General features: G+C 56.1%; 5 protein-coding genes, 2 long non-coding RNA genes and 1 pseudogene across 24 annotated transcripts; 2 read left to right on the forward strand and 6 right to left on the reverse strand.

Annotated features, from left to right (window-relative positions):
• The first annotated feature begins 2,936 nt into the window (after nucleotides 1-2,936).
• On the forward strand, nucleotides 2,937-4,061 carry UTF1 (undifferentiated embryonic cell transcription factor 1). Its single transcript, XM_075533492.1, has 2 exons — nucleotides 2,937-3,474; nucleotides 3,568-4,061. The coding sequence occupies exons 1-2, from the start codon at nucleotides 2,937-2,939 to the stop codon at nucleotides 4,059-4,061; spliced, it is 1,032 nt and encodes a 343-aa protein (XP_075389607.1).
• Nucleotides 4,062-12,077: 8,016 nt separating this feature from the next.
• Nucleotides 12,078-13,616, reverse strand: LOC142428744 (palmitoyltransferase ZDHHC6 pseudogene; annotated as a pseudogene).
• Nucleotides 13,617-31,348: 17,732 nt separating this feature from the next.
• On the reverse strand, nucleotides 31,349-36,186 carry LOC142429363 (uncharacterized). Its single transcript, XR_012780421.1, has 3 exons — nucleotides 35,182-36,186; nucleotides 35,018-35,096; nucleotides 31,349-34,802 (listed from the first exon to the last, which is right to left on the reverse strand). It is a non-coding gene; the product is annotated as an uncharacterized LOC142429363 (long non-coding RNA).
• Nucleotides 36,187-37,667: 1,481 nt separating this feature from the next.
• Nucleotides 37,668-49,339, reverse strand: ADAM8 (ADAM metallopeptidase domain 8). Of its 5 annotated transcripts, none has more exons than XM_075534519.1 (22): nucleotides 48,458-49,339; nucleotides 48,234-48,312; nucleotides 48,064-48,140; nucleotides 47,724-47,904; nucleotides 47,543-47,605; nucleotides 47,392-47,460; nucleotides 47,026-47,192; nucleotides 46,746-46,830; nucleotides 46,395-46,543; nucleotides 46,135-46,312; nucleotides 45,731-45,820; nucleotides 45,430-45,619; nucleotides 45,286-45,355; nucleotides 44,913-45,075; nucleotides 44,744-44,821; nucleotides 43,986-44,070; nucleotides 43,240-43,348; nucleotides 41,960-42,344; nucleotides 41,608-41,673; nucleotides 41,352-41,405; nucleotides 39,258-39,407; nucleotides 37,668-38,959 (listed from the first exon to the last, which is right to left on the reverse strand). In XM_075534519.1, the coding sequence occupies exons 1-22, from the start codon at nucleotides 48,595-48,597 to the stop codon at nucleotides 38,912-38,914; spliced, it is 2,676 nt and encodes an 891-aa protein (XP_075390634.1). In that variant the 5' UTR covers nucleotides 48,598-49,339; the 3' UTR covers nucleotides 37,668-38,911. The 5 variants fall into 5 exon arrangements, with proteins under 5 accessions (XP_075390634.1, XP_075390633.1, XP_075390632.1 ...); XM_075534518.1 differs by having other exon boundaries at nucleotides 41,352-41,402; nucleotides 48,064-48,143; XM_075534517.1 differs by having other exon boundaries at nucleotides 48,064-48,143.
• Nucleotides 49,340-50,243: 904 nt separating this feature from the next.
• On the reverse strand, nucleotides 50,244-65,251 carry TUBGCP2 (tubulin gamma complex component 2). Of its 6 annotated transcripts, XM_075534513.1 has the most exons (19): nucleotides 64,583-64,802; nucleotides 64,047-64,256; nucleotides 63,107-63,235; nucleotides 62,549-62,713; nucleotides 61,049-61,208; nucleotides 60,184-60,391; nucleotides 59,762-59,961; nucleotides 59,287-59,476; nucleotides 57,565-57,710; nucleotides 56,798-56,978; nucleotides 56,280-56,460; nucleotides 54,921-55,093; nucleotides 54,712-54,840; nucleotides 54,414-54,534; nucleotides 53,586-53,729; nucleotides 52,975-53,103; nucleotides 52,611-52,774; nucleotides 52,108-52,267; nucleotides 50,244-50,332 (listed from the first exon to the last, which is right to left on the reverse strand). In XM_075534513.1, the coding sequence occupies exons 2-18, from the start codon at nucleotides 64,197-64,199 to the stop codon at nucleotides 52,132-52,134; spliced, it is 2,709 nt and encodes a 902-aa protein (XP_075390628.1). In that variant the 5' UTR covers nucleotides 64,200-64,256; nucleotides 64,583-64,802; the 3' UTR covers nucleotides 50,244-50,332; nucleotides 52,108-52,131. The 6 variants fall into 6 exon arrangements, with proteins under 6 accessions (XP_075390628.1, XP_075390629.1, XP_075390630.1 ...); XM_075534514.1 differs by lacking the exons at nucleotides 50,244-50,332; nucleotides 64,583-64,802 and adding an exon at nucleotides 65,134-65,251 and having other exon boundaries at nucleotides 52,046-52,267; XM_075534515.1 differs by lacking the exons at nucleotides 50,244-50,332; nucleotides 64,583-64,802 and adding an exon at nucleotides 65,138-65,225 and having other exon boundaries at nucleotides 52,046-52,267.
• ZNF511 (zinc finger protein 511) lies at nucleotides 64,057-79,574 on the forward strand. Of its 9 annotated transcripts, none has more exons than XM_075534525.1 (7): nucleotides 64,062-65,005; nucleotides 65,107-65,180; nucleotides 65,497-65,698; nucleotides 65,770-65,915; nucleotides 67,181-67,360; nucleotides 67,804-67,922; nucleotides 74,523-75,332. In XM_075534525.1, the coding sequence occupies exons 1-6, from the start codon at nucleotides 64,853-64,855 to the stop codon at nucleotides 67,883-67,885; spliced, it is 837 nt and encodes a 278-aa protein (XP_075390640.1). In that variant the 5' UTR covers nucleotides 64,062-64,852; the 3' UTR covers nucleotides 67,886-67,922; nucleotides 74,523-75,332. The 9 variants fall into 9 exon arrangements, with proteins under 9 accessions (XP_075390637.1, XP_075390644.1, XP_075390645.1 ...); XM_075534524.1 differs by lacking the exon at nucleotides 74,523-75,332 and adding an exon at nucleotides 68,656-74,516 and having other exon boundaries at nucleotides 67,804-67,933; XM_075534526.1 differs by lacking the exon at nucleotides 74,523-75,332 and adding an exon at nucleotides 68,656-74,516.
• CALY (calcyon neuron specific vesicular protein) lies at nucleotides 75,978-78,584 on the reverse strand. Its single transcript, XM_075534531.1, has 4 exons — nucleotides 78,441-78,584; nucleotides 78,044-78,157; nucleotides 77,191-77,307; nucleotides 75,978-76,824 (listed from the first exon to the last, which is right to left on the reverse strand). The coding sequence occupies exons 1-4, from the start codon at nucleotides 78,567-78,569 to the stop codon at nucleotides 76,480-76,482; spliced, it is 705 nt and encodes a 234-aa protein (XP_075390646.1). The 5' UTR covers nucleotides 78,570-78,584; the 3' UTR covers nucleotides 75,978-76,479.
• An 11,816-nt stretch (nucleotides 79,575-91,390) lies between the features above and the next one.
• LOC142429383 (uncharacterized) lies at nucleotides 91,391-97,024 on the reverse strand. The gene is made up of 3 exons (XR_012780422.1): nucleotides 96,737-97,024; nucleotides 93,707-93,830; nucleotides 91,391-92,304 (listed from the first exon to the last, which is right to left on the reverse strand). It is a non-coding gene; the product is annotated as an uncharacterized LOC142429383 (long non-coding RNA).
• Between the last annotated feature and the right edge of the window lie 13,064 nt (nucleotides 97,025-110,088).

Genomic DNA, 110,088 nt, shown 5'->3' on the forward strand with positions numbered 1-110,088 from the left:
CGGCAACAAATGTACAGAAGCTCCAAAACCATTCAAAGTAACGCAGAGGCAGGCGTGCTTAGTCTCTGCACTGGAGGCCTTGGATCGGCTCAGAGATGGGGGATGGGGCAACATGGAGCCTGCCAAGGCAGCAATGGAACCTGCTCCCGACAGACTGGTGGACAGGGAGGGCCATGCGCCAGCCAACATGCTCTCGTCTCCCTTCCCAGTGCAATCCCAATCCAAGCCTGATGTCACTGACATGGGCAAACTGACTCGAATGTGCCCCTGTGCGTGAAAAGCACATGGTCTTTCCAAGATAACCAAGCAGCAACAAGGTGGAGGGCTTTCCACACTAAGTGACAGAAATGGAGGGTGTGGATAGATCGGTTGCATGCGTGTCACGGTAGATACACACCTTCAGCCACTCACCGCGACTGAGTCCGCACCCACGCACAGTGACCTGGGGCCCAAGTGCTTCCCAGTCTGTCATCTTTCAGTAGCAGACAGCCTCATTTAACTCCTTTGGAGCGGCTGGTGGAATAGAACCCCCAACCTTGTGGTTAGCAGTGTAATTCTCAACCTATTCCACCACGGATGGCAGGTGTTGACTTAGGGTAGTTAGATACCGAGAGTAGAGTGTTGGTGAGAACTGTAAAATAGACATTGAGAGGGCACAGCCACACAGAGACCCACCCAGTGAGTCTTGTGGTTTATGGCAGGGGTGGCCAGCAGTTCACTGGGGGAGGCGTGACCTTGTCAGCAAGCAGGGGAAAGTGCAGGCTGCTAGATGGGGTAAGGGATAAGCAGAGATCTCTTAGCTACACAGCGCACACAGGGAATGGCCACAAAATCTATTGTATGCTAGGTTTCACTGGAATTAAAGTGTGCTCATCCAAAGACACTATTAAAAGGCTGGAAAAGCAACCAGTCTCAAATACAAAGCCAGTTGTCTAATAAAAGACCCCATCAAGACTACAGGAAAAAAGACAAAAACTTCATGAGTAATTCTTCCGAAGCTGCATCAGAAGCCAATTAAGTCGTCATAAACCCAGCAAAGGCTCCGAAAGGTGCCCCAGGGCCTAGTAAGCATGACCTGGCCACAAACCAAACACCCTGCCATCCAGTGGATGTCGACTCACCAAGACCCTATTGGACAGTGCAGAAATGCCCGTGGGTTTCTGAGACTAACTCCTGCCAACACAGCCAGCCTCGTCTTGCAGTTAGCAGCCCAACAGGTGACCAGGCTCCTAGCCTGCTCTCAGACAAACCCAAAACCACAGTAAGACTCTTCACTCACCCACAAGGTCAAGAAAAGGGGGGGGGAACCCAGACATAACCAAATGTCGTCCAGGGCGGCCTTGGATTCCAAGCATGGGACCTCATCCAGAATGACCCCATGGGAACCATTTGGTGAATCTGCTGAGGCTGACCAGGCTGTCCTGCTCACGTCTTCCAGCTTGGCGAGTCAGTCCCTGAGAACAGGGAGGGTGTGGCAAGCAGCTTTGCTCAGAGTGCCAAAAAGAAAATGCTGCTGCTGCTGCTGCCTTCCCACTGGGAGATGAAAACCCAAACCGCCAGGGGGGTGAGGGGCGATACTGGGAGGGTAGCGGGAGGGTGGGTTGGAAAGAGGGAACCCATTACAAGGATCTACATGTGACCTCCTCCCTGGAGGACGGACAACAGAAAAGGGGGTGAAGGGAGACGTTGGACAGGGAAAGATATGACAAAATAATAATTTATAAATTATCAAGGGCTCCTGAGGGAGGGGGGAGCGGGGAGGGAGGGGAAAAAAAGAGGACCTGATGCAAAGGGCTTAAGTGGAGAGCAAATGTTTTGAAAATGATGAGGACAAAGAATGTACAGATGTGCTTTACACAATTGATGTATGTATGGATTCTGATAAGAGTTGTATGAGTCCCTAATAAAATGATTTTTTTTAAAAAGAAAGAAAATTTCAAAGGGCAGCTCAAGAAGACAAAGCTAAATATTATAATAAAATGTGTAATGTTAAAAAAAAAAAAGATAGCCCAAACCACCTGGGTAGGCCCACTCACAGCAACCCTAGAAGGCAGGGAAGATCTGCCCCTGTGAGTTTCTCAGATGCTAACTCTTCGTGGGAGCAGTCTTGTCTGTCTTCCTTGGAGCAGCTGGTGGTTTTGAACTGCCAACCTTGCAGTTAGCAGCCCAACAGTGACCACTGAGATACCAGAGCCCCTAAGGCAGGGGGCAGCGCTGGGATAGCCCAAAACCATGGCACTGCACTTGGGAGCCCCCTCATACCAGTTGTAGCCTGGCTGTTGGTGATTGGCAGGTCTCTGGGTAGGGTCCATAGCTTACGTGAAAATGGATGGAACTTTGTCCACAAGGCAGGAAGACACCTACAGAGGGAGAAGAGTTTGGAGCCCACACAAAGGGGCTTCAAAAGGTGCGTGAGAAAATGGAATTAAGAGACAAGGGGAATTACTGGATGAGGGGCTTTCACCACTTACCCGGGGCGGGGATTTTGGAGGGCACTGAGCTTATGGGTGGTGGTAGGATACTTTGAATAACACACACACACACACACACACACACAGTCGCCGTTAGGTTTCAAAGGAGAAAAGCGCTCAGACTTCTGGTGCGTTTATTATCTCTCCACGATGACGAGTGACCGCAGACCAGGGGCCTCACCCACTTTGCCGAATCCTATCTCCTTCGACTGGGGAAAGGCGATTGCTTCTCTGGATGCGCAGGAAGGAGCCAGAAATCCACTGGCCGTCGCAGCGGGGGGCGGGGGGCGGAGGCGGGGGCGGGCCCGTTGGGGCAGGGGGGCGGGGCGCGTAGACCCGGCTGCTGGGGCGACGGGGCAGGCGCCGAAGTCCTCAGAGCGCGTGTGGGCGGCACGTGCGGCGCTCGCCTCCGTCTCCCCACTTAGCTCCCGCGCCTCTCTGGCGCCCCGCGGGCCCGGCCGCGGGATGCTGCTCCGGCCCCGACGACCGCCCCCACCCGTGCCGCTCGAGACCCCGGAGCCTCCGTCGCCAGCCAGCCCCGAGCCGGAGCAGTGGCCGGCCGGGGACGCCCCGAGCACCCCCCCTCCCGGCGCGCTGGCGGCGCCGGTGCAACCCGTGTCTCCCGGTTCGGCGCAGCGCACGCCCTGGAGCGCGCGGGAGACCGAGCTGCTGCTGGCCACGCTTCTGGAGCCGCCCGTATGGCGCTCGCTGCTGCTCGACCGCCGCCAGGCGCTGCCCACCTACCGCCGCGTGTCGGCCGCGCTGGCCCGCCAGCAGGTGCTGCGCACGCCCGCGCAGTGCCGTCGCCGCTATAAGTTTCTCAAGGACAAGGTCCGCGACGCCGAAGGCCAGCCCCCGGGACCCTTCGACGCACAGATCCGCGAGCTCATGGCGCTGCTGGGTGACCACGGGCAGAAGCGCAGCCGCCGCCGCTCTCCAGGTCCAGGGCGTCCCCCACGCGGCCGCCGCCCGGCCCCCAGCGCGCCAGCCGCGGACCAGCCAGGTAGGGTTTGGGGAGCCCGGGGAACACCGAGGGGTGGGGGAAGGCCACGCGGGGCCCCCGTTCGCCGACACGAGCCCGATTCCACGTTCCCAGACGCCTCCCCGCTACTGGCCGAGCGCGACCCAGACGCGGAACGTAGCTGGACGCTCCGATTCAGCCCGACTCCGTCGAAGTCTGGGGGCGCCTCCCGCGCCCCCGTGTCGCCGCCGCCAGTCGGCCCAGCGGCAGCTTGCACCTCCGAGGACGCAAACCCATTGCCAGCCCTGCCCCCGGAGCCTGAGCCAGCCCTGGCCCCGTCGCCGGCCCCCAGCCCCACCGAGGAAGAACCGGACCCGCCGTCCGGCTGCCCTGGGGAACGTACGCCCCCTCACGCGGCCTCCTCGCTGAACGACGCCCTTCTGCAAACCCTGGGGCACTTGGGTCACATCGCAGCCACCCTGGGCCCGCTGCGCGACCAGCTTCTGACCCTGAACCAGCACGTGGAACAGCTGCGCGGCTCCTTCGACCAGACCGTGACCCTGGCGGTCGGCTTCATCCTGGGCAATGCTTCTGCGGAGAGGGGCCTCCTGTCTGGCCCGCGGCTGTGAGCCTCCGACCCGCCCCCCACCTCCTCCCGGATCCCTGGCGGCGCCCCACCCCCATCCCGCTCCGATACTTTCAAATAAAAGTTGTTTACCCACGTGCGCCTGTAGCAGTGTACAGACCTGCAGCCCGGCCGGAAAGACCCCCTGCTGGGAGGGCCGACCGCGGGGGCGGGCCTGGGCTACCGACTTGTTGAAGGTCGAGACAAGGTTAAAACGCCTCCGGGTTCCGGGAAGGGTCTGCTGCGCTCTGGGGGAGGGGGGAGCCAAGTGGACCTCTGCATCGCGGCCTCCCCCTAAGAGGGCGGAGGGAGTAACTTGTTCAGTCACCACATGGTAATTCCTGCCGCGTCCTGGTCTGCCCAACTCCGGCCGCCCCTGGGTGGGTAGCCTGGGAACGAACCTAGCAGGGAGGTGGGTGGGCGGGAGAGCTGGAAGTCTGCGGTGCTTGTTGCAGACACGGGGTGTGCATGGTGGCTCTTAACTTAGGGTCGCCGACCATCTGGCAACCTGAACCCGACGGGCTTAGGGCAAGGTGAAGCGCCAGGTGTCTGAAGGAGAGGTGGGCTCGGCTTCGAGGAAATTGCCTGCAGCTTTAACGGCCCACCCTTGGCGGGGGCAGGGCAAAAAATGAACGCCCGGAAACCTTCCCTCCCGGAGAAGGAATCTACATGACAATGCCGCCGAGCGCCCGGCCCCATTTTGCACATAATGGCTGAGGACAGAGGCCTCCAGGTGGTGGTGGGCCCGCGCCCCTGCCCCCATGCCCTTCAGCAGTTTGTGGAGGGCTGGAGGCAGCCCGGGAATGTTACCCTGCACCCCCCAAATTCCGAGAGGCCTTGAGTGTGCTCCCACTCAGTTTCTCTTGCCCCGCCCCTTGGGAGACACCCAACCCGCTGGAGGTGAGGCTGCATTGCCAGCTAAAGAACCTCCATCACTGCCCAGGCCAGGGAGTAGGCTCTGTGCCCTCCCAGGGCACTGGCCAATAGGGACTTTATATGGAAAAGAAGTGTGTTCCCTTAGTAGGTGGTCTGACCCTCAGCCACAGTCCCCCTTGCCCAGTGGACCCGGGTGACGGAGCCACACGCTCAATGGGTACCAGTGTTGGGCACCATCTGTCCCCCTCCTTGAGGGCCTGCAGTCTGAGCAGTGGCTGCAGTACTTGAAGTCTACCCGGTTGCTCCCTCCCCACCTGCCTGGCTTGTTCTGGCCCCATTCCCAGCAGCCATGGTGGCCTTGGTCCTTTGGGTTGATGGAGCACCTTGCCCTGGCTGTGCCCACCCTGTGTTTAGCCCACACTAGACCTCATAACCATCATGATCCGGTGGATACTGCCGATTTGACAGGGAGGTGGGGGAGTGCCCTGGAGGAAGTGTGGCTGATAATGAGCCCAGGCTGTGTGAGCCACTGACTCCACATTTAAACCCACCGGCCTCGCTGCGTGCTCCTGGAGTCTGCTTTCTCCAGGGACTCGCATGTTGGGTGTAAAAGACCCCTAGCCACGAGCTTTCTCCACTTGATAAGTGCCCACCTATATCCCAGATGCCCACACAAAGCCGCTGTTAGGCAGTGGCTCTTCCACTTCCGCACTGTTTTGAAAGGCGACATCCTTGTCTCCCCCAAAACACAGCTCAGAAGCAAGAAGGAGTGAGGAAGATAGGCTAGTGTCAGAGAACTCCAGCTCACAGTGATCCAGACAAACTGCGTGAACTTTCACCCAAACCACATCCACATGCTGACACAAAACCACAGGCTCACCCTGACCTGCTGGGCAGCGCTGTACCTGTGAGCACAACCAAGATCCGTTGTCAGTAGCTGATTTTTGAAGCCATGGTGTCGAAGCAGTGTAACCCCAAAGTGTGTGGTTCCAAGCCACCAGCCACTCCACAGGAGCAAGATGAGACCCTACTCCAAAAACTCACAGCCCAGACACCCAAGAGAGTTGTTGAGATGCAATGGTCAGCTACAGTGGGTTGTTTCTTGGCAGGGGACTGTCAGGCCTTTCTTCTGAGGCACCTCTAGCAACCTTGACTCTGCCCTTCCAGCATGCAGACAGTTCAGGGTACACCATCCAGAACCCTCCAAGCACTGCTCCCCCATTTTCGAATGTCTAAGATTACCCCTGACCCAAGGAATTGGCTCTCTGTGTGCTCTGAGGCAGTATTTGGAACTTGTCTTGTGCACCTTGCCTGTGGGTGGAACCTTGGCCAGTCTGGACTGGCCTTTCCTGCTAGGTGCCACTCCAACGGTCTGGCAGCTAGCTGGCTGGACCAGTCCCTGGGCACTCTGGACCCCTTGTAGGGAGGGCCTGTTCAGTTTGGACTCCAAAGGGACAAAGAAGATACCCCCAAGTCTCTAACCTGGGCAGAGTGGGGACCGATGGGGTAGTGGTAGAATCAGCTCTTACTGCTTCCCTAGAAACAAGGGAGGGCCTGGTGACCCCGGCCCCACTCCACCAGTGTGGATACCCAGACCAGCCGACCAGCCATCCCAGAATCCCCGAACTGGGCCTACCTTCTGCCTCTTGGGAAGCCAAGACTTCCAGCCCACCAGCACCTCCTCCCAGCCACTTGCCCACCCCCACTCAGATGGAGTAATTCCTGGGGCCACAGCCCTGCTGCCTGGAGGAGCTGGCTGAGGGTGGCAGGTATGATGGGGCGGTCACATGGCAGTTTGGCTGACATAAGCGAGCAGGCAGACACCAAGGACTAAAGGAAAAGAGAAGTGTCGGGTTGCCCTGCTTGGAGAAGGGACTGTTAAGGGAGGGAAGCAGGCAGCCCAGAAGCCTCCAGACAGATGGACAGTGGGTGGGTGGGAAGGACAGTTTTGGATGGGCAAGCTTGGCTTTGGAAGTGTGCATTGCGGGTAAAGGTTCCCTCAGATCTTGGACAGGATTTGAGAAGGTACCTGTGTGGGAGAGTTCGGGATTAAGCATGAAGCCAGGGGTCCTGTGTGTCACTGCTCCCCCCTCCCATGACAGACAGCTTGGAGGGCTGGGGGGTTGGGTTGCCCCCTCAGCCCAGGACACTGCTGGGAAGCCAACAGTCATCAGTGTCTCAGCTTGGGGGCCTTGTGGGAAGGAAGGGGCACCCGCCCTGGTATAGAACAGGAAAAGCAGGGAGGAGGGAGACCAGTTGTGGTCCGGGAGCTGCTGAGAATCAGAGGACCCCAGACCCCTGCTGAGTGAGGGCAGGAGGGAAGGTGCAGCTGACTCCCATGGTAACTTGGTTGGGGCCACGTAGGTGAGTGAGGGTGCTAGCCAGAGGCTGGAGCATGGTCGTGTGCAGAACTGGGGAAGCAGAGGCAGGAGGGGTATAGATGAGCCCCCACAGGAGTGGGGTGGGGGCAGAGGAGGGGCTACCTTAGGTAAACGTGAAACTAACGTGAAAAGAAATAGAGTACAGAGTTTCGGGCACTGGCTAATTATGGGGGCAGGGGTAACACACAGAAGTGCTGGGGTGCAGTTGCGCTTGGGGTTGGTAACTACAAAAAATGCGGGTTGAACTGCCAATTGTCCTATAGAGTCACTATAACCTACTCACTTGGTTTGGGATCACCTCCAGGAGCACCAGGTTCTGGGATGGCTGATTAGCTGGTCTGGGTCTTGGGGGTCCAGGTTTGTGGAGTGGGACCTGGGTCCCCAGCCTTCTCTTGTTTCTGGGGAAGCAATGAGAGCCGATTCTACCTCTGCCCCATCAGTCCCTCTGCCCAGGTTAGAGACTTGGGGGCACCTCCATTGTCCCTTAGGGGTCCAACCTGAATAAGCCCTCCCTATGAGGGGTCAGGAGTGCCCAGGGACTGGTCCAGCCAGCTGCCAGGCTGTTAGAGTGACACCTAGCAGGAAAGGCCAGTCCAGGCTGGCCCAGGTTCGCACCCACAGGCAAGTTGTAGAGGTTAAGGTGTTCAGCTGCTATCAGGACTCATCTCTCAGGGCCTTCTGATGGACTCACAGCAAGTCTGCAGGGGGAGGGTGGGACGCCCCACGCCACAGGTATCGGAGAGGAGACTAACTTTTCATGGGAACAGACAGCCTTGTCTTTCTCCCTCGGAGGGGCTGGAGGTTTTGAACTGTGAAATTTGCAAACCCACTAGTTCCTGGGAGTTCCCCGAGGCCACTGTTCCATCTTGATACAGCCCTGGTGACTCTGGGTGGTCACTGGGAGTCCATAGCACTCCTGGGCAGAGGGATTATGCTCTTGTCCATCCCACCCACCACCGCCCCCTGCCCTCTACCCCTAGAGCAAAGGTTCTCAACCTGTGGGTCGAGACCCCCTTGGGGATCAAACAACCCTTTCACAGGGGTCGCCCAATTAATAACAGTAATAAAATGACCGTTATGAAGTAAAAATGAAAATAATTTTATGGTTGGGGGTCACCACAACATGTGAAACTGTATTAAAGGGTCACTGGCGCAGGTCCCGAGAGGAGGGCCTATGTGAGGTTAGGGACTCCCCACTGGCCCCACTGGACAAGTTTACAAGTGGAACTCCTGAAGGGATTTGGTGGACCTTTGAAACAGGCCTGGTGGGTGAGTGTCAGGGTCCCTTGGGCGCTGGCAAAGGCTGGTGCAGGCACCCTTGCTAAAAGGGCCTTGAACTCACCCCAACTGCACTGGCAACAATGCTGCGTTGGCACAGCCAGAGGTAGCCCTCCCTCCCCCTCTCAGCCCACCTCCAGGCGCGCCCAGAACCCCTAGGGCTGGTTTCTAAGGCACTGTAGCATCAACTCTGTAGGGCCAGTCTGACCCTCAGGTCTCAGAGAGCTGCTGGGAGGTGAGTGGGGGGGCGTGTGGGTGTGGGAGGGTCTCCCCTGGCCCCAGCCCCGCCCTCAGCGACATCTTGGATCCAGGGGATGTGTGAATGGCCCCTTTGTGCTGCTTGGTGGAGGCAATTAGGTGCTACTTATCTGGAATTGGCTGCCTTCTCTGCAAAAGACTGATCCCAACCCCTCCCAAAACTCCCACCCAGTTTATAAAGTCGGCCCAGCCCTCTGGGACCCAGGCAGATCCGGTGCCCAGCGGCCTACCTCCTTGGTGTCTGGACTTCTTCAAATAGCCTTCAGGGTACATTCTGCGTGGCCTCCTGAGCTACACAGCCTTTGGGGGACATTTTTTCACATCCATGGCGCCTGCAGTACTCGGGGCCTCTGTCTGGCCAACCCTGCCGCCCTCTGATGACCTGCCTATGCGCAGGAAGCCCAGCTTCGGGTTCCCCTCCGTGGACTGGCTCGCCCAGAGCAGCTGCTCAGGGCCCACGTACATCTCCAGGCCCACTGAGGTCACTTCAGACAATCCAGCTGCCCCCACCTGGGCACCCCACCAAGAGGGACCCTCTCAGAAGGTGACCACCGACGGGGTGAAGGATCCAGGGCCAGGGACGCCAGTGACCTGTAGGTCTTGAAGGGGAAGGTCCCTCTAGACCAGGATGGGCAACAGAGAGGTTCTTTGCCCCCTGTGCTGAGGATGAGTGCCCTCTAGTGGGCTCCTCTAGTTCCCAGAGCCCAGTTGTCTTCAGCACTTCACCCCTGTCTGGGGTCTTGCTAGTGAGTAAGTGCCAGGCTGCTGGCCAGAAGGTCAGGAGATCAGACCCATCAGCAGTTCTTTGGGAGAAAGACGGGGCTGTCGGCTCCACAGTGTAGAGATTTACAGCCTGGAGGACTGACCCTGTGTAAGATTGCTGTGTGTCTTGAATGGCTGGAGGTGGGGTGGGGTTGTTTTTATGTTTAGGTGAGTGTGATAGAAGTGACCACTGGGCTGGGCTGGGCTGACAGTGTAAACGCCCACCTTGCGGAGGTCATCCTCCCCCAGGAGTCTGGCCCAAGTCTCCGCAGCCTTATCTGAGCCTCTGTCAACCCACTTGTCCTCCTCCATTGTAAATTCTGCTTGGAGTCCTGCTTGGTCAACAGTGGGACTCACACCTGTGGATGGCTTGTCTTTTCGGTTGACTCCTGTGCTCTAACCTAGCACTCCTTGTCATCAGGTTGGTTCCCACTCCTAACGACCCTAAGAGATTGGGTGCGGAAAAACCATGAATTTACTTTGGAAGCTTTCTCGGCCACCACTGGTTGGGCTTCCAGGGTGCTGACCACGGGGACACCCCCCGCCCCATGATGACCTGTGGGTGCCTCAGGCTGCCCCCACCTCCTCATTTTAAAAATTGCAAAGTAGAGGCTTGCAAAGCCAGGTGGTGGGTCCAAGGTTAATGGGTGCCTACCTTGTCCTCCCAAAAAATCCAAACAAGTTCATGCAGAAGGTGCACCCCTCTGTACTCTGGGTCCCCCGGGTCTTCATGCGTATTTGTTACTGCCCAGAACTGCCCGCCACCACTGCCTCTCATAGCCCTCATCTGGCCAGGTGGTTCCTTGGCTGCAAGCAAAATCACCTGCTTTCTAGAGGGAGGGGCAGGAGCTGGGCATCCGTCCTGGGACCTAATGCACCTCTGAGCTGGGGGAGGGGAGCTCTGACCCCCAACACAGAGGGGACCTTGGGTGGTGGAGTGTGGGGAGGGGTCTCTGCTCCTGGTTCAGGGATAGCCACCCACCTCTGACTGCTGTGCTGGCCACCAGAGTAGATCTGACCTAAGGTAACTTCCAAGTGGGAGAAGCCTGTCCTAAATGGGTAGCCTCACACCGACTCCCCGATCCAGGACTGAGCCAGGTGCCAGACCTTTCCCGGGCTCCCCGCCTCCGCACGGCCTTCACTGCAGTCCAGCTCAGCACCCTGGAGAGCGCCTTCCAGCTACACCAGTACCTGAACCCCCGGGGAACGAAAGACGCTGGCCCAAGAGATGCAACTCACTGAGGTACAGGTGCGTGGGCCCCTGGGTTGACCCCAGGGGAGGGGCTGGGGCACCGGCGGTGTTCTCACACCTGCCTGTTTGTTTCCACAGATAAAAACCTGGTTTCAGAATCGCCAAATGAAACACAAACGCCAAATGCAGCTCTGTGCCCCCTTCTCAGGACCCTTCTACACACCCCTGGCTTTCTATCCACCACCTTCAGTCCTGAGCAGTGACCTGCAGCTGCTCTACCCCCGTGCACCCCTCCCCAAGCCCTCAGCTCTGGTGCCACCTCCCCTCTCCTGCTGGAGCCCCAGCTTGGTGGAGCTGGTGGCCACCAGGGGGCCCTGGAAACTGCACGTGTGGTCTGATGCTGCAGCGTGGGGCCAGGTGGAGACTGCTGCCCATGTCCAGGAGGTCTGGGGACACTAGGTTCCTGTGTCGTCATAGCAACAGCCCAAGTCGTGTGTGCTGTGTATGTAGCCGGGCCTCTGCCTGGCCCACCTGGCCCCAAATTCTGCAGAGCTCCCTGGATTTTAGTGAACAGCTGACGGTCCAGGAGCCCGGAATGGTAAAGAGGTAATTTATTCAATAAAAAGTGTTGTCAGTGGGCTACTGCATCATCCCCATCTGCTTGGCGGTTATTTCCAATCGCCACCAGGCATTTGTCAAGACTTCTAATCAGATCAGCAGACTACAGTTGATTGACACATGAAAAGTCAGTCCCCTTAATGATTACCAAACGGCCACTTGGAGTCTGGTGACGAGATGGCAGTTCCTGCACTGCTCTCAGGAAGTTGCGGTGGGGCAGAGGCTTTCAGGCTGTGATTAGGGGGCTGGCTTCATCTGAAAGATGCCGGATTTGGAGGGAGAGCCTGAAAGATGACAAAATCACGTTGGTAACACTCTGATTTTGGAAGTAGTGTCATGTCTGTCATGTGCATTCTTTAGAAACTGAACTCACTGGTATTTTTTTTGGCCACTGATCTTTTAGTTGACCAGACAAAGTCAGCATTATTAAAAGACACTAATAAAACTGGAGCTGACAGTGAGTCTGACAACTTAGGTTCTCTAGCATCTAGAATACCACTTAGGAGACACCACGGAGGGAGACACCACGGAGGGAGAGCATCGTATGCAGATGCTCCTGGACGCGGGCACGGTCTGCAGTGGAGGTCCAGAGTGTGCAGTGCATCCAAGAAACCCGCCCCCCCACCCCCCGGAGAGAAAATGCCGTCAGCTTACTTGGGCCAAGTGTTCTTCCCTTGATGGGGCGGGAGGGGGGAGGGGCAGCAGGACTTCAAAGGCAGGTGCGGAATGGCTTCTCCATTTCCACATGGCAATCAGAACATTGGAGTCGTGGCACTGGGGCCCCTTGGAGGAGAAGGGCACTGTCAGCAGAGCCGGCTCGTTGCATACTGCGGTCGGGCTATGTAGCGTTTTCAAGTAACGGAGGCCCCGGAGGCGGCCTGCACTTGAGCAGGGGCTATCTGGTTTTCTTCTCGCCCTCTGGAGGCCCATCGACCTCAGTGTCGCAGGGACCCTTCTCCACACACTTCCTGGGGAACCATCCCCTGAGTCTCGACGCACCTTCTACGAAGGAATCCTCAGGCACTTTGTCTCCGTACAACCAGTACCTTAAGCCTCTGGTGGCTATGAGGAACTCCCCCTTCTGCAGGCGGAGCCGAGGCTCTTCCGTGCAGGGACTTGTAAAGAAGGTCTTGATCCCTTTGTTCAAAGGACAGCAGGCCCCACTGTAGTCTTCTATGACTTGATAGCGCACACTTCTGACTCGCTTATCGGCTTTTTGTTTCAACTGTTCTATTGTCAAGCTGTACTGGTGACAACCTTCTTGCAGTGGCCACTCCAGCCCATCTCCTTCAGGGGCCCCTGACCACGTGAAGACCTGTTTAAAGTTCCTCCACCTACTTCCCAAATCCTAAGGAAACTCAAAGACTTCATTGAGCTGGTAATACTGAATTCGGTCTTTGGCCTTCTCTTCAATCCATGATTCAATAGAAGTTTTGTTTCTGAGAATTATTTTCATCTGGATACAGAAGAGCATCCCCACGGCGATAGTTGTCCCAATGGCTAAGCCCAAGGCAAACAAGGTGGCGGCGAACGCAGCCAATCCAAAAGGAATGATGGGGAGGGGGTCCCTGCGGGCTGCACTCATGTCGATCTTCACCGTGTTCCACCCGAAGGAGAGCCGGTTGTAAAGCTGTGTGTACATGGTCATCAGGAAGATGAATGCGGCATGAAGGCAGCCCAGCGGGGCTAAGAGGAGAAAGAGTGTGAACGAGGCGTGGTTTTGGTAGCCGCAGCAGTTGTTGATCCAAGGACAGTGGTGGTCCATCTTCATCACACATCTGTTACATTTTCTGCAGTGGTGCGACCTGGGCGCCTTGTATGCTCGGCAGACTTTACAATACTGGAGATAAATGGTATCCTGAGAATGTTCCGGTGTCCATCCCCAAGGGACAAAGCCAGGTCCCACGAACATAGCGTTGAAGTAATTATAAAGAATCATGATTGTCCAATTTATCAGCATGATGAAATTCACGCTTCCTCCTGTCGTATGTAAGGGCCAGTACCACAAGACCGAGTCAATCATGGCCATTGTGGAACATATGGCGATCACACCAAGGGCGATGATGGGCCCCCAGTGACACAGTCTCCTTAATTCTTGGAGATTTTCAAACTTGATAACTGAGCAGAATGTACCCATTGTGGGGCGGAAGGATTCCTTCCTCTTCTCAAAGAACGAGGGATTTCCTCGTTCTGGGCGTACATTTCCGTGCACCACAAGTCCACGGGTCTTTCTCACTGTCATGCCTTCCAGGTACAGGAAGTGCAGGTCGGTTCAGCCATTTTCACCATGAAGCGCTCGGAGCTCAAGCTCGTTATCTTAACTAGAGGAACCAGGGGCTGGCTTGGGAACTCAACCTCCGTTCCGTCCCCGGTGCCCGCTTCGCAGCCATCGCATTTCCCACTCACTGGTATTTTTTATTCTGTACAACATACTGGTGATTCATTCTTTCGCCTTTGGGGAAAACGTGAATGAATATGAACATTTCCATTGTGTCAAATGTAAAAAGGTCCAAATTTTTTTAAATTTAAATTTATTTTTTTAACAATTTATTGGGGCTCATACAATTCTTATCAAAGTTCATACATATACATACATCAATTGTATAAAGTACATCTGTACAGTCTTTGCCCTAATCATTTTTTTTCTCCTCTTTTCTTTTTTTACATTTTATTAGGGACTCATACAAATCTTATCACCATCCATACATATACATACATCAATTGTATAAAGCACATCCATACATTCCCTGCCCCAATCATTCTCAAGGCATTTGCTCTCCACTTAAGCCCCTTGCATCAGGTCCTCTTTTTTTTTCCCCTCCCTCTCCTTTCCCCCCTCCCTCATGTGCCCTTGGTAATTTATACATCGTTATTTTGTCATATCTTGCCCTATCCAGAGTCTCCCTTCCCCCCTTCTCTGCTGTCCCTCTCCCAGGGAAGAGGTCACATGTGGATCCTTGTAATCAGTTCCCCCTTTCCAACCCACTCTCCCAGCATCGTCCCTCACACCCTTGGTCCTGAAGGTATCATCCACCCTGGATTCCCTGTACCTCCAGCCCTCATATGTACCAGTGTACAGCCTCTGTCCTATCCAGCCCTGCAAGCTAGAATTCAGATCATGGTAGTTGGGGTGAGGAAGCAGCCAGGATCTGGGGGAAAGCTGTGTTTTTCATCGGTACTACCTCACACCCTAATTAACCCATCTCCTCTCCTAAACCCCTCTATGAGGGGCTCTCCAGTGGCCGACACTTGGGCCTTGGGTCTCCACTCTGCACTTCCCCCTTCATTTAATATGGTATATATACATATATACATATACACATATATACACATACATACACACACTTAAATCTTTTTTTTTTTGCATGATGCCTTATACCTGGTCCCTTGGCACCTCGTGATCGCACTGGCCGGTGTGCTTCTTCCATGTGGGCTTTTTTGCTTCTGAGCTAGATGGCCGCTTGTTCACCTTCAAGCCTTTAAGACCCCAGACACTATCTCTTTTGATAGCCGAGCACCATCAGCTTTCTTCACCACATTTGCTTATGCACCCATTTGTCTTCAGCGATCCTATCATGGAGGTGTGCAGTCAATGATATGATTTTTTGTTCTTTGATGCCTGGTAACTGATCCCTTTGGGACCACTCGATCACACAGGCTGGTGTGTTCTTCCATGTGGACTTTGTTGCTTCTGAGCTAGATGGCTGCTTGTTTATCTTCAAGCCTTTAAGACCCCAGTCACTATCTCTTTTGATAGCCGGGCACCATCAGCTTTCTTCACCACATTTACTTGTTCACCCACTTTGGCTCCAGCCGTTGTGTCGGGAGCATCATAGAGTTCCAATTTAATAGAAGAAGGTATTCATGCATTGAGGGAGTGTTTGAGTAGAGGCCCAAGGTCCTTCCGCCACCTTAATACTTGACCTATAAATATAGACACATAGATCTATTTCCCCATCGTCCTATATATATTTGCATGTACATGTCTTTGTCTAGACCTCCATGAATGCCCTTTGACTCCTAGCTCTTTCCTCCATCTCTCTTGACCTTCCTCCTGCCCTACTACCATGCTTCGTCGCTACCTAGGCTAGAGTATACCTCTTCTCTAAGCAACCTTACCCTTGATCATTTCCCACCAGGCCTGCCACTCCCCCTTCTCTACCATTTGGGGTCCCATGTTTTTCCCTTGTCCCTGGGTTTGTTAAGACCATTTCCTTACCCCCCCCTACCCCCCCACAAAAAGGTCCAAACGTCATAAAATTTAAATTTTATTTTTTAAAAAGTATTGGCAAAACAGTCTCCTAATAAGGAAAGGAAGGACAGCCCTTGACCTGTGTGCTCATCAATGTGGTGAGGGGATGGACAGGGAGGCCCGGTTCTGATGGTCTGCAAACCGAAAGGGAGCAGTGCCCACTGGTGGCTGAAGCTGCAGCTTACGGGACAGTGTCCTAATAAGCAGTGGAGTGTGTGTGTGTGTGTGTGTGTGCGCGCGCACACGCGGCCCGTGCGCGCGCATGTGCTGCCAGCAGTGGAAGACCTGGTAGTGGCCTTCACTCAAGTGAACTGGGCCCAGGAGCCTTCCAGCCGAGCATCTAGCCCGGCTTTTGTCAGGTGCCAAGGGGCCCTCCCTGAGCAGGCATGGAACCTGGAAATGAACAGTTATCCACCACACACCCTGAGGGTCAGCTCCAGTAGGAGGGAGCCAAGGCTAGTTGGCCAGTGCAAGAGCCAGGGTACTGTGGCACTTCTCTTGCTTGTGGAGACTCGGGGACTGCTGTCACTGCAGCGCTGGCTGCGTGGAGGTGATGTGGACCCCTGAGATTGGCCAGGGAGGCCCTCAAGACTGCAACCCTCGTCCATCCTGGCTCTCCATTCCTGCCTGGTTCCAGGCCACAGACTCTGCACCTAGGGATTCAAGGTCCCTGCCAACTTGGACACTGCTTTGTCCTTTACATGATAGGCAGCCTTTGGGGCAAGAGCTAATTAAAGGGGGGACAAGTCAGGGCTTTGAGCAAGTGGTCACACTTCCCCTCCCTCCTAGAGGGAACACCAGGGTCAAAGGGACCCTCTCCAGGGTCCCACAGGTATGTGTTTTCCCCTGGGTGGGGTACGTGTGTTAAAATCTCTACCAAAACCAGAAACCTCGCTGCTGACCCATAGCAAGCCTGTCATTCTCCCAAGGAGCCACTGTCACTACCTTGTAGTTACCAGCCCAGAGCGTTACCACGCTGGCATCAGAGCTCCTCTGGAATCTTTCTGAAATCCCCAGCTGCTCCTTTGGAGGAGGACTTGATGTAGTCTGGGGAACCCACAGGGGCAGCTCCACCCTGCCTTGCAGGGTCTGGTTAACCAGCAAACAGGAAGTTCTACTGGAGCAGGACCGAGACACTGGTCTCCCCCAGTCCCTTGCAGCCACTGTGCACCCTCCCCCAGAGCAAGCCAACCCCCACCCAATCTCCCCAACTCCACACTCAGCACTGTAGATCAGCTACCACACATCCCTTCCAAAGTGCAAGCTAGGGGCAAGTGGGCAGCTGCTGTCCATAGGCAGGCCCCAGGGTCTTGTCTGCAGCTGGGAGTCCCTTGTGTTTCTTATAGAGAATCAGCAAGATACACACATATCCAGGGTTATTTGTAAGACGGCAGAGGAGAGGAGGCAGCCCCATGCCTTGTGCTCCCTGGACCCCAGTTATGATTTCACCCATCTGCCCAGTCCTGTCCCCTTGTCCCACCTCCAGACTCAGCTGTTTGCTACCAGTTTGAGCCTTCACTTGGCTGGGCTGGGTGCCACTCCACCAGGGGTCTTGAAGTTACAGTGGCGACCTGTCTACTGTGGGTTGAATTGGGTACCCAAAAGAAATATAAACCTTAACCTGTACCCCTGGAATTACAATTATTTGGGGCTTTTTGATGTTAACAAACCCTCTAAGTGTAAGTGTGGAGCAGTTTGAGTACATCTCTTTGGATATCAAAGGAGCAGGTTTGGTGGGAGGGGGGTGGTCTCAAAGTAATTGCAGAAAGAGGAACCCGCTTCTTCCCCAAGGCCACCGGGAAAACCTGCCCCCAGGGTAAACCAAAGGCCTGGATTCTAACTCTGAACCCCTTAAGCCCAGAAAAGAGAAAACAGCAAAATAAGAGAACAAATTTCTGTTTGCCAAGGCCCCCCGCTGTGCTGCTGTCCTCAAGGGGGCCCACCCTGCAGCAGGAATGGCCAGCTGAGGCCCCAGCCACCCCACAGGCTGAGCTCTCCCCTCTTCAGAAGGGACACTGCTCACAACAGCTGCTGTGAGACACTAGAAGGAAGTGCGGAGGGCTGGGTGTCCGACCTGGGACAGGGGCGTCTGCCCTAGCATGCTGTGATAGCAGCTTCCTCTGCTAACTAAAAGCAGCACTTTGCACAGCCAGCTTGCAGCACACCCCTCTGAGGGGACAGTAGAACTGTGTTCAGGAAGGAGTACCCGGCAGTCCCCAGCCCCTGCCCTTCTGCCTGGACCTACCCCTGCTCCACCCCAACCCCCAGCCTCCTGGCCCTTTGAAGGCGCACAATCAGATGAGATTAGGGAGAAATGGGCCTGGGCAGCCAGGTGGGCCTTAAGGGGCACCTGTTGACAGAGAGTACCCCCTCCATTTGGTTAGGGATGAGCGGGAGACTCACGCTTCTAAGAGGGGCAGCCGGGGCAGGGCGGGGGAAGCAGGTGCCATCCAGCACCCCCAGGTCCCTGGGACAAAGTCACAGCTGAAGTGACTGCCTCCTGAGGACCACTCTATGGTCTCAGTGAGTTTGGCTCCCACCCTGACTAGCGGGGGAGGCGGGGCTAGGAGAGGTCTGGTTGGTGTCCAGAGGCCACAGAGTGGACCAGGCAGGCAGGGAGACCAGAGTGGAGCCCCCCCCCCTCCCCCGCCCGCCAGCCGACTGTCATCTCCAGAACAGCTGTCTTCCGACTCCGCCCCTCCCAGTCTCGGCCGCTCCACACAATAGCCCCGCCCCCCGCGACCTGCTGCCCAGAGAGGGGTGGGGGCCTCGGGAAGCTCTCCCATTGGATTGGTGTTTCCGAAGAAGGGAGGGAGGGAGGGAGGAAGGAAAGAGGGAAGGAAGGAAGGAAGGAAGGAAGGAAGGAAGGAAGGAAGGAAGGAAGGAAGGAAGGAAGGAAGGAAGGAAGGAAGGGCGGGCCCCGGTGCCTTCCTTAGGAGAACCACTTTAGCAAAGCACGAGACCAACGAGGCCTTGGTATCAAGTTCGCTTTATTGACAGGTTAATAGGACTGCAGAGCCGCTCACGCTCCTCGGACCCAGGCTGAGCGTGTTCGCAGCTCCGCGGGGGTCTGACCGGCAGCCTGCTCGCTGCCCGCGCTGCGACGTCACTCACTGGGGAGGAGGGGCGACACTCCCACCCAGTCTGATGTCCTGAAAAGAAAATGTCCGGAGAAAGACACCAGCCCTACCCACCCACCCCCAAGTCCCTCACGGTCGGTCTCCCAGGTGTCCCCGGCGCCCTCGGCGCTCTGCCCCGCAGGCCCCACCCGCGGGATCGGTCCCAGAGCACTGGACTGGGCGTCCGAGGGGTCTAGCACCTCGCCGGGGAGCGGAGGAGAGGCCGCTTGGCTCCGGCTCGCAGGGGACCGCCGCGCCATTGTCCTATGCGCTATACCTCTTTGAACCAGACCCTCAAAGAAGTATATGCATAGGAAAAAGGCAGGACGGAAGGCAGGAGCCGCCGCAGAGCGAGGAGGTGTCCCCGAAGTCGCCGGTCGCCGGGGCCTGTGGATCCTGTGGGCTGAAGAGGGGCGAGGAGAGGTACAACCACCCCGGGGCTGGGACGCAGCGGCCTGGCCTTACCCGGTGCAGCCGAGCTTAGGAAGCGGAGGGTCCAGTCTGGTCCTCGCCGCTGCGCTCTGCCTGCTGCCGGCCCGCGCGCCCCATTTATGCCCGGAGGAGACCTTGACGGCCCAGCGCTCGGTCCGGTCACATGCGTCCATCAGCGGCCCAGTGCCAAGGGCCCCGTCCCACCCCCGCACCTGCCAGATAGGGGCACAAAGCCTGCTTAGACAGGGCATGCAGGCTCGGGGCTTGGGCCTGGGATGCCGGGACCCTGGCAGGGCGCCGGGGCCGTTGTCTCCCAACACTTATCTTCGGGAGTGTCCTGCTTGCGTCAGGGCCCGGAATGAACAGCCCTGAGCCTGCGATATGATTCTGGGCCTCCAGGGCTGCCCCTGGCCCAGGAGGGAGCAGGGACTCCAGGGCTTGTGTCCCCACCCCCTAGCCTAGTTCCTGGTCTACTTGGGAGGTCCAGAGAGCCTTCCTCAGCCACAGACTTGTCCCCAGAGCCCCCAGATGGGGGGAGGGCAAGGACTGTGGTCTTGGAGTGTGAGAACAGGTCCAAACCTGGGGAGAGGGTACCTAGGGGCTGCAGGCCCTGGTGTGGTGTGCAGACAGACACACAGACACACTCCCAGTTCTGTGGGGCCTGTGGGGTGAGGGAGGAGCAGGAGCCTATCACTGTCCACCAGAGAGGCCACAGAAGCACGGGCTGGAGAGGGGGGTCGCACCAGAGAAGTAGGCTCCAAGAGCCCCCACTTCCAGACACCCCAGCTCCAGGTCAACCTCAGTGAAGCATCCCATCCCATCCCATCCCCCTCGGTGGCCTGTGCTAGTCAGCGGTGGGGCCAGGGCACTCATTCAACTGGTCTCTGCCCAGGGCCAGCTGGAGGGTGTGTGTGTGCAACCTATGGACCTCCCAGGAGTCCTTCCTGCGACTGGAGAAAGGGTGGGGGCCCAGCCTTATAAGAGCTGCAGAGGTGAGCACATCCAAATTGGTAAGGGTGGGCAGTGGGACCAGAGGACATAGGACAGGGAGCAGGTGCGGCCTGGCTCCATGCTTCTCCTGGCTGCTGGTGGAGTGTAGGGCAAGCAGGGGACCCTGGAACCCTGCTGCTCCGGGCAGCCCCCCATCCTGGGGAATCTCTCCTTGTTCAGACCCAGAAAGCAGCCACCTGCTGGGCTGTGAGCACTGACAAAGAGAGGTGAGTGAGTGGATGGGCTGTGGCAATTCCAGGAGCACAGTGCCCTGTCCATTCCAAGGCTACAGAAGGAGCCACCCCCTGCCAGGTCTTCCATCCTGAGGCCCCAGGAGGGTCTATAGGAACCCCCCTCCCCCTCATGGAGGGTAAGGATGTTGATTGAAAGCCCTCTTTCCCAAACAAAGCCTCAGCCATTTTGCCAGGACCTGGGGGGGACACTTGAGCCAGCTCCCCACCCCTCTCTAGAGGCCGGAGGCTTGGGGGAGTCAGACTTGCCCTGGAAGGCTCTGAGGGTCCACCTCTTGAAGTCACCAGGCCAGCCAGCATCACCATCAGGGGCAGAGGGCAGTGGGGTCAAAGGGAGCGGCTGGCGGGGGGGGGGGGCACTGTGGCCAGTGCAGCCATAATATCCCCTGGGGACCATAGTTGTGGGGGCACATTGGAAATGAGTTGGCCATTTCACAGGAACACAGCTGAGGCCCAGAGTCCTTGGCTCTGTCTCCCAGTGTAGGTCAGGGCCTGGACCCTGCTCCTTGAAATCATTATTTTGGGGCCCTGCCCACCACCAGTCCCAGCTGACTCTCATCCCATCCCCCATCTTCATCAGACCCCTCCCCTTCTGAAACCTCCCTTCCTGGCCCTATCTTGGTTCTCATGACTTGACCTTGAGCCCCCACCCAGCTCTCAGGCTTGGCCCTGCCCTGTGGGGAAGGCATGGTGGAGCCGGAGGGGTGGGGGGAAGGGTAGGGAGAGATCTGGTCCTCTGAACCCCACACTTTGCTTCCTTAAATCTCAGTTGATCTGATTATAAAACCAACACCTGCTAATTTAAAATCAAAAAACAAAAAGAGCTCCCTGCCATCCAGTGGTTACTGACTCAATAGGGAGCTTGCAGGGCAGGATGGAACAGCCCCATGGGTTTCTGAGCCTGTAACCCCATGGGTTTCTGAGCCTGTAACTCTTTACGGGCAGTGGATGCTGGTTTCAAATGGCTGACCTTGCCATTAGCAGCCTAACGTGTCGGCCACTCTGCCACCCGGCCTCCTTTAAAAGCTGAGGTAAGAGGACCTGGGTGCCCATGCCAGGCAGGGACACCTTGGGTTATGTGAGTCCATGGGGTGAGGAGGGTGGTCTGCTCGGTCTGTCCCACAGCCCTTCCCTAGGCAAGAATCCCCCAAGACTGGCATGACCCTGTGTCCCCTTTGTCCAGGGGGTCTTGAGAAGACCCTCATATACTCTGCCCGCTGGAGCTGGAGTGGCAAGGACAGTGGGGACTGGGCACTGAGGTGTCTGCCCCACTCCTTGGGGAGTGGCCATGGATTCAGGGCCCCAGGGAGTAGGTGGGGCACCAGGACTTGTCCAGAGAGTTTCCATCCTATCCGGCCTGACCCAAAAGGTCTGTGTCTCCAAGGACCTCAGCCCCCTTCTGGAGGGTCTCCTGGGTGAGTCTCCACCAAACACTGAGGAGGAGAATGGCAGTCGGGGTCACCAGCAGGTGGACTCAGAGGTCCCCACGTGGAGCCACGTAGGCAGCCTTGGCTCCCCCACTACTCTCTAGCAGCTCAGGACCCCTGCCCTGCACTACTGCCAGGGATGGGAGACTGTGGGGGGCTAGTGCCAGGCTCTTGGAGGAGAGGGCTGGAGGAAGGGCCGGTACCCAGATGCAGAGGTGGGGGATGGTCAGCGCTTAGACCCCCATCCTACTGGTGGGCACGGGGTGGCCACATGGGGCAGGGGTCAAGGTGCTGGTCAGGTTTCACAGCCCCCGACCCAAACCTGGTCCCTGCTCACACCCCCTCAAAGCCAACAGTGCCCTTGCAGGCCTGGGAGGACGTGCTTGGCCCAGATCCGGGGCCGTAGTGATAAGGAATGGCCTTCAGACTGCCCGCTTGCTCCATTCCAGGAGGGGGTCACCCAGCTGTCTCGGACTGAGTGCAGGTCCAATCCAGGAGAGCAGCCCACCATTAACCCTTGGGTGACTCCACAGAGGGTGGCCCTGGTCTGGGGTGGGTAGGGGGCTTAGGGGTCTGTCATTATCAGCTGGGACCTTGGGCTGGATAGAAGAGCCAGTGGCCCCTGCTTTGGGGGGGCACCCACTGTCAACTGTGCTGGGTACAGCCCCAGCCTGTCTCCCGAAGGCAGCCCTAGGACAAGGAAGGTCTCCCCCAGGACCCACTGGCCATTCCCTCCTGGGAGCTGACCAAGAACCTGGGCAGGAATGCCTGTCCACAGTGGGTGGCAGGAAGCAGGGCCCTCCAGAGCACAGATCTCAGCAGGACACAGTCATGCTGACGTCACACGGAGCTGCCAGCACATGTGTCTGTGGTCATGGTGCCCAGAACTGCAGCTCCTGGGACAACAGTCAGAGCCGGTGACTGACGGGCGACCACTTCCTGAGCCAGTGAATGGTGGCTACCTGTGAGGTGTGACCTTTGCTAAAACCCCTCAGGGGTTTCCTGGAGTCAGTACCCCTCCCCGTGAGCACATTCTAGCTCAGCCAAGACAGAAAACATCACTATCAGGCAGCACACAGAAGGAAGGGGCCAGGACAGAGCCCATCCAGAACTCCCAGGGTCGCTGTATCCCGGGAGCAGTTGGGCCACACTGCCGTGGACTGGTGTGCTGAGAAATACCCCCCAGTTGGTCTGAACATCTGTCACTTGGGGTGTCCTGGGCCTGGCTGACCAGGGCTGGGATGGCTACACTGGACTCCTGCTGCACATGGGCTCGGCAGGCCCCTGGCTCAGCCAGAGGAGGTAGGCGAAGAGTTAAGCTGCCCTGCTGCACATGCCCGCCTGACTCAGGCCTCTCAAGGCTGCTCTCCCCCACCCCAACCCCCACTTCTGCACCCTGCAGATAACTGCTTCTTGATACTTTCTTTCAGCACTGGATTGGGATGGGCCCTGGGAACCTCCTGCCCTCCAAGGCCACTGCCACCTTCCATCCTGGGAGTTTCCATCTGCCCTGAAGGACTGCTTTGTCAGCTCTGGGGTCCATCAGTCCATGGGGGACCCCATCCCCCTCCAGGAAGGAACTGGGGTCCACTGTCACACCTCACACATGCTTACACTCACACATTCATCCGTACACTCACACCCTCACACATTCACTGTACACACATTCACATGGACACTCGCTCTTACACACACACACCCTGGAACAACTTCACTCACATGCCCCACACACCCCACCGCTCCAGGCGTAGGGCCTCAGATGGTCCCCACCAGTCTGTGGGCGATTGGCTGGGGATCTTTTCTCAAGGAGAACTGGGTCCTCAGAGTGGGGCACACTTGGGGCCTCAGCAGTAGCTAGGGGGAGCTGGGAACATGGATGTCATGCCCCCCTCGGGTCAGCTCAGGGTCTTGGGTTTGAGGCTGGTACTGTGGACCCCTTGGCAAACACATCGGAGTCAGTCAGGAATTGGGGGCTGTCTGCCTAGTTCTTACGTGTTGGGCTGCCAGCCACAAAATCAGCAGTCTGAAACCACCAGCCGCTTCCAGGAAGAAAGATGGCACTTTCTGCTCTTGTGAAACGCTCATTCTTGGACACTCACAAGAACAGTTCGCCCCTGTCCTATAGGCTTGCTCTAGGTTGGAATCGACTCGATGGCAGTGAGTTTGGTTTTGTGAGTGTGTGTGTATGTGTTTGATTTTTGCTCTTGGTCTTATACCCTCATTGTCCAAGGAGAAAACACTCAGGGCTTCCAGGGTTAGCCAGAGCCCTATGTTGTGCTCAGCGGAGTTCCCAGGACACCTGCCCCCCCTCTCTTGTGAAGCCCCTGAGTATGGACAAGAGGCAGATGGGTTGCAGGGGGCCTTTGCTGCTTGACTTGCACCCAGCTGGCTGGGGCTCTGCCGGGAGATGACTAGGTAGGGTGGGCCCTCAGCCTGCTTTGCTGGCCACCTATGGCGACCAGGCACATTACTAGGCAGTGGACATGAGCAAGGATAGGCTGGAAGAATGCAGGGCCTGGGGTGCAGGGCCCCTCTGAGGCGGGAGGGGAGGGCTGTCTCAGGAGGACAGTGAGGAGGCTTCTCACAGGGGTGAAGCTGGAGATGCCGGGGTGAGGGGTGGGCAGTGTGGCTTGTGAGGGTGGGCTTGTTCTGGAGTGGCACAGCCCCTGCTCCTCCCTCTGCAGAGCCCCATGTCCTCACCCTGGACTTCAGTCCCCCACTACTCCCTATGCGCCCAGCCTGCCAACGGGCACCACAAGTGGAAAGGACATCATGCCTATTTGTCCCTCTTTGGACCCCGTGGCATGGTTAAGGAAGGCATGCAGACATGTGTGCTGCCAGGTCAGGAGTGGGTGATTGGGGCAGGGGCAGAGACCAAGGGAAGGTACCTGGGAAGGTAGGGGTGAGGGGCTCACTGGTCACCAGAGCTCTCATTTGATGGCCTCTCAGAGCGTGCGAGAGCCTGCTGGCCGCTGGAGTCTGTCTGGCAGAAGCTGGACAAGAAGGCAAGGAGGGAGCACAGGGCCCACTTGTCAACTCCATCACTGACTCAGGGCAGGCGCCTCCCGTTGTCTGTACACGCGCATGTGATGGCTTCACCTGTGTCTCTGGGCAGGTGCTGGCAGCCTTGAGAATGACCATCACCTCAGCCGCTGGCCCCTCCATGATGGCAGCTCCTCAGGAGCAGACCAGGCCCCAGGGATGGCCGCCTGCCTCGGGGCCCTGGCTCAGGCCTGTGGGCCAGTAAGGGCTCCTGCCACCCCTGGCCCAACATGTCCTCTGGAGGGAGGGGCTAGGGGAGGGTCTCTAGGACGCACACAGCCCCTCCACAGCACACAGGGAGCCCTGGGGAATGACCCCTGGGTGCCAAGAGCCTGAGGCTGGCGAGGCACAAGTCCAGTCAGGTGGACACGGTGGAGCCACCCCTCTGCTGCTGTGTTGAGCAGGACACTGCCCTAAGGTGTCTGTCCTGCAGATGGCACTTTGTGTTTAACAGGGACCTCAGCAGCAGCCAGAGTCTGCTGCAGCGGGACCCCCAAAGCAGGCGGCCCCACAGCTAGGTCCCGCCCCCCGCAGGCCCTGGTCCCTGGCATAGACGCGGCCCCTCTGAGCACCACCCCAGTCCCGGTGCTCGGCATGCAGGAGTTCGGCTCCGGTCAGCGGTGACCTGAGCTTGCGCGGCCAGGTCAGGGTCTGGCAGATCCTGTAGATCCCGGGGTCTCCCCGCCCTCTCTCCCACCGAAAGGGCCCAGGATCACTGCGCGGAAGCATCTGCCTTGCAGTGTTCTTCCCGGGACCCCTCCCGCACCCACGGGCGCCCCATCTCGGGGGTTACACCCCGGGACGACGTCCTCCCGTTTCCATCCAGGGGCCTTCCGGACTTTTTGTGAACTGGAGGGCTCTGTGGGCATCGGGATTTACTCTCCTCTCTGCGAGCCCACCGGCGCCTCGCGCCTCCCACTGCCCCTCCCCTCCAACCTGGCGCGGCGTCCACCGTGTCTTTCCTCTTCCGGCCACAGGAAGGCGAGCTGCAGGCTCAAGAAGGAAAATTGCCCCCCACCCCACCCGGTCCATTCAACCCCCCCAAATCAATCCAAAGCCACAGCTGATTTGGACTCATAATAACGACCCTGTCTAAAAACTGAGAAGCAAGTTTTAGACTTCTCAACTCGGACTCCGAGCGCCCCTACAGGGCAGGGTGGAGTTTTCCAGACTGTGACTATGGGAGCAGACCGCCTCATCCCCAGCCCACTGGAGGTTTCACACTCCTTGTCTTGGGTGAAGCCCAACGTGTAACCACTGCACTGCCAGGCCTCTTGGCGGCCCTGTAGGTTTCCAGAAACTGCCACTCCTTGTCCCCCGCAGAGCGGGCAGTGAGCGTAACCACCAACCGCTGCATAATGGATTGTGGGCCTTTCTCACTACCCAGGACAGGATAGAACTGGCCCTTGGGTTTCTGAGATTGTAACTGTTTACAGAAGTAGAAAGCCACGTCTTTGTCCCGTGAAGTGGCTGGTGGTTTCAGACTGCTGACCATGAGGATCACAGCCCAATACATAATCACTAAGCCACCTGGGCTCCTCCCTGTGGGTCTTTAGGAGTGGAAAAAATACAGCAAAACACCTCACTGCCATCAAGTCAATGCCGACTCACAGTGATGCTGCAGAACAGGGTAGAACTGCCCCTGTGGGTTTTTCAGGCTGTCACTCTTATGGGAGCTGGAAGTCTTTCTGCAGCAGACCTGGTAGTTTCAAGCTGAACCGCTGAGCTGGCGGCAGCTGGCAGCCCCAGGGAGCCCAGGGATCCTTCCCAGGGCCGGGAGGTGTAATTATAGTACTGGCCACCGGGGGTCGCCACATGCTGGGTGGGTGGACGCTCATGGTCAGCTGGGCACTTTAACCTCTGGTCACACGCTCACCTTTTTGTATCCCAAAATGTGTTCTGTTAAAAATGATTTTAGGGAAGGGAGAAATGAGGAGCTGATACCAAGGGCTCAAGTAGAAAGCAAATGTTTTGAGAATGATGTTGACAACAAATGTACAAACGTGCTTGACACAATGGGTGTATGTATGGATTGAGATAAGAATTGTACGAGCCCCCTAAAATGATTAAAAATGATTTTAAATTAAACTATGAAACAGATAAAAATTAATGCTGGTTCACCTAAGGAGCCAGGGCTTGCGGTTTTTAGACTCGGGTGGGGGAGGCGTTTTCTTGTTTTTAATTTCTATGTAGTTCTCAGCTGATAGTTTCTGCTAATGGGAAAGCTGACTCCACTCAATGCCTAAACCTGAGGGCTAATCATTGACTCTAGTGTCCCTTACCTGTTCTGGGCACCACTGTCCAGTAGAATGACTAGGGACAGTCCAGCCAGTGGACCAGGCCACCTCAAGTTTTCCATCAGAATTGCTTTACTTTCTTTGTGTGAAAGGCCTTGAAATTGTCAAACTCAACCAAACTCACACCCTGCCACTTAGTGGTTTCCCACAGCATCCTGTAAGACGGGGGTAGGGAGCTGCTCCTGTGGGTTTCCAAGCTGTAACTCTTCTTGGGAGTGGAATGCCTCCTCTCTCCTCTGCAGAGCAGCTGGTGGTTTTCGAACGGCTGACCTTAAGGTTTGGAGCTCAACTCCTAGCCATCATACCACTGGGCTTACAAAAGCATAGCTTTCCTGGTTGGTCGTGCGTCCACCACATGGTCAGGCCTTTTCACCTGCACCCAAGGCACCCCTCTTCTCCAACTGGTCTACATGCCCACACACCCCTCAGAGGAGAACTGGGGAGCAGGTGGCTGTTGGAGGGGTGGTGCTGGCAGGGTCCACGTTCATGGAGGGCCTGTGTGTGGGGGGGGGGTACCACTGTGCTCTGGAGGGTTGTCTAAGGTGTCTCTGCAGTGGGGGGGTTGAACCCCCAACCTTGGCTTGGAGTTGAGCGCTTGCTTAGCCATTCACACCATGCAGGAACTTCTGCGAAATGAGCAAGAAAACATAAAAGGCTTAGAGGCCGTGAAGGGGGCAAGCTGCTGGAGGTGCGCCAGCATCCCTGTCTCCCCACTGGAGCCACAGTGCATACTGTGAGTGAGCTGGGGCTTGTGGGGGTCCTCTCTGCAGCTCCCCAGCACCGGACACAGAGCAGGTGGGCTCCATGTGGACTGAGCTCTGTCCCCCAAAAGCCAAGTCCAAGTGCAAGTGTGATTCTGGTGCCGAGGGGTAGACCTGGGTGCAGGGGCCGAGACTACTGGGATGTCCTGCAGCTCACCTCCAGGTTGGGGGAAGGGTGCAGGAGAACTGGGGACCCTCGACTTCTGGGGCTACGGCTCCCCCACCCTTTTACAGACCAGAGGGCACCCTGGAGCCACAGCCATGCAGGTTCACCGCTCACAGGGCCTTTTCCTCAGGGGATAAGCATGGACCCCTGAACCCTTGATTTCTCTCCTCCCCAGAGACCTTCCCTCACTGTCCTAGGCTGCAGGGATCCTCCTGCTGGCTGTAACTTCTAAGTGTGTGGAGCTGTTTGAAAACCCTTAGGAGTGGGGGTGGGCTGTGCAGCCCAGCTGCATCTCCTGTCACTGCCTCGTGACAGGTGGCACCCACTAGTGAAGTGACTCGGGCTGAGAGACCTTGGCGGGACAGGAAGCCACCAGTCTCTTGTCCCATGGCCTCCTCAGCAGGCACTTGTCCATGGTGGCACAGGGAGGGCAGGGGGACCACTAGATAGCATGGGGGTTATTCAGGGGGAAACTGGATGGGCCAGGAGAGCAGCTCCTGTACACCAGGCTCTGGACAGCTGCCAAGCAGCCCTCTCACAGCCCTCGACCAGGGGTGGTGGTGTAGAAGGGGGGTTTCCTCAGGCTGTCCTTGCACACAAGGTGTCTCCCAAGCTACATGATGGCTCAGCCTGCCAGGTCCAGGGGAAGCCCCAGGACAGACCTGTCCTTCCTCCCGCAGGGCTATGTCCCTCGAGTCAATGTGGCCTTCCCATCTATGGATGTACCCTCCATTCCATCAGCATGTCCCTCCCTCCGGCCACACAGACAACCCCCAAAGTGGTGCTGCCTCCACTGACACCCCAGTTGTGGGGAAAAGAAGGGGCCCAGACCCTGCCAGGAGCCCTGAGGGCCCATCACGGTCACAGGCAGGACCCTAGAGTTCCAACACACACCCCGACCTGGGCCCAATCCCCCTGATAAGGAGCATGACTCAGGCTGGGTTCCTCAACTCTTGTGAAACAGGATGTCCTCATGACAAAGGGCACTTCCGGGAGGTGGGGGCAGGCCCTGCACCACCTTGCTGACCCAACACACCCACTGGGCCCACTTTACTGACTTTCTGGGTCCTGAGGTCACTGTTACACCTGCTCTCTCAGGACAGCTGTGCTGTCACCAAGAGGATCCCAGAAGCCTCTGCTCAGCAAACTGGCTTGAAGACCCAGCACCCTAAGTCTCACAACAGGGTGGCCAGGGGGCATGGGGCCAACAGGGGGGTGGCCTCCCAGAAGAGGGTCCAGAATCCTGCCAGATGCTGCAGGCCTGATCGTGATCCTGCTCAGGGGCCAGGTAACCGGAGTGGGCAGTGAGCCAGGATGGTTATGGACAGCCCCCCCCCCATTGCAATTTGAGGGTCACCAGGCTTGTGGAGGCGAGGAGTGAAGGGGACCCCGCCAACACTGAGTAGGGGCTCCCACTCACTCCAGGGCAATCAGGGGTCAGCCCAGGCCGGCAGACTCCAAAACCTCTGCCCTGCCCCGAGTCAGCTGTCTGGTGGGCTGTACCCACCCCTGGGGGCATACCCAGCAAATGTTTGCAGAGGAGTTTCACGGGGTCCAAGTGGTAGAAAAGGTGGGCAATATTCATGGCAGATGAGTCAGTAAGCACAAATCAGCCAGAGCTTACCCTGCTTCCCGGGGATTCCCACACTGCTAGCAGAGGACTGAGAAGGGTCATATAGCTGCCCCCTAGGCTCTATCCCTCTGCCTACCACTGATGACCAAAGCCCCACTGCCCTGCAGCTGGGCAGCTCCATGCTCCTCCCAAGGGCTCTCACTCCTCTTGGCTCTCCTTCCTGCTGGCCCCTTCTCTGGGCCAGGTTGGCGCCTTCCTGCAGAGGCCACCTGCCAGGGCACATCAGAGCCTCAGCCTGGGCCCTCAGGGCCTCACCTTCACCCACTGCCAGTTACAAGGATGAGGACCCAGGGGTGGGGCATCCAGCGGGCTGCTTCCTTCCAGCCTGCCCTCCCTCCAGGCTGTGCATGCTCCTGAGTCCCACCCAGGTGACATCCACAAGCTGGTTCTGGAACTCCAACCTCCTCTCCACCTCAAAGGTCCAGTCAGAACCCCCGTCTGCCCAGCATGCCTCCAACACCCACTGTCCTCTGCTGGGAGCCCAGCGCTGGGGCCCCTCTGCCTCTCTAGGTCATTCTGTGGAACACAAAACATACTCGGGCACGCAGCCAGTCACAGGCAAGGTCCACACGCTCAGTTACAGACACAACCTATACACTCACACACCCAGTCACACAATCTCACATATTATAGCCATACACACACAGTGACAGGCAGTCACACACAGTCATACTCTGTTACTGTTACCCAGTCACACAGCCACACACATTTCACTCACACACACACACGTGCTCACACATGTGCAATCCCCCGACACACAGCAGAGTCCTCTGCTCAGCAAGACTTCAAGGGGGAGAGGCCAAGTAGCCCTCGTGTGTGTGTGTGTGCATGCATGGACACTTGGGTGTGCATGTTGCCAAGTCTGCCATGTCTGCATGTGTGCCGTGGGGTGTGTGTGAGCAGTTCTGTGTGCTGTGTGGTCACTTCTGGAGGCTGGCCTGAGCCCAGGCAGGGGCAGCAGGAGGGGTGCCTATGGAGCACCCTGGGCAGTGGCCATGTCTCTCAGCTCTCCCCAGGCTTGTCCCATCTGGGTGGGGAAGCAGCCAGGCCCTCCACAGCTATTTCCTGCCCATCCCCCCAGGGAGATTTCAACTCACCCCCCCTCCCACCCCCACCCATTCAGAGATTTCAGTGCCCCCATCCTGGGCCTACTCACTAAGCTTGAAGAGCAGGTCTGCATTCTGGGGAGACTGTAGACCTGTCCCCCTCCCCAGGCTGGGGCCATATACCTGGGAACCTGGCTGACAGCTTTCCAACTGAGACACCCAGTCCCTCTGGCCTGGGGACTGGCAGCACCAGGCCCAGACGTCCCCAGGTCCCTTCTGTGTTCTCAGCAGCTCAAGAGGCAGGGCCTGGTTGGTTGTCCCCAGTGACTTTAGCCAGTGCTCACACAGCATGGGCTGGAATGGTTTCTTCTGGGGGGGGCAGGTGCCCAGGCCCAGACTTCCACAGGGACAGCGACAGCTCACAGTGGCAACCACCTCCCTCAGAGGCCCAGCCTTGGCCAACTGCTTCCACTGAGGGTCCACATGGCCAGCCCATGGTCATACGGTAGACACCCCACGTGGGGCTTTATTGGTTCATTCAGGAACCCTCGGATGCCTTGCGGCAGTCCCTCAAGTCTCCCTGTCCATGAAACTAAAGAACAGAGCCAGCAGAGCTCTGAGGCAGGCATCCTGGCTCCGATCCCTCAGTCCCTAGGCCCGGCTGCTCCGTCGATCACAGGGCCTCCTTCTCCACGTGGTCGGCCAGCTCTTGAATCCGCAGGTCCTTCAGCTTCACCAGCTGCTCCAACTGCACCACCTTCAGCTGCAGAATCTTCAGAAACATGCACACAGGAAGGGCATCAGGGTGCCACTGAGGTGCTGAATGCTCCTGTCCACTTGCCAGGGATCCCGAGGCAGTGGCTACCAGGCATACCCGAGTCCACATGGCTAGCCGGAACAAGGAAAGCCCTGTGCAAGAGGTACAGGGCTGCCCAGTGTGTGGATGGGGTAGGGTAGGGGCACTGAAATGGACTCTTTCTATGTTCATGCGATCTGTCAACATCACGCAAAAAGAAATAAAAAACACAGACAACCAATAACAAGGTACCCTAGTGATGCTGTGGATTAAGTGTTGGGCTGATAACCACAAGGTCAGTGGTTCAAACCCACCAGCTGCTCCTTGGGAGAAAGATGAGGCTGTCTGCCCCCCGTGAAGATGCCCAGTCTTCGAAAACCTAAGCAGGGTCATTGTAGTTGGGATGGACGCCTTGGCAGTGGCTTTAGTAACGAGTGAAAAGATGGAATTGGTCAACAAAAATCTCTCAACAAAGAAAAGTGCAGAGCCAGATGGTTTCACTGGTAAATTCTACCAAGCACATAATGAGTCATTCAAACCAATTCTCCCAAAATGTTCCTGAAAAGCTGAAGAGGAGGGGACACTTGCTGACCCATTCGGTGTGGGCCCCTTTACGGGACACTCAGCCTAGCTGGGTCTCCCAGTTCCAACCCTTTGGAATGCAGATGCAAACCCACCACAAACACACCAACACAAGAGGAGGATTCTGGGAATGCAGGGGTGAGTCCCACAGGAAATGAGACTGTGTGAAAGAGTGGAGGGGAAATCTTTAATGCATTGGGCCCATTGCACTCAAATGCAGATATTAAAATGCAGAAAAAAGCATTTTAAAAATGCAACATGCTTTAATGATGAACAAAAACACCCAATAAGCCAGATGAAAGAGAATGAACATCTTCAACTTGACAAATGACACAGAAGCCACAGCCAAGCTCATTACCAGAGTCTTGGTGACACGATGGGTTAGCAGCTTGAAGCCACCATTGGCTCTGCGGGAGGAAGACAGGCTTTTTGCTCCCACCGAGAGTTACAGCCTCAAAGACCCTGAGACTGGAGGTGGGCTGCATGGCAGTGAGCCTGGCTGCGGAGCTCGATTGGGGGGACACAGGAAGGAGTTCCCGTGGGAACTCTTCCAAGCAAACATGCAGGAAAACCTTCATGTCAGTGGCCACAGAAGGAACTAATAGATAAAATGGTCTAAATGAAAATTTTAAAAACCCTCCTATATCAAACAAGACAGTGTGTTGAAAAGCCAACCTAGAGAATGGGAGCGACTATTTGCAAATTGTGTATCTGATAAAGGGTTAATTTGCAGAAGACACACACAAAAAGCAACTCTTTCAACCAAACAGCCCAATCAAAATGGGCCTGGGCTTGGGTGGGCCCATTGTCCACAAAAGACAATCAAAGACAACAAGGAAATGTAATCTCAGCCACAGGCCAGGTTTGCTAAGAACAAAGCCGCCTGGAGCACTGTGCGGCCCTGAACACGTGGGGGCCGTGGACGCTTTCCTGCTCTCCTCCAAGGAAGCGTAGGCTGGAAAAGGGTGGCAGCACCTCAACAAGTACAAACACAGGACACTCACATATCCCACACCCGTCCACGCCCATGAGAACTGAAACGAGGAACCCAAACTGACCCTGTCCCCAGCCGACATCACAGGACTCACAGGCGCCACAGGCAGAAATGAGGGAGGGACAGGGGCACACAATGTGTTCTAGCCAGGCTGGGCAGACTGTCCAGTCTCAGCAAGGAGTGGATTTCTGAGACCCGCCGTCCAGGCTGATCCTGGAAAACACCAGTCAGAGTCAAGTGAAAGCACCCAGACACATAAGGCCGTGCTACCTGCGCTCGCCTGAGTGCAAGCCTCTAAGAGAGCTCTGGCTTGAAGCACCTGCAGAGGACGCCCTGTGGGGTGCCCAAGGCAGTCACCACCACGGCCACAGACAACCCAGTCTCTGCCCCATGGTGCCCACCAGGCACAGGCTTAGGGGGAGAAACTTAGCAGCTGGCCGCAGGGTGGGAGAGGGTGACGGGGGAGTGACCGCTGAGCGGGAAAGGGTAGCGTCCTATAGGGTGCTGCCAGCAGTGGATGCAGGTCATGGTGTGTCAGACAACATTACCCCTGTCACTGAGGCCAGGGACATGGGCATTTACAATGGCTAATATGGTCAGTTTTATATGAAGTGCACTTTGGCACCATTAAAAAAACCGGCAGCGTCTCCTGAGACCATGTCATGACATGCAGCGGAGTCAAGGGCCAAGGGCCAGGCTGAGCGTCTTCCTCCTGCCTCGGTTTCTTTAACTAGAATGAGTGCCCTGACCCTTCTGCCAGCACATGGTGCTGAGTAACCGGGAAGCCAGGAGGCTCTGCTGTTCCTCACTTGCTGTCCGCTGCCCTCAGCAGAGCTAAGGCCACACCATGATGTCACTTTCTAGCAATGACGAGGGTTCAAGCATGGGCTAGGGGCCAGAGGGCCATGACTATGGCTGACAGCCCCACTGGCCTCTGGCCCTGCCCATGTGCTGCCCCAGGGGAGGGGCCAGGGACCACTTGATGACAGGTGGGGACCTAGGTCCTGGGGGGGTCTTCAAGAGGGGGCACAGAGAACCTGGCCTGGGTGCAGGTGGAGTGGGAAGTCTAGTTAACATCAAGGAAAGGTGTGTGTGTGGGGGGTCTACTCAGTGGAGCTGGTTGCCTCTGGTATGTTTGAAATATTCTGTGATCTAATCCTTTCAGTGACCAGACTGGACGTGGGTTCTCCCCAGCATGATCCTGACTGCCCCTCAGATGGATAGCTCTGGTTTCTTGGGCCTGGACAGTGGTCAGCTCACACACTGGACAGCCCCCTGCCAGGCTGGGGGCAGGCTGGAGGCAGGGCCCCCCACCTTCACTGTTTCCTGCAAGATGGCCAGTGCCTGCTCCTTCTCCTCCTTCATATGCTGGGCCTTGGGGTCTGGGGGTTCCCAGGGCTGGCCAGCAGGGTCCCAGCTGCAAGGCAGATGCTACCTGTGACAGGCCGCAGGTGAGGGGGAAGGGGAGTGAGGGTGGGATAGGAGGGAGGGGCTGTGAGGCAGGGCTGACCCATCGCAAGCACAGCCAGTTTCCGGAGGCTGCTGACTCCAATGGGTCTTCCTCACACACAGCTCTGGGCCCCTCGACGATCCTGCATGACAGACAGACACATCAGCTCAGAGAATCCACGTAGAGGGGGTGTAGGTCCCAATTTCCTGCACCTGGGCAGAATCACCTTAACCAGGGCCCATGTGGCCCCCACCATTCATAGCATTCCAGCTGAGTAGGGCCAGAGCCTGGTCTTTGGAAGCCAGAGCCCCACCCACCTCACGGGATAAGGCTCTGCTGGCCCCTCCCCCCGGATACCTGTGACACACAGGGGGCTGGTCAGCTCTGCCCACAGACCATTGGCACTGGAACCACAGGGTCCTGAACCCTGCAGGGACTGTGAAAGGTGAGAGTCACCCACCAGTCAGGGATTGCTGGTAGCGTCTCCCCCCGGGGGAAACGCCCAGTCAGTACAGACTTACAGCCTCAGAGGGTGGGCTCCTGCCCAGTGCTCTGCGCTCCATCCTGGCCTTCAGCGCGCACAGGACGGGCTCCACAGCGCCAGGAGTGTTGGCCACCACATTGCGGATGTCGGCCTTGGAGACACAGAGTCCCAGCTTGGGGAAGACCTTCCTGCGAGGGAGCCCAGGACGGCCAGGTAAAGGCCACATCCTCCAGCCTTAGGAAGTGGCCAACCAGGACTCCTTGTGGACTCACTTGAGGTTATCGGCAGCCTGGCCCTGACCCCACCCCTCTTCCTGCTAGCTCCACCTCCAAGATGCCCCTCTTCTGCCTACATCCCTGCCCCCAGCAGCCCACCAGTGGTCCCCTGCACATCCAGACTACCGAGGGTGGAAGCCAGGTTTTGGCATGGCCTCGCAGGCCTGCAGGCTCCAGTGGGACACCCAGGGTAGTCACAAAGGCTGGGCACGTGAGTAGAGAGTGCAGGGCGGGGCATGCCTGTTCAGCGTGCTCCAGTTGGTGAGTTTCTGCTCTGTGTTGCAGGCAGGGATGTAGTTGTGCAGGTCCACAAGGTGAGGGCGGAAGTGCTTCACAATTTCTGCTAGCATCACTAGGGCCGAAGGTGGGAGGGCGCCAGGCCCAGGTGAGGGGGGCCTGTAACCTGAGCACTGGCTCCTTGTCCTATACCTGTGTGGCTTCCCAGGGACTCCTGAGGCGATGAGGGCCGGAAGAGGAATTGGAGGGCAAGCTTGTGGGCCAGGTGTGCTGGTCCCTTGTGCCTGGAGAATGGGAAGACCAGGGCGGGCCTGGGCGGGGCCTGTGGAGGCCTGGGGTCGCAGGAGCTGCTCTTTCCCGCAGGTTTCCTCCGACAGCCCCCTGGACTGGAGGTGGACGGCTGGCTATTCACTCCACGCTCTCACCGAGGAAAGACCTTTGCTGGCCTTCACTGGAGGCCGGGACGATGGACAAGGAAGGTACCAGAAATGGACAGAAAGCAGCCCGGGCTTGGGCCGGGGGAAAGACCACCTCCCTGACATGCAGCCACTGCCCCTCCCCCCACCCCACCCCCCACACCCCACCCCGCGCGCCTTCAGCCTCCTGCACACGGGCCAGGACCCCCTCAGCGTCCCACCGGGTCCACACCTCCTCACGCTGGGGGCTAGCTTCAGACAGCCCGGGAGAGCCCCTCACCTTTCCCACAGCCAAGTCTCCTCCTTATGGGAACACCTTGGCCCCTGGCCCCTCCATGCAACTCCCGCCCCCTCCCCACCCCCCACCACTCCAGCCCGGGTCACCTCCGCCCACGCTCCTGCTCCGGGCCCTTCAGCGGCATGGCCAGCCCCCCACCCCACCCACCCTTGTCTGCCTCAGGACCCCTTGCCGGCGGGGAGGCATGACCGCTGGGCCATCCATAGCTCTCTCGAACGAGGGGGCAGGGTCCCAATGGCCGATGGGCGAGCTGGCCTGCAGCCCGCCTGGGCGGTCAACCCCATGCCTCTCCTGCCCGTGACCAGTCGGCCCCCCGCTCCCCGTCGGACGCTCCCTCACCGCCATCGCTGAAGTCCCGGGCCAGGTGTCGCTTGGGGCGGCTGAGCGGGAGACCGTCCAGCCAGGCATAGAGGCCGTGGAGGACGCGGGGCGACAGCGCTGGGACGGCTGGAGGGCTCGGGCCAGCAGCCGACAGCATGGCGGGGGCTGAGCTGCGAGGAGACGGGCCGGGAGGGGCGGTTCCTGGGCTGGTTATTAGGTACGTTGCCCGGAGACGGACCGGAAGGGGCGGGTGCCTGTACTGGTCGTTGCCCGGAGACGGGCCAGGAAGGGGCGGGGCATTCGTGTTGGGGGCTGGGTCTAAGACATCTGCTGTCAGAAGCGATGAGTGATGCCCTGGCAGGTTCCCTGGGACACTCAAGTCCAAATACTGGCTTTTCTGCTCAGCCCAAAGGCAGAAAGTAGTTGACCCTTGGGGACCTCCCGTATCCATCAAGGCTTTGACCTTCAGAGGGGGGGGTTTCATATAGTGGGTTCTTCCATATATACCTTGATGCCAGTTCTTTTGGGCTGCCTGGTTGAGTCTGCCTGTGGTCGTGCCCTAATTTCATGTCAACTTGGAAGATTTGTGTGTAGGGGGTAGGGTGGGGCTGGAATCTAGCCGTTCAGGCCAGGCCTGACGGTGCCTCCTTATGGGTGTGGTGGTCTCTTTGAGCAGGGTCCTGGGACCTCCTCCTCTCCAGTCCTTGCTGCCCATGATGACTAAAGTCAGAGCCCTGGAGATGAATCCAACACCATTGGAGCCACAAGCCTTTACACCCACCAGCCTGTGGTGTTTCTGCATCATTGCATGTAGTTCTGTGAGTCTGAAGAGGGACTAGTATCGGACTTACAGACTTGAGTTGGACAGGACGGGGCTGTTCTCTTGATATACAATTACTTCTTGATAGAAAACTGTTACACATAGATGTGTCACTGGATTTTTAAAAATCTTTTTATTGGGGCTCATAAGGCTCTTATCACAGTCTGTACATACATCAATTGAGCAAAGCACCCTTATACATTCGTTGCACTTGTCATTCTCATAATTCACCTTCCACTTGGGCTCCTGGAATCAGCTCGGTTTGTGTCACTGGATTTATTCCTCTGGTCAACCCACCCTCACACATGGCCTCTGCATCTAGATTGGGGTTGTTTAATTTGATGTGGGGCAGGATTGCAATTAAACCCCAAAGGGAAGGAAGACAGTTTGGCATTATCTAGTTTTAAAACATACATTTTATTTTAAGAAGCATTGGATCCTTAAATAGTATAAAAGCCTGGGAATTCTATGTGTGCCATGCACCCTTCCCCGATGCTCCAATCACAATCTCCCAACATTTAGAGTATGGTCGCTAATTTAATCATAAATATACAGCTTTGTCATTATTAAAGCATAAAATAAGGTCTCAGCCCTGCTGACCATCATACACCTGAGGTTTGAGGAGAAGAACCTGCAGAAACAGTTGCTTCCCAACATGGCCCTTTGGATAAAAGTGGAGACTTCTAGGCAGAGAGAGAGAGAGAGCAGAGGCCCTGGTGCTTTCCTGTTCCAGTCAGGGAGAAGGGGCTCAAGTATGTGGAGATGCAGAACTCATGACTCAGCTCTTAAGAAGGAAGACCCCCAGGGCAGGCACTGGGGCAGCATCCCAGGTAGGAAACAACTGCTGATGGGGTACAGTGTGAACAGCTGGGGGCATGGGTAGAGGCCTCGGGGGCTTTCAAGCTTAAAGCAGAGGGTGTCTGAAGCTGCCAGGAGGGTAGGATGCCTGAGGGTAGGTGTGGAGAGGGCTGGAGGGGGACTGGATCCCAAGTCTCTGAGGAAGGCTGTCCTAACACCCCACCCTGCAAACCACAGATGATGACTCATTCCCACCTAGACGTGGTTGGCCCTGGGGAGGGACTGGCCAGGAGGAGCTGGCTTGACCTCTTGGGTGAATACGTTCTGAGTTCAAGGACAAGATCTTAAGGCCCAAAAAATTCCCAAGCTGAGAGCCTCTCTTGGCGGTGGCCATGCTGCTAGTGTCCCTGGCCATGAGGGGTATCACTCTCAGGGAGCCATAGCCTCCAGCCAGGTGCCCACCCAGGCAGAGCTGCAGCCCAGGCCTGGGCTGGGGCCTGTCAGAAACACGGCCCTCAGTCTTTCCAAAGGGATCGCAGGCGGCTTCCAGGCAGGTTTGCAGGGCCCCCACTGCAGAGCACTTCAGAGGCGCCTGGCCCTGGTCACCTCCTCTGGACAGGGGGCTGGAGGGCAAATTTTATGCCAGCCTCCTGGGAGTGGGGGAAAAGAGACCCACTGTTACAACCATCTGCTAAGAAGGGTACAGCTTCCCATCCTTAGACTCTCCTGCACTGATGTGAGCACAACACACACACACACACACACACACACACGGCAGACTCTCTACATGTGCCAGGGGAGATGCTGCCCGGCACACATTTTCCAGGAGTGGTGACTCCAGATTTGTCCTCGGAGGAGTGAACGGCAGAAGTTACACTATGTCCCTCACAGAGGGCCAGCTCACAACTCAGGGGGCAGCAGCTCGCTAGCCCTGGGGTAGGGCCTCACCTGGCTGGGGGCTGACTGGGGCTTTCCAGGACCAGGCTTGGTGGGTGGAGCAGCAGGCCCAGCAGCAGTCCTGTCAGGCCGGGAGGGAGCAGAGCCTCCAGCACCTGGCTTGGCAGGTGGTGTGGGTGGTGCAACAGGTGGCCTGCTGACCTGCAGAGAGGCAGACACAGTGAGAACAGAGGCTGCCTCCCCTGTCCTGGAGCCCTACCTGGGCACCACGTCTTCCCATTGCCACTGAAAAGCCCACAATGGGCAGAACCAGCCATTCCTGGGCCATCTGGCCTCGACCTGCTTCAACCTCACTCTCATTCAGCTTTCCACTAGATCCCCGAGGAACTTCCCAGGGCCGGAATGCGGGCCTTGGGAAACGCAAAAGCCTGTGATGACTAACAAGTCCCCGGGCCAGAGAGCTGGCATGCAGGGCGAGGGCAAGGCCCCACCTGCATGGTTCACAGTCCCGACACCCCCCACTGACCCTTGTCTGATTTGCCACCTGCTCCCTTCAACCACACCCCTCTCTCTGTCTGAGCCCTCTGTCTGTCAAAACCACTCCTAGGACCACTTCAAGATTTCCTGTGAGTCTAGCGCTCCCAAAGGAAAGGGCAGAGGAAGCCTGCTAGTGAGCTGGTGCCCTGGGGAGCCCAGTCAGGTTCTGTCTTTGAGTTTCCCCCACGTCACCACTCAGTCACAAAGCCAGTGGGTGCCGTCACAGACAGCATCAGCCACACCACAGCACACAGGTAGTCTGCCAGCCACGAGGCATTGGTTCAGTCCAACCCAAGCTGGGGGGCCAGGGGACATGGGGAATCCTTGTCTTCCTCACGGGCTAGAGCCGAGGATGTGCCTCCCAGCCACGGCCTATCTGCCATAAGCTTCTGGGTTGCCGTGAAGTAGAGAATGGTTCAGCTTCCAGACTAAGAGGGAGCAGGAAGAAAGGCCTGGAGATCTACCTCCAATCGGCAGCCAGTGAGAACCCTGTGCACTGCACAGCCGGACCTGCAGTTCACCATGGAACCGCACGGCACTGGGCAGCGCTTCCCTCCCAGTGACTCACACTCAGCCTGGGCTGGCGACCGACTGGATGGGGCCAACAGAGCTGTGCAGCTAAGAAGAGGTTGAGGGCTGCTAGACTGGGGTAGACCAGGGAGGCGAGGGTCCGGCATGGGGTCCTGGACCAGAGGACACCTGAGGAGCTCCTAGCGGGGTCGGTTCTGTGGCTTGACCAGCGCTAACGCCTGGTGATGGGAAATGCTGGTGCTGGAGTGTGGGAAGGCTGGGCTAAGCGTATTTCTGAGACGGCAGCAGTGCGACCCATGTTTGGGCCCAGTAGATGCTCCACAAACATGGGGAGAGCAGATGAGTGCTTAAGGCCCCGCTTTGGGTGGTCTCCCAGAGGCCCCCAGTAGATGGCACCTCCACCCACTCTCCTCCCAGGCCTCTCCCCTGGGTCCCTATACCCACCCCAGTGACAGCAGTGAGGACAGCCAGAGGAGGCCTGTCAGAACCACCGGCTGGGCCCAGGCATAGGCAGCTGGAAGCCAAGCCAGGTCCTGCAGGAGAAAGCCCAGGATCTTCCTACAGCCCCAGTGTTGGAAGGAGCCAGGCTAGGGGCCCCAGAGGGGGCAGTGCTGGTCAGGCCACAGAACCGACCCACCAGGAGCTCTACCCACACCCGCCCAGAGAGCCGCCCACCCACTGGAGGCATCTCCCGCAGGCCAGGCTAGGCCACAGCATTGTCTGGGACATGGGGCCTAAGGACTGGGAGGTGGGGCTGGCCAGAAGTGTCCATTCTGCCCTGTTCCTGGGGATTGGCAGGGGTTAGCCCATGGGGAGAGGACCCAGGAATAGGGGCTGGTGCCCTGGATTCTGGGGGAAGTGCTGGGAGGGAGGTCTCCTGATGAAGTCAAACCTGGTCACGGCTTTTGTGATTCACATTTGAGGGAGATCTTCTCTGAACCCCTAAAGCCCCACAACCCAAAGGAGCATCGGGCTGGGCTTCCAGGCCTTTGGGGCCCAGCTCCTGCCCCAGGTGTCTACACTGTGTGTGCGCGCGCGCGTGCGTGCGTGTGCGTGTGTCCCCCAGGAGCCTCTTACCTGCCTGGGCTTCTGCTTTGCAAGGGGCTTGCCAGCAGGGTCGGGCCTGAGCTGCTGAGAGAGAGCAGGGTCACACACCTCGAGGATCCCATGCCCTCCTCCTTGGCCCCCAACCAGATTCTCCCATCACCAGGGCTGTCCTCGAGGTCCCTGAAGTAGTATTCTTCCAAAAGAACCATACCCAGCTCTAGACCCCACCCCCGGAGATGGGCAGTCCCCCTAGCTGCCCCCAGTCCCACCTTCCTGCCCCACTCACCTGCTCTGGCTCTGACCGGGAGTACGCAGGGAGCAGGAAGGGCTGGCTAGATGCAGCAGCAGAGGGCTGCAGGGAAGGAGGGGACCATGAATGCACCCTTCAGAGCTGGACCCCCTGGACAGTCAGAGGGGGGTGGGGACCTGGGGGATGGTACCCTCCGTATCCCCTCAGCCCCAGCACTTAATTCTGAGATCCCTGTTCCCTACACAGGGGAGGAGAACCAGCCGTATGTGTGCACTGGGGGGGTCTACCTTGGTCTCCAAGGCTTCCTAGGCAAGGTGAGAACACAGGCAGAACCTTGGGGGTTGGGCCCCGTGACCTATCCTGGGCTCCTTGGGAGCATGGTACTTACAAGTGGGGGTGGCTGCTTAGGGGTTCCCGTAGGAGCTGAGGCTCTGGAAGCCTGGGGGGTGGAGGCCCCCTTTACGGGGCCCTCAGCCCTCTGCTTCTTCCCTAGCACACCCCCATCGCTGTTGCTGCTGCTGCCGCCACTGCCCTGGTATAAGCCGGTGTTCAGGTACCCCATGGGGGTCTTGGGGGCTGTGCTCCTGCTGCTGCTGCTGCCATTGCCCTGGTGTAAGCCGGTGTTGACATGCCCCATGGGGGCCTTGGAGGCTACGCTCCCACCACTGCCCTGGTGTAAGTGGATGTTCACGTGCCCCATGGGGGCTTTGGGGGCTGCGCTCCTGCCACCCTGGTGGAAGCCGGGGTTCAGGTGCGCCATGGGGGCCTTGTTCCTGCAGAAAGACCACAGTGAGGTCAGTGGGACCCTGGTCTCTGTGGCCCAGGCTGCACCACAAGGGTCAAGGGGCAGGGAGTGAGGGTCATTCCTCAGGTACTCTCGCCCGGGGGGCCTGGGATGCAGGGGGGGGCGGTTTGGGGTAGCCTAGCACCCCTCACGGGGACACAGACTGGGGCCAAGTATGCCCTCATGGGGACACGGACTGGACCCAGGCATGTGCTGATGTAAGCCTGCATGCCAGCACCTCAGGGACATGTGGGAATGGTGCTGGTTTCACTTGGTGGGTGTGGGGCTTCACCTGCCTCCCAGCGATGCAGAAAAGCCCACCCTTAGCCATGTGGCAGCTGTGACTTGTTGGGACTGAGTCTCTGCCGATGTGGGCAGTTAGACCATCAGGAGGACACTCCGTAGCTGGGCGGTCCGACCCTCACCGCAGGCAGATGAGGTCACCTGGGAACAGCAGCCATGTGACAGCAGAGGGCACACAGCTGCCAGAGGCAGGGTCCTGCCCACATGCCAACACGGCATTTCCACTCCCTGCTGCCGGCCTCTGCTCTTAGAGCACCTGGCTCATGGCACCCAGTTCCAAGCTACCCCTGGGGACTCCCATCCACCTACTGTTGGAATGAGGGCAAGGCTTGTCTTCTGGGGCCAGAGGGGTCCTGGGCCTGGGCGTCATGCCACAGAGGGGCAGACACAGGCAGTCCAGAGGGCAGCGCCAACCATGGTGTCCATGTACACACACGCTGCCGACCACACATCTACACACACATGTCCACAGATGCAGCACACGGATTCCCTGCATGTCCACACACACATACACACACACACATCCACACATAGGTATCCGCATACCCACACAGGCACCCACACAGTGCAGGGGTGCTTACTTGTGCTTGAGGTAGAAGACAAAGGCTGCTCCTCCGAGCAGGAGTAAGGCCAGCACCAGTATCACCACACCCACTATGGCCCCCGAGGACAGGCCTCCAGACGCAGACACTGTTGGGACACAATGGACTGCTGTCAAAGGAGCCGTGGCACCAAGGGGCTCTTGGGAAGCAGCCCCTCCCCAGGGCCCTGGGCCTATTCCCATGGCTCAGCCATCACACAGACCCCCGCCTGCCTGAGCCCCTCTGAGCTCGGTACTGACCCCCAAGACAGCCTGCTGCTGAGACTGCCTCCTGGGAGCTGGCAGCAGCACCCCGGCTGGGCCCTGCCCTGGACCCCACCAATAGCAGACATGGCTATGTTACACCAGTGCTCCCCTGGTAGCAGGTTGTTGGGCTGGGCTGTAGCATACCCAGGCCCACGGTGGTGCGGGTACCTCTAGAAGAGCCCTTGGAAGCGCTGGGGGTGACCACTGGGAAGGAAGACAGTCATGAGGTGGGCCGTACTGGGGGGCAGAGGGCTGCACTAGGAGCCCTGGTCTGACCCAGCACACCCTGGTCTCTGCCCTCCCTCTGGTCTCTCCCACACATGCCTGCATGGGGCTGATTCTGGCCCCTTCCGGGTGCTTGGAAAGAACACTGTGGGGGCCATAGAGTATACCTCAGCACCCCAAGCCCCGTCCCCCCGGCTGTCAGTGGTCAGGCAGAGCCCAGGCAAGTCCCCATGCCATGGAGCCCCCAGGTCCCACCTGTGTGCACTCCAGACTTGGGCTTCATGCAGTTGGGGGGCTCCCAGCCTGGCTGGCAGTGGCACTTGTCCTTGTGGTTGCACACCTGGAGTGACAGAGGCTCGGTGGGCGGCAAAGGCCCTTGGGGGCCCCAGGGCAGCAGTGCCCTCATCCCTGCCCCCACCTGCAGACCTAAGCCTCTCCTCCAGACAAGCTCCTGTTCATCCTTGGGATCAAGTACCCCACACCTCAAAAAGGGCCTATGGCCCACAGGCCCACTCACCCTACCCCCCACTGTCAGCTCTGCCTGCCCAAGGCAGAGGGGGGATGTACACCGGGGAATGAGCAGGGTGGCAGGGTGGGCAGAAAAGGGGCCTCCCGTGAGCACATGCATGTGGCCCGTGCCAGTCCCCATGTATATGGAGGTGTATGCATGGTATATGCATGTGTAGTGTGTGTGTGTGGATATGTATTTGCAGGTGTGTAGGTAAGGTAAGGGCAGTGTGCGAGCATGTGTGTGCATGTGTGGTGTCTGTGCCCAGGCAGGGCCATGTCTGCATGTGCACACCCTCTATGCATGCTATGTAGTGTGCACGTGTGCTGTGTGGGGCTGCCTGGGCTGCGGTGGGAACATTCAAGGCTGAGCAGTGGGGGGCAGCGCTGGGCTGTTTTCAGGTGTGAGGGCCAAGGTGCCAAGCCCAGGACCAAGCACTTGCCCTTGTGCCTGAGGCTGGACTCTACCCTCTGTCCACCCCACTGTGTCCTGGGCTCCCACGTACCCCATGGCCATTGCACTTGGCAGAGCAGTTTTCCGCCCTGTACACCTGGAGGTCCTGGCAGCTTCCTTCCCAGCAGACCTGGAGGGGTGGGTGACCTCAGGCCAGTGCTGCACCAGGGGCCAGGCTCAGCACTGGTCCCGGCCCCTAGAGCGGTAGGCCCTGCACTCACCTTTCCCTGATCACACTTGGTGCCCACGGGCACCATCTCGTAGGCCTTGTGGTCCTCCGTGAGGAGTGCCTGGCAGGGGCCAGAAGAGGCACTCAGGATGCAGGAGGTCCGCACCTTGGGCTTCTGGCCGCCTCTACAGAACAGGACTCCACAGCGATCGGCCCTGTGCACACAGGGGTGTGGGCCCCACTCAGCAAGACAGGGCCATAGCAAGATGGGCAGGGCCCTTGGTTATCCATCCTCCCACCCCTGCAAAGTGTCTCCCTGTCCACCCATGAGGGCGCTGGTGGAACAGACATGCACACATGTGTGCGCACGCGCACACACACACAAACATATACATACTGCACATGGGTCATGAGTGGACACTCACTGGCCAGAAAAAGCCTGGCATTTGACTGAGACTTTGAATTTGAAGCAGACTTCTGCAGCTTCCTGGACACCTGCAGGGGCAGGGCAAGTGAGTTGAGCCAGGCCAGGTGCACTAGTGGGGGCTGTGGCCACCCCCTGGCCTCACCTGTTCCCCACAGCTGGCTGCAGGCCGAGTGGAGTGTCGGGCAGAGCCCATTGTAGCAGTAGCCTCCAGGGCAGGGGCTGCCGTTTTCCTGGAAGTCGTCCTCAGGGCACTCGGGCTGCTGGCCGTCACAGTACTCTGCTAGGTCACAGGTGTCCTTGGCGGGGCGGCACAACACCCCGGCTGGCTTCACCTGCCGGGCCCAAGTAGAGCCTGAGCCCAGCAGCTCACTATGTCACTGCTGCCAGTCCCTGAGGCTAGGCCTCAGCTGTGGTGGGGCTCGAGGTACGGAGCCCCATCTCACCTTGCACTGGTCACAGCAGGCACCCCGGGCGCACTTGGCCTCCTTGGCGATCTGGCAGGATGTGGCGTTACAACAGGGGTTCTTGCACTCCTGGGAGGGGAAAGAAGGGGGGATCATTCACAGAAGCCCCGCAGGGCTGTCCAGGGCCTGCAGGCTAAGGTGTCTGGAGCCTACGCCCGAGGGTGTCCAACACCCACTTCTAAGGCCAGCCTGCCTCTGCTCAGGCCCTGCCCCAAGGGCTGGTCCCCAAGATCCCCTTCCCCAGGGCCAATTGTCCTATGCTCAGCCCCCAGTGACCTCCTCTCCTAAGATGCTTTCCTCAAGTCCCCTCCCGCAGAGGTACCCCCCAGAGGTCCCTGGCCCCCTCTGCTCCATGCAGCAGCAGGTGGGGTCTGCGGGCCAACCTGGGCCGAGCCGCAGTCACACTGCTCTCCACGCTCTAGCAGCTTGTTCCCGCACACAGGGTCGCTGACCAGACGGCTGGTGTCCAGCGCGCCTTGCACGCAGGCCGTCTGGGGCGTCTCCACAAAGGACTGCAGGACCATGCGGCTGCACTCGCTGAAGAGTGTCGGGAACTTCTCGCTGAATGGGGGGAGTGGGGGGAGGCAGCGTCAGGTAGGGACTGGCCAGCGTGCCTCCCAGTCTGTGTGCCAGCAGGACTCACCCGAGGCTGGCTGCCATCACGCAGCCACCGTCCACCCGTGGCACTGGGCAGTAGCAGTTATCGACGTTGTCATCGTGGTCCATGGCCAGGTTGTGACCCATCTCGTGGGCGATGGTGGTTGCCACCCCAAGGGGGCTTTTGTTATGGTCCTGGGGGGCACTAAGCTCACTCACCGCCTGGGGGCCTACCCAGCCCCTACTCCTATGACCCTTGGCTCAGACAGAACTCCAGTCCTCAGCCCCACCTGCTCTTTCACCAGACGGGGACGCAGCCTGCAAGAGAGCCTGTCCCCTGGGCTGGTTTCAGACCTGTCCATCACACTCCCACCCGGGCCGGGGTCTCCCTGCTGACCTGGTTCACGCCGGCTGACAACCTCCGGGTACACATGGAAGCTACAGTGGCCAGGCCCAGTGTAACACCATCAAAGTCGATACCCCTGGAACAATCCACGTCCGAATGAGCGGGGCTCTCCCCACTCCCACCGGCACCGTTTTCTGCTGCATCCCAGCTCCCCAAACCGCTTGCGCGCCAAGCCTCTCCCCAGTCCTGCACTGTCCCTCCAACTCCCAGTCGTGCTCCTCCGCAGCCTCGCCCGTCCCTGCAGTCTGGGGTCCAGCCGCTACCCCCTCACGTGATGAACTGTGCATTGTCATGGGTGTGCCGTGACACCAGATGATTGGCCCGCCACTCCTGGAAGTTATCGAGCGTGACCTCGGGATTGGAGCTGACCAAGATCTTGTCACTGCTCCACATCTCCAGGCCCACCAGGCCCACACGGAAGTTGAGCTGCTGGTATAGCTGTGGGAGGGGAAGGCTGCCGTCAGCTGGACTGCTGAGTCCTGGGGGAGTCTGCAGGTGTGCCAACCAGCAGGGCCCAGAACCCACAGTTTCATGCCCACCTCCATTTGCCCCCAGGGCCTTCTCCCAGCCCCTAAACATTGGTTTCCCCAGAACGGCCCCTGGGGGGGTGTGGCCTGAGCATAGCGGGCAGGCCCACCTTGTCCACGTGGTTTACCACCTCCATCACCCGCCGACGCAGAACCTGCTGGTCCGGGTACAGCTGGGACTGAAGCAGAGAGATCCCTCAGACCAAAGGGGCCACTGCCTGGGCCACTGCCCCAGCCCTATCCCCGGGCACCCACCCTCACCTCCAGGCTGTCGGTGACCACGTACATCTCCACATGGCGGGGCTCTGAGGACGGTGGTCGATTCTGCAGGGGACCAAGAGCTGTGAGCCTCACAGCCACTGTGTCCACCTCAGCCTGCTCCCACCTTCTGAAGCTGCTCCATCCCAGGCCAGGGCGGGGGGTGGGGGGTGGGGGGGCCCACCCGGGGTCGGTAGGCTGCTGCGATCCTCGGGCCCAGGATGCGCTCCAGCTTGGCATTGCTGACGCCGCAGGTACCCAGCTTATCCTTGAGGTGCTGCCACTGGTAGAGAGCGTGCTGGCCCTCCTCCACCCCGTCCAGGGGCTCGATCAGGTGCACTGACCTGCTGGCTCGGAAAAAGCCCCTGGGGGAGGGGGAGCACGGATGCAGATTCAGTGAGCCTACCTCCCCGCTGGGATGGGGGCGAGAAAGGGGGGGTCCCTGAACCAGTGACTCCAGGTATCTGCCCCTCACCTCTGCCTCATTCTCTCTGCAGATGTGGAGGGCAAGGGCAGGCACTCACCTGAGGCCCTCACAGGTGCTGATGCTGGCGACAGAGCCCCGGTGGCCCTCCACGTGTCCCTGGTAGAGGCAATGGTCCTGCTGTGCGTGGGGTGGAGAGTGGCTGTGTCCTGGCTGGTCCCTGCCCCTCCCCCTCCCCTGCCCCACCTCAGGGAGATGCCCAGGTCATACCTGCCTTCCTAGGTGTTCCACCACCTCGGAACCATTGGCAGCGGTGTATGTCTCTGTGTACCTGGCACTCAACAGTTCCCTGGAAGAGAGCCATTGGGAGGTCCTGGACTGCCTGCTGCCCTTGGCCAAGGCCCTCCGTGATGAGAGGCTGGGGGGGCCCTGGCAGCAGGGTCCAGGAGGCTGTGGGCTAGGGCTCTCCAGGTGGGTGCAGCCAGCCTGCTCACCTGTTTTTCCGCAGGTGCAGAGTGAAGTTGTGTCCTCCACCTCCAAGGTTGTAGCTCACACTCTCGGGGTAGGGGCTCTGGAACAGAGACCTGGTCAACTGCCTGCCCGGAGGCCTCTGACCTCCGAGGGGCTGCTCCATGGAGAGCAGTACAGCCTGCAGCCAGGGGCCATGTGGGGCTGAGCCTCCTTGGACTGAGAAGGTGGAGCTCCAATCAGCAGGCCTCAGTTTACCTATTCATCACTGTGCAGCCAGTATCTGTCACCCCCTCTTCCCAGAAGCACCCGTCTTTCCCAGGACCCACAGTTGGGACGGACTTGCCTACTGTCCCATGGGTACCCTGCACACACAATCCACATCCGTACATGTACACACACTTACATGATCCATGTCCAAAAATGTATGCACACAGTCCACATACATACATGTGTATATACGCACTCACTCCAGATTTAGGAATCGCCCCCAGAGAACCCCACCAGGCATTCTTGGTTCCCCAAAAGAGCAGAGACACACTACCGTTTGCTCTCGGTTCCCCATCTCACCCGGGGATCCCCCCCAGCCCCAGCTCCCCAAGGAAGGTGCGTCATGGCTGACTCACAGTGGCTGGGTGGGTGAGCTGTCCACAGCTGTTAGAAGAATTTGGTAGAGCAGCAGTGGCAAATGAAACATGGGTGTGGCATTTGAGCCTACCTGTCTCTGCCTGCGGGCTGACCTTGCCACCAACCACCAAGAGAACTTCTCCACAGCCTCCTGTAGCTTCAGAGCTGACACCCAGGCCCATAGGTGGCCAAGCTCTGCCCTCAGGAGGAAGGAAGGAGAGGCCACACCCAAGAGCAAAGGCAGGCCCTCCAGGCCAGCGGGCAAGGCTAAGGTCACCCAGAGCCCCTCTACCCACAGGGACACCAGGCCTGGAGGCCAAGGAGGTCCTGGCTGTGTGGCGCCCACCCAAGACTTACCCAGTGGGAAGGCAGGGCCCGGCGGGCTCGGGGGATTGGCAGGCGCTGGGACCACACTACCTGAAACTGCTCCACATGAGGGAGGGAGGGACCGGACACCATCACTGTGGGGGTGGGGGTGGGTGGGAATAGGTGAGACATGGGCTCTCCTGTGGTTGGACACTGCTCACCTCACCCCATGCCCCACCACCATGGGTAGCTCAGAGGTGTCTCCAACCTTCCCCCTACTGTGTGCATCCCCAATGGCTCTGACCACAGGCCAGGAGTGGGGGAGGGGGCATTTAGGGTTGCCAACATCATCCATCTCAGCCTGGCCTGTAGCTGGAACCCAAGTCCGCCCACAGATCGGAGGTCTTGGAAAGACACTGCCCACTGAGGGGAGGACGGGGCACCGGGAGGGTTTCAGAGACACTGCTGGTGAAGGGGGGGGGGGTAACTCTAAGGAAAGGTCACTAGGAAGGGCCCCCTATCGCGCCCTCATCCAACCACCCCGTGGCCTCCACCAGTTTGGAGTTGGAGCATCACAAAGCCCCACCTGGAGGGGCCCAAAGGGAGTGTAAGCGGTGGCTGGTCTTCCCAGCCTAGAGACCAAGACCTCCAGTGTCCCCTGGCTCCAGCGCACTATTCGTCTGTTTCCACTACTCGGCTGGCCCCTGGGGTCCCCGTGAGTTGGACTCCGCCCCCGCCCCCCCTCCCCGCGCTATAGCAGCGAGTGCGGGGGTGGGGGGGTGGGGGTGGAAGGGTGGGGGGGGCAGAGGGGAGGCAGGCACTCAGTCCGCTCAGCGCCGGCGGGAGGCTTCCTCGGACCCGCGCGGGGGGTGCACTCACCCGGGAGCCAGAGGACGCCGAGCAGCCAGGGGCTGAGGCCAAGGCCCGGACTGCGCATCATCGGCGACTGGGAGCGGAAGCCCGGTGTCCTGAGGGTAGAGCCGGCAAAAGACTCCAGATGGGACTGAGTCCGGTACCCGTGTTCCCCTGGAGGTTCATTCCCCGCAGGGCCCGCCTCCAACAGCCACACAGCCAGTAAGCGCTGCGGTAGCGGGGCGGGCGGGGCCGCGTGAAAGCGGGGCTGACCCCACCCCTTCTAGCCCCCTGCTCCAGCCCCAGCCTTTGTGATCCCCTTCCTCTGACCACCTCCATTGTGACCCTGCACCGCGCTGCAGGGCGGGGTGCCACCTCTCGTCCAGGTGAGGCGGTGCAGAGTAAGAAAGGTGGGCCCCCTCCCCAGGAAGAGCGTCCGACCCTGGGCAGGAGCCCCACAGCTCAGCTCTGAGAGGAGGGTGGAGTGCAGGGGAACCCCGCAGGGCAGGGCTGCTGCAGGCACTGGGGCACAGAGACTTACATCTTTGGGAGCAGTCTCCCCTTTCGCCCACAGAGGGTCTGGGGGCTCAAACCCCTCAGCTTGTGGCTAACAGCTTCAAGCCACCAGGATGTGTGACCTGAGATTCAGGGCCACGACACCACCCAAAGGCGCTGAGTGAGTTTTCTCAAAGCTTCTGGGCAGCCACAACCCCCTTCCTCATTCTGAGTCCCAGAGCCCCCCAGGTCAAAGGACAAGCCCAGAGTCTCAGGCCAGAATCCCTCCCCCCACAAGGTCCCTTGCAGGGAGAGCACAGTTGAGGTTTCCGGGAGGACCCACTAGGGGCTCAGGAACAGGAAGGAGGTGATTATGAAACACCCCACCTGGAGCTTTAGGGCACAAGGAGGGGGGCATGGGCCCTACAGCCACCTGCTTCTCCTTCTGGGGTTCCCCCTACCCAAGCAGAGCCCATAGAGCAAGTCTGCCACCTGAGACAGGCCCCCCCAAGTCCCTCAGCTGGACTCACTTCTTAGGGGTAGGGCAACATGGCAGGGACAACCCAGGGGCCCACCAACACAAGTCCCTTTCCGGCGGGGGGGGGGGTGTGTGGGGTGTGTGTGTGTGTGTGTGTGTGTAAGGCTGATGGTAGGCTGAGTTCAGGGTGGGACAAAGCTGAGTAAGTGGTGTCCTGGTGACTTGTTCATCCTGGGCTGGAGCTCAGACTCTGATCTCTGAGCAGGGAAACCCCGTGGTGACTCACAGGAAGCTGAAGTGATCAACTGGGGGGTGGCATGTGGTTTAAGGCAGGTTGGTCCCCTGCCACCAGAGTATCATGGCTCCCCCATAGCACAGTGGGTCCAAGTATGCAGGACACCCCAAGTGGGTCCCTCCTCTCCCCTGGCCACCTGTACTGGGAAAGCCCATTTTAGAGTGTCAGGGCCAAGGCTCTCGCAAATGCTTCACTGTTGTGGCAACCTGGGGGGGGGGGGGGTGGTGGAGGTGGGGGAGGATAGAGAGGGAAGGGTGATGGGGTGTGGGTAGCCTGCATCTTTGGAAGTGGGGTGGGCACTGCCCCTCCTTGCACACTGTGGCCAAGGGGGCTGGTCCACATCACCCGTCCCAGGTACAGTTCCCTCAGTAGGGGGGTCTGGGCTGCACCCAGCCCTGGTCCCTCCTTCAGGCTTAGGGCCCAGCTGCTGGCTCTTGGCTGGGCACATGCCCTCTGCCAGCTCCCAGCCTGTGTGCCAAAATCAGCCTGGGCTACCCCCTAGTGCCCATGGGCTCTAGTCAGTAGATCTACGCCCTACCCCCACAAGTACACAACTTCCTGTTTAGCTTTCACTTTATTTGAAACTGGATCATGAATGTGGGCACACTGCACCCCCACCCCACCTGGGCCAACTCTGGACCATGGACTCATTGGGCGGTGACTGCAGTCCTGGGTGCTGCTGTTGGCGGACCCCGAGGGAGAGGCACGTGGGAGGCTGCCTTCTGGTTTCTCTCTGCAGATAGGCGTTCCAGGCGTTCCGTGTAGAAGCCATTGAAATCCAGCCTAGAGGGGGAAGTCTAGGCTGGTGAGGTTGGCCTATGCACCCCCCCCCAGAACTTTCTGGACCCCCACTGCTCATCCACAGACAGGTGGCGCACAGGTGCTAGGGCCAGGAGCCTTTTGGACAGTCCTGACTGCAGGTCCTGAGTGCCCATCAGCTCCCAGGGAGAGCCCTCCCCACTCTGGTCAGGCAGCACAACAGCCTGGGCCTCTCTTCACCGCCCCCCCTCCAAGAAGACATTGGACCTGCACCGTAACCACCCCTGCCCCCACTTTATCCTGCCCTGTCTCTCCCTGCCCCCTACCTCCCAGATAATGCTGGCTGCCCCCACATACACACACACACCTGGAGATGACGCTGGCCATGCTATGCTCGCAGTCGCTGGTGCTATAGATGCTCAGCCGGGCCAGGAGATCAAGGAGGTGAGTCGAGAAGTTCTTGTCAAACTTGTTGATGGTGACCTCGAAGGCAGAGGTCACCTGTGGTGCGTCCATGTGCTCGGCCAGGTGCTGAGGGAGGAGCACGGAGCACCTGAGATGTGCTTCCTCTCGGCTTCCTCACTCAGCATAACGTCAGCACCCAGGGGTGTAATGGAAGTGAGGCTGGTGCCTGCGCACTGCACCAGGGCTGGCCAGGAACTGACCAGGGCCTTGTCTTAACCAGCCTGCAAGAGCAGCTGCAAGGCCCTGAGAAGCAGGCAAGCACGCACCTTCTTGGCGAGCTTCTTACGGGTATTCTCCTCAGCCCGCTCAGCCTCGGTGGGCGGCCCCAGCATGGTCCCATGCTCCAGGGTCAGGCGGCCCAGCTCGCCATCCAGCTTCATGCTCTGCGTGAACCTCTGGGGAAGAGACGTAGGACACAGTGTGACAGCTGAGGCCGGTCCAAGTGGTCGGGAGCCCTCCGGTCCCAGCACTGTCCATGTTCCAAGACCTGCTCGGCTCTAGGGCCTGAAAAAGCAGCTCCAACTCTCTGCCTACATGCAGCCCTCCAGGCCCGCCCCTCACCCTGATTCCCCCTATCCCCCGGGCACCAAGGCTGCCCCTTTCTGCACCCTGGTTTCTTGGAAACTGCTTCTAACAGATGCGGACAGAGTCGGCAGCATTGCGCCTCATGACCCAAGCTTTGACGAGGGAATGGACCAGGTGACAAGGCCGGGACAGAAACTCAGTGGCCAGCGTGTGGAATGGGAGGGGCACAGTGAGGTAGGAATGGGTTAGAAGAGGCAGTCCCCCACTCTGTATACAGGTGAAGGAGGGGGGTCAGGGGCCAGGAGGGGCAGAAGTGCCAGAGGGGTGGCTGTGCTGGCAGGGGGCAGGGTACCTGCACGCAGTTGGTGAACATGACGCACACGGACATGAGCTTGGAGAAGGCTTTGAGCAGCTCAGGCGTTGTCAGCATGCAGTCCTTGAGGCAGTTGTCCAGGAAGCTGGTGTGGTGGCCCAGGACATCGTCGATGTTGGAGGCCTGTGGGAGGGGCCGTGATGAGCCTGGAACACCCACTGTGGGTTTGGCTCTGGCTTTTGTGTGTCTGCCGGGCTTGCTCTTGCCAAAGGGCCGTATGAGTTTGGAGGGATGTCACACACCACCCCCCACCGCCACCCACCAGAGTGTGGCTCCTGACTTGCAGTGGGAACTACAGGACTGAGCAACACTGCCTGTAGCTGTTTGCCGGCACCTCCGTGGGAGCACACCGTGCATCTTTCTCCTGTGGAGCAGCTGCTAGGCTCAACCTACCTACCTTTTTTTGGTTGGCAGCTGAGCACTTAAGCCCTGGGCCACCAGGCCTCCTCTTACATCACAGTGCAAGAAACCGGCCTAGTCACTGGGTGCTAAGGTCCCGTCTCGACTTTCCACCAAGGAGGCCGAGGGAACCGTGCTGCACAGTTTCCAGCCGCCAGTGTTTAAGGTGACGGAGTGTGGCTGATGGGCAGCCCAGCTGGGCCCAGAATGTTCTATGATGAGAGCGGCTGGCCCCCAGACTCATTAGAAGGGGCAGCAGCTCTGATGGAGGACCTAAGCGCACTCCATAACTTAAGGGGGCAGATGGCTGACCGCCCTCGGTAATGGGAAGTGATGGTCGTGGGAGCTGTCACCCACAATACCCCTCCCTCTGAGGGAGTCCAGGCTGTCCCTGCCAGTGCCACGCACCGATCTCAGGTTCTTCTCCAGGACATGCCAAGCGGGCTCCGTCACCTCAGACATCATGTAACACTGGATGTTCTGCACGAAGTTGAGCATCCGCTGCCGCAGGGTGAAGGCACCCGCAAACCTGTGGGGGGCACGGCACTGGTGCCTGCTCCCCAGGGACTGGGCTTACCTCATCACCCGGGACCAGGGATAACAAGGACCTCCCCAGCCCCCACCTCACCAGCAGCTCCCCAGCCCCCACTGGGGAAAAGCCTTCCCTGGGACCCCTCCGGGCACTCCATGGAGAGCAGGGACACACCACTTGGCTGAGTGGAGGGCGTGTTGCTTGGCGGTCTTGTTGCTGACCCAGACGCTGCACAGCTGCCGCTCCACATATTTGCAGTAGAACAAGTGCCGGAAAAGCATCTGGTAGCGGGTCAGCGCTTTCCTGCAGGGCAGACGGGAGCTTGGGCAGGCCCTGTGCTGTACCCACCCTGCAGCTGGCCCTACGTAACAGACACCACTCACCGGTTGATGATTAGCGACAGTGGCCACTTGACTACATAGTCGAAGGAAAAGGCCTCCAGGCCACTCAGTGTGAGCTCTGTGGGCTCTGTGCCGACCAGCGCCCTCTCCTGGCGGGTCTCGATGGCCAGCACCCGCAGCAGCTGTGTGATGAGGTCATGGGGCATCAGGTCGATCTGGGAGGCAGTCAGGGAGAAGGTTAGGGCTGGGGCCCTGCCTGACCCGAAAGGGCATCTCTGCAGGTGGATCACTGATGTTGGAGGCAGGCATGGGATACCCAAACATTCATGGACCACGGCGCCCCAGGAAAGCGGAGAGAGACAGCCACAGTGGGACCTGGAGCTGAATCCTCAGGGCAGGGCGGAGACCCTGACACGAGCCAATCCCCTCCAAGTTTGGAGGCACCACAAAATCAGAAACACCAACAGCTCTTGGACCCACCAGGGTTCCCACAAGCTGGGACTCCTTCCACCAAGCTCCCTAGGCTGCCCAACAGGTTCAGGCAGACTGCTCAAGACCCAAAGCGCACCTTAGAGCGGCAGAAGCATGCTCAACTGGGACAAAGGGCAGGGCTCTTAACAGCAGGCCCCGCCAACAGGTGCAGGAGGAAGCCTGTGGCAGAAGCCCCTGGGTGCCCACTGGTGACGGTGAGCAGGCCTGCAAGGAGGCCAGTGTGGGGTTTTGTAGCATGAGCAGAGCAACCAACGGGACCCCTTGGGTCTTATGTAGACCCCTGGGACCCGCAGACATGCTGACCAGTGACATGCTGGAGACGTGTCCTAGCACAACCCTGTCTCACCCTCAGAAGGCTTCAGCACACTGGAACGCACAAATGACACTAGGGACGCCGAGGACTACTATAAGGACAAGACTGAGGGTCGTCACAGATGTGCAGACACTCGGCCGTGGGGGCCTACAACAGGGTGGTGTCCATGTGGCTTCCAAGCCCCATGTCACCAAGTGGGGACAGGATCCCACGGGAAACCGCCCTGCCGCTTTCCAGAAACCCCGTGGACAGTGGCCCTCACACAGCAGGCTGCTGGGGAGGCTCCACAGAACTCCCAGCTTATAAGTCTCTGAACCTTTTCACCTGCAGCCTGCCAGTACGACTTAAGAGTGTCCCTGTAAAGGGCACACACGCCCAGGACCACACAAGACCCACACGGCATCACCTAAAAGACTTGTGAAACTAAGGGAGAGGGCCCCCGGCCCCTGGGGGGGGGGCCCTGTGCAGTCACCACCCAGAGCTGCTCCAGCAGCCCTGCCCCATGAGCTGGCTCCCAGCCTGTAACTTTCACAGGTGTTCTTAGGGCCCCTGGCACCCACAATCACTGGCTCTCGCTGGCCCGGGGCCCAACCCACCTTTAGGTCATCCTTGAAGGGGTCGGTGTTGGCTGTGCTCATGCGCAGAGCCAGCTCCAGCAGGGCCTCCAGGCGTGGGGGTGTGATGTCATCCACAGGCTTCTTCAGCTCCTCCTCCGTGAGGTCCATGAAGTGCACGAAGAAGTCCCCTTGGTCCATCAGGAAGTAGCGCTTGATGGACCTGGCCAGGGTGGGGCTAGTGAGGCACCACTGTGGGCTCCTGGGAGATGAGGGTCTGTCTCCTGCAGGTGCAGCCCACCAGCCAGAGGATGCACAGAGGCCTGGGCACCAAGCTATGTCTGGAGGAGGAGCCACCAGGAGGTGGTGGGCTCAGGAGGACCACAGCTGAGGGTCCCAGTCACTCTCTGGGGCTGGTACAGGGAACAAGCCCACGCAATGTGGCAGTGCATCAACTTCCTGAAAGGTCAGCAGCCTCAGTGTACCCTTCCTGCCTCAACACACGCACACCACCAGGCGTTCCCCTAGTCCCCAGGCCCTGCCGGCACGGCGCACCTCACCTCAGGTGGGCCACGAGCTCCTGCTCCTGCATTAGGAAGTCCAGCAGCACCTTGCTGGCGTAGTTGAAGGCCTTCTCGATCTGCTCCACGTAGGCTCGCTCCTTCAGAGTGTAGGTGATCTCCTTGGCCACAGGGCAGGTAACGTCGTGGCCACACTCCCGTACCACGTTCAGGTATTTTCCTGGAGATGAAGGCTGGTGGCTACAAGCGGACTGCGCCTGAAGCCCTGGGATCCTGGCCAGCAGCAGACACCACAGGAGTGGGGGCTGTCTTCAGCCAGGCCTCGGAGAAGAGCTGGTGGCTTCCGGAAAGCCTGGGGTCAGGGCTGTGCTCAAGAATGGGGAACTTTCTGAACAGGAGCCCAGCAGCTGTGCCAAGGGGCTTCTGAGAACCTGCACATCCCGCTCTCCCCAGGCCGGCTCAGCTTTGAGAAGTCTCCAGGGGCCTCACTGACAGTGTGCCCTGCCTACATGTGCTTGGAAGTAGGCTCCATCCAGACCACAGGGAGCATGGCCCTGGCCAGGGTCTGGGCGTGATGGGAGGGAGCTTTAACGTTTAAAAGGGCTGGGACGAGAAAAGAGATAGAAAAAGAGACAGACTACTGTCTGGCTCCAGGAGCAAAATGAGTCACCTCAGGCCACATGGCCACTATGACTCTGAGCCAACAACCCAAGGCCTGACTTGGATAGCTATGGGCCAGGAGCCACTGTTCCCTGGGAAGGGGGGTGGGGGTGGTTCTCGTGTATGTGAGCAGGGCCAGGGCCCACCTGTGCTGAGCACCTTGTCGGCCACCTCCTGCAGGAAGGACGGGATGTGCGGCTGCACCACGGTGTAGCGCTGGTCCCAGTACTTGTCGTTGTAGTCCTCCTGGATCTTCTCCTTCCGAAGCTCATGCTCCTCCACCATGAACTCGCTGCGCAGACATGACTGGAGCTCAGAGATAGGTCAGGCCCGAGGTGGGGGTGGGGTTGTCAGACACAGAGAACCAGGCTCCCGGCGAGGGGCAGACACAGAGGACCAGGCTCCCAGGGAGGGGCAGACACAGAGGACCAGGCTCCCGGGGAGGGGCAGACAGAGGACCAGACTCCCGGGGATGGACAGACACAGAGGACCAGGCTCCCGGGGAGGGGCAGACAGAGGACCAGACTCCTGGGGATGGTCAGACACAGAGGACCAGGCTCCCGGGGAGGGGCAGAGGACCAGACTCCCGGGGAGGGGCAGACAGAGGACCAGGCTCCCAGGGAGGGACAGACACAGAGGACCAGGCTCCCGGGGAGGGGCAAACAGAGGACCAGGCTCCCGGGGATGGACAGACACAGAGGACCAGGCTCCCGGGGAGGGACAGACACAGAGGACCAGGCTCCCGGGGAGGGGCAGATACAGAGGACCAGGCTCCCGGGGAGGGGCAGACACAGAGGACTAGGCTCCCGGGGAGCGACAGACACAGAGGACCAGGCTCCCGGGGATGGACAGACACAGAGGACCAGGCTCCCGGGGACGGACAGACACATAGGACCAGGCTCCCGGGGACGGACAGACAGTGGGTCCTGCTGCTACACCAGTGGCTGTACAGTGGTGCATTTCCCGGAAGCAGGGTGGTAGCCTGGTACTGGAGAGGAGGGGTGCACATTGGGAGCACACACCAGAAGGTGCACTAAGGCCGAGGGCAGGGTCCTCCTGGGTTCCACCGCAAGCACCCAAGAAGGCCCCCAGTACCCCCGAGCTACAGTGCCAAACCCCAAGTAAGGCCTCCAGCCCCTACCCACACACACAACAGTGACACCAATGTCCGTCCCCCCCAAGGCTTTCAGACCGCAGCCCCGAGGAAGCCCACTTGCTTTCCTGAGACACCTAATTTGACACATCTGCCCTGATGTAACCTTTAAAACACAAACCAGAATCATCCCCTGATGCCACTGCGAGTCAGCCAAGAGTTATGCGCTCTACATGGAGCTTTCAGGACACGGAGGGGCGGGGTTTCCTTTGAGGAGGAGGAGGAGGAGGAAGAGCTGCCCAGGTGGAAAACAGTGGTTTCCATCCCCATCACTATCACTGAGAAATCAAACTCATGGCCACCGACTCTCAGCGACCTTACAAGACCACTTAGAACTAACTGCCCTGAGTTCCCGAGACTAGAACTCTCTACAGGGAGAGAAAGCCCTGTCTTTCACTCAAGGAGCGGCTGCTGGTTTCAAACTGCTAACCTTGTGGTTAACAGTTCAACAGGTAACCACTGTGCCTTCAGCGCTTCATCCTGCTTCAGCCGGAGCTGCTCACCTTCCACCAGTTCCCCGAAGGCCTGTACTCACCACAACCAGACGGTACACCACTTACGGTGACTCAGAGGAGAGAGGCCCTATGTGTCCGTCCACACCCTCATCTCCAGGGACCCCAGACAGCACACTTCTCCTCGCACACGGTCACATGGCGCTTAAGGCCAGCCCAGGCTGTGGGTTCCAGAGGACGTTCAAGACTGAGGAGGTGCCCACCTGTAGGGGTCGTCAATGATCCCCCGGTAGATCCACTTTTCCAGTATCTCAAAGTAGGGTACGCTGGCGGCCTTGGTCAGGTAGAGACACAGCTCCTGCGCCTGGACGTCTCCTGTGTAGTTGAAGGTCCTGTCGTGGAGGAGGCTGAGGGTGGATCCCCCCAGACACTCACCCTTATCCACCGACGTGGCTGTGGAGGAAAGGCTGGGGCTCACCTACTGCTGCAGCCTGGCCCTCCACACCCCGCTCCTGCCTTGTGCTGGACAGCAGCTCATCCAGCCCTGCTCACCTGCCCCCCACAAAACTCCAAACTGGCAAGACTTTATCCTCACATTGCCCCCCACCACGCACCACCCCAACCAGTCTTCAGTCACCTGCACTGGCCCCGCCCCAGGTCTGGCTTCCTTCTGAGAGCTGGCCCCACCCCCAGGACTAGCCTCTCTCTGAGCACTGGGTATGGCCAGGGCGGCAGTACCAAGGGTGGCGAGGATGTCGACGGTGCGCATGGTCGGCTGGATGTAGAACCAGAGCTTCTGGAGGGAGAGCAGCCCCTGCCTCTGCAGCTGCTCCAGCTGCGTGATGAGGATCAGGTACTCCTTCACTAAGGTGCGCATGGCGGCCGCCAGGGCATGGTTTACCTGCCCGTACTCGAAGGAGGACTTCTCCTCGATGAACCTGGGGGAGGACACACGACACCCCTGCAGGGCCAGACAGGCCTTCCGCTCTAGGCAGCAGGCACTTCCCTGGGCCTCAGGCCAGAGGCGGGCAGGAGGCTGGGTGAGACAACAGGGGGCGCCTAGTTGGAGTGAGCATGAGATGTGTGGCCAGGGCTCTTGCTCCCCTGAAAGGCAGACCTCTCGGGCAGCGTGAGCCCAGGCCGCCAGGAGTGGCACCCACCTGGCCACAGTGGAGTAGCTGGCAGCCACCGGGAGAATCCTGTTCACCAGCTCCCTGACAGACAGGTCCAGGTTGGGGTCCACAAGGAAGGAGCGGCCCTGCCGACCTGTGAGGGGCTGTGCGGTGATGTACCTTCCGTCCACGCCGGCCAACACGTACAGCAGGTCCTCCACCACGGCCGACTCCTGGGAGGTGAGGGGCAGCGTGCCTGTGAAAAGGGGCAGTATCTCCAGCAGCAGCGGTGTCCCTGCTCCACCTGCTGACCCCTTGGCCGACCCTTCTAGCTCCCCCACTCCCTGATCTGGCTGGCTGCTCTTCTCTCTTTGCTATTTACTGGCTCAGACACTGGAAACAAAACCAAACTGGGGTGTTTGGCTGGCAGAGACCCCCAGGTCCCGAGAGCTATGAGTCTGACCTGAGCACAGGCCTGGCCCAGCATGAGGGCAGGCAGATGGAAGGCCCCTGGTTGGGACACATGCTGGCTTTTGGGAAGGGGCTGCTTCTGTCCCTGCTCGGTGGATCAGCTTCCCTCGGCACAGTCACTCTGGATTTTAGGAAGCTTGCTGAGAAATGGCTCTCACATGTCACGAGAAGGCCACCAGGATCACTGTCTGTTTCCTTGTGGCCCCCCCCAGCTCTCAGGAAACCAGAGAACAAGAGGACAGCACTGCCAGAGCAAAGCAGGAAGGTGGCTACAAGGAGCCAGGGCAGGCCAGGTCGGCACCCAAATTGTCACTGTCACCGCAGATACGGATCTCTGAACCGCAACAGAGCTGCACATCACCACAGGCTGACGGTCCCAGCACCTGCTGCCACTACTATGTACCCACAGGCAGGGTAGTACCTACTCCCAACCCCTACATACCTATGGGCAGGGCAGTGTCTGTGCCCACCCCTGAGCTGGTCAGGAAGTCCCCAGTCAGTGCAGGACGCTCATACACCCACGCTGGGAACACAGGGAGATGCTGGCCTGAGTTCTTCTTGTTCTGCTTCTCTCGAAGCATCTTTCTCGTAAGTTCCAGAGACTGGCAAAAGCAGTTTAAAACAAACACAGAGGGACTTTCCTGAGAACCTGGCCTTCACATGCTCAGGGCTCTGATGGCGGAAGAGAGCCTGTTGTCTGATGCAAATGAGGGATTAAGGGACCCAGATGGGGTTCCTTGTCTGTGACCCATCACCAGGCCAGATGTGAGGGGAGGGGCTCCTCTCCTTTACCTGCCATTTAGGGAGCCACCAGTCCAAGAGGGTGTCCTTGGGGAACCATAAGCGCTGTCCCAAACCATCTCAGAGTGACCCCCATCAGTCTCTGCTAATGCAAACACCGAAGAGCCTGGTACAGTGGCATGAAGCCTTGGTCCTGAGGGGCTGACCTACCTGTCAGCTGGGGCACCCTGGCCCTTGGTAGCCCTGATGTAAGGCTCTGCTTCTAGGGTGGGCAGCTTGGGTGGAAACTGCCCCTGCCTTGGTAATGGTCCATTTCTCATTCACCAGGGGCCTGAGTACTATGGGAGACCCAGGGCTACCCAGACACAACACCTCATTACTGTAGTGTCTCCCGGGGGTCTGGCTCCTCTTCTTGCCAGCCCATCCACCCACCACACGTTCACAGCCCAGGCAGCCTGACTCACAGGCAGCGAGTTCTCAAGTGCGCCTAAGAGGTGTCATAAAGGTGCCAACTTGGCAGTGACCAGAAATGGGGGCTAATTGCTGACCAAATAACCAGGGGACTAAGAGAAAGTCAAAATGTGTGGCTAATGGCCTCCACAAAGGCCTCCTTAGCCATGAGACCAGAAGCACTGGATGGTGTCCCGCTACCACTACTGAACAGCTGGCTGATCATGGACTTTATTATAGAAGAATCCTGAACAGAACAGGACTTCAAATGCTCATGAAAGATGCCGTGCTGGGGCTGGAGGTGGCAGCGGGAATCTGCAAAGGTGACGGAAGGTTGGTAGCAGACAACAGTGACCGCACCATGGTTAATGTAGCTGGGGCAGTGACTTGTACATGTCACAAGGGCTGAGCTGGCAAATTAAACCACAGTCTAAAGCAGGAAGAAGCAAACATGAGAGAAGAATCATTCCAGGAAATTTTTCTGTAAAACAGATTCTTAAGAAAACAAACTCCTTAAAAAAAAAAAAAGAAAAAAAAAAAAAGAAAACAAACTCCAAAGGACAAGGAAGGGTGATGGCTGAATTAGGCCCCCACATCCCCCTTGGCAGAGGCTGGCTTTCCGGTAAGTCCACACTCACTGCAGCGTTGCTTCCGGCTGAGCTCCAGGAAGCTGGCTGACAAAGTGAGCTCAAAAGAGGGTGGGTATCTTAGGGTTAGGGAAAAAAAAAAAAAGAGGGTGGGTAGCTCCTACCTGCTGCAGCGTGGAGCCTGTGGCCACACTGCCCAGCTGCCGCCTCAGCTCCTCCAGCTCGCGCGTGGAGATCTTGGAGGCTGCCACTGGGAGGCTGAGGCTGGGGGTGGTGCTGGCCCCGAGCTCGGCCCGCTCTTTCGCATTCTGCTGTAGGTACTGCAAAGTCTAAAGACAACAAAGGCGGCTCTTGTGGAGGTCAGCACCCACTGTCTTCTGGGGAACAAAGCCACTCCCCACCCCCACTTACTACTTTCCTGACTCCAATGAGCACTCACGGGGACCAATCTGTATCCCATGCCTCCAGCAGGCAGACCACCTGTCACCTGCTGAACACCTCTCTGCCAGCCACTCTGCCCTGCCCCTGCTGGCTCAGCCAGGCTGCAAAGCTCCCATCAAGATCTCCGAGCTCCAAATGAGCAAGTGTCTCCACTGGTCTCAGCACTGCAGGCCCCAACGGCCCCACCCTCACCCCTTCTGTTTAATGACGTATCCTGGGAATGTCATCAGGCTATGGTGAAGCGTCCTTCCAATAGCACCGCCCATGCAGAGCCCAGGTACCTCCTGGTCCTCCATGAGTTTTGACAGCAGGTACACCAGTGGGTCCAGGCCCCGCGTGTTTTTTGACTTCAGCTCATCATACTTCTTCAGGAAGTCTTCAGGAGTGCGAGAGAATTCTGCTATTTTAACCTGAAAGCATAAACACGGAAGATTAAGTGAAAGTACTTAAACCCTAAGCCACACACCTTCAAGTAAAATAAACACGCGATGCAAAAGGTAATAGACCAAACCCCACTCCCACCATATAGAGTTGATCCTGACTCAGCAATCCTATAGGGCATACATAGCAGAGTGGCCCGAGAGGTTCCGAGAACATGAACTCCGAGGGAGCAGCCAGCCTCATCTTTTCCCCTTGGTTCCACTGAACGGATAAACCAGGCAAGCCAAGCAACCAAAGAAACAGACCTGCTGCCCCAGCCTGAGTCCTCCCTTCACCACTCCCACAGGTGTCACTCAGCGATCTAGAACATTCCTTTGGTATGACTTAGATGTACCTGCAGCTCCTAAATAGGAGCCCTGGTAGCACTGTGGTCATATTTAGCTGCTATGTACGGCAAGGTCAGCAGTTTGAGACTACCTGCTGCCCCAAGAAATAGAGGAGGCTTTCTACTCTGGAAAGAATTTCAGTCTCGGGAACCCCCAGGGTCGGTTCTTCCCTGGTCCATGGGGTAGCTGTGAGTGGGCATCGACTGGATGGCAGTGAGCTTGGTGGCTCCTGAGCTCAGTTCTGCTCGTGCCCCACTCTACTGCCCCATTCCTCCACTGGTCCACGCTGCTTCAGGACTTGTCTTTTTAACAACAGATTCTGTGTTCAAAGTTACTTTCTGCTGAAAACAAGTCAACTACAGCTATTCAAACAAACTAAGGGGCAAAACTGGGCACGGTGGAAAGGAGGCGGAGCCTGGGAGACGGGTCAAGTGAGAGGAGTGGCGGCGCTTACCCTGGCACTGTGCGCAGAGACGGTGGTGGTGACGTAGGGGGTCCGGTTCTTCTGCAGCAGGTCCATGTAGACCTCAGCCCCATCGCCGCCGCCGTGGACACGCAGCAGGCTGAGCAGCTCGTTGACATCGTGGTGGATGCGGAATTCACTCATGGCTGCGCCTCTGGGGCCCCAACATCACACGCGAACCTCTAGAACCGGTGGGCGCCGCTTAGAAAACCAAAACCCACCGGTGAGCGGGGCTGGGAGTGGAATCGGGCCCGGGCAGCCCCCTCCTCGCCGCCTGACCCGCCCTCACTCCCCGCTGCCCTGCGCAGTCAGCCCCTCTGGGTCCCAGGGACGGGCGCTAGACAGGGGACCCCACACTCGGGGTCCCCGCGATCGAACCAAAGAGGAGATCGGCCACCTACTCCTCCAGCGATTCGCAAGCCCCTAAGCCAGCCCGGCCCCGGGGCCGGGGGCCGGTGCCCGGCCGCCCTCTTCTAACAGGCCCCAGGCGGGAATCGGCTCTCCGCCCAGAGGACGCCTGACCAGACCTGGCCAGTGGAAAGCGACCGCCGGGTGTTGACCCGGCCCCAGCCCCGGCGGGCGGAAGGGACGCCCAGGAGCCGGCGGGGAGGTCCTGGCGCGGTGAGGCGGTGGCAGGGCTGGGGGACGAGCGCGGAGTCAAGGCCTGCCCCCCCGCGCCCAGGGGTCCCCACGCACGGATCTCCGCTCGCCGGGAGCCCGACACAGCCCGCGGCCACGGCGGAAGCGGAGCGCAACGTCACTTCCGGCACCGACGGTGGCCGGCAGGCCGCGGGGCGATGCAGCTGCCGCCCGCCCTGGGTGCCCGCCTGGCCAAGGGCCCCGGAGCGGCTGAGCCGCTGCCCGTGGAGCGCGACCCCGTGGCGGGGAAGGCGCCCTTTCGATTCGCGGCGCGCCGGGTCCGCTTCCCGCGGGAGCACGAGTTCTTCGAGGTGCGCGCGCGCGCGGCCGCCAGTTATTTGCGGGGGAGGGGAAGCGCCTTTGGGGTGGGGCCGGCGCACCAGGCCCCTTCCACATCTCGTATCATCTCCAGGATGGGGACGTGCAGCGCCACCTTTACCTACAGGATGTGCTCACGCAGGTGGCCGAGGCGCCCGAGAGGCCCAGGTGAGCCAGTCCCCGGCGCAGAGCCGGCCCTCCCCTCCTACGCGGCCCTGCCCCTGGCGTCTGGTCTACGGAAAGCCCGCCCTCCACGGGCCCGCCGGGGAGGGCCACTGCCGGGACTAACCGCTGGCCGCCGCTAGTGGGCGGCCACTACACCCCTTCCGTTGAGCAGCCCGGCACCTTGGTCCCCTCAACCTGTAACCGAGCTGTGTGCCCCGACTCCCGCCCCAGCTCCTGCTATTTCTGCAAGCTTAAGGTAGGAGACGGCGGAAAAGGGAGAGTGGGCCGGCAGCCTCAGTTGCCGTGTTGCTCCGCCCAGGGTGCGCGAGTTCCCGTGCCAGGTGGCTGGCTGCCAGCAGGTCTTCCATGTCCTGGAGGCCTACGAGCACCACTACCACACCCAGCACGCCAACGTCTGCTCCGTCTGCAAGCGGACTTTCCCCTCCAGCCACCTGCTGGACAGCCATCTGCTGGAGTGGCATGACACGCTCTTCCTGACCCTGGCTGAGCGGCAGGACATGGTGAGCAGTGGTCGGGACCCTCCATTTTGGGGGCTGGGAGTCGCGGTGACAGAGTGGCACTGGGTAGGAAGGTGGTGGTTTTTTCCTTCCAGTACCAGTGCTTGGTGGGAGGCTGCGAGGAGAAGTTCCGGACCAGCCGAGACAGGAAGGAACACATGGTGGCGTGTCACCTGTATCCTGTGGATTTCCGGTTTGATAGGCCCAAGAAGAGCAAAGGGTACGTGCTGTGCCCACACCACCCATCTCACTGCAGGTGGCCCCTCCAGCACGCGACTCATCTGTCTTTGCTGTGACGGTGTTACTTGGAACAGGCTTTCCACCTTCTGTCCAGGGTCCCCCTTCAGAAACCAGTAGGGACTTGCTTTGCTTTTTGTGTGGGCCCTGCTGAGCAGAGGGCAGGTAGGGCAGCCTCTGGCACCTGGTCTACGTTGGGTCTGCCTTGTTCTGCCCAGTAGGTCAGCCTTGGGTCCCTGAGTCTTTTAGGAGCCCCAGCTCTCCTGGTCCACAGGGGCCACAGGGTGCAGGTCCTCAAGTTGAGCTCCATGGTTTCTCAGCTCAATCGTGGTTTGTTCACAACCCCCACAGCATAGCCATTTATGGCCAGATCACTTTTAGGGGAATCCCGCACAACCTATTCACGGTGACACCCACCACCTGAAGTTGTAGGAACCCCTCCTGGGATGTGGGACGTTCCTCTGCTTATGTCAGGCAGACCTCGGTCACCTGGGTCTTTTCAGACTCACGAGTGTCCCCTGGCTTCTCAGCATGGTATCGTCATGAGGCTCATGGGAGTGAGGCTTGGTGGTTCCGTGTGTGGGCTGCTGAGGGCCAGCCCCGGTTCTCAGTCTCTGTTCCTGGTCGTGGTACCTCGTGGTCCCCAAAATACAGTTGGCACGCTGGGTGGGTATTTTAGATGACGAAGTAATCTGTTTGCTTAGATTTGTAAAATGTGGCATGTATCGCATACCTGTTTCCTACATCCTTGTGCTCCTGGTTTGTCCCAAGAGCCTGGAAGTTCACTGTAAGGTCATCACTGTCATCCTCAGGTGCCATCAAGTCAGTTATGAGTCAGTGTGACCCCGTTTACAAACCTGTGTACAAAAGCCCCGCACTACCTTACGGTGGTTAGATTGAACCCGCTGTGTCCTCTCCCCCGAGAGTCAACCTCTTTTCCTCTGACTCGCCCTTAGTGTGCAAAAGGTCCCCTGGGGATTGCCCCTCCTGAGGGCACATCTGGTGCTCGTGAGGCAGGGCCACCCCTCACCTACAGCCAGCATGCTGGTGTCCTTCCTCTGGGGCAGATCCTGCTGTCCGCGTCAGCCATCCTCAAGTGCCGTGCCTTGGTCACATGCACTGTCAGCTCAGACTGTACCATGATGGAGAAAACGGCTTAGCAAGAGTCCACCTCCCACCCCTATACCCACAAGTCAGTCCCAGGAGACGGCCTAAGGGGCTGGCTGCTCACAGCTCCCTACTCTGTAGCCCCAGTATGCCAGGGGTCTTGGCACCCATGTCGGCTGAAGCCCTGGGGGAGCACAGCCAACAGCTGGAAGGGGATGCCATGGAGGTCTGCTGCACCGGACATGTGACGCCACCCCCAGCACCGGAGGGGCAGAGCTGCACCCCGCCAGGGCTGCCTGGGCAGCGGGCCTACAGCCACAGGTGAGGGTCCCTTTCCGAGCTAGTCGTGAGCCCTGGGTGCTTAACTCTGCCTTCTGGCTCTGGGATGCTCCATCTCTAACGCACAGGGCAGACCACTGGGCCTCCTGGATACCCACGCTGCAGGCAGGAAAACTTAGCTATCACCATTTATGGTAGAACCTTGGGGCCTAGCTTTCCACTCAAATGGGTTTCAGTTCTAGCCCTGGGGTGATGTTTATGGAAAAGCCACCAGGGTGTCCATGTGGTAAGACACCCTTACTGCCTGTCCTTTCATCTGGCCTGTGAACCAGTCCTGAAGGTCTGGTGGGCAGAGGACAAAGGTAGCCTGTGCCCTAGAGGGCAGCCATCCTTGGGGCCAGGCCCCCAGGGTGAGTGGAGGGTGTAATGAGGGAGGGTCCTGGCTGTTGCTCTGCCATCAGCAACCTGCATGCGTTCCCTTACAGAGTGCCAGCCACCGTCTGCTTTGGGCAAGGTGCATCCAAGGGCTTTAGAAGCATTGTCAAGAAGAGAGGCAAGCACCACTGAGGGCTCCAGCGGGGCAGGACCCGAGACTCCACACCAGGTGCCAGTAGGGTCAGTGCCTCCCATGGCTGCCCTCAGCGTCTCTGCCCCTTGACAATTGAGCGTTCAGCATGGGGCAATGAGGCTGCCCACTGCCCAGGAACGAGGTGGACACCAGCCCTCGGCAGTGGGTACTGAGAGGATTGTGGGCTTGGTCGTGCAGAAGAAATCTTTTCCATGACGAGTTTCTGGTCGTGGTTTCTGGGTTTTAGTGGGAGGGACACAGGCGACCTTGCCCTGAAGGGTGTGGGTCTCGGTGCTGGGTCTAAAGGCTTCGTGAAGGTAGGTGAGTGAGTTAGTAGTGACACCAAGGGAGTCCCTCGATCTGCTCTCCAGCCCATTCCTCAGCTAATGCTTGTGTGTGTTAGGTGACAGTTCACATGGACACCTGTGACCTCACATGGTGGCTGCTATGGGGAGGGAAGAGCAGGGTACTGCAGGGGGATCTGCAGAGGGTTGGATTCAGCTCAGCCAGAGGGCACCCTGGGGAGAGATACTGAGGCCTGATGCAGGGAAGTGACAGGTGATGATAGGGCCCAGGGAAGGGCAGCAGGCAGGCACAACCTGGAATGCAGAGTGTGGGCAAACACTACAGTATTCTGACTTGGGGTTTCACAGGAGCTGCTCGTTCCCCAGGCAACCATCATAGCTGCACACCAGTGTTCAGTCTTTGACGGTGTAGGCTGTAAAACCTACCAGCAAGCCAGCTGCAGTTAGACATCCCTGTCTTTCAGGCGTTCTCTGCTTTCAGCTACAATCTGGCTGACACTCGCAGTGGTGGATCACACCCACCTGGATGGTGTGGAAAAGCTGGGACCCAGAGAACATTGTCATGTGCACGCAACTGAAAACCACAGCTTGGGGCAGGCGCACCTTAGTCCTCAAAGCACCCTACCTGCTCTGCGGTATTATTAAGATGGTCATGCCCCATTGAACTACAAAAGCCACATAGTCGTCCTCAGAATCAGTCTCAGCAGACATCATTGTGCACGTGTGGGTGCACACACATAATCACACAAGTGACCTAGGGTGGGAGGTGGATGGCAAGCAATCTTTAAAAGGAAAAGAGAAGCTGTGGAGGTAGGTTGGTGGGTGGGGCCGTTTACAGACATCCTTCATGAGAGTCCCAGCCCCCCCCGCCCTCCCCCCGGTGTCATTGTACAAGCAGGGCCATGCAGTGGACACCAGCAGCCTGACAGAAACCAGGGGCACCTCAGTGGTCCAGCAGGACCCCTACCCAAAACCAGGAGTGAGTGAACTTGCTCTCATTGACCCTCCCAGGATGCAGCACAACGTGGGAGCTGGGGGATCAGTGGCCTACATGCCTGGTGTCATTGAATGAGACAGAGAAGCTCCAGAGTCAGCAGGGTGGCCCTTGTCCTCCTGCAGCCCACCCCACTGTCCACCTTGGGAGAGGTGTTATGCTGGATGGCAGGCACCTCCTCCCCTGCACAACTCCCAAGTGTACAGGGTAACCCCCCATCTCCCCAGTCCCCATTCTGGCCCGCAGGAGGCACGACAGCACCCCTGCCCCACCTCCCCATCCCTGTGTTCCTGTGCTGGCAGCAGGTTGGGCCTTGGGTCTCTTCTATTGGAAACAGATAACTGATAAACAAAACCAAAAACTCAACCCACTTAAAATAAACCTAAGTGTTCTGTCCAGCCCGTGGTAACAAACTTCACCAAAGTGAGTCTTAGTCAACTTCTTTCCAGCCACTTTGGGGCAAGCCTTTCCAGGTGGTTCTATGTTACTGGATGGAGGAGGGACTTCTCCCTGCGAGCAGCTGGGGTCAGAGGTGGGCACAGGCCCACAGCAAGCCTGTAAGTACTTTTATTGGCCGTGTTGACGCACAGACTGCACGGTACCTGCCAGTACAGTCTGCTGCGAACATCCTTTTTAGAAGATTCTGCAGGTTGTCCACAAAGAGCTTTTGAGAACCAGTTCTAAGAAGATGGACAAGAATAACCAACCACCTGGAGGCCTGCCGGCCAGTGGCCATGACATAAGCCCCTGCTTGTGATGTCTGTCTGTCCTCTGGTGTTTGGGGGTGGGGGGTGGTGGCAGACATCAGGTCCACACCTCTCGGGGCCATGCGCTGATCCAGGGCCCTGGGACAGGTAGTACAGGCCGATGGAGGTGACAGGCAAGGCCAAGAACTGGGTCAGTGGCTGCAGGGTGGCCAGAGAACCTTGTTGATGGGCACCTAGAGTGAAGGGTGGCGGGGACATGACGGCCAGCTTACGTGTGTGCAGGTTGGTCTGTGGGTGCTTAGCCTAGGTGCGGTGGCTCTGGATCCAGAGCTTGGCCTGCATCTTGGCTAGGTGCAGGCTGCCAAGCGCTCGCAGTGGACGAATACTGCCTCTGGCGAAACTGACACCCCAGAGCCAGCAGCTGCCTGCGGTAAAGGTTGCTGTCGGCAGTGCCTGTGCTCCCGGAGGCACACGCTCCAACCCAAGCAGGGCACTCCTGGTTACCTGCATGCACCATTTGGTGGCCCCCGAGGCGATGAGACCCCACAAGTCTCTGAGGTAGGAGAAGCAGTGCATGCAAGCGATGGCTGGGGGTGCACAGGTGCTGTGGGCCCGAGTTTCACCCCAGACCCACAGCCAGAGGAGGCCAGGACACTGCCCCTTTGAGAGACTCCAGGGTGGAACCGTGCAGGGATCACAGCAGGAACTGGGCAGCAGACGCCCTCAGGTCCTGCCAGAAGCCAGATGCAGGGAGGAAGCCCCGGAGAGCAGAAAGGGGCAGTCGCAGGGACTGGCAGGACATTGGGCTTCCGGGCAGGTGCAGACCAGACCAGATCCAAGAAACCTGGAGGACGTGTGCTGTGAGCTGCCCTGGCTGGCGGGAGGTCCCTATTGGTGCAGGCCACCAGAGCCAGAGCCCAGCAGGGGCACCTACAAGTCCAGCGTGCTGGTGTCCTTTCCGGCGGGCTGTCAGCGTGGAGGGGCTACTTGCTGAAGTCGAGTCCCACAGACTGGAGCAGCTAGGGACACATGGAGGGCACAAGCCAGTGGCCAGCGGGGAGCAGGCCCCGGGCACCCAACACAGCCCCATCTCCCCAAGTCCTGCAGTGTCCCCGTCCCCGTCCGTCACCCCCCCTCCCCCCGGTCTCCCTGCTCCTTCCTCTGGCAACCTGCAGGAGTCACACTGAAGGGCAGTGGGCTGGGCTGAACCTTCCCCAGTGGGGTTCCTGCCAAGCCATGCGAGGGGCTGGGGCCCTGTGGGTGACTCAAAGCCAGCTCTCTGGCCACAGCTCCGCTGTCCTACAGGGTTGCTATGAGTGACTGGACTGGACACAGTGGGCTGGAGGCATGAGTATCAGTTTGTCCATTTATTTTTTTAAAGCAATTTTGGCTGCTTCCAGCTTGGGCCACATGAATAATGCTGCAGTAAACATCCTGTGTACAGGCTTGCAGGCGGACATGCGTTTTTCCAATCAGTTGGATAAATGTCTAGGAACAAGATTTCTGGATTGACTGTATGGAAAACCATTTGAATTCATGAAGAAATTGTGAGCCTGTCTTTTATGCCACTCTGGAAAAGTCTTGCAATTTCTTCATGAATTCAAACGGTTTTCCATGAACCTCACCTGTCGGTCACTTCTAGGGAGCTGTGTGGGGTTTTGTATGTGGAGGGGGGTAGGGATAGGGCAGGATATCAGGTAGTTGAAGTGGGGGAGTCCCCAGGCCTGCACATCGAAGTCAGGGTCCCTCCCAAACTTCCCCTGATGAGCTTTGCTCCCAGTGGTGCCTGCCTGGTGGTTCCTCTGCCCCTCTCTGCCCTCAGCCAACCTGTATGTCCACTCATCCCAGTGCCTGCCAGCCTCCAGGTCTCAGAGAATGACCTGTGTCAGTCCTAGGTCTGTGTACTTGAACCTCAAACAGAAATCTTTTTTTTTTAAAGATGTTTAAAAAATTTTTTTAATCAATACCTGTGACCCTGAAGTAGAAGCAGGACTCAATCTGAGGTCTGGATGCTGAGGAGGACTGTGGAGGGATAGGCTGGTAGCCCCAGAGCCGCCTCCGTGGCTCCAGGCAGCAAAGCACCTCCCCCACGGGACCCCTTTTCTGCCTGAGCAGCCCCTGTGAGGCTTGACTGGGTAAAGGCCCCTGAGAGCTAACCCCTCCAGCCACTGTGGTGTAGAAAGGGAGACAGGCGCCCTGTTAGCCAGTGGCAGGCAGGCGCAAGGACTTACTGCAGGTCTCCACACCTTGCAGTCACACTCCCGCCCCCCCAGAGGGTCAGAAACCCCAAGACAAAGCCTGTCGCCTTGCAGCCCCCAGGCAGTGCTCTCTGTGGTCCCCTCCCTGCCCCCCACCTTGGGTGGTGGCTACCTCTGGGCTGTCCTGGTCTCTCCTGTTAGAAGGTGCCCAGAGGAAACGTGGGTGGGTGTGGGGGCACCCCATTAGCACGGTCAGAGAGGACACACCCCACGGGGAAGTCGGCCAGGTAGGCTTCTCCCAGGCCATATGCTTGCCCTCCTGTGGGTATGTCCCTGAAGCCCTGTGCCCCCCACATCCCATCCCTGTGTCCCCTCCCTGCTCTCTAGCCAGGTCAGGCCCCAGGGTCCAAATCCCAGCTTTTGTGGAGAGGGGCCTCAGCCTCATAAAAGACACCCCCCCCCCCGCTTGCTGGCCCCCATGTGGGCGGACAGGCCTGCAGGGCCCTTTTCTTGAGGGCGGTGGCATCCCCTCCCAAGCAGACTTCTCCTGAGGAGCCCGGACTCAAAGGTCCAGTGCTCTCTCCAGGATGAAGGGCCTGCGCATTTTCGGACAGGGCAATCAGCTGGAAAAGGCAACTGCACATCCCAGCAGCTGCAGCAGCTGGCAGCAGGGTGGGTGGTGGTGGGGCACTGGCTACCAGGAGAGCTTGGAATCGGAATCAACATCCTTTGTCCCTAGGGCCCAGCACACCCTCACCCAGTGAACCTCTAAGGGAGACCCCAGTAGCCTCCAGCTTCAGAATGCCATTGAATGTCAGAAGCAAGGACTAGAAGGGGAGGGCCTTAAATCACACCACAAAAACCTGTTTGGGGGCTGCCTTCACCAGGCTTGAGTGGCAGGGCCCTGGCGTCCCCAAAGGGCTCAGTGGTGCTTTGCATGGGGCTCCCTGGTTCAGTTCTTCTTGGATAGCTGCCCCCACCCTGCCAGGGGACACCTGGGGAGGTGGCAGACAGGCCTGGGGTGGCACCATCTGGCACAGACACCACCACCTAAACATGGAAGCAGTTGAAGGGACTTAATGGACCACACAAACATTAGTCCCAGAACCCTGAGACCAGAGGAACTAGATGGTGCCCAGTTCCAACCACCAACTGCTCTGAAAAGGGATCCCATTAGAAGGGCCTGCAGAGCTAGCTGGAGAATAAGGTGGAGCAGAAAGTCATGAAAGAGATCAGGCTTACTGGTCTGGTAGGACCCCCAAGACTATGTGGCCCTTGGCCATACTTCAGATCTGCCCTCCTGTTGGGCCAGATTTGCGGTTCGAAGAGCAGCAGTTACACAGGACGGGGGGTCAGTAAGGAGGGCTGGAAGTAGAGGTACCTGGGAGGAAGTAGGACAAGTGAAGGCACAAAGGGGCGGCAGTGAATGAGCTGGACGAAGATGCTGTAATCTGTGGAATGTCAAGCTCACGGTGGGCTCTGAGAACCTCCACCTGAATCACAGTCAACCCAGTACAAACCAAGTTTGCCCACAGGGCAGGGTGAGTCCAAGCTGGGCAGCAGGGAAGACCTCTTTCCTCAGGGCTCTGCAGTAAGCTGTGCAGCAGACAGGGAAGTGGAGGGGTGGGGGTGGCAGCACCCAGCCCAGGGCCATGATGCCTGCACCCATGAGCAGCACTCAGATCTCTGTATTCTTGCCTTGCCCCACTGAGCAGTCCCAGGGATGGGCAGGAGGCCTGGGGGGGCAAGCCCTTCACCCCGGCTCCAGTGAGGCTCCTAGCAGAGGATGCAGCCCTTTCCAGCAAGTCTCATTGAAGGCACACATGCCCGTTGTTCCCATGGGGTGCACAGCTCGAATGACCAGCCTGACAGTGGGGAAAGGCCACCCTGGGGGCCCCAAAGGGACAATAGACATCCTGGGGTCTGAAAAGAGGAACCTGCAAAGACCAGCCTTAGCCCTTCACTCAGCCCTCACCACAGCTCCAAGGCCTTCGCTCTCCACCCAGGAGCATCCACCCAGCCCTCACCCACCTTGGTCCAGGATGACAGTGAATCTTGACAGTGCCACCCTCGAAATGCACCTGGAACCCAGTGGCCTACCCCATCAGCCTCCTGAGGCCCGAATAACTGCTCTTGGGAGTTTTGTCCAATAGCTGAAGGTTGGCCCTGCCAGGTGTTCAGGGAGTGGGAGGATGAGGTGTGGTCATCTATGAAAACGGTTGAGGGAGATTAACTCATCAGGTTTGCTGTGTTTGTAATGTGCCTTCAGCCGTCTAGAGAGATTTCGTTTTCCAAATGCAAGAGTAAGTTAAGTATTAAAGAATGCATGAAGTTATCATTATAACACAAATGTATCAGATTTATGAACAAGCTTTCAAGCTCTCTTAAAGTTTGAGAAGAGCTAATTTTTAAATGTATCATTTTGTACTCAGCAACTACAGACTGGTATCAATGGCCGGACCACCAAAGCCTGCTTCCGGTGCCACACCTCCCCTGGATGGGATCTGTGCCCCTTCATGAGATCTGCGCCCCCTCCCTGGGTGGATTCTGTACCCTCCATTCACTGTGTGGAATCTGTGCCCCCACCCCACCTCATATGGGATCTATTCCCCACTATGAGATCTGTGTCCCTTCCCTGGGTGGACTCTGCTGTGAACACAGTTGTCCTGGGAGTGCAGTCAGGAATGCAGCCCCTCCCTCTAAGCTGCTACTGCCCCCCCTTTAGTCCCAAGGCACCTCAACAGCAACAACTGAAGCCCCCATTTTCAAAGAGCGGTGGGGTTCTAGACTTTCAAAACTCGGTGGGGTTCTAGACTTGGGTAAACAATCTCTACTCAGGGAGGGCCCCTGAACTTGGGTGGAGGGTAGGGATTGTGGTAGTTACATCGTTTCATGTCAACTTGAAGACAGATAAAGTGTACAGGTGATAGTCAACCTGTCAATCAGATCACAGCCTGATGGTGCCTCCTTGTGGGCGTGGCCTTCTCATAAGGCGGACCCTGGGAACCTTCCCCTCCCTCTGTCTGCCTTCACCTTCCTGCTGGCCAGAGTCCTGTGATGCGTCCGTCCACTGCCATTGGATCCACCTGACTTTGCACCCACCAGCCTGGACTCTTCCTGCATCCCAAATCACTGCATGTGGCTGTGTGAGTCTGAAGAGGGCTCATGGACTTGAGCTGGACTGGCTTGGGGCGTTCTCTTGATATAGAATTGCTTCTTGATGTAAAGTTTTCCTGCACACATACCAGTGTCAGTAGACTTGTTTCTCTTGTCAACCTGATCGAACACAGGGGTCTAGACTCAGGTGGGGCTCCTGGACTTGGGTGGGGGATCTGGACTGAAACGGAGCCTCCCAGTGGGTATTGGGGAGACATGCCCTGGTGGTGGTGGGAGGGAGGCAGTGGCCTGCAAACGTCAGCCCGCTCACTGGCTGAGGACCAGAGACTGAGTTGAGAAAGATGGGCCCTGCTACAGTCCCTCAGACATACCCCTTCAGTCACATGGACCAATGCTGGGGGTCAGCGGCTCTCAATCAGGGTGGGGGGGCGCTATGTCTGGACAGGCAGAGGGGGCCAACCCTAGGGACCCAGGCTCTCGGTGTGAAGTCAACTAGGCCAGGGACAGGGAGCAGCGGTCTTCTGCACAGCCTCAGCCATTCAGGGCTCCAGGCCAGGCCTCCCAGGGCCTGTGTGAGCTGGCTTCCAGGGCCCACCCACTGCGCCCTCCAGAGGCAAGCCTTTAGGTCCCTCTGGGTGAGTGTGGGGCATGAGGCAGCACCTCGCTCCAAGGGGTTGATGGGTGGGGGCGCTGGCAGTGTGCTGGGGGGCGGGGTGCCAGCCTAGAAGGAACAGAGCCAACACACCGAGTGAAGGTGACATTTACTCACACCAAAGCAAGGGGACCAGGGATTGGGGCGCTGGGAACAGGTCCCAGGGATGCACAGGGGGCTGCCATGGTGGGAGCACAAACACGTGGGCAGTGGGGCAGGCGTTTGTGCTGGTCACGCTTGCGGAGGAAGGGAGGGGCTCTGCAGACAGAGTGCCTGCAGGCCAGAGTGAGGGGGCCATTTTGGCTGTAGTCCCACCGCCCACCTGGGGAGCAAGCAGAGCAAACTGAGCCTCCAGCCCTTCTGCCACCACCTGCCGCCCACCCTGCACCCGGTCTGTGGATGAGAGCACTCCGCATGGAGAGAGCAGTGAGCTGGGTCTCTGACTCGGAAGTGGTGGTGGGCACTGGCACCAAACCCAGGGCCTTTGCTCGGAGGGCACGCCTACCCCAAGCCAGCAGACCCACCTGGGGCCCCGGCAGATCTCTAGGGTGGGGAGTCGGGGGAGTCAGCCAACCTACCCCCTGCAGCAGGGCGGCCGGTGGCATGGCAGCGGGAGCACATCACTGCGGGGACACGGAAGCCGAGCTCTCGGCCGCCTTGTGGACCTCCACCTTGTGGGTCTCCGTCTTGTGGGCCTCCACCTTGTAGGCCTCCTCTTTCTCACCCTTAGCGTGGTGCTTTCCTGGGGGCTCCAGGCCCCCCAACCTGGCCCCCACCTGGGTGGGCCCTTTAGGGTCTTCCTTGGCTGCGGCGGCGCGGTAGCTCTCTGCCCATGCCGAGGGCATCTCGGTGCCGTATTTGCGGCCCAGCGGGTAGGCCCCAATGGCCGCCAGGATGCTGCGGTGGCGCTCAGGGTCCATCTCCGTGTAGTACATCTCCAGAGTCAGCGGCGTGCAGATCTTGTGCTGGGCGTGGCGAAGCCCGGTGGGGGCGGGTCAGGGGCGGGGCCAGGAATGTGGTAAAGCCCCTTGGGGGCCATGTCAGTGGTGGGGTGGGGCGGGACCCCTGGGGCTTCTCTGAGCACTTGCCCAACAGGAATGGCTCACAGCCTCCTGGGTGTAGGTGAGGAGGCAACCTTCTCCTGCGCTCTGACCCGGAATGGGGCCTAGAGGCCCTGCAGTCCAGGGCAGTCCCCGGAAGACTTTCTCGCAGTCTCCCGGGAAGGCGGGCCGCTTCTCTGGGGCGGGGTCCTACTATTGTCCCATGTCCTATCTCCCACCCTCCATCGCAGTCCTCCCATGCTCCCTGTCCCCCGCTGAGTGTGGCCTTACCCGAAGCAGGAAGCCATCCGGGCAGGTGAATTGGTCGTACCAGATGGCCTTGTACATTATCAGGACGCACCCCATGAGCGCCAGGGCTAAGGCGATCATCCGTGCAGTGGGCAGCTGCTGCAGCGGGTGGGAGAGACGTGGCTACTGGTAGGGGTGGGCTCTGGCCCAGGGCTCTCCTGGGCAGCTGTCAGGCATGCAGGGCCCTAGCTGGACAGTCTTTGATGGAGGTAACTGGTCCTCTGTTCTCCCTTCCAGCCAGAGAGGCGCCCTAGGAGGCAGTGGCTGGGGCAGAAGAGAGGAGCCGCACTGGGCTGCTAAAACCGTCAGGTCAGCACCTGGAGACCGCCAGCCACTCCTCGGGAGAAAGACGGGGCTTTCTACTCCTGTTCATAGTGACAGTCTTCGAAACCCATCACGGCAACCCCCCACTCCATGGCCTATAGGGTTGCTGTGCCCTGGGTGGCGGGAGGTGGGGTGAGGGTGGGCATCATTAAGATTGGTGGGACACAAGGGAAGCAGGGACAGGTGGGGTGCCACATTCTAAAATCAACAGGCCACTGTAAAGTAAAGGACCGCAAGACGAGACAGTCAGGACTCGTTAGCATTGCCCTGCACAGGGACCACCCTGTCAGTGGGGGAGAGGGGCCAAGGCCCCCCCCCGCCCACCAGACACCCCACTGACAGTCACAGATGGCTTCTGCAGAGACTCCGGGCCTCTGTCACCATAGCAGCGCTTGTTGAGGTTCCATGGTCTGGCAGAGAACACGAGCAGGAGCAGACGTGGGTTATCCGGGCACTGCAACCTCCCAGCCTTGCTCCTCTCCCAGCCGGGCAGCGGCTGGCATACGCTCACCTTGCGGCCTTCCTCTGAGTGGCTGCCATTCAGCGGCTGGGCCTCCAGGTCAGAGAACTTCTTGGCCTGCTCAGGGGAGGACAGCTGGTATTCCATCTTTGTCTTGATAACCACCTGCAGGTAGAGGGCGCTGGAGGCTGGTGGGGGGCTAGGAGTGGCCCTGCTGGTAATGCCATTGCTGCCAGGGGACTTATGCCCACTGTGTACCCTTTAGTGGCCATGGCAGGAACCTGCACACTGGCCCTACCAATGTGGAGACAAGGGCGCTGGAACCCACGTGGGCCGCCTGGGGATTTCAGCCCAGCCTGGCCCTTCCCCACTTGCCCAAATGAGCTTTACCCACACCCCTTTGTTCCCAGGAGATCCATAGGGGCTTCCACTGCCACAGATGTCACACCTGGTCTGAGAATGATGGCTGAAGCTGGCTGACGTCCAGGGGGCTGATCAGTGGGACACTGTCCATGGCGGCTCCATCTCCAGGGCCTTTTCCCGCCTTCCCAGAGAAGCTACAGCCCAGCTTCACCATGGTAGATGGCAGGCAGCCTGGAGAGAAGGCAGAGGCAGGGCTACTACCCACAGGCAACAGCTCCAGGCCTCTCCATCTGACTCAGCCCCCAGGTACCCTGGCTGCTCACAAGCACCTCCCCCCAGAGCCAGGGCCTGCTCTCTGTAAATCCCACCAAAGGTTCCTTCCTGCACACACTTCCTGCTCCCCCGGCCCCCACATAGGCAAAGCCCAGGAGACTCTTCCCAGCAGACCTGCTCTCAAGGCAAGTCTCCCCCAAAAGAGTCCTGGAAAGGGATGTATGTACAGATTGAGCAAGCAGAGATGCCGGACACCGGTTACATCTGAGTTTCAGATTCCCAGCAAAACCACTTTAGTTTGGTGTGAGCATATCTCATATGACAGGCCCTGTGGGGCACACTGATGCCCAGGTGTGACTTGTCCATCTGAAATTCACACTGAGCTGGGGGCCCGTGTCTGAGATGTCACAGCCACTGGAGGCAATGAAGGGTATGCCCAGGAGTGCACCCAACCGCCACTGTGTGGGACATAGCCTGGAGGCCACACAGTAGGTCTGCAGGGGACTGGCTACATTGTGTGGGGTAGGAGAAGATGGAGCGAAAAGTCCCACGTGCAAGCAAGGAGGACTAAAGACCCATCTCACTGGGTAAGTTGGGGTGTTGATCTGGCCACGAAAGGAGCTGAGGGAACTACTGCAAGTTGGCGGGTGGAAAAGGCAGAAAAGTCCTCAAGCAAGCAAGCACTCAACCATGTCCACTGAGAAACGGAGCCACGGCCACAACCACAAATGCCAGGCCTGGCCGGCTTTGCCACAGCCAGCAGTCGCTTCACGAGGAAAAGCAGCAAATCTCGTGCCAAATTCTCCCAGAGACCTGGCTGTATGGCGCCCACACAGCCAGAGTCGGCAACTGGAGATGGGTGTGTGAGAGACGCTCACGGGCCAGCGCCACCCAGTCGTCTGCGGAGTAAAAGCCCTAGATGGAAGTGGGGAACATGCTTTTTGCTGAGGTGAAACCCTGGGGGAGGGGGGTCCTGGAAGTGAATCTGGGGGGTGGGGGTAGCATTTGAAGAGCAGTCTGAGCATCTCTTAGATCAATAAGAAGTCCTGACTGCTTTCAACAAGAGCTGGACAATTCCTTGATGGGCTCAGTGTTTCTGTGTCATATAACCCTCCATTAGCACACAGCGGAGCAGAAAGGATCTTCCTTAATCTGACAGGTTACAAACGTCCACACACGCACAACAAAAGCAAACTAGACTGAGCTGTACTGCACCACAGAGGTGAAAGCACTGCCTGTCTCATTGAAGGGACAAAAGTGACCTTTATCATGAATTCTACAAATCATGGTACCAGCAGTATCAGCCAATGCTGTTGATCAAGAAAAAGAAATGATAGGTGCAGATAAGACAAGGCTAAGTACAACTCATTAGTCACAGATGAAATGCCTTGGGTGTGCAGAAAATCCATGAGAATCAATAGGAAAGTGATTAGGTTTAAAAATTGAGTTCAGCAAAGTTGCTGAACTTTAGGTATTCAGAGACTCATTGTATTTTTATATATGTATGAAAAGCACACTGCCATCAAGTTAATTCTGACTCACGGCGACCATGTATGGGGTTTCTAAGGCTTGGTTGATTGCTATGGGAGCAGACAGCCTCACTTTTCTCCCACAGAGAGGCTTATGGAGTTGAACTGCAGACCTTAAGGTTAGCAGTCCCAAACTTGCCTGACAACTCCACCAGAGCCCCCTTTATATATGTTGTTCAGCTACCAGAAAAGTTAGGGAATACGTTTTTAAAGATCCCTGTTAGGTAACATCAGAAACATCGAATGCTCAGACACAGATGTGACACATAGCCTAAAGCAGGAGGCGCTCTAGAGCAAGATCAAAGACCATCTCAACCCTTCAAATTAAAAGGGACAGCCTTGACCATGGACTTCAGCAGGCCACTGCCTGAACACATCAAATCCTCCAGAGGGCTCTAGAGTCAGCCAGCCTCAGACAGACCCCAAGGGCGTGTTTCTTCTGTGGACCTGACCATGCAGACTGACACAGGATGCGAGGAAGAGGACAAAGAAGACACCTTGACTGGTAGGGAGGGAGGGGCTGCTGTGCCACAGGGGCCTGGTTGTTACAAGCTATAGAATTTAAGCCATGCGGTATCACTATATCACAGAGGCACCCATGTAGCACCAGGGCTCCAACTGAAACACAACCAAACCACTGTTGAGTTGCTAGTCAGAAAGCTGACACGGGACTGCTAGGGGACTGCAGATCTCTGTGCGCACACCCAACCTCTCCTTTCCCCTTGGCAAAGCTGGTGGCTTTGAATCGCTGACCTTGTGGTCCAGTGCTTAACCCACAGTGCCACTAGGGCCTCTTTACAGAAATACTGGCTGCTGTACAAATACGTACAGTGGCGCTCTTCCTAGTAAGATGGGACTGGCAGCTCCACCTGTCCTCCACAAGAACAGCTGAGTACACGTGGCTGCACAGGTGCACAGAGCAGTAGAACGGAAAGCCAGGAGCTTGCAGAGGCTCAGTCTCCCAGAGCAATGTGGGTGGCAAGTGGCCTGGGACAAGCAAAGGCCTGCCAGTATTCAGGGAAGTGGACAGACCAGGTGGGGCTTGGCACCAAGTAGGTTCTTGGGGTCACTTGACAACAACTCATAAGCTGTGTGTTTTATGTAAATTTCTGCATATTCCTTGTATTTATCAACTAAAAGGTTAAAACAAACCAATCATAGGACACCTCACGACGACCGCCCAACTTGGGGCTCCATGGGGCTTTGAGGTTCAGGGCCTTCTGTCGTGGGTGGCCTATGTCCCTGTGTCTGCCTGGCATCCCTACCCCTGCAGGCACTTCCAGAGGAGGGGCAGCCTGCCCAGTAGTCCACAGAGACCCTGCCTCAGGTAGGCACCTGCAGGCCACTAATGGATATGATCGATCCATTACTCACCCACCCACTCATCCATCCATCCATCCACCCACCCACCCATACATCCATCCACCCCTCAACCCACCCACCCACCTGCCGAGACCACTTCCAACCCTGGGCCTTGACAAAGTCAGCACATGGAGGAGGAGCATTCAAAGAAGGCTCCACCAAGGAAAGTCTCTTCTGTGAATCCTTTGAAATTATTGGCCTGATATCATTTTTGATAATTGTAGCTGCTCTCTGGTTATTGATAATTTTGATCACTTCCCCTTTTAGGAAACAACTGATGTCAACTGAGGAATATTCCCTAGAGGTTGAGCTTACTCCCCTTCCTGTGGCTTTGAAAGATCCATGTCCTGACTGCGTGCAAAGTGTATTGTATAATAACACTAGAAACTGGAAGCCAGAAACCCCCCTTAAAGAATTTAGGTTAGATCTTGAGCAGGCTGAGCTATTGCAACCAAAACCCACGGAAAACTCAGAGGATCATTTGGAAGCTTTTGTGCAAGACTCTAAAAAAGTTTATCATACTCTTCTTTCCCCCCTCCTTATATTGGTTACTGCATAGGGGGGAGAATATGGTATCCCCCTCCCAAAGAGAAATAGAGTTCCTGAACCTGATTTACTTTATACGCGGGCTTGTAATGAAAATGGCATAAGAATGGTTAACAAAGAAGGTGTACAAGTTCCTTTTAGTAGTTTAAGTTTTATGGAATGGTTAGCAAGAAGAGGGCCTCCATGATGTTTGAAGTCCACTGAAGCAAAGATATCTATTGTGAGGCAACTCATACCTTGGTACAGAAAGACTTTTGGGAGTTTGATTTTGGGAACTTAGTGGTAAAGAAAGAACAAGAAATGAAAGCCCTAGAGGAACAGTCTAAGAAAGAACAGCCAAAGCCTGTCAAGCAATTTTTTGATAATGAAATGTATTAATGCTCTATTGATTTCATAGTTAGAACAATGCACCCTAGTTGGATGAAGTGTGCTCGGTTATTGTTAGAAGGTTTATGTCTATCACCCTTATAGTTGAGAAAGTTTTGGTTTCAAGATGTACTAATTTTTAATCAAGATTCATGATGTGATTTATGTAACTTGTCATGGTCTTGTGGCCTGAGGATTTCCTGATGTATGACCTCAGGCCATAAGCTTTAAGCCAAGAAAAAGAATATATAAGTTGAAGCTTTGCATGAGTAAAATTGGAACAGTCACCCGCAACCTTTGAGTCGTGTGGTTTCTGTCTCCCACTCGCCGACACCATGACCCACCTTGAGGGACCCCTGGATCTTGTTGAAGCTGGATTGCAACACCCACCCCTCCATCCATCCCTCCACCCATCCATCCCTCCACCCACACATACATCCGTCCGTCCATCTGTCCGTTCGTCCATCCATCATCCATTCATCCATCCATCTTTCTGTCCACCAAGAACTCTGACTCCACAGTAGACAGAGCCTGCACCCCAGCTCACAGACGCTGCTCTGTCCACCCTCCCCTTGGAAGCAGAGACAGCCCAGGACCTCAGGTGACCTAGGAAGAGACCAGAGCAAGGAGGAGCTGGCTCCCACAGGACCCAGACCGACTCAGATTCCGGGAAAGGAACCGACTGGAAGGGGATGGGCAGCAGAAGATGTGGGGGCTGAGGGTTGAAGGGGGGGGGGCTTTCCTGCCGGCCAAGCCGCAGTGACACCAGGGCAGTCAGATTACAGAACATAGGGCAGAGCGTGTGCCACCATGGCTCCCCAGGGTGCGGGAGGCGGGGGAGGGGGGCGATGGTCTTGCCTGCCCACAGGCTCCACCCCGGTCGGTCTGGCCCCCAACCCGCAAGAGGCCTCTCATATGCAGCGTTATCACCCCCTCCCCATGCACCCCCCACCCCACCAGGTCTGCTGGGATCCAAATGGAAATTTACTCCTCCATTGGACTGGAGCTGGGCCTTTGATGTCACTGCGGTTTCCAAGGAAACGGAGCTGCGACCACACAGATGTGTCATCTCAGGGAACTGAGCCCCAGGGCAACAGGGATGCGGGGGTGGGGGGGAGTTGGTTCTTGACGTCAATGGCTCAGGCGGAATGGGGGCCTGGGCTGTGCCGCTAGGCTCTTCTGGGACACAGATCTGCGTAGAGGGGGGTCGCCCGCTGTGGCCTCCCTGCACACACACACCCTGTCTCCTGACTCCGGACTCCAGGTGGTGGGGGTCGCGCAGGTGGTGGGGGGCACCCAGGATGCGTCGAGACTTGTCACACAGCGCCCTAGGACACTGCGTCACGGCGGGGACAAAGGTGTGCGTTGTCGCACTAGCCCTTTGGGGCTTGGGATGCTTGTGACAGCTGACGTGAGCGCCCACAGGCTCCTCAGGAAACCTAGTGAAACAGCCCGCCCTCCCCCGCACCCCGCCGCCCCGGTTTGGGAATCTGGTCCCGCTGCAGCCACCCCTCCACCACCGTCTCTCAAGTCTAGAAGCCTTGCCCTGCCACAGTACACAGCATCCCCTACCCCCCTTCACCCTGTCCCCAGAGTCTGGAATCTTTGCCCTGCCGCAGCCCTCTCCCCCACGTCCCTCACGCCCTCCACCCCCGCAGCCACCGCTCCCGGCGGGGTCGACCACCTCTGGGGTCCTCAGGCAGAACCAAGCCTGTGGTCACTCTAGAAATGCCCCTCCTGGTTCTGGCCACCTCAGCCGGCTACCCGCCTCCCTCCAGCAGGCAGCTGAGCCCCACCTGGGCCCGCACTCACACCTTGGCACGCCGGCCTGCCGCTGGGGATCTCCGCTGTGCAGAGGAGGATCCGCTGGGATTAAGGGGACCTGCGGACACCTTGGGGGCAGGGGAGGGACTAGAGGCAGAGAGCCAGCCATCCCCACCCCCATCCCCGCCCTGCTCCGGACGGTCTACAGGCTGGTCACCGTCCGGCCAGACCTCCCTAGGCCCCTCCAGGCCCGAGGACCCCCTCCCCACTCAGGGGCGGCGCAGCCTGAGGACCCCCCTGGACAGAGGCGGCCCTCGGCTGGGCAGCTGCACCACGTCCCCCACCCCGTTCACACACACCTGCCACGCGCGTGCACACACACAGCCCGCCCCTCAACCCCAGGCCACAGAGAAAAGTGTGCAAATCGCTCACAGAGGTTCCGGCGACAGCGGCGGGATGCGCGGCCAGAGGAGGACGCTGGACCCAGGATGCGGTTCCAGACACTTCACAGTGGGCGGGGCGGAGGAGGGGCTGAGCGCCCAGACCGAGGCAGCGGTTGCCTGGAGACGCGGCGCGATCTGGGGGTGGCAGCCTTTTGGAAGCTTCTAGATGCACTGCTGCGTGCCCCTGCTTCCCCCACCCCAGGCCTGGTCCCCTGGTCCCCCAGCCCCTCCCCCGCACCTGCTCCTGTGTGCGTTCACACGTACACGCACACACATGCACACAAACATGTGCACACATATACACACACACACCACTCCTCACACCCAACACATTCTCACACGCACCTTCTCATCCATCCTGATTTTCACATACGTGCCCCTCAAGAACTCCTCCCCCACTCCCACTACACAAACACACACATTTTTTGTTTCACAGTCTCATATATGTACACAGTTAACAGACACACCCTACTCTTTACACACCACATTCTCACACTCGCACCCTCTTATCCACCTGATTTTCACACGTGTCCTGTGACAGAGCCCCCACCACCCTTTTTCCGTCTCACACAGCTGCACTCACACACATCTATGCTCCTCCCACGTCAAAGCTGGACACCTCATACCCCCTCACAGCCACGCACCTCACACCCTCTCCTCACATGCACACATCCCTGACATGTATGCTCACCACCCAGACACACCCTCCCAATCCTGTGTCACATACAACCTCAGCCACAGGTCACCGTGTGCATGTTTCTCCCACGCCGTGACAGGCATGCTCACCACACCTCACGCACTCCTGTCCACACACTCACCCTGTACACTATCCTGTGCAGCACCAACCCATAGGCACCCTCCCCCACCTCCCTGCACCATGTGCTCTGGGTGCAAACCGGACCACACCATCCTTGGGGCCCGAGCAGGCCGCCGCCCTCCCTGGAGGTCAGTCATGGTCCTCAGGGTCATCGCTCCTCTCGTCTCCTGTACCAGCAGCTGTTTGCAGGGTGTGCAGGGGTCAAAAGCTGAGATCCCTTACAGTTCACAAACAGCGAGTGTGAGAGAGTGTGGAGGTTTAGTGTGAGGGTCGTGTGTGCGAAGATGTGAGACTGTGTATGTGAATGTGTGTGAGGATATGTGCACGTGAGCATTAGTGTGAGTGTGTGCACGTGTATGAGAATTTGTGAGAGTATGTGAACATTCTTGTGAGAGCATGTGAGTATTTGTACATATGTGCATGTGCGAATGAGTGTGTGCATGTGTGTATTTGAGATTGTGTGAACCTTAGTGTGAGAGTACATGAACACGTGAGTGCATGTGTGAGACTGAGTACACAGCTGAATGTGCACGTGAGTCTGAATGTGTGTGAAGAGTGTGGGGATGGGTGTGTGTGGTGTGCACTCAGGAAAGTGGGGGATCTGGACAGATGGAAGACCTTGGCCCTCTTCCCTCCCTCCTGGAGAAGCCGCCACATCATGTCATCCTGCTGTCCCCTGCCCCCTGTGGAGCGAGAGAAGTACTGCTCCCTTCCAGCACCGCTGCGCCTTCAGGATCCCAGTGCCTGTAGTGCTTGCTGGCTGTCTCTTGGGGATTTTCAATCTGAGGACTGTCACACCCCTGCTGCCTCAGCTGCAGTTGGAAACCACCAGCTGCGTCTCAGTAGACAGATGGGACTTTCTACCACTTCAGAAACCTGCAGTGGCGATTCTACCAGGTCTTACAGGGTGGCTGTGAGTCAGTCGGAGAGTTTGGTTGGTGGTTGTGCTTGGACACATTCTCAGGAGGGACTAGTTGCTGGAGAAGGGCATTCTGCGAGGGTCGCAGAAAGAAGGGACCCTTTCAATGAGATGGATGGTACCGTGGCTGCAACCACGGGCTCAAGCGTAGCCGCGATGGTGAGGACGGCGCAGGACCGGCTGCCTTGATGTTTGCAATGTGCACAATCAATTTGGCTGTGTTCTGTGCTGAGATGTCTGTTCCAGGTTCTTCTTACAAAGTAAAACTTCTTTTCGCCCAAGCAGAAAGCCTTGACCAGATGCATGATTTGTAAATGCTTTCCAGGTGCTGGTTGTCTCTCACTTCCTGATGGTGGCGTCTGAGGTGTGTTTTTAATGTTTATTAAGTCCAGCTCACCTTCTTTTAGGAATCACCTGTTTACATCTAAGAACTATTTGTTTAACCCAAAGTCAAAATGATTTTATTTTAGAAGTTTTATAAGTTAATTTAGGTTTATGATTGTGTTAGACAGGGTTCTTTAGAGAAACAAAACCAGGACACTTATGACTTTATATATATATAGCTAATTAGTCCACACAGTGGTACAGAGGGCTCAGTTCAACTCACTTCCATGGAACAGTAATATACTGGCAGTCCTTCACCTCAACTTACCTGGGCTGCCGGGTCCAAGGTCAAGGAAGCAAATAGTGGAGTCCTCCCTCGAGCAAGGCAAGCAGAGTCTGCCCACAGGCAGCAAGCAGCAGGGTGGGTCACCAGCAGTCAGTAGCTGGGAACTTAGCCAAGCAGGCCCAGATGGGATATTGAACGCAAGCAATGCAAGATGACAGGATCTACAAGACTCCAGCCCAAGCAGTGTACGCACCAGCAGTGTGGTGAAGCTGCTCCCGAAGGCGCCTCAAGCTCTAGCAGCGTGATCCACAGGTTAGCCTGACTCACAGGTAGTGTAGCTCCTAGGGTGAGGCAGAGAAGTAGCTAAAGCTCCAGTATATTCCAGCATACTCTTATCACCAGAGAGCAAGAGAGAGGGGGCTGGACCTTGCCGAGCCATTTACCTCTTTGCCCTCCAATAAAACTGTGACCTGATTAATCCCACATGTTCCTATTGACCAGATTGGCACAATCAACCTATAACAGTATATCAGTGGTTCTCAACCTTCCTAATGCTGCGGCCCTTTTAATACAGTTCTTCATGTTGTGGTGACCCCCCCCCCAACCATAAAATTATTTTGTTGCTACTTCATCACTGTAATTTTGCTACTGTTATGAATCAGGCGACCCCTGTGAAATGGTTGTTGGAGTCCCAAAAGGGTCACGACCCACATGTTGAGAACCACAGCAGCATATAATTCTTTGGGAGTGGTACTAGAGAAACAAATCATGAAGCTGGAGAGTGAGCACTTGTTCGAGCCCCGCCTCCTGGTAGCTTTTGTGTTTTGACTAACTGGAGGTCAGATATGACCTGTGTTTTATTGGGTTGCTTTCTGGAAAAGTTTTGATTATTTTCTTCGGTTGTTGTCCTTGGTTATTCTTGTTTGAAACGGCAAAAATGAATGTGGCTAGTGTATATTTTGAGTAGAGGGGGTGAAATCGCCCCTTGAATTTCTCAGAGACCATGCTACTTAGTGAAAATGGCTGACAGAAGGCCCTGGCTTGATACAGTCAGAGGCCCAAGGCCATACTTTGTAACAGTGGAATACTTTAGATGTGGATTGAGATAAGATAGATAAGGATTGAACTTGAGTGTTTTAAGAATTGAGTTTATGCAGTGGAGAGGTCTTGGCGGCTGGTCCCAACCCCAACTACTAAGTGGACACCTGCCCCTCCCCTCCGAAGAATTTATTTCAAAGGACGGCACTGAATACACAGCTCCGAAAGAGGGACATATCTGATCAGAGAACATGGGAGCAGATGAAGGGGGAGGAGAGAGTGGAGCACATCATGGCCCATCAGGCCAGGAGGTCGATGTTCCCAATTAGAACAGCCAGTCGACAGAGAGGACCACATGGCCGGCCCCACTATGAGACATGACATCCCTCACTGACCCATAGCCCTACAGGCAACAACACTAGAGACACAGTGAGGGAATTGCCCCCCATCGGATCCGGCCACACTGAGGCAAAACATTATAGGGTGCAACAGAACAGCAAGGGAATGGAGCGGTGAGGTCCCCAGGGAATGCTGAAGGTGTACTTTGGGGCCAGAACGTGGTGCCCCAACAGACTGGACTGGAAAACACTCCTAAAGGCCAACAAACAATCCTTGAATTAACTACAAGCTTTTCTTCTTGTTTTGTTTTTGTCATTGATTTGTTATATATTGTTGCTTGGTTGTGCTCTGTCTTGTTTTTGTGCATGTTATTATCTCTGCAGGTCTGTCTAAATAAGGTAGGCTGGATGAACAATTGGAGGAGAAAACAATGGGACCGATAGTTCAGTGGGGACATAGGAAATGGGGAGGTGGGGGGAAAGGTAGTGTTAATAAATCCAGGACAAGGGAACAACAAGCTATCTGAATCAGCACGGAGGGTGTGCGAGGCCTGGTTGGGAATGATCAAGGGTAATGTAACTAAGAGGAATTGCTGAAACCCTGGTGGGGACTGAGCATGATAGTGGGACAGGAGGGAAGTCAAAGGAAATAGAGGAAAGAGCTGGGAGGCAGAGGACATTTATAGAGGTCTAGATAAAGACATGTACATATGCAAATATATTTTTACACGAGGATGGGGAAATAGATCTATGTGCATATATTTATAAGGTTAGTGTTAAGGTAGCAGAGGGACATTGGACCTCCACTCAAGTACTCCCTCAATGCAAGAACACTTTTTCCCATTACATTGGCATTCTATGATGCTCACCTTCCCGACACAACCACTGAAGACAAAGTGTGTGAACAACTAAACGTGGTGAAGAAAGCTGATGGTGCCCAGCTATCAAAAGAGATAGCGTCTGGGGTCTTAAAGGCTTGAAGGTAAACAAGTGGCCATCTGGTTCAGAAGCAATAAAGTCCACATAGAAGAAGCACACCAGCCTGTGTGACCACGAGGTGCTGAAGGGATCAGTTATTATGCACCAAAGAACAAAAAATCATTACAATGAATGCTCATCTCCATAATATGATCGCTGAAGACAAATGGGTGCATAAGCAAATGTGGCGAAGAAAGCTGATGGTGCCCAGCTATCAAAAGAGATAGCGTCTTGGGTCTTAAAGGCTTAAAGGTAAACAAGCGGCCATCTAGCTCAGAAGCAAGAAAGCCCACATGGAAAAAGCACACCAGCCTGTGCGATCACAGGGTGTCAAGGGATCAGGTATCAGGCATCATCAGAACAAAAAAATCTTACCATAGTGCATGAGTGGGGGAGTGCGCAGTGGAGACCCAAAGCCCATTTGTAGACCACTGGACATCCCCTTACAGAAGGGTCTTGGGGATGAGACGAGACTGCCAGGGTGTGATGTAGCAACAATGAAAATTACAACTTTCCTCTAGTTCCTAAATGCTTCCTCTCCCAGCCTCCCACTGTCATGATCCGAATCCTACCTTGCAAGTCTGACTAGACCAGAGGATGTACACTGGTACAGATGGGATCTGGAAACACAGGGAGGCCAGGGTGGATGATCCCCTTAGGACCAGTGGTGTGAGTGGCGATACTGGGAGAGCATAGGAAGGGTGGGTTGGAAAGGGGGAACCGATTTCAAGGATCTACATGTGACCTCCTCCCTGGGGGACAGACAACAGAAAAGTGGGGGAAGGGAGATATGGGACAGAGCAAGATATGACAAAATAATAATTTATAAATTATTAAGAGCTCATGAGGGAGTGGGGAGTGGGGAGGAAGGGGAAAAAATGAGGACCTGATGCCAGGGGCTTGAGTGGAGAGCAAATGTTTTGAGAATGATGAGGGCAACAAATGTACAAATGTGCTTTACACAATTGATGTATGTATGGACTGTAATAGGAGTTGTATGAATGATTTTTAAAAAGTTGTATAAATGATTTTAAAAAGTTGTATAAAATGATTTTTAAAAAAAGAATTGAGTTTAGGATCTGGCTGTACTAGGTTTATACTATTGTCTTTTGACTATTGTTATTGATATAATGATTGATAGAAATGATTATTGGGAAGTATAGAGAGTTTGTAAGCTGTTTCAGGTACCAATTTGAATCTTTAACTAGGTTAGGACACACATGCAAAGAAGGCTCTGAAAAGCTAAGCCCCACCCTGGGCCTTGAGTGCTCAGGACATTCAAGGTGAAGAGACTTGCCTAGGGGGCTGTTGACAGATTGAAGGGGGCAAAAAGGAACCCTTTGGTGTTTTCCATTTTGAACTAATGGTTTGTGCCAGAAGCTGGAAAAAATCTGGAGCCATGGAAGAAACTCTCCTCTTTAGGACCGAACTGTTAAAGGGAGTGTGAGGACAGGCTGAAATGGCTTCCAGATGACCATCTGATTCCCTTGTTGAGTGGAAGTGAGAGAAACACAGCAATAAAGAGACGGGTTGGATGTGGCCACTGACACCCGTGGACCTGGTTCACAGGGACAAGAGGAGAAAACGAGAGCAGGTTGACTGGTCTGAAGTTCATGACCTAGCCCAAGGGGGCTAGGGCTGTTGACAGTTCATGAGACAGCCCATGATCTAAAGCAGCAGTTCTCAACCTGTGAGTTGTGACCCCTTTGGGGAGTCAAACAATGCTTTCACAGGGGTCACCTAAAATAATCAGAAAACACATATTCTGATGGTCTTAGGAACCGAGACACCTCTCCTCTATCCACCTCCAGGCTGTTCGCCACATGCAGATACGCCCACCTACGAGTACCTGGTGTGAAGGCTGTTACCCATGCTATACCATGCTTCAAGACAAAATTCCATTTAATTATAGTTAGAAATAAATATTTCACAATATATAATTATATATTGGTTTTTATAATTAATCACTATGCTTTAATTATGTTCAATTTGTGTTGCGCGCCAGGTCTCGCCAGCAAGAAAAGACGCGCCACAACAGGATTCTTCCACAGGTGTTTTATTTTTCATTATGCGGTAAAGACCTTGAAACCCCAAACTACTGCTGCTTACATATGCTCTATGGGGACGTGCTGTGCCTTGATTGGTGCATTTGCCAAAACCTCATGCATAGATTGGTGAGTTCGCCAGAACCTTCGTTTGCATACTCCAGGGTGGAGTTATGACTACGTCATCTCAGCATCGTGCATGCGCTAAGTGGTTGTTTACCACTTAGTTGGACCACCGCCCTGACTGCCCGGCGCCATCTAGTAATGGCAGCGAGAGTTGCGGCTACCCACATCACGAGAGCTGTGGCTTCCCACATCTCCTCCTTTCTTTTTTATTTTAAGCCTAATCCATCGATCAATTCCAGAGCCTCCAGCAGCTCCAAAAGATCAAGATGGATATAAAGTCCATCGATCCATCCCGGAGCCTCCAGCAGCCCCAGGAGATCAAGATGGATCTAAAAACCCAAATCTGGTCACCCTGATGTGTGCAATGAGCAAAGCTCCACATGGTGCAAGGGCTGACCAAGATCCAATTTCTGTCACTCTTCCCAGTGCAATGGGACAATTCCCTTGGGGTGCAAGAGCTGACAACTTATGGGGGTTAATTTTCTCTTAACAAAGAAAGCCAAAGATCATGGGAACCACCGCGCTCAATCGCTAAGAGCGCCTGCGTGATGATGACTTTGTCACGTTTCTGCTGGGCTTTAAGCTGGCAGAGCAACCATAGCAACAACACTCCTCCACAGCACATTATTGCAGCAAATGTAAACACCCCCACCCACTCTTTAAAGTAGGAAAAGGCAGTAGAAAGCCAAGAAGTAAAATCTCCAACAGTTATGGGTGTCATTCTTGTGCCATTAAGAGTCGTAATCTGCATCCGGAGTTGTTCTTGAAGTTCTTCCAGCTCAGCTGTCCATTGTCCTGTAAGATACTGGGATATATTCTTGCTGCTAAAAGAAGACTCATTCAAGAATTTTAAAGGTGTTATGCACAAATTAGGTGTTGAAGAAACACAACTTAATTGCACCATGCTCGTAAGAGTATCCACTTGTTGTTGTAATAAATCAACTCTCTGGTTCACTAACAGTAAACCAGACATTAATCGAGCATCCAATTTATGGACTGTAGATAAAGCTTCTGATGTAGATTGCGTAATATTGTTAATGACATTTGCTGTCATTACTTGATTGGACATAGCCAATCCTGCTGTAACCGCTGCTGCAGCTGAGATAGTAATAGCTGTAATAATTGCTGCAGTAATGCCAAAATCTCTTTTATATCTATAAAGGGTAGCAATAGGAAAAGTATTGGGATCTGCTTCAACCGGTACAGGTATCATAGTGGGAATCTTTACTATCAAGGCAAATGGCTCAGAGCCATTCCAACATTCAGCAAGTCAACACTGACTGCTAAAACTATTACATGAAGCTTCCCAAAATGTATCATTTGCATGACTAATTTTGAATGTTAACAGAAAGAAAAATGAGGGCTGGACACAAACAGGTGATGGCTGAAATTGCACTCTTGATATATTAACCATAGTATTTACTTTCAGCCTCTTTGTAGTGGTATTGTATACACCGGTGACATCATATAAAGTATCATTAATTCCAAACATTTTTGCAAAAGGAGTCACTATTGTAGATGCTCCATGTTGATTATATAATATCCATTCATACCACGGCCAAGTATTATCAGGACCAGTGATATTAATACTGCTATTCCATTTTGCTTTACCTAAAGCTGGAGTCATATCAAAACCTGGTATAATAGGTTTGTTCCGATAGTTTGGAGACTGACATTGAGTAAAAGAAGGCGGAAAACCTTTTTCAGGTAAACAACTAGGTAATATGACACGTCTGGTCACATTAGGTGGCACTACTGATTCATAGATGGGCCCAGAGGGCCTAGATCCCTCACGAATCATCATGAGTGTTGTTATATTTACACCTTTTCCTTTCTCAGAGGTGCCACTTCCACCTGTAGCACCTTGTGCAACTTTCATAAAGGTGGATATAATATTATTAAATGTAGAGTCTCCAGAAGGATCCACCCAATTGACTAAAGACCCATTTCTTACATGTATACAAGGTGCACTAGTATTAATGGTGGGAAAACACAAAATATATGCCAATGTAAAATTGCTTGCATTATATACTTTAGGAGGCTCCCCTCTAGGTGTAATACATGGTATTCCCAAATCACATTGCGTTGATAAGAATAAGGGTAATATTGACGCATTCGAGTGTATGGGAATAGGTACAGGCCAAGTTTTAGCTATAGCCCATAAAGAAACTCCTTTAACTATTGGGGTCCATATTACCATCAGTATCAGCAACATTATTAGGTTGATCATCGTCTTCTTCATTCTTCCTGCTCCCACGATCTTCATCCTCCTTAATTAGTCTCACCAGTCTCTCTGGCACCCAGATGGGGTTTTCTTCTTTCTGTGGAAAAACACAAATTGCTCCCCTGGACCTGATTAATATGGGGTCCGGGCCATACCATTTATTATCCAATACATTTTTCCATCGGGCCATTTCCTTTGGTGGCTTTGGCCATTGTCCATGTCTGTCTGCAGCTGATTGGCCTTTCTCATCCAGATTTTAAAAATTTAGAGTAAAAAGAGTTAAAGATAAGGCCATTCTAGGGGTGGTGACCGTCACGGCCTCTATTCCCCCTTTTTGTTTTAATAAATATTGTTTTAAAGTACGATGACACCGTTCCACAATTCCTTGCCCTTGGGGATTGTACGGCAAGCCCGTGAGGTGTTTTACTTGCATTTGCAAGCAAAACTGTCGAAACTTGGTGGAAGTATATGCAGGCCCATTATCCGTTTTTAATATGGTGGGCTTGCCCCATGCACTCCAAGCCTCTAAGCAATGTTGAATTACTTGGCTGGATTTTTCCCCCGTTAGGGGTGTTGTATGTACAATGCCAGAACTGGTGTCCACTGACACATGCACGTACTGCAACTTTCCAAAAGCAGATATGTGGGTAACGTCCATTTGCCAGATGTCGAGAGGATGGACGCCTCGAGGATTTACTCCAACTGAAGGTTTAGAAATAAATTCTGCACACTTGGCGCACTGCAACACAATAGTACGAGCCTCTGCGCGAGTAATTGAAAACTTAATGCGTAGAGTGGCAGCAGGCACATGATACAGCTCATGAAAGTCTTTAGCAAGTTCAAAATTGGATTTAGTTAACACAGGGAAAGCTCTTGTAGCTTGATCAGCCAAATCATTACTTTTCACCATGGGTCCCGGGAGCAAGCTATGAGCATGTATATGCTGAATATAAAATGGGTGTTTTCGTTGCAAGATACATTTTCTAATTTGAGACAATATGTCTGCTACCTTGCTAGATTGCTTAATGTAGCCAGCAATTTCCAGCTTAGATACTGCGTTGACTACGTAATGGGAGTCAGATATGATGTTAATTGGTTCCGTGAATTTCTTAAAAACTTCTAAGACCACCAAACATTCTACTAATTGAGGTGCATTAGCTAAAAATTGTAATGTAGTCACTTGATTGTTTATCACATAACATCCTTTACCTGTTTTAGAGCCATCTGTATAAATGTCTAAAGCTTCCTTAATGGGATGGTTAACAGTGACACGGGGAAAAATTACTGGATGTGCAGTCACAAATTGCAACAAAGAATGTTTAGGATAATGGTTGTCTATTAGTGCATTAAAACTGCACTTAAAAATTGCCCACTTATCCGTAGTGGCGCACAGTGTAGAAACTTGTACACTGCTCAAAAACTAATTGCTCAATGAGAGGCATGGCTGTGTCTTGATCTCCAAAAAATTTTTTTGCTGCTTCCAACATTCGTGCCACAAAATCTGAAAAAGTTTCAGTAGGTCCCTGTACAATTTTTGTTAAGTTGCCTCTAACCTCTCCTTTATTAGGTAAAGTTCTCCATGCCTTGCTTGCAGCAGAATTTATTTGCTGATATACTTGCAATGGATATGCTGTCTGATTATTAACCCATCTTCCTTGGCCTGTAAGCATTTCAAAATCCCATGCTGGCTGCCCTGCTGCAGCATTTTCTCTAGCCTGAGCTGTTAATAAATCCTGCCATAAAGATTTCCATTCCAGGTACTGTCCTGTAGTCAATACTGCTTTTGTTACAAATGTCCAATCGGCAGGAGTCATAGCTTGACTCGTAAGCCTTTCAATTAAAGATTGAGTATAATTTGCACTTACTCCATAAGCTCTCACAGCTTCAGCTAAGTCCTTTACTTGCTTGTGTTCTACGGGTGTATGATAACGAGCGTTATTCTGATCCTCAAATACTGGATACATTTGTTGAATTTCTCTACGGATATTGGGTGGGCAAAAGGAATAGCCACACCCCTTTTGCTTTTCTTCCTTATAAGGAGGTGGTGCTGATGGGCTCACAGCTGACTTCCGCATAGCACTATACCGCCCTCTTTCGGCCGCTTTTAGTGCATCATGCCGACTTTCCTCATAGCGAGCAGCTATCTCCTCTAACTGCTCCTCCTCCTCCTCTGATATTTCCAAGAGTTCTAGTTCTCGCCACGGATTTAAAGACTCCGAATGGCGGGCACGGTCTAGTTCTCGCCACGGATATAAAGGCTCCGAATGGCGGGTACGGTTCTTCTTCTGTTGATCAACTTCCTCCCCTAATTCTACCTGCGCAGTTTCTTCTGTTTGGGCATGCCTTTCCCGAGTCTCCTTGGACTCTCCCCGAGCCTCTTTGGACTCGCCCCGAGCCTCTTTGGACTCTCCCCGAGCCTCTTTGGACTCTCCCCGAGCCTCTTTGGACTCGCCCCGAGCCTCTTTGGACTCGCCCGGAGCCTCTTTGGACTCGTCCCGTTCTGTTTCTGACATGCTTTCCTGAACGTCCTCCAAAGCCTGCTGTCCCTGCTGTAGTGACTGTCTACACTCTTTATCCTCAATACATGCTTTTATTAACTTCCAGATGGGTCTAGTTCCCGGTTTCAATTTCCCTTCTTTTGCAGCTCGGTCTACATCCCAGCCCAGTTTGTTCCAACTCGCCAAGGTCAGAGAACCTGTAGATAAAAACCACGGTGCTATCTCATCCACATTTGTTACAAACTTACGCAGCGTCGGCTCTGAAATTCTTAATCCTCTCTTCCTTAATAAAGCATCAAGCGCTGTAACCATGGTGTTTATTGCTACGTTCCCCATATTCCCTACTTATGTAGACAAGAATTTAACACACAGGTTCACACGGTTTTATTTGCAAGATAAGAAGCAGCAGGCTGTCCGCCGTTGAAACCGAAAGTGAAGGTATTAGAATGCATACAACAGTTTGCAGCTCTAGCAATCGTTTAGGCTCATGTCTCTCAGAACTTACCTCTATAATTCCGTGTGGTTCTGAATCCTCCCTGGTGGGGGTCTCCGCTCGTGCCTTAGATGATCGTAAATTCCCGGGTTCTCGGCACCAAATTTGTAACAATGAAAATACATCCTGCACGCTAGATATTTACATTACAATTCACAATAGTAGCAAAATTACAGTTATGAAGTAGCAACAAAAATAATTTTATGGTTGGGGGTCACCACAACATGAGGAACTATATTAAAGGGTCGCGGTATGAGGAAGGTTGGGAACCACTGATTTAAAGGCAAGGAAATCTTGGGGCACCCTGGTGAAGATAAGCAAGGTGGCCAGAAGCCAACCAGACAAAGAAAAGATTTTTGAGTCTATGCAGTGGGGCACAGAGCTGTGGGCTTTACGGATGGCCTGTCCTGAGTTGACTTTATTTATGGAGGCAGACTCACAGGTTCCCACTGGAATGAAGATTCTTCACTTCAAAGAGCATGTTTGTCTTCTCAGAGCACTGTGTTGATGTAAGTGGGCAGCATAGAAATTGGATGCCCTAAATTGGGAGGTAAAGGCATGAAGTGGCTGGCTTACACACTTTCATAGGTGGAGGGACCTATTCACAGGAATGTAGGATTAAGATGTAGGTGTTACTTAACTGCAATTGTGAGGCATAGAATAATTATTTTGCTCACTTATAGGATGTTATGTTTAAATGAGGGTGGCACATTTTTGAATTGTATGCATTTTGGTTTTATCTGTTAGGTATGGATATGATTTTATCATTGTTTTGTTTAAAAATTATATGGCTAAAGAGTTGTATAAAAGTGTCAAGTTGGCAAGGGGTGGTATGTGGCAGTTACATAATATCCTGTCAACTTGAGGGAAGGGGTGGAGTCTACCCTGTCAATCAGGTCATAGCCAGTGAGGCCTCTCTGTGGGTATGGCCTTCTCCTGAGGATTCTGGGAACTCTTGTCTTCCTCTCTGGAGACAAGACATACACAATCTCTGAGAGCCATTCCTGTTGACAAGCCACATGGAGCTACGCTGATGGATCCAGAGGCCTGGAGCTGGAGGAACCACGTGGAGACCCACACCAGCACTGAGATGCTTCCACCACTACTGGATCCTCAAGACTTTCCACCACTGGCCTATGATCTTCCTGCATTCAGTGTCATTGCATGTGTTGCGTGAGTCTGAAGAGGAATTTATTGGACTTAATTTAGACTGGGCTGGGATGTTTTCGTAATATACAATTACTCTTTGATATAAAACTCTTTCTTATACACATGAGTGTCTATGAATTTATCAACCAAGACGAACACTATTAGCTAACATTTACGTCTCACATTTAGTCTATTCCGATCCACTTTGGGTTAACTTTTGTATGTGATGTAAGAGAAAGGCCTGAGTGTTTATCATGCCTGTTTTTCAGATGGTGAAAAGAGCACAAGGGTTGAGTCTGACCTCCTGGCTTCACAAAGGGAAGGAGAACCCCACCCCACAGCACCCCAAGCCCAGCTCTTCATGGGGATGTCAGGCATGCCTCCACTCTCCTACCTCTTCTATTGATGCCGACACCATTGCTTCCTCCATGATACTCTCCCCTTGTCTGCTGGGTTCTGTCTGTAATCTATCCTAATAGCCATGCCGAACTCAAAAATACAATACTTACAGCTATGAGGTTTATTAGATTCCAGCTCAGGACCAGAAATGCTCAGAATACAATTCTCCAGTCAAGATCCCCACTTCTCATTCAGGCCCACAAGCATGATCTTTCTGGTCCCCAGCCTCTTAGTCACATGGCCCGTTGGCCTCAAAATGTTACAAAGCTATGTTCGTGCTGCCAGTAAGTGCCCTAAAGACATGCCACTCCACCAAAAGCCTGAGCCCCTACTGCTCTGTTGTTCTGCCATTGTCCCTCCTCAGCCAGCCCTGTGGTGTCACAGCTCTGTCTCCTGGACAGAGTAGGTTCAGCACCAAGCGCAGCCAGGGTGCAAAGGATGAGCTACCCTCCTGGCTGCTCTCTTCTCATGGCAGTGAGACCCATTCCAGCTTCCGAGATGGCTCCTTGTGTACCTAGTAGAAGGACAACCCTGCCCTAGCGGTCCATATACCTTATTTGCATGGCCCCACCCACTCGTGTGGTGGGAGTTAGGAAGACTGGAGGGAAGCACCCCCATCAAGTAACTCAGGACGCCATTTGGGTAATTGCCCTGACCCTTATCATGCGTGTAGCTGTGAGTTTACTTCCGGACTCAGATATGCTTTTATTCAGTTATGTGTTAATCTTCCTGTCAGTCTTATTTACTGTGGCTTTATAGTAAGTTTTGAAATCAGGAAGTGTAAATTCTCCAACCTTGTCCTTAAAAAATCATTTTGGGTCATTGTGTTTTCACACACATTTTAGGATCAGCTTGTCCTTGTCTACAAAGAATACACTAAGGAAATTGCACAGCAGTTACATTGAATCTATCGATTTGGGAGAATTGGCCTCTTAGGAATACAGAATTTTCAGTCCATGAACTTGGAATGTCTCTCTATTTATTTAAGTCCTTAGAATTTCTTTAGCAAAGCTTTACTGTATCAATGTTGAAGTCTCATGTGGTTTTTGCTAAATGTATTCCTAAGTGGTTTTGATGTTATTATAAATTAGGCTGTTTTCAGTGCAGCGGGACAGCAAGGGAATGGAGCGGCAAGGTCCCCAGGGAATGCTGAAAGTGGACTTTGGGGCCAGGGCGTGGTGCCCCAACAGACTGGACTGGAAAACACACCTAAAGGCCAGCAAACATCCTTGAACTAACTACAAGCTTTTCTTTCTTGATGTGTTTTGTTTCGTTCTTTGTCAGAGGTTTGTTGTTGTTTTGTTGTATACTGTTGCTTTGTTTTCCTCTGTCTTATTTTTGTTCATGTTATTATCTACACAGGTCTGTCTAAATAAGATAGGCTGGATGAACTATCTGGAGGAAAAACAACGGGACTGACAGTTCCAGGGGACATGAGATAGGGGGAAGTGGGTGTGTGTGTGTAAGGAAGTGATGTTAACAAACCCAGGGACAAGGGAACAACAAGGGATCCAAATTGGTGGTGAGTGGGGAGTAGCAGGCCTGGTAGGGAATGATCAAGGGTAAAGTAACGTAAAGAAGAGGTATAGCTGAAACCCAGATGGGGACAGAGCATGATAGTGGGACAGGAGGAAAGTAAAGGGAAATAGAGGAAAGAGCTAGGAGGCAAAGGGCATTTATAGAGGTCTAGACAAAGACATGTACATATGCAAATATATATATGAGCATGGGGAAATAGATCTATGTGCCTATATTTATAGGTTTAGTATTAAGGTGGTGGAAGGACCTTGGGCCTCTACTCAAGCACTCCCTCAATGCATGAATACTTTCTTCTATTAAATTGGCATTCTATGATGCTCACCCTCCTGATACAACCGCTGAAGCCAAAGCGGGTGAACAAGCAAATGTGGTGAAGAAAGCTGATGGTGCCTGGCTATCAAAAGAGATAGCATCTAGGGTCTTAAAGGCTTGAAGATAAATAAGCGGCCATCTAGCTCAGAAGCAACAAAGCCCACAAGGAAGAACACACCAGCCTGTGTGATCATGTGGTTCCGAAAGGATCAGTTATCAGGCGTCAAAGAACAAAAAATCATATCATTGGTTGCACACTTCCATGATATGATCGCTGAGGACAAATGGGTGCATAAGCAAATGTGGTGAAGAAAGCTGATGGTGCCCGGCTATCAAAACAGATAGCGTCTTGGGTCTTAAAGGCTTGAAGGTAAACAAGTGACCATCTAGCTCAGAAGCAATAAAGCCCATATGGAAGAAGCACACCAGCCTGTGTTTCACGAGATGTTGAAGGGATCAGGTATAAGGCATCATCAGAAAACAACAACAACAAAATCTTACCATAGTGAATGAAGGGGGAAATTCAGAGTGGAGACCCAAGGCCTATTTGTCGGCCACTGGAGATCCCCTTGCAGAGGGGTTTAGGGGAGGAGATGAGTCAGTCAGGGTGCAATGTAGCACCGATGAAGAATACAGCTTTCCTCCAGTTCCTAAATGCTTCCTCCCCTCCAACTATGATGATCAGAATTCTACCTTACAAGTCTGGATAGAGCAGAGGATGTACACTGGTGCCGATAGGAGCTGGAGGCACAGGGAATCCAGGGCGGATGATACCTTCAGGACCAGGGGTGTGAGGGGCAATACTGGGAGGGTAGAGAGTGAGTGGGTTGGAAAGAGGGAACCAATTCCAAAGATCTACATGTGAACTCCTCCCTGAGGGATGGACAATAGAAAAGGGGGTGAAAGGAGATGTCAGACAGGGCAAGATATGACAAAATAATAATTTATAAATTATCAAGGGCTCATGAGTGAGGGGGAGCGGGGAGGAAGAAGGGAAAAAAAGAGGACCTGATGCAAAGGGCTTAAGTGGAGAGCAAATGCTTTGAAAATGATGAGGGCAAAGAATGTACAGATGTGCTTTACACAATTGATGTATGTATGGATTGTGATAAGAGTTGTATGAGTCCCTAATAAGATGTTCTTAAAAAATTAGGCTGTTTTCTTCAACTTGCTACTTGAGGAAGCCAGTTAGTTTTTGTGTGTTGGCCCTGGTTCTACGTTACTGTTAGGTTCTTCTGTCGTGTTGGGCTCCTTGGGGCTTTCTACACACAGGGCTGTGCCATCTGCAAAGGAAGACAATGTTATCTTTTCCTTTCCGCCACAAGGGTCAGCTCTTTCTCTCTGCGCCTTGTGCAGACGAGACCCTCTGGTCCAGTGCTGGGTAGGAGTGGACGCGTGTGGCCTGTCTCACATCTCATCTGAGGGCGAGGGTTTAGCTTTGGGCCACTAAGAGTGAGGCAGCTAAAGGGTTTCCGGAGATGTCTGTTATGAAGCTTAGGAGATTCTATTTCTCTTTTGGGGGAAGTTTTTTTTTTTTTAATATCATGATGATGTTGATTTTGTCAAATGCATTTTTAAAAATTTAATAAATCTTTTTATTGGGGCTCATACAACTCTTATCACAATCCATACATACATCAATTGAGTAAAGCACCCTTATACATTCGTTGCCTTCGTCATTCTCAAAATTCTCCTTTCAATTGGGTTCCTGGCATCAGCTCGTTTTCCTTTTTTTCTCTCCCCCCCTCCCCACTGCCCCTTCCCCCTTAATAGTTTATAAATTATTATTTTATCTTATCTTACACTGTCCGGCTTCTCTCCTCACCCACCTTCCCATTGCCCATCCCCCAGAGAGGAGGTTACATGTAGATCCCTGAGATTGGTTCTCCCTTTCTACATCCCCTTCCCTCCTGGTGTTGCCACTCTCACTACTGGTCCTGAGGGGTTCATCCATCCTAGATTCCCTGTGTTCCCAGATCCCTACTGCACCGCTGTGCATCCTCTGGTCTAACCAGGTCCGCAAGGTAGAATTGGGATCATGACAACTTGGAGGGGAGGAAGCGTTCAAGAACTAGAGGAAGGTTTTGAGTTTCATTGCTGCTACACTGAACCCTGAGTGACTCGTCTCCTCCCCACTACCCCCTCTGCAAGGGATGTCCAGCTGTCTACAGATGGGCATTGGGTCCCCATCACGTACTCCCCGTCATTCACGGTGATGTGATTTCCCCGCCCCCTCCCGCCCCTTTGTTGTTTGAAACCTTGTCCCTTCTGCCCTTCATGATCACACATGTTGGTGTGCTGCTACCATGTGGGCTTTGTTGCTTCTGGGATAGATGGCCGTTTGTTTACTTTCAAGTCTTTAAGGCCCCGGACGCTATATCTCTCAATAGCCGGGCACCATCAGCCTTCTTCACCACACTTGCTTATGCACACATTTGTCTTCAGCGTTTACGTGAGGAAGGTGATCACACAATGATGGTTTTTGTTCCTTGGTGTCTGCTACCTGGTCTGTTCAACACTTTGTATTCGCTTAGGCTGTGTGCTTCTTCTCTGTGGGCTTTGTTGCTTCCAAGCTAGATGGCCGCTTGTTTGCCTTCAAGCCTTTAAGACCCCAGACGCTATATCTTTTTGATAGCAGGGCACCATCAGCTTTCTTCATAACGTTTGCTTATGCACACGTCTGTCTTCAGCGATCATGTCAAGAAGGTGGGTATCATGGAATGACCATATAGCTGGGCAAGGTGCAATTGTATTGAGGAAGTGTGCTCGAGGAGGCCCAATGTCCATCTGCTACCCTACTACTGAACCTATAAATATACGCACATAGGTCTATTTCCCCATAATCATAAATATATTTACACATGTACATGTCTGTATTTGGGCTTCTATGTATGTCCTTTGCCTCCTACTCCTTTCCTCTATTTCCTTATGCTTTCCTCCTCTCCCACTACCATGTTCAGCCTTCATTCTGGTTTCAGTAATTCCTCTCAGTTACCTTGCCCTTGGTTACTCCCTACCAGTCCTCCCATCCCCTCCCTCCTCTGGTTTTGAACCACTCGCTGTTCACTTGTCCCTGGGTTGGCCAACACCTTCTCCCTTCCCCTACCTCCCACACTCTCATGTCCCTCCAGGACCGTTGGTCCCATTATTTTCTTCTCACATTGTTTGTCCAGCCTATCTTATCCCAAGCCAAATGGAGCTCTCGTGGTTGGGTGGGAAGCTCGTTCATGGCTGCTGGCCAGGAGCTCAGCAGTTCAAGGCCAACAGCCCCCCCCCACTGCACCCACCTTTATTAGGATCTCACTTTGATAGCATATGTTGCTTATAAAGGTAAACCAGCCTTGCATCCCTGGATAATGACTTTTTCTGTGTTGCTGGACTTGTTTGGTGCTCTGTGTTCATGAAGGGTGAACTGGTGTGTGGGTCATTTCTTGTGACATCCTTGCGTAGACCCGGGTGGTGCAAGGTGGTGTGGGTGCCCCCTTCCTGAAGTTCGGAGGAGCTGGTATGAACCCTTCTCAGACACCGCTCTGGCCTTTGCCGCCTCCCCGAGGAGAAGCAGCTGGCGCTCAGACTCTGGCCCCATGTCCTTGGTAGTAGCTCTCTTCTGGCTGCATTCAAGCGATTCTCTCTGATGTGGAGTCAACAGCTAGGCTGTGATCGTCAGAGCCAAGCAGCCTCTAACAACCACAGGGTCTGTGGGCACAATTGTGTGGCGATAATATATAAAGATCATAGTAAAGTCATAGTAGATAGGAGAGAAGATAAAGGAGTCAGACACGTTCATAGTAGCATGCTCACCTCAGCCTCTCTTGGTGGTCCACCTGGAGTGGGGAGAAGAGAGTCTTTACTGTCTTGGAACATTTACAAGTAGCCACAAGACATGCATATTCAGTAGTCACATACATCACCAGGTGGGTGGTAACCACAGTAAAGTCCCTGAGCTCACAAGTGAGGAAACTTTACACCTGCATTGGGAGTAGCTATGAGGGGGGATGGGTGCTGTGGCGGGAGGAGATAACCAAAGAATGTCTTCTGCCTACAGGGAGTCGGAATCAACCATGTGCTCACTTTAAGGCAGCATAGCTGTTAGGGGAGAATCTGTGGGAATGATATTTAAAGCAGGATCATGAACTTGGATTTTTTTGTCTTTCCTACCATGGAATATTAGCTTTCCAGATTCCCTCTGTTATAATTTAGGGAATATAGTCCTCATCATATTTCCCTCAGTGTCAGTTTCCCACATACGACAGTCCTTTGTGTTGGTCCTACTTGGTGTACGTGAGCTTTTCATAAAATCTGGAAAGTTTGGGGCATATTTGCCCTGCCCTTTTCTCTCCTCTGCGGCACATGCTACAGGGCCATCTGCTCCTCCGGTGGGTGTGTATAGCTCCGTGTGGGCAGTTACTGTTCCAGGACGGCTGAACGAACAGGGCTGGAGGGAGAGCCTGGCAGATGGTTCTGGCTGCCACTCCAGGCAGGCGTCTTCCCTGCACTGGCTGCCTCCCTGTCTGCAGAGCTACAGTGAACCCAACCACTGCCAGAGTAGCTTGGGGTCTGATGTAGTATAGGATTCAAACCCCCCCCCACCCAAGTAAGTAAGCGGAGGGCTCTGGGTGGCTGAAATGTGGGCAGCAGGCTGTGGGGAGGTGGTGCCAGAGTCTTGGCTGGGCGAGTAGAGCTCCAGGGGGTAATGAGAGGCGAGGGAGAAATCAGGGGTGGGTGTAAGCTCAGGTCAAGGGGAGGGCCAGGGGTGTGGTACAGGTGTGTGGGATATAAAAAGACTTTTCCCCCAGCTTTGTCTCCCCCAAAGATATGCCAAACATTAGAGGCTGTTTGCCAGCACATGATGGGAGGTCAGATGCATTCAGCATTCATACTACTAGCTGGTCCCACCACAGGTGGAGCCACCCCTGCTGTTAAGGACAATGGGTTACTTCTAGCACTCAGTCTGGTCCAATGTAGGTGTGGTTCACACCCTACTGATAATGTTTTCAATGGAGAGCCAGAGAACAGGTTAAATCTGCTTAGTGACATCCAAAGTTAGGCCACCACCCTGAATCTGGGACCTGCCCATCTTGTCACATGTGTGCCCCCAATCCCTCCCTTTCCTACTGCATGTATAACTCTAGATCATCCCCCTCCCATTACTGTATTACCTATAGCATAGCCCCTTCCTGTGATGTATGTCTTTACCTGTAATTAGGGGGCCTGAATGCCCCCAAAGATATATAAGCCTTGGTTAGCAATAAAGAGCGCCCCCACTCTCCCTGTCCTCAATCTCCCATCCTCTCTCCTCTGTCCCCTCCTTCTCCTGCCCTCACGTCTCCCATCTCCACGTGGACCACCAAGTGGAGCTGAGGTGAGCTTGCTACCATGAAATGTGTCTGACTCCATTATTTCAATCTCTCATATTCTCTATGACTTTACTATAATATTTACTTATTGTGCCCATACAATTGCATCTACCAGATCCCTGATGATTTGTTGGGGGCTGGCTCCCCTGACACAGGTGGGGAAGGGCTGGTGGGTGGGAGGTATGTCAGACACTGAGACTGTCTCTGCAGGAAGACCTGGGTCTCTGGGTGGCACCCAGCCTGGAGTGGGCGGAGCATCGGTAGTCACCTCAGAAGGGTAGTGCGGGATCCCTGGACTCTGACTTCTGCCCACACACACCCAAGAGAGCTACAGGATACAGCCCTGCAGAGCACCTGTGACACTGCCAGGGACCGGAGATGAGGAGGTAATGCCCAAGGGCCCTGCCCCACTTCCTACTTCCCCCACCCACCTGGCCCTGCCATAGGCTCAGCCCGAGCCACCTGCCCTCAGAGCTAGACCACCCAGCTCCAGAGCTCAGCGGCTCTGGTCCCAGAGCTGAGCCACCTGCCTCTGGTGCTGGGCCTGCTTCCTGGGGGGCTTCAGGGGCCCAAGCGGAGGGCCTCTGTCCCCTACCAGGAGGCTAGGGCTTTGGGCCATCTCTTCTTGGGGAATCTGTCTCCTTCCTGTGTCTCTTCTGACAGGTGTCACACTGGGTGGCCACTATCCATCCAATTCTGAGACCCTGGGTGCTTGTCTCCAAGGTCCCTGGGAGCAGGAAGGGGAGGCAGAGGCACCAACCCTAGCGGAGGAAGCTTGTGACTGTCCTCGAGAATGGGCCTTGGGAAGAACATTGGGAAGAGGTGGCTGCAGGCTGGCGAGTGTCACCTCAGGAGCTGGAGTTTGAGGCTCATGCTCCTGTCAGACCCTGGGGTCAGAGACCCTTCACCTTCTGGGAGGGGGGTCTCTCAGAGCCAAAGCCATCTGCCCCCTCTCGTGAGGGTTTCCTTGGGGCCTCAGCTTGGATCAAGGGCCACGGGAACCCCTTTGGAATTTGATGCCCGATGTGCTACAGATGGGACCAGGCTGTCTGAGGGGCTTTCCCGGGGGTGGGGGTGCTGCCCAGGGAGCATGGTGGGGCCCAAACATCTGGGAAGTGTCCACCCTTGACCCAGCTCCAGGATTGCCTGTCTGGGTGGTCTGGTCCTGAAGGAAGGCTATTGAGCTGGGACATGGACCTGCGCCAGGGCAGGTGGCCCTCTGCCCTTTGACCTCCAGAGTACACACACACAAAAGCCACACCTCCAGTGCTGAGTTACCAAGGGAAGGTCAAAAGTTCCTGTGGGGCTGGACTCTGGGGCCACCCCTCCTTCCACACCCTGTGGCAGGGCCAGAGGGTCCCAGAGGGATTTCCCAGCCTGCTTGTGGGGAGCCTGGTGAGAGGACATTAGCAAGGCATTTGCCTGTGTCTTTTTGACTCTGGGAAGACGTTCGACTGAGTGGCTCAGAAGAAACTAAGGCAACATCTGAAGAACGGGGTTCCAGAACACACAGACTAAGAGGCAGTCATCTGGGCAGAGCACACCACACACAGACCACACCACACACAGACTAAGAGGCAGTCATCTGGGCAGAGCAAGGGTATGCCGTATGGCCTAAAACCAGGACAGGTTGGCCCTCTGTCCACACGTGTTCAGTCTGCATGCTGGCATAGCACATCACCAGCGAAGCCACACTGTGCGCCGAGTTCGGCATCAGGACGGCAGGAGGCTTGTTAGGACGCTGATGGCTCCTCCTTGTTCACGGGAAGCACTTGCCGGCAAAGAGCCAAGTGCAGCCTAGTGTGGCTGCATCTCAGGATGAAGAGGACAAATGTCCTCACGGGGCCTGGAGGCCATTCCGTGATGCAGGTGGAGGCGGCGGGAGCCAAGCAGGATGTCATTCGTGAGAACACAACCACCACCAGTGGAAGCAGGAAGGCAAACGGCACAATCCTCCGAACCACCGTGCCGTACAAGAAGGCCCCTGAGTGCTGGAAAGCACGGGTGTCCTTGGAGGGCGGGGGGAGCCTGACCCCAGCTATGGCACCAGTTGCCTCATCTGCATGTGACGGTTGGACAGAGTGAGGACACCTGCAGGAGGCCCAGCGTGTCTGGTGCTGGGAAGGAGGTGCCATGGCTGTCCTGAGGAAACAGCCACGAGGCTCCTTAGAACAGAGACAGTAAGACTTTGTCTCACACTCTGTGGACATGGGTGTCAGGAGGGCCGGCCTCTGGACAGAGCTATCTTGGTAGAGCAGAGGCCAGAGAACAAGAGAAAGGTCTGAGAGGAGAGGACTTGCCATGTGGCTGCAACAGTGGACTCCCCCACACAGCTGCGACCTCACATGATGATGGGGCTGGACCGGACAGGGCTTCCTTCTGGTGTACATGGTGTGACTGTCCATCAGAACCAGCTGGCTGGGAAGGCAGCTGTAAGCACGGGGCCTGAGGCCCCTTCACGAGTAGAGCTGGAACCCAGCCCCAGTGGGAGCAGCAAACACAGAGCAGGGTTGACAGGAGTCCACTGTGTCCACTGTGGCTCACCGCTCTGGTGGTGGGGACGGAAAAGTGCCCAGTTGAAAGGCTGACTGGTTCCCGTCCTTAGATGGACCCCCCCCCCCCCAAGGCCTCTGTCCCTATTGCATGGGTGAGTGCCCACTCATTGGTCACCTTCAGCCCCGAGTGTGACTTCCTGTCTCCTCTCTGGCCACCCCTTGAAGGCTTGTCCCTGTTGCTGCTCAGACACACCCTCCTCGACCACAGACTCAATGGAGTCCCCACTATTCTCCTCCTGAACCTCCAGCCCCGAGTCCCCACTCTCCACAGCCAGATGCCCAGCTATCCTCTGCCTCCTAGGAACCAGCCCACCACCACAGTCCTTAATGCCACCCCTGACTCCTGAGCTCGAGTGCAGTGCCCAGCCTGGGCACTGAGTGTAGTACAGAGCTCCTGGGCTTCTTGGCTGCAGCCCGCTTGGGGTCTGGGGCTCAGGCGGCACCGCTTGCAGTGTCCTGGTCCTCTCAACTGCCTGGAGCCCCAGATGCCACAAGCCTCACCCCTCTGCAATCTGCAAGAGGTCACGGGCATCCTCCGAGGGGAAGAGGGCAGCCTCAGGGCAGGCCGAGTGTCTAGCTGGCCATCTCCTGCCAGGATGAGGGCTGATGGACAGACCACCCTCCCTCCCTCCGTGCTCTTCTCCCACTCCCCCAGGTTGATCCTGATCGTCGGCCTGTTGGCTGTAGTGCTGCAGGAGGCAGGCACAGTTCTGCCTACTCAGGTATGGGAAGGCCCTCACCCTTTACCCTGTGCCCCCTGGACATGGTCAAGGCGAAACCTATGCCAGCCCTGACAGGAAAGGGGCCCCTCCTCTCCTGGGTCCCATGGGCAAGCCCAGGTGACTTGTGACCAGCCCATGGGGGCTGGGCAGGTACACTCTCTTGGCCATACTGGGTGTCCTATCCCTGTGTTACCCACTTTGCCCTGGGCTGGGCCAGGGGGTGGGGTGGGCGGCTTTCTCACAGGTACACGGGGGCAGGGCAGGTGTCACATCCCATTGGACTTCCTGTTCCACCATGGCCCTCAGTCCCTAGCGCTGAAGAAGGGGAAGCCGCAGCTGGGAGGGAACTTGGCAGAAGAGAGAGGTAGCTTCGGGGCTCAGGTGGGTGGGTCCCTGGTCCTGGGCCTCAGGTGGGGACAGCTCCCCAGAGACACGGAAGCTGTGTCTGAGCTCGGCCAACTCTGGGCATGGGCATGGCACCCCTTGGCCTGCTGCTGCCAACCATCCTTCCAGGACCCACACCTAGGCACATGCAGCATGTGGCAGGGACACCTTGAGGGCATAGCATCTGGAGCTGGTTCGGCAGGAGTCTTCTGGGCACTCAGCTGGCATGGGCCCCTTCCCCTGAAATACTGGCTGCAGAAGGGCACAGCTGGTTCTGACTGTCCGGCTGTGCTGAGCACGAATCCTGCCTGAGCCTCGTGGGCTTTGGACCCTCACCTGTGCCTTCCCCTCCAGGTCTCTGCCAAGTTCAAAGAGAGGGACCAGGTCTCTGAGCAAGACACAGAGGAGTAGGTACCCTCGCTCCCTGCCCTGGAGACCTGGGAGAATACGCTCCCATTCCCCCCACCCCCAACTTCCTGAGACCTGGGAGTACATGACCCCTCCCCAAGCTCTGCTGGGTCCAGTACCTCATGGGGGTGGGGTGGGGGCAGCACTGAGGATTGGCCTGCTGGCTCTGAGCCATGATCTCAGCTCCACACCCACTCTCTTTCTCATGTGGGACTTGACCCCATGTTCCCAGGGCCTGGGCAGTCAAAGCTGTGGAGCCACCAGAGAAGGAAGACCGGCTTGAGGGGCTCTTCCCCAGGCTGAAGTCCCCCACTGCTACTGACAATGCTGAGAAGTTGCATGGTGGGGTGGTGGTCTTGGGGGGTGCAGACGGGTGGGGGCAGACCTGGGAGGGAAACTGAGGCCATGACACCCCATGCTTGTTCTAGGTGACAAGGCCTGGGTGGAGGACCTACTGAGTCATGTCCGGAGCCCCCTCCAGGGTCCTGAGCCAGACCGAGACAGCCTCTACCACGCGGAGCCTGACGAGGGGCTAGACA

This window comes from Tenrec ecaudatus, chromosome 16, assembly GCF_050624435.1.
Source record: "Tenrec ecaudatus isolate mTenEca1 chromosome 16, mTenEca1.hap1, whole genome shotgun sequence".
Classification (NCBI taxonomy): Eukaryota; Metazoa; Chordata; class Mammalia; order Afrosoricida; family Tenrecidae; genus Tenrec; species Tenrec ecaudatus.

What these genes read in the sequence shown, in the direction of transcription:
- TUBGCP2 (XM_075534513.1), bottom strand. Translation starts at nt 64,199, where the DNA reads ATGAGTGAATTCCGCATCCACCACGATGTCAACGAGCTGCTCAGCCTG. An exon ending in ATCATTGACGACCCCTACAG is followed by an intron (nt 57,711 to 59,286) that starts GTGGGCACCTCC and finishes ATGTCTGCGCAG; the next exon opens with CGAGTTCATGGTGGAGGAGC. An exon ending in TGTTCACCAACTGCGTGCAG is followed by an intron (nt 53,104 to 53,585) that starts GTACCCTGCCCC and finishes TCTCTTCCCCAG; the next exon opens with AGGTTCACGCAGAGCATGAA.
- ZNF511 (XM_075534522.1), top strand. Translation starts at nt 64,853, where the DNA reads ATGCAGCTGCCGCCCGCCCTGGGTGCCCGCCTGGCCAAGGGCCCCGGA. An exon ending in GAGGCGCCCGAGAGGCCCAG is followed by an intron (nt 65,181 to 65,496) that starts GTGAGCCAGTCC and finishes TGCTCCGCCCAG; the next exon opens with GGTGCGCGAGTTCCCGTGCC. An exon ending in CAGCGGGCCTACAGCCACAG is followed by an intron (nt 67,361 to 74,522) that starts GTGAGGGTCCCT and finishes TTTTGTACTCAG; the next exon opens with CAACTACAGACTGGTATCAA.
- CALY (XM_075534531.1), bottom strand. Translation starts at nt 78,569, where the DNA reads ATGGTGAAGCTGGGCTGTAGCTTCTCTGGGAAGGCGGGAAAAGGCCCT. An exon ending in AGCCATCATTCTCAGACCAG is followed by an intron (nt 78,158 to 78,440) that starts GTGTGACATCTG and finishes CTCTACCTGCAG; the next exon opens with GTGGTTATCAAGACAAAGAT. An exon ending in CGGATGGCTTCCTGCTTCGG is followed by an intron (nt 76,825 to 77,190) that starts GTAAGGCCACAC and finishes CGCCACGCCCAG; the next exon opens with CACAAGATCTGCACGCCGCT.
- ADAM8 (XM_075534517.1), bottom strand. Translation starts at nt 48,597, where the DNA reads ATGGAGCAGCCCCTCGGAGGTCAGAGGCCTCCGGGCAGGCAGTTGACC. An exon ending in GTGATGGCAGCCAGCCTCGG is followed by an intron (nt 46,313 to 46,394) that starts GTGAGTCCTGCT and finishes CCCCCCATTCAG; the next exon opens with CGAGAAGTTCCCGACACTCT. An exon ending in CAAAGCAGAAGCCCAGGCAG is followed by an intron (nt 39,408 to 41,351) that starts GTAAGAGGCTCC and finishes GCCTCTCTGCAG; the next exon opens with GTCAGCAGGCCACCTGTTGC.
- UTF1 (XM_075533492.1), top strand. Translation starts at nt 2,937, where the DNA reads ATGCTGCTCCGGCCCCGACGACCGCCCCCACCCGTGCCGCTCGAGACC. An exon ending in GCCAGCCGCGGACCAGCCAG is followed by an intron (nt 3,475 to 3,567) that starts GTAGGGTTTGGG and finishes CCACGTTCCCAG; the next exon opens with ACGCCTCCCCGCTACTGGCC.